This window comes from Callionymus lyra, chromosome 6, assembly GCF_982586985.1.
Source record: "Callionymus lyra chromosome 6, fCalLyr1.hap1.1, whole genome shotgun sequence".
Lineage (NCBI taxonomy): Eukaryota > Metazoa > Chordata > Actinopteri > Syngnathiformes > Callionymidae > Callionymus > Callionymus lyra.
In genome coordinates, this window is record NC_141823.1 from 24,093,694 (window position 1) to 24,203,958 (window position 110,265).

The following is a 110,265-nucleotide window of genomic DNA, read 5'->3' on the forward strand; positions in this document are numbered from 1 at the left end:
ACCACAAAGTGTAAAAGAAAATGTCTTAGCTGCAATGTCATTTTTAGCCACAAGATGGTGGCAAAGTCACACTGAGGAGATTTCTGCTTCAAGGCCTGAGGTTTATCAACAAAAATGTATAACATTGTAATAAGTGTCTCTCTCTGACTCCATACTAACTGAAGTGAAGAGGAGTGTTAACAAACCTTGTAATACGTCTACAACTGATAATTTGCTGGACCTGAATATTCATATTTCAATGATGCACAAAACAATAAATGCATACTAAACAATAACATGTCGTACCAGTGCTCTCACTCTGTCTGCATGTCTTGTCAACAAGGAAGTTTTCCAATTATTTAATAATGCAGACATCTGTGTTTCCATGTCATTCACTCAGGTTATTGTGTTTAATTGTTGTGCACACAGTCACTACATGTTTTCCTCCGGTGCTCAGGCTGAGGCTGTCTCACGGGCAGACAGGTTAATTGTACAGAAAATACTTTTTCTCTCAGGGAAACAATTCTCTTCGCTCACATGAAAGGACACGCTTCTAAATGTCAACACTCCAAACAGAGCGATAAGGATAATGATGTTTCCCTTTTATCAGCTATTGAGTCTGATAGACGGGTTTAAAAAAAGACGGCTTTATTATACACTCAGGTGCAAAGCTTGAATATAAATATTCTCATGAAATATTCATCACACTTTAAGATCCCACGTGCATCTCATACACAACTGTTGGATCTGTTCCAGAAATGTTTCATGTGACTCAATAAATTCAATCATTTTCAGTGTATAATATATACGATAATAATAGCAAGTAAGTATTATTTACATTTGTTTTATCAAGTTCAATACAGTTACTTGATTCACATGAGATATATTTAATCAGGTAACAGCTTGATTTATATTATTATTAATAACTTTATAATTTTCATTTTTATTCATCAAAATGCTGTTTATATCTGTCAATATATGTGATTTCAATCACGTGTAAAATGATGTTCTCGGCACAAACTCGGTTTATGCACAACATGCATAATATATTAATGGTGTCACATGAGATCCGACTGAAAAGGTATAATTTCCCCCTTTTTTATGGAGTTTGTTCACCTCTTCAGTCATATCTAGAACAGATTCATCACTAAAGCACCAGATCAGTGGTTATTCAAAAGTGTCCCTGAACGGAGATCAATGATGTTCAATACAGACATCCGTCCACAAGTGGTCACTTCCTGTGTCAACGATCAAATCCTCTGGAGAGGCTCAGCAAGGTAAGTATGAACCAGCCACAGATCATATCCCCCAACAACCATATAGAACAATTCTGAAAAGATGAAACAACTAATCCCTTCATAACCACTAACAAATACAACCATATTAATTTCCCAAATATACATATAAATATGTATCGTTTACTACAGGATCACTTGCTTTGAACATCAGGCCTTTTTGATTTGTACACCTCCACATTAAAAAGTATTTTTGCAACACCGAGATAAGGAATTTAAAACACATATTAAGAGTCAGTATACATCAAGTGATTTTTTTAAAATCATGAAGTTTGCTGCTATAACTACTAATAATAATGATAACTGTCATTATTATAATTATTATTATTACTACTACCATTATTGTGATAGCTGTTTTTGTTATTATTATAATACAAATGATCTATAATTATTATTGTTATTATTATTATTGTTATTATTTTTATTGTTATTATTTTTATTGTTATTATTATTATTAATGAATGAAGTTCAGAATCGCTGTTGAGTTGGGGCGGACACTTCTTTGCGTCATGACGTATGACGTTGCTGGCGGGAGTTGTGATGTACAGTTCCTTGTTTTCAACCCAGCGCGGGAGATTCAGGAGAAGAACGACAGCGGCGGTCTGAGCTGGAAAGTTGTGAGTCGAACACACGTTTAATATTCTACAAACAGCTCAAACAAACCCGTGTATAACACTGCACAGAAACAGAATGACGTGTTGTTATAACTTGTTCAGACTATTGCACGTGTTCTCTAGTCTGGTCTGTTGAGTTTCACACGAAGCTAACGTTGGAAGCTATATGATGCTAATATAGTTCTGACGAACTCTCGAATGTCTTCTTGTGACAGTGCTGTGACAGTGTTGTCAGGAATTCAACATGCCATGTGAGAGAAAGCCAATGCGTTATGGACACTCGGAGGGACACACTGAAGTCTGCTTCGATGACACCGGCAGGTTTGTGTCAAGTTTCATGAGATTTTTCGGTTGTGTTGTCACTCAATTGCAAGACATTATAAAGTTTTATCATCTATAATGCATTTAATGCAGTTTAGTGCAACACTATCAGTGTGTTATTAAACTTATGGTACAGTATATATTTGGATGTCTCTACAAAAAAATATGTCTTGGCATGTTAACCTTTATGTCAATTGTTGCACAGATTCATGGTCACCTCTGGAAATGATGGAGATGTTCGTATCTGGGAAAACCTGGATGATGACGATCCAAAATTCATCACGGTTGGCGAGAAGGTTTACTCCATGGCACTGAAGGCGAGTCATTTAACGACCCATCGTATCTCGTATTGAAGCCTAATTCTCGTAATTCCGTCTTATTTCGTGTCATTCTTCAGAATGGAAAACTTGTGACGGCGAGCTCCAACAACACGGTGCAGGTTCACACTTTCCCTGATGGTGACCCGGATGGTATTCTCACCCGATTTACCATGAATGCGACACATGTGACGTTCAACAGAAGTGGATCGAAGGTTGCTGCTGGTTCCAGGTAATTTAACATCCTCTTCACTGAAAGTGTCACATCTGTTTGACTTGTTTAAGAGCAACGACGAGTAGTTATTATTTTCACATGCTGGATTTTTACAAAGAAAGGCAAACACATTTTTTTTTACAATTTTCAAGATGGAGTTTATTCATGATTTATCTTAAATTATTTTAGCCTTCTATGAAAGTAGACCAGTGCCATCAGAATATTGAATGGCTGAATGTATTTTTTCAGATATTGAAAGGTTGAAATAATTTCAATTATTCAATATTTGTTGTATTTTAATTTCAACTACTCAATATTTGACATATTTTAATTACAATTATTCAATATTTTTTAATTTGTAGCCTTTTAAATTCCATATAAAAAATACGAAACCTTTTAAATTCAGTATAAAGAATTTGAAGCATTTTAAATTCAGTATTAAAAAATGCAGAGCCTTTTAAATTCAGTATAGAAAATACAAAGCCTTTTAAATTCAATATAAAAAAATCCGAAAATTTTTAAATTCATTATAAAAAAACTTAATCATACTTTCATGCATAAAAGATCAGGTGACGTCGTCTCTGCCGCATCAGTTTAGATATTTTCATGATAAAGTATTACCATTCAATATTCTGATGGCACTGATCTACTTCCATACCTGTCAGTACCATTATTTGTTGATGCGTTGAAGATTTTTCATGTGACTGAACTATATCATGTATCAACATTTTTGTGCAAGCCACATTCTTATTTTTAAATAAAGTATTATTTGACTTTTTAGAAAGCATCAGTAGTGTTGTTCAACACTTTAGCTCTAAAAGAGTTGGGTGTTCATGTTTTTTGGAAATTATCATGATATTATATTGTCTTTATTATTCAGCTTCTTGATAAACAATCCGTTAAATGTTAATATTAATTAGGACAACGATGTTTTTGTCCCACTATTAAATATAATACATGTTAATATTCAGACTGATTTTGATTAATTTATTTGAATCCTTTTCCTGCAGCAGCTGGTTAAGCCGGGGTGCGTGACATCCACCTTTTATTGTGTTTCATGTTTACCGTGTCCACACTACAATCTTGTCATGTTCGATATATTACATCTTGTCGGGAATGGGCTGTTGATATTTCCTCGTCATGGGCGACGGCGGCGGCTCTCTGGATTTCTGATCAGTTTAAATCAGAGATGGAAGCGGCGTCTGCAGCCAGGATTGATTTCTCCTAAACATGTTTATTACATCAATGATGTCTCTGAGCATGAAGCATCTGTTGTGTTATCGACCGAACAAATCTGACATCTGTGGTTGCTTCATCAAACGCTTCTCTGTGTCGTCTTTCTTTTACTTTGAAGGTTTGATTTCGGTACTTGATTTACATACTAGTTGGTTCAGTTTTGTCCCTCGTGTCAGTGTGTACTCGTGAACTAAACTACACTCCTTCTTTATCTTCAACTCTGCAGTGACTTCCTGGTGAAGGTGGTTGAAGTGTCCGACAGCAGCCAACAGAAGACACTTCGAGGGCACGAGGCTCCAGTTCTTAGTGTCACGTTTGATCCAGAAGATGAGTACCTGGTGGGTATTTGTGTTCTAGCTTCCCTGAATCTATTTCAATTTGAATTATAAACATCCTGAATGATATTTGCTCTTTTTGTCAGGCTTCTGCCAGCTGTGACGGCTCGGTCGTGGTTTGGAACATTGAGGAGCAGGTACTTTATTCCTACATATGTATTTATGTGTTTTACCCTAAAACTGTTGTGCTTTCTACTTCAGACTCAAGTCATCAGTCTTCCGTTGCTGCAAAAGACCAACGATGTGTGTAATGCAAAATCTCTATGTCGCCTGGCGTGGCAGCCCCGAGCCTCACGGGTAATATTTCCAACGGTGTTGGACAGAACTAGATTGTTTGTTTCTATCAATATTAAATAAACAAGCAACTTTGTTTTTAGCTCTTGGCTGTTCCTGTGGAGTCCAAGGTTCATCTGTATGCACCAGACACCTGGGAGAACGTTAGCACCCTGTCTGATGATCTGATAACAAACGTAAGTAACGCATTAAGAGATCTTCAGTAGATGAATCATAATGGCTGACATGTTTTGCCTTTTAACTAACCACATGCATATGAGTTCCTTATTTTCAGAGATCATTATGTGGAGCTGTTGGCTCAGAAATTAAGAGTGAATTTATAAAGAATAATTGCTTAAAGCCGAAGATTATACATCAAAAAGTTGCATCTAGTGGTCTCTAATAATGACCAAGCTTCATCAACACATCACTACTTTTAATAACTTTAGTAAATCAATTTTATTTAAAGCTACAATTTGACCAACTTTACCAAAAGATGTATACTAATTATGTATTATGCTACAGGTTTTATTGTATATCAGCCAATTATATAGTTTTTAAGAGTTTACAAATATGTCTTACGACAGTGTGTATATGCCGAGTTGGTATTATTAACAAAACCTTTTAAAGTTACCTTTTTATCTGATTAAGGCATGAGTTCTGACTTTAACCTACTCAGATTTTCATGCCGTCACATCCCACAATAATCCTGACGGAACATAGTCTGGAACAATTGTAAAATATTTAAAGTTACTCGCAAAGTGGATGTGTTTTCCGGGGTTTCAGTATGAAAAGTATTTGTTTGCGACCAGGGTTTGGCTAAATGTGAATGTTTAAAGTTTCATGTCTTTTTCAGAACATCAACGTTGTGTCCTGGTCACCCTGTGGACAGTTTTTAGCAGCAGCCAGTGTTGGCGGTGTGATGACTGTCTGGGATGTCGATAGTAAACTTTGTGTAGAAAGGTAAGTAACTAGTCTCCAAACTATATGGCTATTTAGTAAGAAACATTTTTTTATTTTTTATGAAAAGTAATATTTTTGTGATTTATATTGGCAAACTTCCTCTTCACAGGCAGAAGCATGAGAAGGGCTTCACGGTGTGCAGTTTAGCGTGGCATCCTTCAGGCCGTCAGATCGCCTACACGGACATAGAGGGTTGTCTTGGACTCCTGGACGGATTCAGCAGCTCATCATCCAAGACCTCTAAGGTACAGCTGGGATTTTGAGGAACCAAACTGAGTCACAAATGACTTTCTTGCCGTCAATCTCAACTCCCTTTTGACACTGTTGTTGCTTTCCAGGCCGCTTCCACGGATGCAGAGAAGAATTATGACGACCTGTTCGATGAGGACGACGACCGACTGATGGATGATGGACTCGGTGACACCAACTCTCCTGTGAAGAAGCCGGTTACTCAGGATGACGAGGAAGATGACGACGACTTCCAGGTGCCTGCGACCGGGCGAGTGAGGAACCGGGTGTCAGTCCTGGATGATGAGAACTCTCTTGGTCAGTGAAACTCATTTCACTACCAGATTTATACCGTTTTTCTTAACATAATCTGAAACGTCTTCTCAGACACCGGCTCTATTAAGCTCGGTCAGCAGAAATTTGGGGATGACGACGATGATGATGACGCAGGCAGTGCGATTGTGCCCACAACTTCTGTGTCGATGCCTATGCGTCCTGTGTATGACGGGCCGATGCCAACGGCTCCGCAGAAGGCGTTTCAGTCCGGCTCCACGCCGGCTCATCTCACTCACCGCTTCATGGTACGACACGAAATCTAAAGCATTCATAAATGGTGCAAAATTCTCCTAATATTCTTAAATGATCTCTCATCAGATGTGGAACTCTGTGGGAATCGTCCGAGGCTACAATGACGAGCAGGATAATGCGATCGACGTGGAATTCCACGACAGTGCCGTCCATCACGCCATGCACCTAACGAACTCTTTGGGTCACACCGTGGCTGATATTTCCCAGGAGGCTGTGCTGCTGGCCTGCCCCGGCACCGACGAGTTGGCCAGGTGACTTTTCACTTTACAGCATGAGCAACATGAGCAATAGACAGATTTTGTTAAATTAGACAGCCGGAAACATGGCGTTCTGGAATTCTGTTGCACAACCCAGTAGAAACTTAAAGATCTCTTCGGTGGATACACGTGTCACGGCAGTAAACAAGACTGAATCTTTCTCTACAGTAAAATCCAGTGTCTGCACTTCTCCTCCTGGGACACCAACAAAGAATGGATAGTGGACCTTCCCTCCGGTGAAGATGTCAGGGCGCTGTGTCTCGGTCAGGGATGGGCTGCAGTCGCCACCACTTCACTGATGCTTCGACTCTTCTCCATCGGAGGCGTCCAGAGAGAAGTCCTGTCTCTGCCCGGACCTGTGGTCTGCCTGGCAGCACACGGAGAGCAGCTTCTGGTCGTGTATCATCGAGGTAACAACTTCTGTGTAACCCACATGAAGAAGAAGATGTCAAATGGGATATAGAAAAGCTTCAGTATTTTAACAAAAATCTTGATATAACTTATTGAGACCAGATTTGTCCAAAGTCTGGCTGAGGGGCCATTTCTGACCCACACTTAATGTGAAATACTTATTTTACTTTAAATTATAAACTTCTGAATGAGATATCTCACTGTTAGGCGTGTGTATTGGCAAGAACCTGGAGATACGATATGTATGATGAAGCTGGCATCAAGATGATGTACTGCAAAATATTGTTTTACTGTAGCAACAAGCATATAGTTGTAGTATTGCTCCGAGTTCCTTACTCTGAATTTACAGACCACGTGACTCTTGAGAAATTCATAACCTCTTATTTGTTTTGAAACCAAAATATGTCCAAACATCTGCTTTAAAAGCTACTGCAGTCCACTGTATCCTCTCGTCCTCAGTTACTGCTGGGATCCTGCAAAATGTAATAGTTCCTTTAGATGCAACGAGGTAATGTCTGCTGCAATTTAAGGGCCAGAAGTTTAATTGCAACACAAAAATGGACAAACGTTAATTATTAAGGTTAATATTTGCATGTTTATTTTTAACATTATTTTATTTAACACACACTTTATCAAACTATTAACCATAAAATAACTAAATTACATATGATTCGAAGGACAAAAATAAATTAATTTAGAACATTGTGTAAAACAATAGTATACTCACGGTATTATGAAGGTTGTGATGAATTATACTTTGTAGTTTGACGCATATATTGACATGTTCATTTCCAGCGACTGGTTTCAATGGGGATCAGGCTCTGGCCGTGCAGCTGATGCAGTTCGGTCGAAAGAAGCGTCAGATCATCCACAGCGAACCGCTCCCCCTTTCTCCAAAGTCCTACTTGAGCTGGCTCGGGTTCACGGCAGAAGGTGCGGGGAAAACTTGAAACATCTGTTGAACACATCGGTTAGAAAAGTGGATTATTTTGCAGGAACGCCGTGCTACGTCGACTCGGAGGGAGTGGTGCGCATGTTGAACCGCTCGGTGGGCCACACCTGGACACCAGTGTGCAACACCAAAGAGGCCTGCAAAAGTAAATCGGACCATTACTGGGTCGTGGGAGTGCACGAGAACCCCCAGCAACTTCGGTAAACTTTGATTCTTGATGGTGTTTTTCATACATTCTCACAGTAGGATTGTAATTTATCTAAAATAGATCTCTGAGAGTTATATTTTCAAATGTAATTAAATTTAGTATTAAGTCTCTTGTTTATATAATATTGAGCACAATAGTTATGTTGTCGAGCATTAATAATTATTTATACGGCTGTTTTATTTTCAGGTGTATTCCGTGTAAAGGTGCCAGATACCCCCCCACCCTACCCAGACCTGCTGTGGCCATTCTGCCCTTTAAGCTGCCACTTTGTCAGACAAGCACCGAAAAAGGACAAATGGAGGTAAACGGCAGAAAGCATTGTGCAAAGACAATAATATGAAACACGATGGATAATGGGCAGGTGCCAGTATAACATCCCTGCTAAGTATAAGCCTTGAGCTCCAGTTGGAGTTGGTCAACCTCTGACCACTTAAGAGGGATGAGGACCAGAATTTGGAGATGTTGGTTCATAGTCTTTATGACTTCTGGAGCTAAAGACAAATATTATAGTTTAATACTTTTTCTCAACTACAAAATGTTTTCACTTAAGTGATTGTTCGTCAAACTGTCATCTTCTGCACCACAGTGAGAGACACATCTTCAAATAATTTGTGGATCCAGATGGTAATAAGAAAGACCACCAAGTGAATCCACTGTTCTTTTTCAGTTAACAACATATCCTTTATGTTTTCTGTTTTCAAGTTATTTTGATAACGGAAAAAAGCCTTTTTGTTAGAGGTGACAAGTGCATGAAGCAGACAGACATGTGTACGATAAGTCACTATTTTATTCTCTTTCTCAGGAGCAGTACTTGCGCTCCGTTCTTTTCCACAACCACTACGACTTCCTGTCGTCCGCCGGCTACGAGATCGACGAGGACGCACAGACTCGGTCGCAGAAGGAGCAGCAGGAGCTGCTGATGAAGATGTTCGCAGTGAGTCAAGAATCTTCTCCGATCTTCTTTCGCACTCTCCTGATCACCGTCTTCTGCTTCCAGCTGTCGTGTAAACTGGAGCGCGAGTTCCGCTGCGTGGAACTGGCCGAGCTGATGACGCAGAACGTCGTGACTCTGGCCATTCGGTACGCGTCCAGATCCAGGCGCATGGCTCTTGCCCAGAGGCTGAGCGAGATCGCCATGGAGAAGGCAAACCAGATCCGAGAGGAGGAGCTGGAAGAGGAGCCGCAGATCCCCCGCCAGACTCCGTCTGGGTAACGTCAAATTCAATCTGTTGTCTCATGGCCTGTCAATCTAGCTGCAATCTGTTGTTTAGAGATTTGTAGTCGACTAATGCTTTTTCTTCTGCTATCCATATTGCGGTTTATTTCAAGATGGACATTTCTTCTGAGCCGTAATGACACCAGTATCAACAGCAATGACTTTAAAGTCATAAAAAGCATTTTTAAATAGTTCTGTTGTGCTTTAAATGACTTATTTTGATTCATTTTTATCTGAAATCAAAGCAGGGTTTTCTTCATCTTGATGTTTTTAGAATTAATCAATTTAAATCTGCTATTCATTGTTAATCTTTAATAGATATGGTCATAGTGAAGTTACAAGAAGACATCCCAACAACAGACAGGAAGATGAAGAAGAGGAGGAGCAGCAGGAGGAGGAGCAGGCTGAAGAAGAGATGGAACAGCAGACGGAGGCTGAAGAAGAACCCCCGAAACGTAGGTTTAAGAACTTAAGTCCTATAAAAATAAAGGCCAAAACATTCTGTTGCCTTCACCTTTTTCTGTGCCTCGCTTTAGGTTCAAATGTTTTTGCTAAAGGAGCCGCTTCGCCCGTCATGCCAAGTTTGACACCAAGTGAGCTAATTTTTCCTTTTTAAGGGCCTTTGGAAGTCTTTTGAAAAGAAAGAGGGGGAGAGAAAAATAATAATACAGAAGATCACATCAACCTCAACATGATAGTATCGTAAATGTATAATAAACATAATGGACAAAATCAATCGTGACATAATCAACAATATAAACTGTTATGACGAAATAGAAAAAAAGAAAAGAAATTAATATCCTTGTTTGTTTTTCAGTTGCTAAAGGTGCAAGAGCCAATCCCTTCAAGGTGTGTTGTGCGTTTGTGACTTCTAACGTGTTTGTGGTTTAACGGTTTCTTCGCTCCTTCAGGTTTTCAGTGCAGGAAAAACAACTGGTCAACCACGAGTGACGAACATTTTGGACAACATGACAGCCAGTCGGAAGTCTTTTCCGCTCTCGGCATCATCGGGAAAACAAACCAAAACTTCTGTTCTCAAGCCTCTGGCCCCGAGAGCAAAAGCAAAGGTGACGTTGCATAAATGTTCCCTCAAACGATACACATTCTGGCCTCTTGAAACTGTCGTTAAAGCAAATGTATGTTAAATATAGTTCATCAATTCAAAATATGTTTCTTTATTTAGACCCAGTCCACGCTCCTGCAGATGTCCACGTCAAAATCAGGAACTCAGAAGAAGAAAGATAAGTCAGATTTGGCGTCAGAGTCGCCTAAACAAGTGGAAGACTCGCAGCCAGAACCCCCAGCAGAGAACACGGAGAACAAGAGGTGTTTTTCTTTCAACGTTTCTCCTCCAAGCTTGTTTTCGTCTTTTGTCTAATCACTCTCCACACCTTTGGTCTGTTTTTCTCATGATTGATTCAGGCCCAAAACTGGTTTTCAGCTGTGGTTTGTGGAGAACAGGAAAAACATCATAGCTGACAACCCTGACCTGGAGGAGACAGACGTCATCAAGGAGGCCATGGGTCGTTTCAGAACGCTGACGGCCGAGGACAGACTGGTGAGCCGTAATCGTCTTTCTGTTCAACCACATTTAGAGGGATAATAGTGGATCTTTTTTATTTATTTTCTAAGCTTAGTTCTTCTGATGCATCTTAGTAATTAGCTAGTTGTGTTAGGGACCGTCACTACTGACCAAATGCATAATAAGGTTGGAATGAAACTTTCTAGTTGCGTCATGAGGGAACGGGAAGAAGAATGGTTAGGTGCTCATGGAAACGCTCAGATTTAAACTCCAGCTACACGCTGACATAAATGCAATGATGTGACATGTTCCACAGGCTGAATATGTCCCGTCTGTGGCCTTCTAATACATCTTGTTTCTTAGCCATTTTGAAAATTAAGATTGACAATTAGATTAACACAGTCATTTTCACCCTTCATGACTCATTTATATCAACTAAAGCAGGGGTCGCCAACGTTTTTTGCACCCAGACTGGTTTTAATGTTGGCATTATGGTCATGGACGGACCTTCATATAGAAACATTTTCTGAGTAAACTTGACTTAACAAGTGTCTTGACGTGTCAAGAGTCACAGGCTAATGTAAATACCATATATATAATAAACAGAAATGCATTTAAGGCAATAATATTTTTTTTCTTTCTCTGCTGCCTGGTACGGAACTTTTTTGATTTTATTAAGACAAGTAAATTAAAAATGTTCACTCACAATAAACATATTTTTGTTGTGACTCATGTCTAGAAAAAATATGATGTAATAATGTTAAAGTGAATAAGAAATCTGCGTCTGCTTGAAACTACCTAAAATATTTTTGAATATGGATCATGGTTGGTCAAATAAAAGTCTACTTTAATAATGAAATGTATCTTTAGCTTCATATATGGTCCCGGTGTGGTCGTCATGGAGACTTAATTGTGTACATTTGGAATCTGAGACCATCAGTAATTATGTGTTAGTAACAGATTCTCTCCTTCTGTGAAGATTCTGACACTGTCTGGATCTAAAATTATTTAATCTATCTTTTAGTTTAAGATTCAAGAATGTATAAGATGTCATAAATATACATTCAATCAGTGATAATTATCACTCTTTTGTATTATTTGAAGTCGTATGAGTAACAACACTGATCTTAAATGTAATTACTTCACTGTTATATCGGTGGCTGTGAAGGCTTGAGCAACGTAGAATGAATCAACTTGGAGGTCTTCGGTTCAAGCCCCTCATCATGTGCTCGGTGTCTCTCCGTGGGTCTGAATGGTGATCCAGGGATGAGTGTGCATACATCAGTGCTGGCAGCAGACGACTGATGACACTGAGAGGAGGAGGGGGAGCAGCACTTGTTGCCTGGGAACCTCAGGGGCCCGTGGGTTTGTGGTAGAACACACTTTGATCTCATGATAAAGACATGCGAGAGGGTCTGATGAAGGTGATGAGTCACCTGGTATACAGGCTTGATGCTCTCCATTGACGGTGAATATTAAGAACCCACCAATAAATCAAATAAATCGAGTTTTAATCTCCCGTTTTTGTGGACATAATGTCTGGCCGGTTCTGATGTGGACTTGAATTTAATTGACCACATATATTGCTTTTATTCACTTTATGTTTATAAGTTTGGCTTTCAAATTATATTTTAAAAAGTTAAAAAAATAAAACGATTACATTTCAAAAATTTACAATTAACATGCAAATATTCACAGTGTTTGTTTGCATTTTTGTTTGTCTGCTGGATAGCAACAGTCATGTTACCTACTGGCGATGACTGAGGACGAGAGGATACAGTCGTCGTCATCATAGGCTTTTAAAGCTGACGAAGCATATTTTGCTTTCAAAACAAATGAAAGGGAGTTATGACTCCGTCAAGAATCATGTAGTCTGTACACCAGAGTCAAGTACTCGACAATACTACAGTATCATAATATATCATATTGTTGCCGCTGTCTCCTGATACGCATCTTCGACAGTTTCTTGACAATAAACGGCCCTCTTATGTATATATTTATAGATGGAAGTACACATGTCCAACAAGTGAGAGGAAGTGCGTCACTCTTGACTAAGGAGTCTTGATAGCAGTGTCTTGTGTGCTGGAGACTGTGTTTATTGTTGCGTGTGCGGCCTCCGTTGCTGTCAATCCAATCATCAGACCTGATGATTCATTCGAGCTCTATTACACACAGGATGGCACTTCCCTTTTGTCTCAGCTCCGAGGGAAAAAAGGGCTGGAAAAGGACTAAAAGCGGAGGGAGGAGAAGAGCCAGGAGGCTAAAAGCGAAGCCGCCTGTCAATAGTAATTAGAGACGACAGGATGCAATTTTCAACCGCATGTCTGAGTGTCGCTGCGCGTGTGTTTAGCTGCCGTTCTCCTAATGGAGGCTGTTTTAAAGTTCATCGTCCGATAATCAACATCTCACATTTCCCCCTCAGTCCTGGACCGAGAGAGCGAAGGGGAAACCTGGCGACGATCTCAAGAAGAGGAAACGAGCGGACGGAGATGTGGAAAAAGAAAAGGATGCAGTGGAAGCTGAAGAAAATAACGCCAGGAAAAAGAAACCTTTAGATCCTTCATCCAAGCTCTCGGCATTCGCATTTACCTCAGATTAGATTGTTGTTGTTGTTGCCTCAACTATATTTTAATGTTTTAATAAGTCTGTTATTGTCACCATTTGTATTTACCAGTTTGTATTTTATCTGGTGTCAACTGTTTCTGTTTTCAAATCTAATAAATATGTTTTGTTTTCAATCTTTTCTTTTTTTCTTAAGAAACGGTCTTGAATTAAGACCAACCCAAAAGTGTTTTAATGTGTATTTTATGAAGTGTTTGAAATAGCAATAATTATACAATTATTTTTATACATTATTTAAACAAAAGCTTAAGTCAAAACCATAGTTTGGTTATAAAATGGTGATCATAATTATCTTTTTCTTTCTTTTTTTAATTTTCAAGCAACAGTTAAAGATAAAAATTGAGCAGATTAACTTAACCTTAATATTTAGGATGAAAAACGTCATCAGATTTTTTTGGATGGTGTACAAAACTCCGGGTTCAAGAATGAGTTCGAGGCCACGCCCCCTGAGCCACACAGCCAATCAGATGTCTGCTGAGATTATCCGACCTTCTAAAAACCTGGACTTCAGAACCACTTGTTCTCCATCCGGACCAGAAACTCCCAACAGGTGTCCGACAGAAAGTGAGAGCAGTCATGGACGGCACCACACAGCAGGACGGCGGAGAGAGCGGCTCGGTGCTGAACGGACACTTCTCGGCGCTGGTGAAGCGGCCGGTGGTCGCTGCCGGACGGACCCCCGGGCAGCAGACCCCGGACCCGGAGCCCGCGTCCCACCGGTCCTCGTGGAAGGAGGACCGGACCAGGAGCGTGGAGGACAACGAGACGAGTCTCCCCTCGCTGGCCGCCGCGTACAGCACCATCCTGAGGGGACTCGGAGAAGACCCGCAGAGACAGGGGCTCCTCAAGACCCCCTGGAGGGCCGCCACGGCCATGCAGTTCTTCACCAAGGGGTACCAGGAGACGATCGTGGGTGAGTTTTTAAATCCAACAATTCTTCTGTGAGGATTCAACAGGTGGTCAAAGTCCCACAGAAGATGCTTCAATGTTTCCTCTGGATTGTTACACTTGTAGATTTATTTAATTCATTTATTTGTACACAAAATATCTGAAGATTAAATAGAAAACTAGACTTTACTTAAGTAGTTAAGTTAAGGAAAGCAGTTTAAAAATAAACTCGGACCGTAATTTGTTTGATAATTCTCTCTTCTGCTCATTTATTTAAATAAACAAGTCAAATAAATACTTTTTTTTTCGTTGTTACATGTTCAGATGTTTTCACAGATTATTCATAGGTCCGTGTCTTAAAAACTTACTGAGCAGGTCTGCCAACACACCCAAGCATTCAATCCCTGCCATACTATTAGACGATAACAATCACTTTATGACTGTAATTACTGAAGACGTTACATAATCATAAATCGAGTTATTAGTCACAGTTGTGACAGAAATATATAATTAATTTTACTTGCATCAGGTTGAAGTCAACAACCGGTTTTTAATTACATCCCAGCCCATGAAACAAATACAATATCTCACTAATGGTCATAGAAGTAGATTGAGGAGAAGAACTGGTATCAGCTGCAGAGCTGACAGACTCATCAGATACAGATATTTATTTTAGGTATTCAACAATATAGCCATCATTAATCCATCCATGCTTTATTTAAATAAACGGGTGTTTATCTTTGTATATAGTGAGGTTTTTCAAAGGTCCACGTGGACTAGTTTCTCCATGGTATGCTCGGTTGGGGGGATTTTTATTGGAGTCCGACCCCTCTTTCTTTTACGGCTCATCTGGAAGCTGTTTGTTTGTGGGCTTGTCTGATGTGCGCCGGCGCTCTGAGGTCAAGCCTGCAGTGGGAGAGAAGCTCTCCATCAAGACTCTGGACAGGAGAGTATGTCAGTGATCGTGGCCACGTGTGAAACTCAGCCGGCGGAGATTGAACCCTCGCCTCATTGGTCCGACTACAAAACCTCCCCTGAAACTTGTTGGAAAGCCGAGGACAAACACGTTTTTTTCCAGGATGTTTTCACTTAAGATGCTTGGAAAGAAAGCGCTTTAAAGTTGGATGAATGTGCATGAATGTTTGTGTACGGTCACGAGGTCAGCTTTCATCATAAGTTCAAAATCCACTCGTGGACGAGCACATGACCCACAGTGGAAACATGATGTGGAGATTAAACCGGACCTTCCGACTATAAGACCTACAAAACCGTTTGATTAGAATTATTTTCGTTTCCTTTTAAGCGTCAATACTTGTTTTGTTCAAACTGATTGGAACAACCTTGAGGATTCGGTTGATCATTTCACCAAATCGATTGATTTTCTTCTCTTTGTCTTCGTACTGATACATCTCAGTTCAGGTCCACATTCTACACATCCATTCAAGAACTTTTTTTTTTAATTACACAATAAGAAATAAATTCTAATCGTCTGTTTCAATATTTACATATTATATATTTTACGGTTTATATATTTCTTACAGTATATCTTCAAAGAATCCCAAATAAAAACTACTTTTACAACTGAAACTGTCAGAACAGAAGTTAATTGTACATTTGAGCTCAATTACTGGCCAAGTAGATATAATTAAAGGGCTGCATTTGGCCTTTGTTCACATCCAGTCGACCCCCTACTGAGTCGCCTCCCTGCCCTGAAACCACAAGTTTTTTTGACAAGGGATCCGAACCTTGATTTTATTGGATTTCTTCTACTAATTGAGAGACAATACAGTTCAATGCAACCAGATGAAGCAGCTCGGCGTCATAAAGCGTCATTCATCTGACCGGCAGCAGAGTGGAAATGACCCGCAGGAAGTGACTCACCGAGGCCGTGGACCTGCTTGTTCAGGCGGCCGTTTCGCTAAAAATGATGAACTGACGATGAATGAAAGTGTCAGTCTTTACCATCTGGCCTTTATGTACTTAAGGTTGACTTAACAGTATTTTTCCCTGGTGCGAGAGAGACATGCACGAGTGTAATTACCAGTTATAGACAGTGGGATTCTATGGAGATCAATTATCTTTATAAATATACATATATGTATGATTTTTAAAATATGTGATATTAATTTAACGGTCACATTCATCTTTGATTGCTCTACTGTGAAGGAAATATTCGGTCAATGTGTCATAATAACAAGTATGCTGTCGAGGATTTTGGACATATTTGCGATAATTCCTCGTCAGGGGAACAGCACGTGTTTATAAGATTAAAAAGTTAATACAGTTACTCTGGTTAAGAAGGAATATTTCTCTCTAATATGCTGCAGTAGAATTACTTGAGAGCAAATTTCCTCAGTCCTTCAGTGCTGTTCCTTTGTTAAACTTCCTTTTTTTTTATATTTAATTTATTCAAATTATTCTTAAATGGACTTATTGTTGGTTTGAATGCAACTGAACTGCAATATTGACACAGATGGATACAAACAAAAACATATTTTTTAATTCAAATTGACATTACCATTGAAAAGATTGCAATTTTAAAATCAATGGCTGCGATTATAAATAAAAATAAACACTTACGCTGACTCTACAGTAGGTGGCGGCAGAAACAAACGTGGACAGAGTCAACGCGCCTTTCACAGTGTTTTTTTGTTCGTATCAAATTGTACAAAAAATGTTTAACTAATTCGATTGGTCTAACCAGTTTAATTTTGACACGTTTTTGTATGATTTAAGAAAATATATTGTTTTTTTATATTGTCCACTCGAGAAATTCAAATCCCTAGTCTGTGAACCCTTCACAAAAAATGGCAAAAAAAGAATTCTGAAGTTTTTAATGGTCAACTAATATGTTAATTTAAGTGTGTCTTAAATAGATGTTGGACTCTATTGTACTCATCAGTATGTGTCTGTTTGCACAAAACTCTCTTTAAATAAAGATATTTACATTAGAAAATGTGCTTAAGCCCCGCCCACTGAAAACACTGCTAGTGTTGATTCAATCTTGTTAACCATAACCACGCCCACTCGGCTGTGACGTTTATCACCGCGCGTCATCAATCCTGGAAGTCCCCACCTCCAAGGGACTCGTTGTATAAACAAAGCGGGACGTGATTACAACTGGCTGAAGCCATAATTACGTCATGATGGACTCCTCTCTCGTAACCTCTCGTTCGCCGAGATTTCAGACGTGGGGGGAGAAATTTATAAAGTAATAAGTTCAAAACATCATCATGACGAGAGACTTCTTCGAGAGGAAGACTTCAACATTTAAAACACATTAGTTGACCTTTAAGCAATACAATAAAATATCTATATTCTACATATATTATTTTTCGTAAATTTAATTATGCTGAAATCAGGTTTGCACTGATACAGTTAATACTATTTAACCACATGAAAATGGATGAGTCCGACCCCCGTTGACACTTTAATCTCCTTCAACCAAATCTTGGATGTACTTCCTGAGCCGCCAGTCGTGTATAACAAGGTTCTAGTCCCTGTAACTCTTTCAGTGGCTCTGATCGCTCACTTGTTAATGACCAGTTGTTTCTTCAGGGGTTGGTTTCGTTGTCCAAGAGCTACATATGAGCAAGAATCCACCGCTACTGTGATCCTCTCTGGCCGGTTCAGTGGTGTCGAAAGTGTACAGAAGATCTATGACTTTTCACTGCCTTTTAAAATAGGAAACAATACGTTAAGATACATTTGGACGACACATCATTTGAGATTTAGTCAGTATTTTAAATACATTTATTTGGTCCAATATCAACTTAAAAGCCTAAAATCTGACCTTTCATTTAAACTTAGACCACATTTGCTGCTTCACTGTTTCCATACAGTGATCAACAGAAGCAACAGGTCCTCACCCACCACCAGCCTCCCTCGACTCCACCTCAGAGTCCCAACTGATAAGAACTCAGGAAATTAAAAAGTACGACGGCGACGGCATCGTCACAGGCAGATAAAGCAGTTTATTGCAAACCTGGCGGACATAAGAACGTAATAAAGGACAAACAGGAAGTGACGAAGGTAGACAGGCGTGTGATTAGATGGTGCAGAGAAGGACGATGCTTCTGTGGCGACAAGTTCACACAAACAAAAAAAACATTTTGAAAAGGAGCATCATTTATTCGTTTGTTTGTTTATCACTGTGTTAATGCATTCTGGGGTCACTCGAGGTGAAACCTATCTCAGCTAAAAGTGTTTTTTTTTTTAAAGAAATGAACAAATAATCGTAATTTGTGTTTCTGCTCAGACGTGCTGAATGATGCCATTTTCGACGAGGACCACGACGAGATGGTGATCGTCAAGGACATCGACATGTTCTCCATGTGTGAACATCATCTGGTTCCCATTTTCGGCCGGGTGAGATCTTTGACTCAGATGTGTGTCACCAATAAAAATGTGACGAATGGTGTTTTTATTTAGTTATTTCACTCACATAAAATGAATCCTCGTTGCTCAGGAAGGATCTTTAAGGTTCAAGAAGAGAATTAGATTAGACTGATTTGTCTTCCCTTCCTCCTGTATTCCCTCTGGAGGTTGGGCTGCATCCCACTTTACCCATTCTAAGTGGGCTATTTATCCCCCCCATCCTTGCCTGCAGGTGCACGTCGTTTTAGACAATGAACGTTGGCAGCTGATCTATTTTCCGACGGTCTAAATGGGCTCCGTTGACAACAGAATCACACTCTTAACACACGTCCTGTTTGTCTGTGAGTGTGTCGGGGGGAGGGCGGGGGGGATTGTCATCAGGTGGTTGGGAACAACACAACATGATTCCTCATCACTCATAAGGCGTCACTCTTCCGACACCTGATAAAATTGTTTATTCTCCAACCGCATGAGGTATGTTGTTCTGGTGTAGCGCTGGCTGTGGACGGCTTAAGGCTTTAATGATACACACTCATGCACACACACACACACACACACACACACACACAAACACTTAAATGTCAGAGTCAATTTGTTGACAAGACTTGAAAAAGGGCAGCAGCAACAAGCGTGCAGATCTCTTCCCTTTCTTTCTTCTCCTTCACTGCTGGATCCACCTGATATTTGATGGACTTTCACGGTATTTGGACATTAAACAGTGGCAGTTTTATACGCGGCGCCGGATGAAAAATGAAAGACATGTGTTTTTTCGCTGATTTAGAAGCACTATTTAAATATGTTTTCCCAGATTTAATCAATATTTCTCACGTTTATGAAATATAAAATATAAATGTCAAATCTAAATCTAAATGTTAAATACATATCTAAATGCTAAATAAACATCTAAATGTTAAATGTATATCTAAATGTTAAGTATATATCTAAATATTTCATTACAATCTAAACGTTAAATATATATCTAAATATTAAATGTATATCTAAATCTTTTATGACAATATAAACGTTAAATATACAGTATATGTAAATGTTAAATATATATCTTAATGTTAAATAAATACACGGATCTCAAGTGGCGCGGCATTTAAGGGACCGTCCTCCAATAGACGAACACCGAAAAAGGGTTGACTTCTTTTAATTCCTGTCTTTATAACTCCTTAATTTTAAGTCCTATGGTCACCATCTTCATGTGACTAAAGGGGCCTCCATATTATGTAACTACACTTCTTTTTTACATTTCTTTTTTAAATCTTTTAAATCACTATTTTCATGCAAAATATCACATACATTTTGTAATAACTTTGTAATTAATACTCTGATGGTCACCAAATTAATGTCACTTATGGAGCACCTTCATATGAAGTTACTACACTATTTACTTTTTCAAATTTCTATCGAAATTCTTAAAAATCAATATTTTCATAAACATTTTGTATTTACTTTGTAATTACAACTCTGATGGTCACCACATTTATGTCAGTTATGGAGTACCTTCCTATCATGTTACTACACTCATTAATTTTAAAGTTTTCCTCTAAATTCTTTTAAATCAATATTTTCATATCAGTTCTTAATAAAAACTCTGACGGGAAACCACATTTACGTCACTTATAAAGATCATTCATATCATGTTAATAATATTTTTTGGTCAAATTGTTCTCTGTATCATTTTAACCCTTTTGAAACTAAATATTGAACCCTGTACAATAAGTGTGAATAATGTCTTTATAATACCAGTTATTATTATCAACACGTTACTATATACAAAGAGTAATGATAACATGTCATCTGTCACTCATACAAAACATGCTAACACACAAAACAACTGTGTTAAAGGAGTTGTTGGACGCACCTACAAAAGTAACAGAGATATTATTTACACATCGTACAGCAGCTCTGGGACAAATATAAATGTATTTATTCAAGTTGAACATGAACTTGTAGTCAAAGGAAGAGAGAGCTTTATAGGTTTCTTAGTAATGTTTGTGGAAGAGCATGTTGTTTTTATTGGACTTTGTTTCCTATGTTATTGGCCATTGATGACAATTTCACACACTTGCAAAGACCCACAAAATGTTTACTGGTACAGTGATCTGACAAAAATAAAATTGATCAATAGATTAAGTTGGTTTTAGTTGGTTCAAATTACAAATATCATAACATGTTAGTATAAAGGTCTTTCAAATAAGTAGAGACTAAAAATAGCCTTCAGTGTTTTCATGTAACTAGTCATAAAATGTTGTTAACGCATTATTACTGAACATTAAAACCAACCTGTTAAAGACTAAAGTAGGTTTTTAAGCCAATAGCTGTTTAAACTGAACACTGTTTGTAATATTGAATATTGTTTTGATTGTTTAAGCGCTTTATGACCCTGGTCTGGAAAAGCGCTATACAAATAAAAATTACTTACTTACTTACTTACTTACTTACTTAATATAATAGATGTTGTTATTGAGCATATTGTTAGTATTATTTATGCTGTGTTGCATTAGAATTTTGATTGTTAATTTAAGGATGTGTTTCATGATACATTTTTTTCTCACTTTTCTAATTTAATTTTATTGATTGACAAATGGCATGTTATCCATTATTCTTTGTATATAGCAATGTGTTGTAAATAATAATTGGTATTATAAGGACATTATTTATATTTATTGACTGACAGATGATATCCATTACTCTTTGTGTGTGATGTAGGAACATGGTAACCTGCTAAAGTAGCAACCTATGTTATTGACCCTTTCAGTGAGTCCTGCCGTAGTCGAACAACCTCACAAAGAATAAATAAGTTGTTATAGTGAGTTCCAAGTGTGTGAACTCCATAACTGACATAAATGTGGAGACCATCAGATTTGTAATTACAAAGTTAATAAAAAATAACACAGACACAGTAAAGACAGCAGGAGTACAAACCAGGATTCACTAGAAGCTTAAGTTTAAGTGGTAGAAACAAATCAAAGGGTCCACAATTTTTAATAGAGAACATGACTTCTTAGTTAATTTTTAGTTAGTTAATATAACTTAATTTAGTTAATATAACCTTAATCTAGAGAGATACGAAGATAAGACAACAATAACTTTCTTATTCTTTGGCTAACAGACACAAGTCTTACTTTAAACCTTTGGAATTAAAGCTAGAATTTAGTGTTTTTAGTTTGTTGATTTGTGTCCAGAATTAGCATCTTAGCGTCCTTCTCCGCTAATATACAGAAATATTCTCAACACTGCTAATATTAGCATAATAAAGCAGAGATGCAAGATAAAACCGGCTCCCCCAGTGTCAGAACTATGTTACTGCAATGTGTTGGGTTGGTCGCCCAGATCAAGTTATTCAGTGAAGAACATTGTTAAAAGAATAGCTCGAGAGTTTTAATACATGATTCATGACTATTTAAGAGAAAAGAAAACATATCTAAATGTTACATATTACTGCTTTAAATGCATTGATGAACATCTCAAAGTAACGTGTAGACGTGTTATAATCACTACCATTCCTTCACTATATTGATTTTTAAAAAACATTACATGGGCAGAGACTTTGACCTTTGAACCGGTGAAAACAACGTTCCAATATCTCTCCCGGTTTTCCTAAAAAGAGACTTTGTTCAGGCTGCTTGCCCAACAGTGACAACAGTGTGTGTGCACGTGTGTCATCGGCACTACACTCAATTGTATGAGTCGTAAAATGTATTTAAAAAAATACCTAGAATCCATTTGGAGTCTAGGAAAAATAATCACATTTTTTGTTACTTGATTACTTGAATTATGTATGATAATGTTGATTCATTTTTAAAAAATTGTATTAGGCTATTTCTCCAGCATCTAAAGGTTTGTGTTGTTGTTGTGTTAATCTTGTTGTCTTCACGCTGCAGGTTCACATCGGATACCTCCCCAACAAGAGAGTCCTCGGCCTCAGCAAGCTGGCCCGGTGAGACGCGTGTGTGTGTGTGTGTGTGTGTTAATGTGATCAATGTGTGTGTTTCCTAAAGCTGATTATCAAAAGGTGTGTTTGAGTGTACTAGTGTAACATCTGAGCTTAGTGACCCCAATACCTTCAGGCTTATCACACTAACACCAGATACTATCTCGCCGACACACAAACAAAACCCCCCCCCCCCCCCCCCACACACACACACACACACACACACACACACACACACACACACACACACACACACACACACACACACACACGCTGCAATGATGTCGCTGTTAGTTTGATGAAGAAATAAATATACATTTTGCACATTATGTCTTGCAAATATATGCTAAACACATTAGGAGGTTGGTAGTTCAAATCCCAGAAGGGTTCAATTCAATTAAATTCAATACAATTTTATTTAAAGTGTCTTATCATAACAAAGTTATCTCAAGACACTTTACAGTTGAAATAAGACTATAGTTGATTAAGGAAAAATAGATCCCAGCAATTCAACAAAGAGCAAGAAGCGAAACACTGTGCAGTGAGCTATGGCGAAGAAAAACTTCCTTTTAGAAGGCAGAAACCTCGAGCAGAACCTGACTCATTGTTGACGGCCTCCTGCTATGACCGGCTGGGAGGAAGGATGGGTAAGGAAAAGAGTCAGGGAGGATATAGTGAGCAAAAAAAAAGAGGAGAGTGTAGGGTTGTTGAACTAAAAGGAAAAAAAGACATGTATAATTCACCACTTCTATTAATATATATTAAAAGACTATTTTACTTGTAATATAAATCGATAAAAATGAGGAATGATGACTAAACAAAATTAAAGCAAATGCTTAAACTTTTTTAAGAATTAAAAAAAAGGTAAGAAAAAAAGGGCTTTAAAGTGTGATATAGACTCGCAGTTATAGATATTAATATAAAATAGTAATATTTAAAAAAAAAGGATCTATTATTCAGTCATTACATTGTAGGTACATACGTCTTGTAGCCAGATTAAATGAATTCACTAAATAAATAAAGAAGCTCAGAGACATAACAAGATCTATAAAATAACCAGGTAAAGACTACGAGTGCGGGAATCAAACCAGCGTCTTCTAGATCCAGAGTGTGAGCTCTATAGGTTGAACCTCCAGGGCAGGTGATGAAATGTATTATATTAAAGAAGTGAAGGAATTTTGTGCCACGAACACGTTTGTATCATGTCATGTCTGCAGCACGTGTTCGCAGCAACATTGAAACCCTCGCGTGACTTTATCTAAAGAGCAGCAGGTGATGAGGTCGCGACCTCACCATGATGAAGAGTCTGGATTATAATCCAGGATGATGTGTTTTTCTTCCAGGATCGTGGAGATCTACAGCCGCAGACTTCAAGGTAGAGACGGACGTGGTGGGTGTTTGTGTAGTTGTTTGTGTGTACTCACCTCAGTGTTTGTGCGTCACAGTCCAGGAGAGGCTGACCAAACAGATCGCTGTGGCCATCACGGAGGCACTGAAGCCCACCGGGGTGGGAGTCGTCATCGAGGCGACGTACGTCAGATGAACTTTGACCTCTTTTCATCCTCCTTCAACGTCTTCTGTTCTTCTTCTTCTTTGTTTCTTCCTCCTTCCATTCACTCTTCTGTCCACTTATGTTAGAATAATACATGTCACTTCTTTAGTTCCTTCTTCACACCAGCCTTTTATCATCCATTCCTTTCTTCTCCACCTGTTTACATTCATCTGTTCCTTTTTCTCACATTCCTTTTTTCTATGTGATTTCTTTTTTTTTTCTGTCCTATTAAAACATGTGTGAAGGAATGAATTTGCACATGTGACAGCACTGTTTCCCTTTACATGTTTTTTCTTTAAATGTCTTGTTTTTTCTCTTTACATCTTTCTTTCTTTCCTTAATTTCATATCATTCTTTCATCATCTTTATATCTTTCTTAACATCACTTTTTTCTTCACATATATAATTTTCTTTACATGTGTTTTTTCTCACTTTACATGTGATTTTCTTTACATTTCTTTCCTTCTTCCTTCCGTTGTACATCTTTCTTTCTAAAACTATTTGTTCTCTTCATTCTGTTACATATTTTTTCTTAAATATTTCTTCCCTTCTTAATATTTCTTCCTTTCTTGATCCATCTTTCCTTTACATTTATTTTTTCTGTACACATCTTACTTCCTTGTATTCTAAATGTTTATCTTCTTTTTTCCTATACCTAACTTTTTTCTTTACACATTTTTTGTCCCTTACATTCTATTCTTTCCTTTCATTACATACCTTATCCATAAACATACCTCCTTCCTTCCTTTAAATATATCTTTTTTCTTAACATGCCTTTCTTTCTATCAGTCTGTTCCCTAGCATTTCTCTAATACCACTTACTTCCCTCTTATACTTTTCTTTGCCATAAACCACTTTCCATCTTCTTCCTCTTTCCCCATCTTATCCTTCAATTTTGAACCTCTCTTCCCATCCTTTCTTCCTTCTCTCCATTCACGGTTCAAGTGTAGTAAAGTAGATGTGTTTCTCCTGCAGCCACATGTGTATGGTGATGCGCGGCGTCCAGAAGATGAACAGTAAAACAGTCACCAGCACCATGTTGGGAGTCTTCAGAGAAGATCCCAAGACCAGGGACGAGTTCCTCACACTCATCAGGACTTGAAAGACACTTTTCTTCTGCTCCAACTTTACTCTCACGGAGCAGTGACGTCACCAGCCTCCTGGAGGCGGTGATTGACAGGTTGTTGACCTTCTGAGACTTCAAGCCTCATGTTGTTGTTGTTGTTTACTTGATATCACACTTTAAGTCAGGAATAGACAGTTCATCTCTAGACTGGTCAACTAGTAGCTTTTGCCATTTTAAACTACTTCATGTTTCCCACAAATATATTACAGAACATCTTCCCCTCAAACCTGGCAGCTCATTTATCAAATGACAGTAAATTATATTCTACACCAAATAAAAAAACAAATGTTCCCACATGAAAATTAAAGGTTTCACACTTTATTAAATATATATTCACCTTTTTTGTCTTTGTAATGCATCTGGAGAAGGATGTCAGAAAATCCCATGAATTTAAAGCTAGTTGCATATTAATAGTTCAAATATTAACGACTTATTTATTTTTTTAATCAAGCATAATAATTGTGTTCGTGATGACGTCATTGTGACACTTTGATCACATGGTTACGTGCCAACTCGCCCCGAGATTATGGGTTATTCAGTCTGTGTTGTTCATGTGACCCAGTGTGTTTGTGTGTTCAGAGGGATAGATGTGTGTGTGTGTGTGTGTGTGTGTCGTCACGTGGCCTTGTTGTGAGAGGAAGACATGTTGTTTACGCCTTTATCACGTCATGTTTTGTGTTCAATCAATCAATAAATGACATTAAAGATGGTTCGGTTTTTCTTACTACAAATACAGTATCATTGAATGTAACCATAATAATAATAATAATCTCTATTTATATAGCGCCTTGATTCATTCAGCACGATCCTCACGAGAAATACTACCCGTTTTGTATCCCTTTCAAAACATTGTTAGTCTTTTTCAAACGTCAATACTTTGAACCGAAAGAAGAGACGAAGAAACCAGTTGGAGTTACAACTCTTTATGATGAGAAGGGCATGCCAAGTCACAGCATTCTGGTAGGTTGGAACAAAATGACAGCAAAAACAATAGGAACCCTTAAATTCCATCATTCACTCTCTCTCGCTCACACACACACACACACACACACACACACACACACAGTCAGTCACGCACACTTTTATACAAAAACCATAATATTTCTTAACTTCATGTCAGCATAAGTACCTAGTACAAAACACCAGTGGCTGCCAGCAGAGGGCGCCAGTATTTTCCCCGCCGTTCACACTGCTCGTCTGTTGTCAAATTTCAACCGAAATATCCCAAATTAAAGTACTTATAAAAACAAATCTACAAACAATAACACTCCCCCGCCCACATTGTGTAACAATTACAAAAGTTTGTGACACGATCACACAAGGCTGTTTTAAACATGACGCACTTAAATCAGACCTTATTCATGCGCGGAGGAGATGCGCAGTGTGTACATCCGCCGACAATTCCCGTCTGTAACATTTCACTTTCCAAGTTCATATAAAACCATTTGGGGTAAATGTATCGAGTACAAAAGAAGGCACTGCCATTTGTTATTCTAAATACGACTGTCCCAGCCTTGTGCATGCAGTTTAAAAATATAAATTACTTTTTTTTTGTTTTTCCTTGTTTTTTTTCAATCTTTTTTTTTTTTATCATCTTTTAAAAGTTTTTTTTAATTATTAAAACATACAATATTCTGTTGCCAAATATATACGCAAGCCTGCAGTCAATACAGGACACCGGCTCTTTGATAAAATAAACAGGGCAAAAATAAAATAGAAAGCACAGTCAAACGGTAAATCTTTCAGAATGGATGTTGCTGCTTGTAAAACAAACAAAAAAGTCTCCAAAGTGAGCTAGACTACACTATGACAGAAAATAAAAACATGTCTTCAAACTATATAACATTTTTTTGGAATATAAAGGCGTCTGTTAATACTGCACTGTGACCATAGCGCCCCCTGTCACACACACATTTTGGTTTGAAGAGAGTTGCTGCTGCTCCGCCCCGTCACAGGTATGGTCACAGGTTCAATTCCAGGTTGAGCGGAGAGAACATGTGGATTCTATTGAAGCCGAGAAGCTCGTTTTAAAAGCGGTTCTTGGCTTTAAAAGTTAAATCAATCACGTGAAGTCTGGTGTACATTTGTTCAACAAATCCAACAACCAGTAGTAACTGGTCAAAGCTCAGACCATCACGGTGGGCGAGATGCTCAGAAGCCCATCACAAATATTTCACTTTCCATTCCATATATAAAAAATATAAGAGCCTTAAACTATTAGATTAAAAACTAGCAAAAAGGAGGATCAGATTTAGAAAATGAGTTTAGAGTGACGTGGAATCGAAGAGTTTTTAAAAGTGGGTTTTAAGTGTATTACCCATTTCTATCAATTAAAGTTAGAGATTTTTTTAAATGAAAATCTCCTTTTTAATCTTCTTTTCCTTTGATATTTACCATTTATTTGCAAGTTCTCTTTTAGTAAAAATTACTTGTTTTGGTCTTCGTGTAAGTAAGTAAGAAAGTAATGGTTATGTCTAGAGCGCCTTTCTAGTGCTCGATTTGTTTGGGTGAAAAGGACATAATACATTTTTAAAAAATGCAAAAAAAAAAGTCAAGAGCTTTTTGCAGCATTTATTTGGCGAGATTGAAAGAGATTAATTAGGTTAATAACAAACAATAATGAATCTCTCTAAATAATGAGATATTAAACCATCTGGTGGTTCTTGCTCTGAAGAGCTAGAGGACAGTCGTTGGCGTTTTGTTGAAATAAAACCAACATCCACCCTGACAAGACTTTTTTTTACATGGCTTCTGTTTACCTTATCAGAGAATGCTTTGGATTTGTCATGTGACATCTGTGACGGAGCAGTTCCTGCCCAGCAAGCGAAGCTTCACGAGAAAACCCAAAAAAATCAACCAAAAAAACAACAACAACATAATAAAGTAAAGCAAATACAATGATAAAGAGAAAGCAACAGTATCTATGTTAATATTTGAGATGTCTGTATGGTCACCAGCCATAACTTGTTAATACATACGGTACTTTAAATAAGAAAACACCTAGCTGAGTAAAAGCATCACCTGCGACGATGATCAAAACAAAAAGGAGAATAAATAACAGTTCCTACAGTAAGTACTGGTTCATATGGCAGTGAGTTTCTGACGCCCCCTCCTGGAGAGGAGGAGCAGCAGACGACAAAAAAAATCTGACCTTTTTCTTTTCTTTTTTTTTTAAGTTCACACTCGGGCTTTGGTGGGATTTGAAAAGCACGAAACATCTTTTCAAACAAGAATATGAAACCACCGAGACAAGCGTGAGTCCTTTAGTATGAGTTAAGTGCTGTCATACGAGTTAAACAGCTTCAGCAACACGCCAGTTACTCCTAGAACTACTTCTGCACTAACAGGTCATGGTTAACTCAGGATAAAATACAAATCTACTCGTCTAACCAAAAAATAAAAACCTGTAAGAATTAAAGAATAACACATGCAGAAATACTGTTTTGTCGTCGAAGAAGTCTGTCACTGGATGTATCGGTTCTGATGTAACAAGACCAGTGAATATTTCACAAACTCTGCTGCTGAGGTTTGAGCCATTTGGATCCGAGTCGATCACATTCTTACATCAAGTGCAGGATATAAAGATAAACACCAACAACAACAAAACTCAACATTGACCTGCTGACGTCGTGACAGGAGTCGCCGAACCAGCCTATTTCCTCCCAAAAGTCCAGACACTATAAAACTGAGGATAAATATTAAGACAGAAAACAGCCATGAATATAAAAAAAATAATATTTAAAAAGATCTGCCTCGGCCAGTGAAGACCGAAATGAACAAATTGACCCATTCCTGTCCTGACGGTGTTCGTCCAGCAGGTGGAGCCAAAAAAAGAAAGCGAACCAGACAATCTCTGGGTGTTCAGCCCTTCATTGATCGACTGTTCCAAGTCCCAACAGCTTGTACAAATCCTCTCTTCTTTGAACCGTCTCCCACCCTTTAACATCTCAACCATCACTCCTGCGTTTACTCCCCAAAAAACTTTTCTCTTCGTGACACGCAGATTCAAACTTTTCTTGACCGATGTGACATCATCATCCACCGACATCTTCAACCCGTCAGAGGTCCCGCCTCTTTCACTTCCACTTCCTTCAACCTTCCGCATCCCTCCATCCTCTTCTTCCACATCCATCTTTCCTTCTTCATCCCACTAATATTCCCCCCCCTCAAGGCCACATCGTTGGTGGCCGATAAAATAAATTGGCACGCTGGTGTAAACTCACCTGACAGCTGGTCAAAACTGCACGGTCAGCACTCATACCTAGAATTTGTGTCTGTACCCTTTTAAAGTAGCATCATGTAAACAATCTCGAAGAAATGAAAAATATTTTTTGCTTTCCAGTGCTACTGAACTCGTAGCTCTTTGTGTAGTGGGACTGAGGTACTTTAGAATGCAGATTTACCACTCCGGCACTACCTTCTGGCCACCTCAGCGGGGCGCTATACACACTCTGTCCACGCCCACCTCAACAGCTCTGGCACAGCAGGAAGTGTGGTTTTTCCACCTCGATAGACGATGCCCAGTGTTTCGGCGTGTGTTTCTTGGATGGCGCCCGGTTCCTGTGACGGCGCTGCAGGCGGAGGGGATAGGACGGCTGGTGACCTCGGCTTGACCTTTTTGTGAGAGCGCCATGTGAACCTGCGCTGCCCTGCTGCTCTCTCTCTCTCGTGTCCTCCATCATATAGTGGACGTGCGATCAGCGCCATCTAGGGACGAAGAGCATGTGTCAGGATGTTGTCAGGAAGTGTGTTGCCACCAACATGCATGCAGGAGGTCACTGGGTCACTGTCAGTCGTCAGTGTTGACACCAGTGGGATGAAAAAAGTCCTGACATTTAGTCCCTTTGTGAAAGTCCCTTCATGTCGCCACCGTTTACATTCTTCTGAAGATTTTTTTTCTTTACTGCTCAGGAAAATGGAGACTCAACAGTTTTTAAATTCAGACTCTCTCTTGGCTGCCAGCTCCCACAGACAGAACTATAAAGCAGCATTTGTCTTTGAGTTTTTTGTGGAGGACTGAGCTTGACTGTACTTTTTTGTTTGACCAATAGAGGACAGGTGCAAGAAAAACACTTGATGAAACCAGGCCCTGTAAACTAAATCTTTGAAGTAGTTCCAGTTTGGTAGTTTAGTTGTTTAAATGATCCAATCCCCATCAACAACCCTCTAACTAATGGTGACCTGAACAGCTCCTGTAATGCTTTGCCGCCCAGCTAACAAATCACAGATGTAAATCCCCTTTTGACATAGAAAGTAGACCTTATATTTAAATACAGTATTATACAACCAATCAGTTATCAGTTTGACATAACGGCATCATGGGAGTTGAGTGTTTTGTTAACACCATAAGTAAGTAATTTTTATTTATATAGCGCTTTTCCAGACCAGGGTCACAAAGCGCTTAAACAATCAAAAAAATATTCAATAAAGTATATACTTTAAAGGTCAAGATAAAACTGATAACACAACAGGAGTTCCAGAAAATCAAGGAAAAGCCTGAACAAATAAAAACGTCTTAAGATGTTTCTTGAAGGAGTCAGGATCAAGTGCAAAGAGAGAGGAAGATCGTTCCAAAGCTTAGGAGCAACAGTCTGGAAGGATTTCTTTCCTCTGGTCCTGAACCGTGTGCGTGGAACCATAAGTAGATTCTGATCCACAGACCTCAGAGCCCGAGCTGGGGTGTAAGGCTGGATCAGGTCAATGATGTAAGGAGGAGCCTGAGTGAGTAAAAGCAAGGTGGTTGTGGTGATTAGTACCTCCCACAACATTCTATGGTTGTGTTGATGGTCATTCGCTGTTCAAATAAATGTTGATGACAATGGCACAACTTTGTATCTAAATTTAAAAAATAAAAATCACAATCTGACAACTTTGTCAAAAGTCATGTAACCAGGGCCAAGTCAGTGAATGACTGGTCACTTTTGTGCATCACAGTTATCGCGGCACAAAGTTGTAAACTTTATATCAAAGATCTCCTCAGTGCTGTGGGAACAGTCATGTATCGTTCACCATGGAAATAAACTCACTCATCTTTACATTATGTGGAGACCCGGTTTCGTGGAACACTCTAAACAGACGAGGTCGGATCTTTGATCATTGTTTGAGGAACATCTACCCAATATTTAAGCGCGGCAAAAGGTTCAATACTTCATTATTCAATCGACAAAAAACACTTCCTAATTCCACAGTTTAAAGTCAACTAAGAACTACTGTAACATGACGTACTTTTTATAAATTATTTACAAGGATGCAACCTTAGAAGATTATAGATAAACTATTTACATTGTGTTTTTAAGGAAAGCAATATTTAGAACGTTAAGACCTTAATCCCACTGTAAGTTAGTATAAAAATCTTTTGTGGGCCACCTTTACTCAGTGAGCGGATTGGAGTTTGTGTTAAAAGGTTAGAAAGTTGGTACAAGTGTGTTACCTCCGAGGGCGTGTTCAGTCATACTCAAACACAACGATTCAAGACGGTTGTTGATGTCTGGCTCCGTCACTGGCAAGTGGAGATCTGACGATGACAAGGAGAAACATTTGAATCAAGATGAAGAGATTTTAAATCATATGAAAATATTAAGAAAATATTGATGCACTTTATCATTGCAATCCTTTTTTTTTTAACATAATAACATATCAGGGTTTTATTATTATTATTGTTTTGAAAGATTTTAGTCTTTAAATTAAATCAAATATTTTTTTAGTGCTTTTATGGTTTACATTTCAATGAGGTGAGTATAAAATAATTTACGTTTTCAAAATGTACAATCAAGATGCAAATATTAAATGAGTTTGTCCATTTTTGTGTTGCATTAAACTTCCTGCTGCTAGATAGCAGCAGTCATTAGACTCTACGCAGCTAAAGGAACAATAAAGTCCTGTCAGATCCTGTTGATGACTGAGGACGAGAGGATACAGTCGACTCCAGCCTTTAAAGCTGATGTGTAGATATTTAGGTTTCAAAACAAATGAAAGCACTAACAACTGATTCATGATTCATAACATACAGATTCTGTAACGCCGGAGTCAAGTACTCGACAATACTAAAAATACATGTTTCTTTGGCCCTGTACAGTGACCTTTATTGTATAACCAGATTGTTGCTAATACACACCCACAATATTCATACAAATAAACAAGTTTTCACAAACATACACAAGTGTCTGTAAATCTGTGAACCAAATTGACCTTTAAACTGATGGTATTTTGTGATGTAAGTCCACGTCTCAGGATCAAATCTCCTGCCCTGACCTGGCAGTCAAAGTCTAGCGGCCCGCAAGAGAAGCTGACTTGGACCTTTGAGTCCACAGGGAGCTATTTATAGTTTGCAGATCAACAGCAAACACCCGCGTCTGCCCCAGGCAAACACACAGACCAACAAAACATGACTTATACACTCTCGTAAATATATATACGCTCAGTTTGGACAGATGTGCGTGGCTCAGACGGACCAGGAAGGACAGAAAAACGGGGTCCTGGAGGAGAACCGGCAGCCTCGCCGTGAGGACGACCGCTTCGTGTGCATGACTGTGCAGATCTGTCAAGCGAGGGAGACGGGGAAACTGGAGTGTGAGAGTCAGAAAGTGTGAGGAGAGGAAGGGAGGAGAGCGAGCCGGGGAGCCCCGTCCTGACTGCACAAAGAGCTTCATTGTGAGACGCCTCAGACTGGTTCCCTCCCTTGCTCCATCTTTTCCTCCCTCAAATACGTTCTTCACTTTCCCACCCTCACGACTCTCCTCCTTCCTGCAGCTTGTTTTTAGACCGGAGGACAAACAGAGGAGATTTCTGTTTGAAAACCACCCTACGAATCCTTCATATTCTGTTTTTCTGCCGAGATGAGGTTGAAACGGGGGAGGTTACTAAAGGTCAAAACAGACTAGTGCCACCATGAGGTCTTAAAGACTGGGAAAATGCTGACACTGCAATGCTGCCAAATCACGTAGGGAGGAACATGTCCAAATGTTTAACACTTTAAGAAAAACAAACTTTGGTGTTAAAGTCCTAAAAAAAAAAAATCAATCTATCGTAAAATATATGCATTTTAATATCCCATAGTATTTATATATGATTACTAACATCCATCACACTTTAGATTTAAAACTACAAATGTGAACACAAGAAAATAAAGAGAGAACACCAACAAAAATACCATCATTTCTAATTCAAGAAACAAATCTTTAAACAAAAGTCATTTTATAAAGTTATTTTCAGTTGGACAGCAAGAGACAAAAGTGACTAAAAATGATTAGTCTTTATCCTCGATATATCATGGTTCTCGTTGTTTTGAGGATTTATTTTTCTTTGCACACTCTACTGCACATTTAAAAAATATTGTAGCACACTGTAATCCAGATTTGCAATGCGCCTTGTTATTGTTCACTCAGTTACAAACAGTTTATTTTTCCTAAGCAGAAGACAAGATCAGGGAAATGCCTTTCTACATACTGCTCTATTTAATGATGGCTGGGTGGCCGCTGCAATACTGAACTTATTATTATTACATTGTCATTACAATTCTATTCCTATGTTGCCATGTCAAAAGTGATTGGTTAGCTGGGCGGCAAAGTTATATGGTTGTTGGCTATTATGGCACCTTATATATAATGTTGCAAGATCAAATCAATTTTGTTACTTTAAAATTGAAAAATCTATGTTTTATTTAAGGTACTAAATAAACGGGGGACCACTGTACAGAAGTGTATCCTCATGTTTTAATGATAAACTTTTGAATATAAAAACTTCTTTATTAAAGAACCATTTAAAAAAAAAAACTTACCCAACGAGTCCACAAGTCAATTAATTGATTACAGTAAATCATTCAAATGAAGTTCATGCAATATTATAGGATGTAAAAAGTGCTGGACTCATTACCTGCCTGCTGGAACATGGCCATGGTTTGTGGCGTGGTGTGAACAGGAAGAGAGCGGGTCCGCTGCACAGAGCTGTGGGTCCGACTGGGCATGCTGTTGCTGCCTCCAGGGTTGGCGAACCACAAACCCTGAGAACAACAAGATTGAGAACGTGAGGCCTCTGACGGCTAATGGTCAAAACACAAGGGTAGATTTGAGAACCATGGCCCAGGAGTTAAGATCTACAACGAAGGACCACCCAAACCAGGAACCAGAACTACAGCCTTGACCAACAGAGCTGTACGACTCCGGACAGCAGGGAACCGTTTTGAAACTCAGACCCCACAAGCAGGAACTGTTCACATTTATAAGCAGATGAATCAGGGATTCTATTCTGACATTTAAAAATAGCTGTGTCAGCACATTCTTAAAACAAAAAAAACATGAGTGTTTCTGATCCTCGGCTGAACCGAGATACATGAAAGTTTTCGTCGACCTACATTCCGTCAGACACATTAGCCGTTTCAGGAAACACTTCTTTCTCATACTGTGAGAAAAAAAAAATGGGACCAAACAGACGGTCTCAGACGCTTACTACACAAATTCCTCTGTGGAACCTGCCCATTATACCTTCAACATCACCGCCATCACAGGCCCCGCCCCTCCTCACTCACCCCTTCCTCTTGCCTCCCAGCACTCAGCACTGGAAGGAAAAACAGGAAATGCCTGTGCACTGTTCTCACTGCCTCTCTCTCTCTTTCATACAGTCATATGAAAAACTCCCTCCGAGCCCCTCCCACCCGACACCACACCGACCTCTCCCAAACTGACTCACTCCCGCCTTCTCTCTCCGTCACTCTCTTTACGCTTCTACAATCCCACAGAAGGAGGTCCAGCCCGAGGAGGAACTGAGGTATTTCCTTCTATTGTCGCAGAAGGAAGCGAGAGGGAAAAAGTGAGACAAAGGTTTCCGATCAAGTGGGTCAAGCCCGGATCGGGAGCAGAACCTAAAACAGTGCAGAGCTCCTCCTGCTCCAGTGTTCACTGACGTAAGGCCTCTGGTATGCAGAGTGACTTCCCTACAAGTTCCATCCACCTCCTTTATTTGCGAAACTTCTTTTTTTTTGACCTGCATACTTTTGTCATGATATCAAAACTGTTTATTGAGAGTACGTGACGGGGAAGGAATTCTGCTTTGTGGGTTATTGCAAACATCCTGGGATTTCTTACGCATTTATAGCCATTACATGACTTTACAAACACCGTGCTGTAGAGTGATGTCCTTAACAAACACAGACAATTGTAAATTGATTTTCCATGTATTATTTTTTTAAATACACTAGTCAAGATGTAGAGACATTACTTTATAAAAAACAAATTAATATTTTTGACAATAGTTTTAGTTCTCAATGCGACTTGAAGATTTCAGAGAATAATATTTTCAATTAAAATGGATAAATGAAATAGAATGAAATTAAAATCATAAATTTTACCAGGAAAAAGCTTTTTGCGTTTTCCAAAGAGAACATACATCAAAACACATCAAATTGTGTTGGTAAATTCCAAATAAGCTACATTTTACGAGTTTCAAGAAATTCCAGGAGAGCACAAACAAGACACACAATTACATATTCTGACAGTTTTTGATAACTTAAAGGTTATATGCATTTCAAAACAGTATTTCATGTATTTTAGAATTATATTTGGAGTGTAAATGTGTGTATTACCTTCAGCAGCTGTTTGCAATGTTAGCCTAGCATAATGGCTAATTTTTACCACCTATAGTGATTCTCAAAAAAGAAAAAACCCACTAAAAATATTATTTTTACAGAACTGCAACACAGAGATTTATTCGGGCGAGGTAAAGGTGCTAACCATGGTAGCAATTCAGTTATCTTTAAGTAAAAAGAAACCAGGTGGATGTTTAGCTTAATTTATAAAATAAATAAAAACTAAAGCACACAAGTAACCATCATTTAAGATTAAACATACTTAATGGAAAATAGAACATGTTAATATTCATGCTAATGCTATAAAATAATATTTATTCTTTAAATAATTTTTTCCATTTCAGCATTAAGAGGACGCTATGCATTTATATGTCGCCGAGTTCTTCTCACCTGTCTCCCCTGCTTGGGTCCGGTCGGAGTGCTACTGGAGCTGCGGGGTGTCGCCCCGAGCAGGCCACTGCTGCCCAGCATACCCAGCCTGGCCACTGGCAGGCTCCTGGAGGGCATTTGATACTGACGAAGGCTTCTTCGGACCGACAAGCTTCCTCCCAGAGAGTTGGAAGTTGGCAGAGAGTTGGACTGACCGAACCCGCGGCTGCACCGGGAGAATCATGTTAGCAGGAGGATGATTGACAGCCAACAAGATTGAGTGACTAATATATGAAACCGATTAAATAATACTTTTGTTGCCATCGTTTAAAAGGTCATGTCCTCACCTTCTCTGCGTCCGGTAACCGGCAATGTCAAGTAGGGTTTTTCTTGGAATGGACCTAAACAGCCTCTGGACCTGCTGTTTCCATGACAACAGCCTCTTCTTCTGGGTCTCAGTGAAGGACTACCAGGGAAGAAGAGAGGACAGGTAAAAGGAAAAAGGTTCTGCAAGTGTGTTTGGACAGAAAAAGGAAGCAAACATTTGCTCCGAATCTAAATGAAGTAGTTGGCACACCGTGTCTTTGAAGGCGCTCTGAATGGAAAAGTACAACTTGAGCGGCAGTGGGCGAGTATTTTATTTCATAGTGCTATCAAGTGCTTTAAAGTTAAGTACCGGATTAATTAAACAGAAGTAAAAAAGTGTAATGATAATGGATAAATGTGACTTACAAATGTACTTATTATTAATAATTTAAATGTATATATTAATCCACTCCATGTATTGTTTGTTATATAACCCTCATTACATTACATAATTTTTTTTGTTAAAATAAAACAATTTGATGGCATTTAATCATGTCTGCATTAAAAATTATGAATGTATATCCAAATGATTTTCTTTTTAAAGTAATATGAAATTATTTACGTAATTTTTAGGCATAGAAAATTAATTTTGTCTGCCACGTAACTTTATAATAACAAGTTAAAACGGGAACTGTTGACGTTTTCTTTAAATTCATGGCAGTATGATAATGAGTTTTGAGGAGGCAAGAAAGTTTCTGCTGAATACCTCGTGGATAAGGCACTTGTCAATGAGTTGTAGGTAGGAGCTGATACAGTCCTCGTCTGATCTGGATACCAGAAGCTGAGTGCAAACTGACAAGAAAAAAGACGATACAAAATGTTGTTAAAAAAAACCTTTCTTATTATAGTTAATCAATGTGTGTCGTTCAAACCTTTGCCCATGACGCGTGTGAACTGGCTCGGTATGTCACCCTCCGCGATGACGCTGGAGCTGGACTCGGCCTCGTGGCCACCTCCGCCGGCCAGATGTGAGCCAGGAGCCGCACTTTTGCTCTCTGGGCTCAGGAGGGGGCGCTGCAGAGTCGCCTCGTTGCCACCCGTGAAAGTTTTAATGGGCGTAATGATAATCTGGTGAAGCTCTTGCAAGGGAAGCCGCAAGTTACTGCCCTCCAGTACGTCCTAGAAAAAAATATATAAAGGGAGTCATAATCCTTGAATTTAAAAGCAAGGCCCGTAGGCCATTTTTGTCCCATGATATGAAAATATGCGACACAAATTAACACAGTTTGTTAAGCACCAGCATCCAGGCCACTGTTCCCTTAATGAACTACAACAGTATTTGCAATAGAGGCCGAGTAGAACAGTTGCTGATTCCACATCGACAAAAAATTGGTAAATTGGAAATCAAAATGTCTGCTCATTAAGCTTGTCAATAATCAATGTTTATTTCTTTCTCCATGTTTTCCATCTTTTTCCCCGATTACTGCTAGGGCAAATTCTACAGGCAAAGTAAATCACATTTTATTTATTGTTAAAATATCAAATGTCACCATTTTTTAATGCATTGATGAATATAAATAAAAATATGTTCATTCAGTCAGGTCGCTAAGCCATAGCAAATTCATAAGGTTTTTTTTTTTTTTGGTTGATTATAATCATTTCTTTAACAGAAAACTTGACTTTATTTTAATTTAGATCAGCACAGTGTCAGTGTAAGTATTGCGTCAAGGCTGCAAGTACAACCTTCACCTCAAGATACGCTCACAAAACTCCAAAGTGACACCATTGGTAGGACAAGACAGTGAGATACACATGGAACTATATTTCACACTAAACAGAAGCAACATGTTCAAAAGCCAGAGCTGCACGTGCAACTAATAATAACTATAGTAGATTAAAGTGGTACAAACACATGCTCTTTATTTATAGTACTCAGCAGCCATATTTGTCCGCCTGCTCACTCTCATCTTTACACTTAACATTTTTAAAACAGAGTTGTGAGTTGTAAAATTGTATTATCCTAAACCTGGTCCTCAGTCTGACCGATGGTGCAAGATTAACAAGAGTATTCCGTAGACTGGTATATTTGTTGATCACACACATTTTTTTATTTATAAATAAAATCTGGGGACAAACTATAGGCTTAGAACAGTTTAAAATTGGCAGCCAAAAACATCATATCAATATATTTATTGAGCTTTCTCCTGGAAGTTACATCCAATATTATTTTCAAACAATACATTTTTTTTAATAAAATGTATTTATTCTAAGCCTTATTATTCTTCTATAAATTTACTGCACCTACTACAGAGGTTCAGGCAAAATCCATCCTTTGTAGATCCTTTTGAGTATTATTTAAGTGTTTTTAGTATAAATATTTTAAGTACATAACTATTCCTTTGCTCACAATGGCAAACATTGTTTAACTGCTTCTACTGAAAGTACTAAATAAATTGATGAACATGTGCTACTTTCATGAAAATGATTTGATAAAAAGAATAACCATGTTTTTTTATTTTGACACTTTTATTTGAAAAATAAAAAATGCCTTCAAATATTTTCATCAGCCAGTTTTCACAAAGTACAACATGACACTCATTTTTAATAACAAGGGAAACTAAAGACACTATGTTTGTTATAGTACAAAAATAAAGCTCTCAATCTCTGGACTACAACAAGGGGGAGGAAGAGTGGAAGTTGATGCAAAGAATAACTCCAGATTCACTCATTCCAACAAACTATTCCTCACGACCCATCTACTCGGCATATCATCCTTCATTCCTCATTACCTCAGAGCTGTGTGAAACCAAAATATCAACAAAGCAACAGGTGCCTTGTTTGGTCCCACAAAATCCCCGGTGGCACATTTAATAAATTAGGCGTTGGTAAAAGGTTAGACCTGAATTTAGCTGGCCCAACAAGGCCCTCCTGCGGTGTGCCCTTGAGCACAACTGTCCTACTGCGCTGGCCGTAGAGAATCTTCGTGTATCAGAGAAAGATGAAGAGGTTTGTATTATAACCTCAAATAATCCTCATGAATGTTTGAATTATGTCATAAAACAACCATCAACACACACTTCATTCAGAAACAAATGTGACAAAGAGCTAAAGAAACTCACCTTCTCCAGACTGCGCAAAAGCATCTGCCTCTCTTTCAATTTTTGAATGCTGATCACAATCTTATGCCGCGCTCCTTTGGTGACCTTCTGCAAAAGAGCCAGGTCAAACATCTTTGCACATAAACAAAGCATCTCCATTAGACCGACAGAGTCTAGAATCCAGATGGATTTGCTGACAGATGACTAAAGCTGTACATGTTACCAGCAGGGAAATAGACATTGAACATTTTAAAACAAGAATCAGCAGATTTAATCATGTATTAAAGCCCCTCTCTCTCGGTTCTACATGTCTACGTGAAGCTGTCAGTTCTATTTGTGGGAGACAGGAAAAGAGTGAGCAACACCTGGAGGAAGTCTATAACATCCCAACCAGCAGAGTTAATTATAGTTTCATCTTCCGTCTCTGAACGAACTCTTGAACTTGAGATTTCAAACCAACATATACTTTTAGTTTAACTAGATTTGTTAAACTTGCTTGAATCATGTCACTTCATGTTTCTCTCTCTCTTGCAGGTTTAGGACATCATATGATTTCATATGATGCAAACTAATCAGAAATAATAAAAAGTGGCGTCCTGAATATGACAATATATCAGCGTAACATAATGATGGATGACAGATGGTAACTTAGGTGTGTGTGTACCTGTGTCTCCAGCTGCTCCTCGGTCAGAGACATCATCTCGTTGTAGTTCAAGGTGGAGAACAGGGCTGCATACTTATGAAGACGGAGACTCTTCAGCCATGCTGGAACATCTGTTAATACAATACAAGTACGTGCTCAAGAAAGGTTTTTCCAAAACACTTTTATTGCTGTTATTTAAAAAAATCCAGAGAATCAAAATGTCACTCCAAGAGTGGCATTAGTTGTTGGTTGGTTCTTGTGGCGTTTATTATGATTACAGTAATTCCTCGTTTATTGCCGGGGTTACATTCTAAGAAACCCCCTTCGCAAAACTGAATCTGCAAACTTAACAACAACCCTCTCAGTAATGGTGACCTGAAGAGCTCCAATGATGCTTTGCCGCCCAGGCAACCAATCACAACTGGCGATCACTTTAAATCACCGGTTTGTAACAGTGTGGACAATGACAAAGAGCTTTGCAGCTCCCAACTCCAGATAGCCACAATATATATATAAATGTGGGACCACTGTACTACTAAAACGGGACATTTCTAGATTCTGAAGCAATGCCAAGCACCTCTATTTTTGTTTAGATCTCATTCACAAGTTCTCATCACATCAAACAGCCGTTCAAAAAAAGCGTTGACTTCTTTTCTCTTTGCATTATAGTTATACTTTTTTCTTCATCTTGGACTGTAATGGCAGGAAACGGACTTGAAAATCTCAGAGGAAAGCATCTTCTCACCTCTCATGCCGCTGCCTTCTTCATGAAAAGAACTACGATGCAAAATGGAGCCTCCTCCCAAACCAGCGTCTTCCAAGTGCTCGCTGCCACCGCTGCCCGAGGAGGCGATGCTGCTTTGGGGGGAGAGAGGAGCATGGTCGGGAGCCGGGGCTCGGCTGCTCCGCAGGTCTTCCTGGGACAACCAGACGTGGCCGAGAGGCTGGTTGTTTGGGCCGCTCATCGGGGGAGTGAGTGACACGGAGCGCTTCAGGGGACTGTGTTGCTGTCCTCCACCTCCACTGCTCAGAACTGCAGACGAACAGAAAATATTTTATACATAGTTTTTATATTCAAGTTAGTAAGAGGTTAATAAACAACAATTTAGTATTCATTTTAAATAGTTGTTATACTGACGAGGTATACATTTGAAGAAGATATGTGTAAGGTATCTAAGGTATGTATTTTAGTAAGAAAATAACAATTTTATTTATTCTCCCGTTTTCTCTGCATAAACCCATAGGCAGGTTTTCCACAAATATCATTTTATAACTAGTAAATAATTTAGATGTGTGGAGGACTGTACGTTTATTGTGCTATATTGTTCTGACCATACTTTAAAGCACATGAACATTTATTTGCTTAAATCAAATGAACAATTACACAGAAGCTTCAGATAACTTGTTGAAGGAAAGGCATTTAATAAGAGAACAAACAACTTTGATATAATAATGAATCTCTATATTAAGCCTTCTAGAATAACTCAATAAACCTCAAACTTAGAGTTAAGGACAAATTGGTAGGTACACATTTTGTTGAACCTCCGATGTAGACGGCTTGTTTGAAACCCCTGCTTCAGATATTGCCTTTTTCTTTCAAGAATAGCAATAAAGGTTACACCTCAGTCATGAAAAATGTCTATAAATGAAGACATACCCACAGAAAAGTTTTGGTTAAACATTCATTCTGACTAGTTAACTGAATGTTCACTTTTGTAGTGACAGATATCTAGTCCAAAATCAAAGAGTGAGCCAATACTAAAAGTTTCTGAACTCTAACATATTTTCATGCGAGTACAGGAGAAGGTAAACAGGATGGAAGTTTCAGAGCCAAAGAGCTTTTTGTGCCGCCGCTCAGCCGGGCCTGGCTGCCTCCAGACCTCCCTTCTCTCTCCTCCTCCTATATGCGGTCCTCTTACTGTTGGCGCTATGTATAGGTCTTCATGGGCCCTGTTTAAAATAGGTGCCCAGCTAACATTACAAGTGCCAGTCCCTAAATATTAGGCATTTTCCCTAAATACAGTCTACCACAAAGGCTGCCTTAGAAGGGAAAGGATAGATTGCATGATGGTCTCGGATTAGGAACTTAAGAGTGTGAAAATGAGGCAGATCGACGGTGTGAGGCGTCAATAGAACAAACCCAACAACATTTTAAAATAACCTGTCCAGGTGAACACCATTGACGTCTCCAGTATTAACGTTACTTGATAACCATATGAAAATGTTCCAGCTATTTATTCTCATTTAGCAGAAGGTGCATCTGTTGACAGCTCCCATTCCATCCCATGCTGTGGTTCAGAGGCAACTCCAGTTTATCAGTTGTGAAATCCTGAGGGCTGAATCTACTTGAGGTCAAAAATAAAGGAGGATATTTCTTGTGGCGGTGAGTCTGTATTTATAAACCTTCAGCTGTTTCTTTCATGTCTCAGGAAGAAAAAAAAAACATAGAGCTATTACATTCTTGTCTGGAAATATCCTGCTCTGACCAAAGTTATGTTAAATTTCGACATCCCAGCCCTGTACTCTGTGTGTTGCCTTCAAACTATCGTTGTGTGATTATCCAACGTTTGAAGACGGTTACATTTGAGAGTGTGTTAGTTACTCAGCTATAGATATCCTTGACTATTTTCAGATTCAGAATCAGAAACAGTTTTTGCCAGTACTGAAAACACAACATGGGATTTGTGGTTACAGTACAGAATAAGATAATATAGAAAAAAAAGGAAGTGTAAAAAGTTAAATTGGCCTCCTACATCTGCAGCTGTTCTTTTACAACCATGTATACATGATTAAAACTTTTTTTTTTAGAAAGGCACGATCAAAAGGAAACGCAGAACATGTGGTTCACGGAGAGAAAGAAAAGATAAAAGCAGAACAATGACATTTTAAAAAACATAACCACACCATGAGCAAGGTATGAGAAGGCACCAAACATTTAAATACAAAAAGCTGAATCCTAGATCAAAAAGCAGGACTCACCTGTGTTGCAAGTCCCAACAGTGTTGATGGTTGCTGGTACAGATGACGAAGGGTAAAGGAGAAGATGACCATTCTCACAGCTCTGCTGCTGCTGCTGATGGTGCCAGCTGCCCCCCACCCCAGAGTCCCTCGAGCTTTGCCAGCCGTTGAGACGGTCATCAGAGCCGTAACGCTGGTGGTGATGCAAAGAGTAGGAGCTGCCTAAGGAAGAGCTGTTGGTGGAGGAGGACGATCCTGAGGATGTCAGGGTGGATGAAGGCGTGGACTGGTGGTGGTGTCCGGGCCCTGCAGGAGGAGGCCTCTCCAGGGAGTCTGCTCTTGCTGCTGCCCGGTCCTCCAGGTGGTTGAGCCACAGTGCCAGGGCGGACCGGTCCTCCAGGGAGGTGGCCGGGTGGATGAGGGCGTAGGACAGGAGCTGGCGCGACTCTTCTAGAGCGTGGCCATGTTCGATGGTGTGGGCCAGGATGCGCGGTAGCAGTCGCATGTACTCCCCTTTGGCTTCCACATTGCCAGGTTTGAGCAAAGGCAGATGTGTGAGGACGAGCGAGATGACCCTCTCCTTTGGCTCGCTTTGCCATTGGCTGATGATTCCTGAGGGCGAGAAAAGATGAGAATTTTCTGTTATCAACTTTACACACTTTACAACTTGTCTTTTCTTTAGTAACCACTGTCTGAATTATATCAAAGAAAATACGATTATCATAAGATAGAACATATATTGGCATCGCACAAGGCAACATTTCATATTTTTTTCTTTAAATACTCAGCTCTATAGGCAACAGGTTAACACTGTGCAGCTCTATAGATAACCTGGAGGTCGTGGAGCTCTATAGTTGGATGAGTCAGTGGCTATGAGGAGACCATTCTTAACATCAGGGACCAGAGCTATAGATACCAACAGGTCAGGGCAACAGCTTTGACCAACTACACAAATGGAGACGGAACACAGGGGCCTTACTTCCTCCTTTGGACATGCGTGTATATATATATATACAATACTTGTATATAAACCAGTGACTCCAAAGACTTAAAAGGCTAAATCGAAAATGAGCCATAGCTTTGAATAGTTTTCTGAAATACTCTGTTTCCATATATCTTTGCTCATATCTGCTCATGTGTGTATTTTAAGCTAAGTTCTTACTCGCTAAAATAATGTCAACGTCCTGTATTTACTTTGTCACTAACCCTTCACCCTTATTTATAGTAACCAAATTCATACAACCATATTTATATTAACCGGCTATTGAGTTGTGTCTCAAATGTCAATATTGATTGAAACAAAATACATCATTCACATGGACTGTATTTCATGCTTTTCTTTGAATTAAACAGAAATAAGAAACAACACATGTGTTTTAGATTGACTAGAATAGTTATCTGAGGTCATTTGCTTGACTTTGTGTAGAATACCAACATGGAGACTTTTGGGTGTGTTTGCAATGCAACATACTCTCAAGCAATCTCAGCAGTAAAAAGCTTGCAAAAGAGGAGAATGGGTGAAAGAGCCAGAGGGCAGGATCAGAATGAACGAGGAAAAACATTCACGTAAGGAGTGGCGAGCACCAGGAGGAGAGCACAAAAAAGGAATGTAATCCTTCGTTCTCGGAAGAGCAAACTATAGGTTTCACCAAGTTCTGGGATTAAGAGTATTAAGTCTTTATAAATCAACTACAAAAGCGACATCAATATACTAAATTAAGAAGAAGGAAATCCACATTTAATCCAAAATTTTCTAAAGAATCCTTATAATAAGAAAATGGAGATAGCGTTTATTCAACAATATGTTAAAATGGTTTAATAATTAAATTATCGATATAAGATACACATTATGGCTATGATTTCAATCAAGCTGCTTATTTGCAAAGATCACTGTCAGCAAGTTTTCTCATCATCATTCAGTTTGAACCATTCACAGAAATTTCCATGTGTAATAAATGGAACACCTGAAATTCATCTTGCATTGATGGGAAGCAATAAAGGTATAAATAATAATACTACACCGAGTTTAGAATAAAGAGATCCAAAAAATGTTATCCAGTTAGGCTCAGCCTTCCCCAGAAGATCAGACATGGTATACAAATCCCTAGTCTTAAATTATAATAGCCTTTAATTTCACATACTTTACCACAAAGGAAATTAATGCCATCAAGTGAGGAAGTTATTCACATTTATAGAAGTACAACAAGCTGTAGTTAGTCACCACAGTAAGAATTGCTTATTACATTATAGCTACACTCATTGTACGCGTGAGGACAGGTAGTGTGTTGTTGGGACCTTATTCTCTTATGCTGACACATAGACGGGACGAGTGAATCACAAGAGCGTGATGGAGATTCTGACAAAGACATTCAGACAAAAACAAACCACAGACAGTCATTTTCAGGCCTGACACAGCAATTCTGTGTTGCACATTGTCTGTAGATGAACTCCGGGTGCCGTTCTACCCTGGCACTGCCCTCTGGTGCCCTTGATGGCGTCAAGTCCTGACTCATAGACGCAAAAAAAAAAAAAAATCGCTATTAAAACACAGAAGCCGACATGTCATTGTAAGTACAATACATGGAAGTGTATGTGTTTGTTGTATTTATTTTGTGATCATCTAAAACTGCTACATAAAACATGAAGAAAAAAAACAAATACATTCAGTTATCAAGCAATAGTTGACCCTGACCTGGATACATTGTGTTCTTTTCACAACTTGAATCACATGGTACCAGTGATGGTGGTGGAAACAATGTGATTATTTTAGCTTGTTTGTGGTACATTGGTTAGGTGCAAGCATAAACACAGCAAAACTGTTTTGAAGTCACATGCACACACAGGACACACAAACATGTTCAGATGATTCAATTTGGCCTAAATATAAGTCAACATCAACAGATTATGAAGCCACAACAAGTGAGGTTGCTGTGCCAAGTAAGATAAGACCACATTAGCCGTCAGGAAACATTTATAGATAAACAAAAACTTACATTAGCGTCAAGAGACCACTCAACATTTGACACCATTTCTAAAGAGCAGAACTGACCTCAAACTCGACAAAAAGCACCACATCCTCTGGTCAGAACAGACACCGCTGAAGTTGCTTGATTAACCCTTGCGTTATCTCAGGGTCAAGGTGACCCAAAGGCCCTAAAACAAATGCGTCTGTGGTATCCCTTGTGTCGTCTCTGGGTCAAGGTGAACAACCTCCACTACTTCATATGTATTTATGGAAGACAGGGAGGCCGTTCACCATGACCCAGAGACAACACAAGGGATACTAGGAACACTTAAATAGCTTTAACACTTCTAACAAATTTCAGCCCTGAGACCTGAATTTTTAATCTACATTTTGATCAGTCAATCATTATAACTTGCATATAACAGCAACACAGTTTATTGTTGGAATCTTCCTGTATTTAAAATGCAATTTCATAGTTTTAGACCAAACATCTATCTGGCACCTGGAATCATACAGGGCTGGGAAATGTTTAACAAGAAGAATTAAAACACGATTCATACTCTTAAATTCCCCAAGTGGTCACATGGATGATGCCACATCTGGCAGCTGAACATTTTTTGAACAGCAACTTGTATGCAAAGCAATCTCATGATTTTGCTCATCATAAAGACCAAGAGTAGAACTTTTTGAAGACGTACACAACATATTTTGTAAAACAAAAGTACCCAGGTCCTGTTATTTGATCCAATTCCTCAATTTTAACAACCGGATATGAACCAAATGCTTGTTTAACTTAATGCTGATAAAGAAGATTATGATTATTAAGCGTAGTTTATAGATACATCGACTAAAGTACACTCAAAGTATGTATTAGAATGAAAATGCGTCACTAAAGGAGAAGTTAGGGGAACTGTGAATGGTAAGGAGTAGGAGGGTGTAAAAGAAAAAGTTCCTGTCCTGCATTTCCAAGAAGACGACAGCTCAGCAAAAGGGAATGTGCTGGCATTCCACACAGGCTGCTGCTGAAGAATGAATTGATTCTTAATAGATCACACACACACACAAATAAATAAAGACACTGGAAAGTACAACCAAGTATGTAGAAATAACAAAAACCTTTTGATTTACTTTCATTTACACAACATTATAGAAAGCCAATAGTACACGATGCAGTTGTTTGGAGTAGAAAGATACATTTACCAAGACTCTTGTGCATTAGTTAATGGAAAATATTAGTCAAAACCTGGTTCTGAGGGGTTTTTTTTGTCGTTACAGATGAAAAAGACTTACAGGGCAACAAAAAAATAAGAGGTATTCTAAAGAAATGAAGGAACAAAACGAGAGAGACTGAACGGAAAAGCTGAGAGACCATGTCGGGACAAGGGTAAACAGGCTGACACAAGCATTGGATCTCAGGGGGCCAATAGACGCAGACATGCAGGAAGCAGAAGGTAAAATGCACAGAAGAAAAGCCTAAGGCATAATCTTAACAGCAGGTTTATTTGTTATAAAAATGGGAAAGTTGAGCCCACAAAACAAACTAAACAGGGACCAGCTCTGAACTTAACCTGACCTACTGACACATAATTCATCGGAGGGTCACTGCTGGTTACTGTCAGAGCGAGTAAGTCGGTACCAGGTACTTATTGTGTATCTTGGTAGAACCCTTATGCAGATGATGATTTATAAATAACTCGTCTTGGGTGATGCTAAACTACAACTTTGCCACTTCCCTTACATCATGTTGTGTGCAGACTAGTGCTAGGACGGTATTATCAATGGAGTAAAAAAAATATACAAATTCTTTGCCGGCTTGTTTTTCTTTGTTCATTCGCCAGCGTTAGTGTGTGTTTACATGACGTCCGAGTGGGAAGCACCTGCTGATGATGACGAACATACGTGTCGGCGTCTTTCCTACAGGAAAAGCTGATCACAGCTACCAAATACTTTTCCGGTTTTACTTTACTGTGGTAGTCGTCAAAGGATTAGAAGTCACCTGAGAAAACACTCCATAGCATCAACATTCACATAGGGTTCTGGCGCTTTCCCTCTATTATCTAGTGGAGATTTACTTTTAGAATGCGTGTGAAGCATGATGAGTAACAATTCATTGCCATTCCTAACCCCATCCTGCTCCACTTACCATTTCCTCTTTAGTCTTGCAACACACCTCCCGTCTGACACAGGACCACTGGGAAATGATGAGTGTATGGTTTGCAGTCTACCTGTGCTCCAGTGTTGGGGAGGATCAGAGAGTGTCAGTCGCTGCAATGCTGGGAATGTCAGCCTCGGCACTGCCAGGGCTAGACCGGAGAAGCCCACAACGCTATTTAAGGAAATGGCAGTCAGGGGCCCTTTGACTGTTCTCTCTCTCCCTCTACATTTCTCTGTCAGCTCAAAGCACCGCTTTACCGCCTCGCATAAGAATGATCATTATTTTCCTTTTGGGGAGAAAAGGTTCATTTCTGAAGCAGCTTGAAGTTCGTATGGATACTCGGATCGTTCCATTAATGATGCAGTAATAACGGTGAGGAAACTACAGATGAACCTTAACGGTACCAAAGATTACATTAGAAGTCTCCAATAAATTAAATAAATGTATCAAATCACAACAAAGACATGGCTGTCAGAAATATTATTGTAGTTTTTCCTTCACCTATTGAAGGACAACCCCCAGGTCACATTTTGCCCAATCTTTGGTCAAGTTATACAAATATTGGGGAAGAAGTGACCAAAATTGTCTGCCATGTTATTGGTATGTCATGTCAGTATCAACTTAAAGAAAAAGCATCACACACTAATAAACAACAAAACCAATGAGTGTGGTTTAAGTTTCCTTAAAAATGGAGCAAACACATTTTTGATAAAGTCTTATATTGAGATACAGATCAAATAAATAAGGTAATTCCCTCTAAATGTATTAAAAAGGTACGCTAATAAGAACCAAAGATCATCTGATAATAACCCTTTACAACTGTCATTTCTACATGTTTGATAACGATACACAAGCCTCCGAAAGAACCGGTTTGACCAAAACACAAACTTGTATTTTATAAAAGATGTGTGACAATGTATATTAGTGAACTGCTGAAGCCAGTAATTAATATCCGAGAATAGCTCAATACTTCCTTTAGACCTCTGTGTAGAAGGTTCAACAGAGACTGTTGGAGCAGCAAACTCAGCCGCCTCAGGGATGTGGCGCTCGGAGTCGACGCGACACATGCACTGACTCATTCACAGAATCATGACAGCACAGTAACCCGAGGCAACAAGAAACACAACGTGTAGTAACTGTAATCGAACACAGCAACAAAAAAAAGAAGCCGGCTGCTGAAAGGTTAGATAGAAACACCTGCTCAAAGTGACTTCTTGCAACATCATTTTGATGAACATTTTAATATTAGGATTGAGGATCACTTTTGATAGGAAACCTGTTGTATCTATAGTATAGCATATATGTACATGACTGCTCAAAGACTCTTGATATTTTACACAAATATACATGAAGCTGATGAGCATCATTAACAACAGCTTTACTGCATCATAAACAAGTGTTTAACAAAGGGTAGGAATCATCTTAAGACAGGTGTCTTGTTAAGATGTTTTATCACTTCCTCCCCAGAGCTTATGTAATCCTTATGTTCATCCCTTAACAAATAAAACAATGGATGAAAGGATTTCAAATAAATACAAAAACAAGAATAATAATAAAACCATGACTAAATGAAATGTATACCATGGGACAGATAACAGATTTCTAAATATGTTTTTTATTCTTTTTACTTAAAATCAGGAAAATTTCACATGATGAAAGTGACAAAAAGTGTTATCATAGTAGTCACGACTCACCACAGTGATCCTGATTCAGTTTCCAGCAAAGACAATCACTTCTTCCACTGATTTGATTGTATACTGTGTTTGTATAATGTCATAAATTAGCCCTTTGGCAGAGGTATGCCCTGTCATAGTACCTTCTTTTAGAAAGTCATGGGTTATATAAGAACCAAAAAAAGGCTAAATACTAATATACAGCAGTTCTAGTTTTTATTATAGACAAACATTTAGCTATAGGTATAAACAAAAGGCCTTCGTTAAAGAAAAAGAGAGGAAGCTTTATTTCAGTTTGGCAGGTTGTCTGTCCCCATTCCTGAGGTTCATTTTGAGTTCACAGAACACAGCGTCAACTTCCAGAAATAAACTCTTCGCTCATGTGTGGGTGCTATTAAATAGTTTGGCGGCCAAAACAGAGACAGGAGATTTCTCTCAGTCACTCCTTTTCTTACTTTGACCGATGATTCTTAAGAGGACGGAAATAGTTTGTCTGTGTGAGGAAAACAAATGTGATTCACCTGTGTCACAAGAACCATGATGTCATTATTTATTTCACCCCCACTTTCCATTTGTTTAACAAAGTCCAACATTTTTTGTGTGTGGATAATTTGACATTTGTCAACATTTTACATATTCAAGTTAGAGACAAGCTTGATTGGCTAAAAGTCCTTTCAACTTATTTACGTACGATAGTCTTGCTACATTTAACAAAAATGTACATTCAACCAAATTATAATTAACTTTTTATACAGAAATAAGAAATTAACCAAATTTTCATGAACTATTTAAAAGTATGGTCCAGGGTTATTTCAGATAAAAAAATGTATATCATAATAGAAGACCGAAAACAAAATAGGCCATAATGGTTAAAATCAACAAATACAATTTAGTGTAACACTAAACACTATTGTATGGCAATTTATCAGTCACACAGACGTTGTTACTACTTACTTACTTTTGTTAGTTGCATCAAGAAATGCATGGCATCAGTGCTACACCAGCAAAACTTCAAGAAACCCTTTATTATGCCGAATCAGCAGTTCTTTCTGCGTCTTCTGAACCATGACTAAAGACGGCGTTGACAACATTCCCTTCACATCGAATAGTGTACTTTTGCTTTACCGTGATCTGTAACCCAAAACACATGCATGTTGTCGCTGAGCGATCCTCTGCACTGACGTCACCGTCATATGAAATGAAAGCGAGTTCCCTCTAGATTGACCAACATTTGTTGACTTTGGAGACGGACCTCAGTGATGCAAGTTGGCCTCCTCTAGTTCTGTATTTTAACACCCACATTCTGTAAGAACACAGGCTTAATGTGAACAGCAGTGTGATCTTGGGTTGCAATCTAACCTCAGGGAGTGGGAGTGTTTGATTCAAAATGCAGCTTGCTCAACATTTTCCCCCTAAAGTCATGCTCCCTGCTTTCAAACCAGTAAGACTGAAGGTAGCTAGTATTGTTCACATTTCTTTTTCCCACATTTTCAAATCCAGTTTTCCACAAGGTATCCTATTCCGTTTGGATCCCTTGAATCACTTCTCCCAATCCACTTTGTTTTTCCTTCAGCATGGAAAAGTCATGTATATCAGCCACTCTCAACGCACCCACATTCCTAGACAGTATCCCCAACACGGGAACCGTTTACCCCGAAGCCAGGAATGTTGATTTTTAGTCCAGGATTTCATCCGACCTAGTTTATGCAGCAAGAGCACCAGGAATTCACAGCGCAATACATGCCATTATACAACGGACATTTTCCTTCCACAACAATACCACTATACCGTCTTTTGAAACATTTTCAGCATCAAACACGCATCAGTGTAAGAAACTGTTCTTATGTATGGTTCCACCTCAATTCTTAGACCTTTTAATATTAAGAATTTAAATTTAATGTACTCAAAATAAGTACATTCTTTTACACTATTTTGTATGAATCTTAAGTTTCCTTTTCTCCAGTGCAATGCCTAAAACACACATTATGTGCCATTCATTTTTTATTGTGATCACTCATACTTGGCGATTTGAAAGCAGCACTAAATCTGCGAAGACACCCAAGGATAGTGACCGTGTGTCACAAACACATCGCTCTGTTGTAAACTTAACTTGAATGACACAACTGTCCGTACATGTGTCAAATCACCGCTTTCTTACTCCCAGCTTCAACGTCCATACACGCCAGACCAGGTCCATATGAAAATGAAGTTAGTCATTCAGAACACCAGACCCACTGTCCTGTCCTGACCCCTCCCCTTATACTAACCCAACACCCTGTGTGTGTGTGTGTGTGTGTGTGTGTGTGTCTGGGCTTATGCATGTGCTGTCCCAGACAGCGTTCTGCTTGATATTCATGTCCTCCAAAGTTAATACGACATTGTCGCTTGTTGAAGAATTTTCTGAAAAGAGGTTTTGTTTCTCTCAAGTGGGGAGAGAAACCAGGAAGTGACAATTGTAAAGACTTCAGTTCAAATACAGCCGGATGAATTGTGGCCTAATAAAACATATCAATAACCTTTAGTACAACCCTTAAATAATGGAACGTTCGATGGTTTCTTTGGTCGATCACATTAATACTTCACAACTAGAACTTCTGTATTTTTTTTTTAAGATTTTGGTAAATGTTAATTTCTTGACAGAAGTCAAACCAAAACCGTGGGTCACAAAACAAGGCAGCCAGTGAGCTTTTCCGAGAAATAGGTCAGTGAGGATTCCATTCATTTGTACACTGCTTTCCAAATAGTTGCTCTTTTCCACTCAGGGACTTCCAGCTGCACATTAACCCTTTACCTGCCAAACACTTCCCCATTTAACAAGATAAAAATACTTGGAAATGTAATAAAAGTGTCTCGCCACTACATGAATATGTATATACTCAAACCATGGGGACCACCAGAGGACGGGAACATCACCTGAGCTTCTCGAATCGATCAACCGATTGGTCAGAAAAACTAACAAGGGTTTTTTCAAAATAGTTATGTCCAACGGTTTGCAGGTAAGAGCTGACAGGTTCATCAGTCAACTCTATTTTTAACAATTCAACATTTTAAACCAGCTTTAAACCAGAGTCAAACCAGCATCAAAATCATTTTGTGTACATGTCAAGCACATTTTAAAAGCAATATAAATTAAATACATCATGCATTAGTTACATACACTCTTTTTTAAAGAGCATCTCAGGCAACCTCGATGAATTATGAGCAGATATTTTCTAAACATTCCCATCATTGCGGTTTTATTAATTTAGGTGAGAACAATATAATAATTCACTGATTTAGCATAAGCATAAACTGTATTTCTATTGATTCGTTTGTCTATGACCGACAGCCAAATATCTGGACAACCATCATAATCATCTGGATTTGAACATCTTCTTCACAAGTTGAATTCAATCCTTTATGATCACTGGGCAGCTAGTGAGGACGAAGTAAATCAGATCTATGAACGAGCCTCGCTCAGCAAAAATAACACTCCGACAAGGTACCACAACATACCAGAGAGATCACGTAACCAGACAGTCCCTCTTATTCCGCTGTCTTCACCACAGAAGGTCTTCAGCGTTGAGAGAAGCCCCCTAATTTCACCTTAGCCGATTCAGCGGAAGTAAAGTGGCTACAAGTTCACACAAGTTATAGAAAACTGAGAGGTGTTGCCAAAAACTGCATTCAGAGGAGCTGCAGATAAGAGATCCTTCTTGTGTAAACTGTAGACAAATGAGATTTAAAAGGATATCGTGGTAGAAATAATTAATTGTTTATACTTACAATGGCATTATATTGTCCAAAAAGCAGCCAACTAGTCAACCACAATATGAATGTTAGCCATTCTCAAGACAATGAATCCAAATGGTCGTCACTATGACAGGTTGTGCAGGTGCATAGATGACCTCTGAGAGCAATGCTCCTCTTAAATGCTCCTCCCCATATGCAACACTAAAAGACTCAGGGACTCATTCGTTCCTCCTGCTATTAGATTGTATAATTCTGAGTTTAGGGGCAGGAGTGGAGTGAAAAGATTATTCTATTCTATGTTAATCTTTGTGTTATTTTAACCTGCAGACAGTGTCACAGTAGGGCAGGTGGAGGACAGCTGCTCCCATCTTCCATTTAAACATCTGTACTTATCATATTCAAGGTCATCTGATATCAGTTTGCTCTGAAAGAAAATAGTAAGGAAAGTGGCCCTTCTTTTTTTTTTTTCATTAGTTAATTGAAAATAATAATGATGTACTTAATTTTATATAAAATTAGGAGTTAATTAATAGGTTATTTTTTAAATGAATTAAGTTCATCATACATTTTGTAAACTTAACCGAATAAGTAGTTGAAATAACCAAAAAAGTGTTTTTAAAGTGAAACTAAATATAAACGGTATAAACAGTGAGAATAAACTCCTCCTTCTACACTTGCCGCACTAAAGATTGTGTACAAGACTATGGTTGTAAAGCTTATTCTAATCATGTGACTAAATTGCTTGTTGCAATCGGGTCAGCCACAGTACAGCCTCCCGACCTCTAGTAGAAGAGAAAGGTGGCGCAGTGACGACTGCCTGCATGCGTGTAGACGTCAGACCCGCACATACGAATACACACCGAGTCAATCGTCAACTACAAATCACAGCCGGCCCTGGAAACCTAGACGGAGAAACTTTACGTCGATTTTTTTTGTTTCTCCCACACAACCAAGCAGCGATGCATTGTTTGCATTACAAACTTTCCATACACCAAAAGCGGTTCAACCTGTAGTGCACAGGTCACATTCCATTAGTTATGTTTAACGAGACTACACACATATTGGGAAGGAGTCCGACTACACTGGGGCTACTGTTTCAGCATTAACCTCTTAACACACAACTTTGATTGAGCCTTTCCGTCAAATCTGGACGAGCGTGGCTGACGGATAAGATTTGTTGCTGCATGCAGATGTTGCCATAGGTAACGGGAGGCGTTCGCTCTCCAGCTCCCGGTTGCAGCAACACTTCATTCTATTTTTCATGAGCCCAGTGGGTTGCTAGGGTTTTTGTTTCCATGGCCACGCTGCAGTCTGATGCAACAAAACCCAGTCGGAGAGCCCTAAGGGGTGCTGTGGTGAGATACCACGCCAGTGGGTGTTGCAACAGTACGTACTGGCACGTCGCCCGACTGATGTCTCCGGATAAAACCAACAGAAACGTGCACACAAACACCCGCCACAATCGGATATTGAGTGGCTTTGTGGTTTCTTCCGATTGAAGGACTTTTAATAGTTCATCTGGACATTTGAACAGAGGCCGAGTTCAGACTGGGTTTGAAGCTTTAATTAATATCCTCAAATGGGTAACTCGATCACCTCACGGTACTTAAACAGGGAAACCTGGGTATTTTAATGATTCATATTCCGAGGCCTGTCAGAGCGAGTAAAATTGTACGAACTGGATGTAGTGCAAACACTTCTTGTCAAGTTGCTTTAGGTATTGTGTATATGCACTGGCTTCAAACAAGCGGATAAAGGCTTCAAGTAATCTCTAAGGTATATTTGATGTATCGCAGTTCACCTTCCCTGGCCTTCCAGTTTTAAAACATTTTTTACACAAGGTACTGCATGAATATATTGTAGCAAGCTGCAGTCAGGAACAGGTCATCTCCTACACATTGTTCACACACTATGGGAAATAATTTAAACTGCAGATAACCTTAAACACAACCATATAAATACTAATTAGTGCACACACCTAACTTATGGTACCAACAAAACTGTGGATTCCCATGATGCCTTTACCACAAAGTGACAGCAGATTGGTCTTTAAAATACTGTATTCAACTTGTATGTTTATGTTGCAACAAGAGCCGATATTGGTTGTCTGGGCGGCAAAGCATTACGGAAGCTACTTGGTTCATGGTTTCTGAGAGGCAGGCATGGCAACTAATAAGCAATTTGAAGTTTGCAAGTTCAAATAAATGAAGCGAAATGCAAAAAAATTAAATGAATGGATTTCGTATAAGGTGGGGGAAGGGGTTCAGGTCAACAAAATGAGGGACCACTATATTGAATTAAAATAATTCTCTTCGCCAAGTAATTATATGATCATCAGTGTTTTTCTCTTACAGATGAAAAAAAACCTCAAAAACAGATGTACAGCATTATCAAATGCTGCTAATGCAACAAGTGACATATATCGTTTTGTTACAGATTACCATCCAGAGCCACACATCTTATTTAAGCATCACTCTCTGTGGTGTTAAAAGTAAATAAAATAAACCAAATTAATGTTATTAGGGGTGAAACATAATATTGGTAGATACTAGTCCGTCCTATCTTAAGGGCTACTCTGGTTTATAACGTATCCGTGTGTAATGTATACATTTATTAACTGGCAAACGGGGCCTATAATGAACAACAAAGCGACAGAAAGCATTAAGGACACCAACATCAGCTCTTCATGGCCTTGCAGTAAATATTGAGTGATGGGGGATTAGTTGAAATACAGATCCAACTTGTTCAACAACCTTTACTTTAAGCGGATACAAAAGTACTCTACACATAGTTCAATAAAGACACCACTATATATATATTCCCCGTTAGTAATTCTCCTACACATTATGATGCAGTTATTTTGAAAAAAAGAAAGCTGGTGGCTATAGAGGAAAATAAACAAGATATATATATAGCTTTTAAAGAACAAGGCTGTTTACACCCTTTAGGATATTTGAAGAAAACATCCTATCAGGAGCCTCTGTTGATGCTAACATCTATACTTGATATCACAGAATTATTCAAGTTCTAGTCCATCTAACAAGTCTGGTTTTCTCAAGGTTTCTGCTCGTTATTAGCACCAAGATTGCATGTGAAACTCAGTTGTGTACACATGCAATTTCACAACTTGAAGCCAGATATATGCCCGTAAACTGTGCATGAAATTCATTGACAAGTGCGTTTGCGTTCTCTTACCTGGGTTGTTGGCCTCCGCCTCCAGAACCTGCAGCTCGGTACATTCAGCAAGCGAGTGCTCCAAGCACAGCTGCAGAAAACGGGCCTGGGTCCGGCTCACCCTCTTCAGCAGCGATAGCAGGGCCACGGTCTGCTCACACTCGTTCCACCCTTTGAACCAGCTGGAAAGCACGCCTACCTGGTCGCGAAACATCATGGTCTGCAGACGAGGGGGGCAAGACGGTGGTGGGGGTGGGTGGGCGAGACAGATAAGCCCACAAACTTTTCGTCTGATGTGGAAAAAAAGTGGGAAGCGATCCGCAGTTGCCGGACACGAGGGCGGACTGGGTCAGAAGACGATTCAGCCGGAGAGCTGGGACTCTATTCTTAGCTTGGGTGGCAGCAGCAGCACTCTCATTTCTTCTGGTGCCAAATTGTTTTACTCCTTTATTTTTTGCCTGTGGCCCTTTTCGATTTCTGCGGGTGTGATCGAGGGGATCTTCAACGCCTGCATTAGATGGTACTTGGAAGCTCCTTGTGTGTGGGGTGGGGTGTTGGGGGGGTAATATCTGATGAGTCAGCTTTCTTCGGGGCCACAAACACAGTTGTCACATCAGTTTCTCTGGCATTTTTTTTTTTTTTCCTTTCCTTTTTTCTTCAGACAACCCCGCCAAGACCTAGGAGAGAAGCATGAAAACAAACGTAAACGTCTCAACCCTCCACGGGCGTTTTTTTTCCTTCTCCCCCCCCTTTGGCTGTCACATCGACACAGAAGCAGAGCTGTTGCTCTGCAGACTAGAGAAGCCTCACAATCATTTATAGGTCGCCTGTGCACAGAGGCTTGTGGCATTCACCGCCGAGACAAAAATAAATAATTTTCGTTTTTGGTATCCACCCATTCCTAAAAATACAGCTGTCTTTTCTGGCGGCGCTGCATCCCGGAATTTTCCAGAGGACGGACGCCGGGTGAGGTGGACCGTGAGCGGTCAGAGGAGCTTAGAAAATCCACAAGTAAAAGCAGAATTACAGACGAATTTAGCCTCGAGTGTCGGACACCGAAGCCCCGGGGGGTTGCTTTCTAAAACGGACACATTGCTTTATCAGCAGTTACGAATATATATATAAATATATATATATATGAAGACTTGAAGAGGGTGAAAGAGAAGTTTAGCATGACTCTGATAAAAGTGAATCGACTTTATGTCTAAGATAACGCGACTCACACGGTTGACTATTACGACATATTTGTTGTTTCAAATTCAAGTTTATGAATATTGTTTATTTTGTGCAGTCGAGACCTTCCCCCGGCAGGAATGGTAGCAGCGCTACATTTGAACTCTTGAAGGAGAAAGTAGGAGGCGAAGAGTTAGGAAAAAAAGATAAAAGTTTGAAGGTTTCTACCTCTCGGTGTCGTTTGCATCGCTGGGTGAGTCTCCCGGAAAAAAGGCGACAGGCTGAGTTTTTGGGGGAGCGTTGCCCCTTCACTCTGAGTCTGTGGGATTTGCCATCTTGACTAACTTTTCCTCAGCCTGACCCCCCCTCCCCTCACCACTGCAGCTCCGCTGGTGCAGGGAGTTCCACTTCCGGCCGGAGGAGTTCAAAATAAGTCGAGGAGCTTTACTATTAAATATCAGACATCCACTTCTTACCTTTATTAATAGTCTATACAGTTTGTTAAGAGCCAAGGGAAACTTTTAAAGTTATTTTTCGTAACATTCGAACCGCTAACTTCTTCAAATTATATATATATAATATATATATTATATTCAAATTGCTACATCTAATCCATTATTAGTTGATTATGGTTCTTCTTTAATAATTCGCATTATTTAAAATAAACACATCGTCTTCGTGAAATAAATAAATATGGTAAGAATAAATAAACATATTGTTAAGAACACTTTTAACTTGAAGAAATCCTTAACAGAAAACTATGGTTGCCAAGCTACCTTACAAGAAGGTATGTGATGATATAGACGATTAAAAAAAAAAGATAGTAGAACAATTTTGAAATATAAATAATTATTAACACAGACATGCGTTGGAAGTGGGTTCATTATTTTGAAAGTGCCTCTATAGTTTCCGGTCCACCCCTAGTTAACTTGACAGGGGTGGACCAGCGCTGCTGGTTTCCACATGCTAATCATTAACAGCGGAGCATGACGTCATGGACTTGGCAGAGTAAGGAAGCCCCAAAATAGCGCGCGAGAGAGAGAGGCCGCCATGACGTCAGAACCCGAACGGCTACGACTCACGTCCCACCAAATCAGAAAGAGCGTCCGAATGATCCGTCACCTGACAGAAGAAGTACCGCGCGGGACTGATTTAGTTCACGACGAAACGCTTTTGTCGAACCCACGTGAGAGGAGCAGCCATTACCGCGCGTGGATGAACCGTCTTTTGTTTTCCTCTTTTAGACACTTTTTTTTCTTTCGAAAGAACTTGTTCACTTTTGTTTACTTTTATATGAAAAGTTTTCAATTTTTATTTACAATAATAATATAACTTTTGGGTTCATAAATATGTCAAATAAATGTTTGAATGCAGTTAGAATATCGTGACATCATGACATTTTAATCGGAAAAGCAGGAGAACGTGACGGAAGCTCGTTGTTTTTGGAAATTTAGTGCCATCGTGTGGCCGGTTGCTGCTATTACACTAGTATGTCAGTTCAGTGTAAATCACGTATTCAGAATTAAGGCACTGGTTGTTTACCTCAAGAGACACCCGAAGATAAATATGGAGTCAAAATTCTAGATGGGCTGATAATATGGTTTTATATTTTTCTTATTCACATATTTCAGATGACACTCACTGGAGGCTTACAGCCAAGTTGACCTTTTTTGTTTACCTTTATCTTTTCATGTTGGCAGTCAAACACTATGCTGTCCTTATTTCCGGTTTTCCTCAGATTTAGATTCCAGGATTAGGAGCAGATCTGTTTTTTTTTCCAGAGCTGCAGATAAGCTTAACCAGCGTCCGCGACCCACTTTTGAGCCTGGGCTGGAAGATTGTTCGATTGTGTTTTTAATTATGTGTACACACACTTTCATTTAGAAATCTCCTGTAATATTTTCAAACAAGGGATTTTTATTAGATTTTCAGGTTTAAGTTGTAGAAAAAACGTCTAAATTATTTTCCTTGATTTTCTGGAACTCCTGTTGTGTTATCAGTTGTATCTTGACCTTTAAAGTATATACTTTATTGAATATTGTTTTGATTGTTTAAGCGCTTTGTGACCCTGGTCTGGAAAAGCGGTATTCAAATAAAAATTACTTACGTACTGTATAAATTAATATTTAGTATCTGGAACTGTTTGAAATGTGGCCCGTGAGGAAATCGCTGCTCTAGATAATCCATAAATTAAGTTTATGATTAGCAACAAAACCAATATCTAATAGGTAGGTAGGTAGGTAGGTAGGTAGGTAGGTAATTGTTTTTTTTTCTCGAAATTATCCACAATAAATACAGCAATTCTTCATAAAAAATAATCAAAATAAAATGAGAACAAGAACAAAGAGAAATAAAGAGAAAGAACAAGATGATACAATCTAAGTCTAAAGATAAAGCACATAGATCAAAGAAAAATAACAAAGACAAAGGATAATAAGTTTGTTCTTTATCCACATTTTATGAATATTACATTACACATTGTTAATCCTCCTTTAATTGTTTTAAAGGTAGACACAGCATTATTTCCTCACTGACGGAAGTGATGAACTTTTTTCCTGTAGTCTTTAAAACTCACAGTATACGCGCATAAGAATAATGTATAATTAAAATTAAAAAAACAAAAAAAAGAAAAGTTTTAAATGCTATATAATAAATGATTTACCACCCACACAAATTTAATTACTTTAATAAACAATCCATTTACCGGTCCTTGTGCAGTGAAGCTCTACTTCCCGACGGTCCGTGAAGGCACCATGAAGCAGTGGACAGTGAAGGGTTAAACAGTAATAGGATGAATGGAGATTGAGGCGAACAGCGTCTGATCACAGACTCCAGCAGCAGCAGCAACAGTTTCTCTCTCGTCCTGCTCCTCAAAACTACACTTTAAACTGTGTTTTTAATCGAAGGAATATTTATCCAGAGGTTTTTTTTAAACTGAGGGGGAACTCCTGGGGTCTCTCCAGACTGGATACACATCTCATGGGGGAAGCGAAGTTAACTCGCTGAATGTCGCAGTTCGGGACACCGTGAAGATACATCGCGTTTTCTTAGCTTTTTATTTATTTTTTACGGTTCCGAATGTAAATTTGTGAACTTGATCGTGTACATTTTGGGCGGAACCTTCCCTCGAGTTTGACTCCAGCGGCCCCGGCTGCGTCTCAGGTAAGCGCGTCACCTGTTGACACACACATGGAGGTCTCTGCGGTTTGTCTGGGGTTCTTGCTCAAAGTACCGAGTGGAAAACATGTCATTTCTTTTATAAATGTTTTAAAATGGCTGCTTTAGTCTTGAATGTGCTTAAAGATTTGATCAGGAATGGACGTGAAGGAGGCGCAGGTGTCACTGTGATTAGCATGAGCGCTCAGCTGTTGCTGCTAGCTTAGCTTCTTTTAACGACAGGAAATAACTTGAAAACATCATTTATTTTACCTATTTAATGCTGTTTGAAAGAGTATATCTTCGGTTTTCTACTCATGTATTTTCATTAATTGGAGCTTGTATAGCTACAGCTTTAATATTATTAAAAAACTATTAAATTAACAATAACAATTAAAAACTATTATGTGATTGGAATGTGCATTGTTTGTCAAATAATTGCATCACTATTGCTTCTGAATGATGACACGAAACTGATTAGATTAACCTTTGAAGTCCAAAAAGAAGATAACAGAAGATAATCTTAAGCAATCTTTTGTATCACTTGGAAAAACACTTCAAAACATTGAGATTAGTATTTTAACGCACACTTGTCTACAGCTTTTGTCTAGTTTATTGTAAATAGCGACACTGGGTCTTGCATAACAGTACAAATGTTACATGATGAGGTTGGACCTAAAGTTAAATTTGCTTTAGTGCCATTTTGTATATCAACCCCTACCTTTTTTGTGCTATTTGTCTAGATACTTATCAAAATAAGTTGGAGTACTTTAATTTTCTTTTTTGTTGCAAAACCATGAAAATACATGGTTTTGTTAAAAATGATCTTCTATACATCAACTGACCTTGTTATCTGCCACCTCGGTCAACACATCCTTCTTCTGTTTCCATGACGAGATCACAGTTTGATGAAATGGTTCTTCAAGGTTCTTGTTGAAAAGCCATATATTTGGATCTGTCAAATTTGGTCTCCAAAAGTTTAAAACTACTGATAATCATCATGTAAGATAATGTATAATCTCCTGCTAACTTCATATGGGTAAAGTGGATCTCTGTTGTATTCAGCTATAGTTTGGATTGGAAGAATATAAGATGGTTTGGGTAAAAATTGACCATTTGGCAGATACAATATTGCTTAGTAAATACACATGTAGTGGCTTTGCTCTTAAGAGAAAGTGGTTAAATGTATCCTTATCATGTCTCATTTTCTTGCACCGGACTCGGTTTCAACACTAGCTGTGTGGGGTCTAATCTTAGGTAGGAGTGGGAGTGGTACCGACCCACAGTACCGCAGTACTCTCAGAACAGCTGTGTGTTGAATGCGAGGCTGAGTCAACCTTTTCTTTAACTGTACAGTGCTGTGTCTTCCTGTGTTTTATTCATTTCTGGAGTTGTTGACTTGAATGGAAGAATCATCTTTAGGCCTGAGTTTAGACAATGTTGTAGCCTTGACTGGAACTAAGAGTAATATCAGTGTTGCTATCATTAATCATTCTTAATGGAAGTTTGGTTTAATTTAGTCTGCATTGAATGCACAAATTAAAATGGCTTTAAAAAGGACTAGATATATAATAAGCTTGTTGGATTGGATTTTTGTAAAAGATTTGCTTTAGAAACCCAATTTCTATTTTTGGCACCATGTTTAAATTTGATCATTATTGAAATTTTTTTTTTCAATAAGCAGTGGATGCTCTTCATTTTTAATATTGTGACTTATTTTAATTGCAATTTTTCCTGGTTCATTTGTAGTTAAGCTAATTTGACCTAATCTTCAATATTTTAATAACGAAAACTGCAATTTTTGCATGCTTGCTTTTCATTTTTAAGGTGCAAAGTAAGTTCATTGACCTTTCGCTTTAAGGCTGTGGGTTTGGCTCTTTCATTAAGTGCTCACGTCAGACTCCATGTGTTGCATTTCACTGCTGCTCCTTGAATGTGCCACCTTCACTTTCTAACCATTACTAGCTCCTATAACTGCTCTGATGGAGCGTGCTGGGATTCTCACTGGCTGCTGCTTCTCCTGGTATTTTAACAAACTACTCTCTGTTTTCCTGTTTGCATCCGTGTCTGCTGCTACTTCAAGCTGCAACTGTGACTCGCATCAGTGTGGTGGAAGGCTGTTCTTTTGGACCTCTGTCCATCTCTGATTTTTGTCTTTGATAAGGTGAGTTTTTTTCTTTGCTTACTTACTGAGCCTGTCTGGTTTGTTTCAAGCTGTCTTATGGGGAAAACGTTTGAAATATTTCTTATGTTGAACAAAGTGAATGTCTGTTTCCATCACTGTACTTTCAAATCAGAATCATGTTGACAATAACAAATAATATCACAAAAAAAACTTTTTTTTCATTTTTGAACCAGGAAATCTTTAGTTTTTTAAAGCTAAAACCGTTTATTGGGGATCTCAGTTACCCACAACAATTGCCCTTTTGATGCAGAATTATCTTATCAGCACTCAACCAAAGAATGTGATCAATCATTCATGACGATGTCATCAATATGGACTTGATTAAGAAAAAAACAAACAAGTGAGAGTTCAGAGGATGTGAGCCAAAACCTCCTGAAAAAGGCACTCTATAGTGGAGTTTAAAAAAACTGTAAAAAAACAAACAAATACACCTGAATAACTAGAACTTTGAAAGTTGGTATCTGATTCAAATATTCTGGTTCAGGGTCTTTTCAGTATAAAATACTCCAGGGTGACCTGTTGAATGAGGTAAACCCTATAAAAACAACTATAAAAAAAACAACCTTTTTTCATTTTCTCTTACCCCAAACTAAGGTAAGAATTAGAGTTTACTGGTACATTATTACATTGTCAACACAGTATTTAGAAGTGAATAACCATTACGGTACAAACAAATCCGCTTCCAGGGACCTTTTCTTTCCAATTGGAGAAAGAACAAAAATAAAATTCATTTCTTCACTTCCAGTAAATGTCTCCAGGCTTGCTGTGAGTACTCTATAGTTCAGAGAAGTACAAAAAATAGCCATTGGCTTTAAAAGATTTATTTGGCAGGCAGGAACGATGAGATTCTGTTCTCTGTGGTCGTCACTTCACATCTCCATGTTGCTCCACTGGGATGTTTTGGTCAGTTCTGCTGCCATGTAACTTTCCATTTGCTACTAAGTGAGTTCTGTGAGTGCAGAGTGAGTCATTTATTCAGTAAAGTACTATTTAAAATGCATGTAACTTTTGTCAATGTCTCTTTGAAACAAAGCTATTTTTTTTTAAATACAATTGCACTTTGAAAGTGACTTTTCTGCTCTTGCCTGCATTTAGTAAAGGAAATCCTGACAGTGGCTTGTAAACTAAATTATATATTATTTTATATTGTTTTTCTGCTACATTTTTCCCTGTCGTTATCCGACCTTTGAACTTATGATAGGCTTTCATTTCAGAAAGAGATAAACCCACATTTGGTTCCACAGCTGCACAATATATGCTCCAAACTGGACTTCGCCAGCTGTTGAAAAAAAAAAACAATCCCTGTCAGCTGACCTTTTTCTTCACTCGCCTCATCATCGCCTCCAACTTTGCTGGAATGCAGAACTTACATGCTAATGCTACAGTGCCTGTGCCATGTTCTTATGCATGGTACGAGACTGCAGGGGAACTGTTGGCATTAATCAGATTAATGGCTGTGAGGTTTCCAGCCTCTCAATCCGTCGCTCCCTCCTCCTCCTCTTCATCCCTCTCTCAGCTGGTCCTTCCCCTCCTCCTCTTTTAGCTTGACCCACTTCAGTATAAACAACCAGAATATCTCTCTGGGTACTGGCCCTGTCTATTCTGCTGCTGCAAACCTCTTACTTTACTGTTTGGTGACTCTGCTGAATGGGTCTCCAGGTCGTGAGAGAAACTATCAGCATTTTTTTCTGGAACTCCTGTTGTGTTATCAGTTTTATCTTGCCCTTTAAAGTATATATTTTATTGATTGTTTAAGCGCTTTGTGACCCTGGTCTGGAAAAGCGCTATATGAATAAAAATTACTTACTTACATTATATTCCTATTGATAATTAAATAGAAATATACTTTAACATGTTTGCAACTAGATGGATGCACCGGCTTTGAGAGTTCACTCGGAAAACTGAAGTCATAATCAGTAGTCATGGAAGATTCAATATTGAGAGAGAGAATACACACCCATGTCATGAATGCATTCAAGTACAACGACACTAATCATTAACAATATTGTGTCCAATGCTATTTTACAAGTCGTAGAACCTTTTCCTTAAGGACGATCTGCACCAGCAAGTTTAGGCAAACATCTTATTTACCTTCTCTAACATTGAACTGGTGCAAGCTAAAGTAAACGGAGAAGCTGTGTGAATTCCACACCCAGAAACTCACACACAAAAGAATGTTTGTCATTGTTTTATCCGGAAGTCTGATACCTTCTTCATGTCGATGATTTTAAATAAAGATGGATTCAAGGAAAATAAAACCAAAACGTGTTCAAATAACCATTTAATATTGACAACATAAGAAATATGATCAAGATTGGCATATTTAACTTCCACTTCCAATGGCTCTTAAAGCTAAGTTTTGACTGCTGCTGTTATCTCGGTGTGTTAAAGACTCACTCTTGGGAAAAATGTTCATGTAGTTTTTGTTGAACTGACATTGACTTGTTATCCTGCCCACTCTGAATCAAGGTCAGGTAAACACCATGATGTTCCAACTACACTAGTTCATGGTTCCTTACAGAACTTTTTATGCATCTATTCAGTGAACCCTACTATATGTATACATACTTGTATGGATTTGTATTCAAATTTCCCTTTTATAAGTTCGTATGAACTACACGAGTCACCCATGAGGTTCGTATTGGTAAAAATAATTTGAAACTATTTTCCATTTCACTCCACTGTCCCCACACGCTGCTTTTATTCTGGTCTGAACTTTTCCAATTTAGTCTCATTCCGATCTAGTTAGTGTTGTAGGTCACAAATAAAGGAAGCCAACTCAAGGCGAATGTTGCAGATGCAAACTGTGTCACCCACCCGGTAATCCTGCTGTTTTTTTTATACACGTAGGTATTATTGGTTCCACCAATTTGAAAGAATGCCAGGTGTTCCTCCTCATCTGGGAGAATTCCAGTGTTGGAGCTCAAAGGTGACCCTGAGCCAAAACCATCGAGTGGATGGAAAGATAATATTTCCACTTCTACCTGATTTGGATGTAGCCTGGAAAAATGTTGAATCTTGAATCATTTACCAAGCTATCATTCATGAACTCTGGATAAAATTACTTTGACTTTTGTTTTCGAATGCAGCTCAAAACATTTGAAGAATGAGTCTAAACTTTGTTACTTTATTCGTTCAGTTATGAACTGTAACCTTGAGACGGACGGCACTGTTTGCTGTGTTTTAATTCGGATTTAATCCATGTTTGAATGCACAACAGTAGATTAGAAGAGTGGTTCTGTCACTTTGGATTTAGGAGTGTAATTAGCTGCAAACAGTCAAGTCAGTTTCTCATACTTGTTCTTGAGCTGGCAGGCGAGCAGCACATTCCTTTTACACTCACATCCCAACGTCTTCGTCTCTGCCCACGGTCTCTGCACTGCTGTGACACACTCGTATTTATCTTCTACTATTATAGAGCAGAGCGGGAACACATGTTGGCACTTGTCTTTGCTGTGGGCAGGTCTGACATTCAGTTTTGTTTCGACTCACTCCCACCGGTTGCTTGAAGACTCCAGCGAGAATTAAGAGTAGAAAAGATCACACCCAGTTTAAATTAAATAATGAATGGTTTGTTGACGTGTTTACAAGATGCCACTATTGCTTTTAACTAGTTTTGCAAGCATTTATCATGTAGACTGTGAAGTCTACCCTCAAACTCCTGTAGACGTTCTTGTTTCTTTTAGGGGAAGTTGCACGGCCTTGAACCAGTATTCTAAGCATTAGCAGGAAGTTGAAGTAGATCAGTTTTAGGGCTCTTCACTCCTAAATACACAATCACTGTTGACTGATCATCTCATAACCAAAACAAATAAAAATTTAAAAAAGAACACATTCTTCTCTGCTCATGGTCATGCTTGAACATTTAACTAATGAAGATTCAATTTTAGGATTGTACTTGTTGTGTACTTGTTTATATCCATCACAGTACATATTGGAATCAGTAGGATTCCAGATCCTACTGTTGTATTGGGATATGAATTTTGGAATTCTAATCTGTCCTAGTAGGATTACAGATTCTACTAGTGGATTCCAATCTCTACTAGTAGAAATTGGAATCCTACTACTGTATTGGGATCTGAATATTGGGATTCCAATCCTAGGTAAAATGGGATTTCTACAAGGACAGTCTACAATTCTATTAGGAGAAATTCGGATCAAAATGTTTTGGATAATAGACTAAATAATTTCACACCTAAAATTTCAGCATAGGTAAACCTACATTCACCATTACTATTCTAGGTGAATTACTTCATATTTAAGATATCTGATAACCCTTCTGTCAATACACATTGTAACCATGGGGGACACCCGTCTGGTCCAGGTTATAGACCCTATTCATTCGGACCATTGCGGATTTTCCAACGATAGATTGGAATCCAAATTTGTCATAGGACAATTCGCAATTAAAATACCGTCAATCCGTTCTGTCCTAGGATAGACTCAAATCTATTTCCATGGTGTGGTGTTAATGTAAAGGAAACAACAATATTCTTACAAACCATGATTTTATTCAGAATCTATACATAAAGACTTGGAATCTGAAATTCTATAGCTAAGCTTCAAAATCTCTAACAATACAATTAAGAATTATAATTTTAATATAACTTTTCTTGCTGTGTCCATATTAAACGTCGAATGCAAATGAATAAATGTGTCAATTAAGTGTTCTTATTGTATCATTTTTATCTTCCCAGTTACTTGTCCAGCCGCCATCATTCTGTGCTGCAAAGGTGACCACAGAATGTCCAACGGAGACGTCGCTGATCTAGGGAGCTCTGGCAGCTTCTGGGAGGTACATTCTAGTGAACCTGTCAAGATGTATCATCAGAGTGGACAGTCCTACTGTTAACACAGAACGGCAGCACGTCTAGACATTGCATTATTGGACTTGTTGCCACGTAATTGTCTCTTGTTGACTGACACGTCCGTCCACCACATCTAGTTTCACCTGCTTGCATCTCATTCAAGGCTGTAGTTTTACCTCTTTACCTCTTTTTTTAATAAATCTCTTGGTTTTCTTTTTTAGTGTTTTAAATTATAGTTGAGTTGGTATTGTTTATAGTGCCATGTAGCACCTGTCATTTCTGTACCTTTTAAGATTGTTATTCTTGTTCCAAAGATATTTATTCAGGGGAAAAACATGCCCTACTACTCGGACTGTAATGTTTACTAGTACAACTAATAAACTTCCAGCTTCAACTTACAGTATCCATAAGCTCTCTGGTGCTTTTATCTATTTGTAGCTGAATGTTTATTATTTTATTTTGTAAATATTAACAGTTCAACCTGATGTTGTTTCATTGTAAAAAAAACAAACAAACTGAAACAATATAACGAAAGCACTTGTTTGAGAATGTATCGTCTGAAAGAGGATCCAAGGGCTGGAAGAATAAACATCTTGGAGAATTAACTAGATCAGGAGAATGAACTGTTGGTATTTGGAGCAAATGTTACATTACAAATAAATTAATTGGGGAAAAAAAAGAAAAGAAAAAGTTTAATCTTATCTAAATGTTAAACAGAAATTGTCTACGACATGGTGATATGGTTCTTGACCTTTACGTTATTCTATTTAAATGTTTAAATATCCATCAATCCCTTCATATTTGGACATTTTACGTTTAAATGATGCCTTTGTGAGTGACTCCTGTGCTTTCTTATCTAAAGCTCCGTCCAAATGTTGAATACAATGTTCTCACTCTAGTATGTAACTCTGCCCAAAGAGGATAAATCAAAAAAGTTTTAGTTTTGAACAGCTTTGGAGAGCTTTATCCTTAAGCTACTGTGTCATTCAGTTGTCTTTGTGTCTAGATTGTGCATTTTCTCTTATCACAATTGACACTTTTAACAATTCCCAAACATATCTGCAACTATTAATGAAATGAAGGCACAGTTTGTAAACGTTTTTGGTGGTTTTAATTGGGATGCAAATGTATATTGTCTCTTCTGTAGGCTTTGACTTTTAGGGTAATTTCATGCACAATCGTGTACAAAACGGGACTAAATGTTTTTTCTACATTCATGAAAGTCTTTCTTAAATAAATAAGACGTCATTTTATAATTTACATAAAAAGTCTAGTTTATAATGATACTATTTTTAAGCTAGTTGAACAAATACATTTAGTTAATTTTATTATATTTATTGTTTAACTAAAGCAACAAGTGACAACTGACGGTTTCAAAAGTTCCCACACAAATCTTTCGTCATTATTCATCACTTTTCACATCTTTTTTTAAAATAAATTAAATTAATGTGTCTAATTGTGTTCCTCTAGAGTTAGTACAAAGTGTTTGGTTAACAAGAGAAACTGCTCTTGGCTGATTCTAATATAATCTTTTTGTACCTAATAGTTGTTTGGTTAACTAAAAATATACTATTATTTCAGATTGAAGATACTTCTATGAATCTGTTGTTGTTCAAATTCATAGTCATGCGTGTCTTACTTTCTCTCTATGTTGTGCTTTGCATCAGCCGGGTAACTACAAAAGGACGGTGAAGCGTGTGGACGATGGCCACCGGCTCTGTAACGACCTGCTCAGCTGCTTCCAAGAGAGGGCAAGAATCGAGAAGAGCTACGCTCTGCAGCTCAGTGACTGGGCCAAAAGATGGAGAGGGGTCGTTGAGAAAGGTGAAAAAAAGTGTCTTTAATGTCCAGGGAATTATTTCCTTGTGTAATTTTGTCATTATGCTGATGTTGTCTGGTGTTTCTTTAGACTTTTGAGTTAAAATGTAACAGTATTTCCGCCTCAAAATACTTCATATTCACAGAGGGAAATGTTTTTAACTCCCTTCTTCTCCAGGACCTCAGTACGGGACCCTGGAGAAGGCCTGGCACGCCTTCATGCAGGCGGCCGACAGGCTGAGCGAGCTGCACCAGGAGCTGCGCGACCGACTGGCCGGCGAGGACAGCGAGAAGATGAAGAACTGGCAGAAGGAATCCTACCACAAGCAGATTATCGGCGGCTTCAGGGAGACGAGGGACATCGACGATGGCTTCAGGAAAGCGCAGAAACCTTGGGTCCGAAACTTAAAGGAGGTCGGTGAAGAAGTGTTTCAACATGAGAATGAATTATCTTAGTCCTTTGAATATTTTGTTCGAAATGAACCTTCTGGTCAAGATGATTTACTTTTATTGAAGTTCTTTCAACTGTTTAATCAGTTTGATTTCAACATTTTGTGGTTCAAATATCAACTTTAAAATGATCTTGGATGGTTCAGATATTATGATATTTGCAACATAAGACGCATGACTAAAATACAATAAGAAATTCAGTCAGTTTTACACTTTAGTTAATAAAATTCTTCAAGCAAAACTACTAACTTCAAGTTTTTATTCTACTCACACTTCATTTATCTTCTGTGTGTGTGTGGAGGTTGTACACTTGGTCACTTTTGATTCATAAAAATGTGATAATTTTGTATCTACAAAAGAACATACAGTATGAAGCACTGAATTTTCACTCTCAAATGAAATGTGTGCGTTTCTCTGCCTGATTCCCACGTCCTGTGTTCATTCAATTCTTAATGTAGCAAGAAATGTCGTGTAATGTGGGATGATTTCTGGTAAAAGCAACAACTCTTCTGTGTGTGTGCAGCTGGAAGCGTGCAAGAAGTCCTACTATCAGACCAGGAAGGAGGAGTGGACGGCCATTACCAGGGAAACGCACGCAAAAGCAGACCCATCCAAGTCTCAGGAGGATGTCCGCAAGCACAGCGCCCGGGCGGAGCGCTGCAGCCAAGAGGCCGAAAAAGTACAAAGCCCTCACAAAAGACGCGTCGAGACACTTTAATTAACTTCCTGCAGAGCCGTCCTAACCTAAACTTAACCCCAGATGGTGTTTTGAAAACGTGACGCTTCACATAAACACATCTGCAGGACAGTGGCGTGTGTGGCAGGAGATGGTTTGAATCTAAAATAAAACTGAGATCCTCCGTACAAAATACAGATCACATAGTTATGAACGCTTCAAACTTTGAGGTGTGTTCAAAATGGTATTTTTTCGGGGGCTTGACTAGACTTGTTGCAACTATTTTTCTGCTCTTAAAGCTGTTGGTCCTGGAGAGGGAAATGAAGAACCAAACAAACCAAAGGAAATCCTGACAGGGATTCAGAGTTTGTCAGCACCGAGTTTGAACCTCAGCAAATGTTCTAAATACAGACACATGAGTGGCATCAGTGGGATTCATTTTCCCATTTAGTTTTATTCTCTTAACACTTATTTAAAACTTGTTTAAGTGATGAAAAACTCATAGTCAAAAAGCTCGGCAAGAGAAGTCATTGACAAGATCCACAACGGTGACAGTTGAATGCCGAGTGATTAGTTTTGTCATTCTAGAAGTGTTTGTGTTGCAGGGAAAAGAACGATATGAAAAGGCCCTGGAGGAGCTGAACCGCTGTAACCCCCGGTACATGGAGGACATGGAGCAAGTGTTCGACCTCAGCCAGGAAGCAGAAAGACGACGCCTTCGCTTCTTTAAAGAGGTTTTAACGGACATTCACATGCACCTCGACCTGTCGAGCAGAGACGAGTAAGTCACGTCCGCCATGCTTTTTCTTTTTGCTGCCCGTGGTTCTGAATTCATTTTGTGTTTACTCGCTTGTTTTTTTGTGCTTTTCAAGTGTTTTTATATTTAAAAAACTTTTAATTACATTTTAGAATATATATTACAGATGATTACGCTTAATTCGTGGCTTTGGTTCATTACATTTGGTGATCAACTGTCGCTCAAAATGTTTTTTTAGCTGAAGGAATTTCTACAGGTTCATAAGACATAGACTAGAGACCTCCTGTTGATGAACAGTCTCTGTAAGAATAAGTTCAAGATAAGAAAAAGTACGCACCAGTGTAATTGTGCACTAGTGTTTGTGCAAGATAACTATAATAATAAATAATAGCCGAGTTAAAGTGTGTTACAGAAGATAAAAGATTTGTGTTGTTCTATGAGCCCTTTGTACACCTGACACATCTGACCTGAATACTAGACCACCTTTTGAGGTATCAAACATAATGCCTCTACACGCATCTTTTTATGTAATTTACTGATACCAGATTTTTTTAAAAAAAGGCCTTTTTCCTCACTTAAGGGCAAAGTTCATTGCAAAAGAGGCGACATACCAGACGGACGGACCATGAACCTTCATGTCTGCTGATGTTTGTTTTATACACTTGACCATCCAACACTCTTCACTCCTCGCTCTCACACACTTCCTCATATTTTTACTTTTGGAAGTTGATCGATCAGGTATTGATCTCTGAAGATCTTGTCATTGATTCAACACTTCCTGTCACGTCCCACGGTTGTTAAAATCCAGTTAAAAAACCCGTCAATATGAGACGTGGTTCGGTCCTAAAACAAACTCAAGAGTTAACGATTAACCGTCAAGTTTGTCCACCAGGTTCAAAAACGTGTATCTGGATCTGGGTCAGACCATCCGAGCAGCCAATGATGCTGAAGATCTGCGCTGGTGGAGGAACACCCACGGCCCCGGCATGAGCATGAACTGGCCACACTACGAGGTCAGGAAACACACCAGCCAACACATAACCATGAGGGAGAATAAGAAGAGTTTTGATGACTGAGAACACAAATGTACAACTTTTAAAAAAGAGAGAATCACCATTGAGGAGAAACAGAAGCTGTGTTAGACAAAGTAAATTTCCAACATGCTGCTGGTCAAAGACTGCTTTGTGCTGCGGAGCGACTTGTGTGGGGGGTCTGGAATGTTGGAAGTTGAAATTACAATATTTATGAAACTGTGCACATGTGACTCACAGGGATTCTAGTGAGAGTCAAAAGGGGCTGATTCATCGTAAATGTTTGTGCTTCAACTTGAATGAAGGTAAATCCGTGATGATTAAGGCTTTAATCTGTGGATTTACAAACTGTAGCTTCACATGTTGAAGCAGAAGGTTCTTCAGGAAAACCTCTCAGATATAAGGATTGTATTGTCATCACACCAGTGTGTGTGTGTGTGTGTGTGCAGGAATGGTCACCAGAGGCGAGTCGATCCATCAGCAGAAAAGATCGAGGAAGCAGCTCTGAAGAGAACGTGGTCACTCTCACCAACATCGTGTCTTCAGGAGAAGTCGAAGCCCCTCGCAGTCCTGTCGCCCTGGACAACAGCCGGTAAACTCACTTCCTGTTTGACTCTGAGGCGTCCAATCATCGTCTGATTTTGTGCTCCGAGACGAACCACTGCTTTAAACTATCTTCTTCCAACGTCAGGATAAAGGACGAGTCCTCCGACTGGATGGACGACGAGAGTCCAAAGAAGCCGGTGGTGAACGGCGGGTGGGAGGCGGAGGACGAGGAGCCGCAGGTAGTTGGGTTGCGAGTCCGAGCGCTGTATGATTACGTGGGCCAGGAGTCCGACGAGCTCAGCTTTAAAGCAGGTATTAACACAAACTAACAGTCGTGGACGTCAACGAGAGATTCACGCATGTGTTCTCCTGTGACGCCTCCATGATGCACACACACACATGCGCACACACACACACACTCATGAGCTCTGTTGATGAACTGTGTGTCAATCAAATGTTTGTTGTTGGTTCTATCAGAAGAGCGTCTCAGTAACTGCTTGATTTTTGTTTAAAATCCTTGATGTTCGTCATCACGCTTTTCTTTAACTAACTATGTTTAACATTTAAAATCTAATTTCAAGTCAAAAGTCCACTTGCTGACCTTTGACCTCGTTATTGGCGCTACAATTCCATCTGTCCCTGCAGTGAGAGATCCACAATGAATGACTAACAACTTCTAAACTGATTTAAATAGTTACTTCTTGAGCTTAGATTCTACACGTGGGTTTTTCCAAATCCTCCGTGTTCAGCTACTTTCTGAAGCTGGTTGACAAACTGTCCCGGGCCGACGCCCAAGTCTCTTACACAGGTGTAAACCTGCAGTGACCCCCATCATCCAATTTTGAAGGACTGGACCTGTTTAAAGTGTACCTTTGCTCTCGGAGACATTATGTCGCAGGCAGAGATTACACTTCAGACGGATACTGATAGAGAACTGTTGTGAGCTGCTCAGGACAGATGGTGTTTTCATGGGTTTTTCCTACTGCAGCTTAAATCCCTATTATTGTTATGATCATTTTTATTATTGTGATCAGCTTTATTGTCTTATTATTATAGTGATATGTATTATGATTTTAATGATCTTTTCTATCATAATAATTGTCATCTTTGTAGTATTTATTATTGCTGTGACATATATTATTATTACCATCATCAGTATTATAAGTGTGATCGTTATTATTACTGTGTTAGTATAATGGCAATCTTTATTATTATATTTATTGATATACTGTACATGTATGCTAACTTTAAATTAAACTTTAACTTTAACTCTGGGACTTTTATAAGATAGAGTTGACCATTATCTTTTTATTGATTCTTTTAAATGAACAATTGTCCCAGAATAACTCATTTTTTCCACACCTGATGGTTCATTGTTGGGTCAATAAAGTAGAGAAAGTGTTGTTCACTCCTGCGGCGGGGGAGGGGTGAGCAGAGGTAACAGTGGTGATATTTAATCTGCTCTGATCCTCAACTATGCGGCGATATCGACTTCTGACCGGGGCGTAGATCTCCATGGCAACGCCTCTGACTGTGTGTCGTCCCTGCAGGAGAGGAGCTGCTGAAGCTGAGCGAGGAGGACGAGCAGGGCTGGTGCAAAGGTCAGCTGGACGGAGGTCAGATCGGCCTCTTCCCGGCCAACTACGTCCAGGTCCCCTGAAGCCCCGCCCCCCCCTTTCGGCCCCTCCCTCCCGCCCTCACTCAGCCAACGGTACCGCCACAGTCACGATGCCACGATCTGAGCTGCCGGTGCCGACAAACTTTTTTTATTTCTACAATTTTTGATTTTCTCACAACTTGGAGTGAAATCTCAAGACTTTTAGTGACTTTCCTTCAACTCACACTCGTTCTTTTTTTTAAATCCCTTTTTCATTTTTGGAGAAAAATGAATTTGAGGAACTACTATTGAATAATCGTCTTCCATTCAGCCTTTTTAGAGACGGGGGGTGATTTTAGGACATGAGTAGCTCCACATACGTGTGCTCACTTTATTAGGTCATCAGGGCGACTCCACTGAACATGTCTCTGCCATCGCGTGTAAACATTTGTTTGTTTATTCTGACTTAAATATCGTAATAATCAAAGCTTTCAAATGATTTAATATTTATATCAAACATGGAGGATCAGCTCCTCCGTTATGTTATTTTCTTTTTTCTTTGCATTAACGTCCTAATCTGAGAAGAAACTATTAATTATTTCAGTTACGTTTTACTCATTTAAATCGATTTACTTTTTAGAGTTATTAGGGAAGTCCGAGGGTTGTCGTCGCTCCTCGCTGTACAAATGCTGGATGTTTAATTTTTCTCTGAAGGTTCTTCTGGTGCACGTTTATGAAGCGAACTTGTTTTATTTTGTTTCCAAGAAATGCATCGTGTACAGTGCTGGCAGGTGATGGCAATAAACGACTCTATCGTATGACGCTCTACTCCGAGTCTCTTCAGTTTGACTTTTTTATTAAACTGACAAATTTAATCTGTACAGCAAAATGAAAATACAATGATAAATTCTGTTACTCGTGTATATCACCACAGTCTGTAAATGACAACTGCACACGTCCAGACGGCTCAACCAAAAATGTGTTTTTTTTCTGAATTAGACTTCCTGCACTGATGCTGAAAAGGGTGATATATTCCTGAATGAAGCTTGTAAGAGATGAAACATAAACAGCTCTGCGTGTCCAAGTGTACGAGTCGCAGCCACAACTCAAGATTGTGCCGAAAAACGATTTCCAAAATGAACTGAAACTGTGCTCATCTCCTCAGTTGTCCACTTGTGCGTCAATAACCGTTTGAAACTCAGTAACGTCACACATTAAAGCAGCCCTGGAACAACAGACTGATTCAAATAAAATAAAATAAAACAAGTTGAACACAGAACAGCAGAGTTGGTCATTTGATCTGAGATCTTACATTTTTAAAAGTGTAGACGACAGAAACATCATTTTAGTTGTAAAAGGTTCACTCGTACAGTAGTGTTACTAGATGTTAGCGGCCTCCAGATGTCACCTGGTCTTTGAAGATCCCAGTGAGGAAAACATTTCATTTGCCTGTTAATGCTGTTGTTTATTTATTTATTTTACCATTAAAACTAAACTGCAATTTCACGTTTCAGCCATGATAGTAAAACTTTATTATAAATATAAGAGAAAGATAAAATGAGAAAATATATTCATGAAAAAAAAAAAAGTAAGAAAAGAATTTGGGGAGAGAGAACAATTAAAGTAGAAAAAAAGTTTTAAAAAAATGAATCTTTAAAAAAAAAAAAAGAAATTATAAAATATTTTGTGTGGAAACATCTAAAAATAAAAAATAAATCCTAAATTGCTCTTATTTTCTTGAAATACAGAATATCAATTCAAAGTAATAAGAAAATAGTGCAATCATAGCAATTTTTTAACAATGTGCTTAAAAAAATGTAGCGAACAAATGTCTTGAAAACTCAAAGACTAGGCCGAGATCAAGAGATGGTCTTATTTTGGGGGGTCTTGGATGAAAACGGGATTCTGCTAGAATTCCCTAATCGCCACTAGTGTTGTGTTACTTCAGTCGGTGAGGCCTGAAAACAAACATGCACGAAAGAACAAACGAGAATAATCAATAAATAAGGCTTGAAATAAAAGTCGATCAGACCTTCAATTAAAAGGTAAACATGAATTGTAAAAAAAAGAAAAAGTGCAGTTCGATCTCAGATGAAATTCAGGTTTCATTTTCACGTGTTCAGCTTTGAAAAGCGGCAGGTTCGACGTCCTCGCCGTCCAGAATATTGAAAGAAAAGAGGAAAGTCTCCTCGCTCAGGAGTCTCGGGAGCCTTTAAGTCCAACCTTCTGTGGAATCTCAGCTCACGGGTGGAGCTGCTCCGCTGGAGGTCAAAGGTTTTTTGGTGATGCAAACGGTCCGCAGCGGCCCAACAGATGGTCCAGATGTTGGACCTGGCATTGGCACTGCAGGTCAGCTGGTTCGAGACTAGGCAGGGGGGGCGGGGGGGGGTCATGGGGGAGGGGGTCGCTGACTTTGTCCTTCTTTACCGATCCTTCAGTTCTCTGGTCACGCGCTTGGTGATGCGTCCGCACAGCAGCCCGACCAGGAAGAGCACGCACACGCTCAGCGCCATCATGAGGATGATGTAGTTCTTGGAGGGTGACGTCATCACCTGCACGGCCAGGTCGGAGAAACCTTCCGCTGGCGCCACCTGCAGGACAAAAGAGGCGTTTTTTTTATACTCTTGGGAGGAAACCAGGAGAAACCGATTTAATGCTCACCTTGGCGGCGTAGCTCCACATGTCGATGCGGTCCTGGAGCCTCTTCTTGCACTCGGGCTGCAGCCGGACTCTCTTGTCCTGCAGCGCCTCCATCAGACACGCCATCTCTGCAGCGACACACACAACGTCAGCAACAAAGTGAGAGCCAGATGAACTTGTGTGTGTGTGTGTGTGTTTGTGTGTCACGTACGTCGCCCTCTGCCGGGAGGGATGGCGGCACAGTGGTGTTTGAGGTCCAGAGCGCAGGCCGTGTGCAGAACCGGGTCCACGAAAATGTCTGCTTTACTCTCCTTCAGCATGTTCAGGACTTCCTGGAGAACAGAAGTAAAGACAAACAGATTTTTTTTTCAGACTTTTATTTGATTTAATCATAACCTGTTCTCATGTATTTAAAAAAAAAAAGGTTTGGGATAAGAATTAGGTATAATTATTACTCTGTAAATAATACATAATATTAATTATGCATCATAAATAATGTTTATATTTTACAAAAAACACAAAATGATTTATAAAACCGTCATAGGTGACTTTAAATGAACAATAAATAATAAGTTAAAAGTTTAAAAAACATAAAGAGTATCTTTTTTTCCATTCATTTATTTTTGCGTACACAGCATTTTTTAACAAAACCCGACTTTCTTTCTGTCCGTCACGATGACTGGTTGTGATTGTGGGCGGGGCTAAAAGGGTCAACAGTCATTGGACAAGAACCGTCTCAGTTTAAATTGTTTGATTGGTTAGAACTTTGCAAACTATCGCTGTAAAGTTGAAGCGAATGATTCACAAGAAATATGTATCTTCTGAAAGACACTGATGGGAAGTATAAGTGGTGAAAAAAAGAACAATATCCTGGACTATTTTAATATTCCCCTGAGACATTTGTCATTAGTAAAAAATGTCATGTCGCTGTAAGAATGTCTGGAATCCATTCACTTGAGTTTGTGCGATTTATGTTCACCAGAGAGATTTTTTTTTCTTGTGTAAAATTGCAGTAGTTAATTGTCTTTTAACTTGTGGTAGCTGCTGTAGAAGTCTTTTGCTGACATTCCTGCCATCTTGTTTCTCCTGCAACGCTACAAAATGGTGGAGGAAGTTTTCCTAAAACTAAAAATCTGTTTTGGTTCTGAAAGGCAAAACTCTAATGTGCTCGTGTGAGGAGCAGGTTCAGATAAAGTCAGTCCAACAAACGAGGCTTTGACACATTAAAAAAACACAACATCTGTACAAACGTACTCTTTTACACGGATCCTGCTTGATCTTCAGCAGGTTGAACTTCAGACACTCCTCCACCTGACCCGTCTGCTCCTGGGCAGCAGCTTCCTCCGCACACAGCTTGGAAATCTGCAGCAGAGGTGAGTCGCGGATGAGCGACGGAGGTCGACGGTGGTTGTGTTTGTGTTTGTGTTTGTGTTTGTGTGTACCTCGTCTGAGCAGTGCATCTGCAGCTGCGGGTCCAGCCTGTAGTCCAGCGCCGACTCCTGCAGGATCACCGTGATCTGATCTTCACAGTCTGGAGATAATTTCTGTGACCACAACAAGACATACGAGGTCATGAAGATAATGCAGCGGTCGGAAGGGGGCGGAGCTTGATGCTGCGTCTACCTGGTCGGCGTATTTGAGTTTGAGGCAGGCGATCACCTGACCCTCCAGCTCGGTCGCCTCGTTGGCCTTGTTCAGCACCAACTGACAGAACTTGGGGATGTCGGCTCGACACGCTTTTCTTAAAACGGGGTTCAGCCTGTAGTCTGGTGGAGAAGCATGAGTGAGAGCTGAAGTGGTGTGTGTGTGTGTGTGTGTGTGTGTACATACCTGTGTTCTGTGTGATCTGTCTCTTCGTGATCATCTGTTTGCATTTGGGATCCATCAGCTCACTGTTCTTGTTCTGCTTCAGACAGTGAAGGACACTCTTGGCGTCCGCTTCAGTGCAGAACCTCTGTGGAAGACGACGAGTCAGCGTTTTTTGTTTTTTTACAAACTCCGCCTCCCTTTTCTCCTCACTTTAATCATCTGCTTGCAGACTCTCATCAGCTGATAGTCCAGCTCGGGGTCGGTCATCTCCACCTCCTGCAGCCGGAAGATGCGCTGATGACATCGTGGACTAAGCTGCTTCTTCTGCTCCTTCAGACACTCGATCATCTGCAGGAGACACAGGTTCAAACCCTGAAGACTCACACCTGCTCCAGCTTCTCACCTGAGCATTGCCGAAGGCCACATTCGGACACAAGCGGCTGATGTCTGACTTGCAGGGATCATAAATTTCCGGCTCCAACCGAATATCCTCAGACTGGAGACAACAGAAGAGAGTCGTTAAAGACGTGTGTGTGTGTGACGGTTGATGACATCGTTAAAGTGTGTGTGTGTAGTACCATCTCCAGCTCCTCCACTCGGAGCTGCTTGCGACATTTCATAGAAACTCTCTGTTCCTTTGCTTCCTGCAGCGTGTCGTTCCTCACCGTCGTGCTGAGACAGATGACCACGTCCACCCTGTAGAACCACAAAATATGAATTATTTGATCCCTGCTGAAGCAAGTAGAGCACAGACCACCTGTAGAGTTAGTCTTTTAGTTAATGATGACTAAAACTTGTGCCACTGGTGCGTTCAGGTACCTCAGAAATCTCTGGTGTTGCTGAAAGTCTCTGAATCTTGGTGGCAACTTATTGAAAATGAAAAGTCATCAGGATATTTAAGGAAACTGTCGACCAGAGAAAATGGTAATAAAGTTTTATCTTCTCTCCTTACACTTTAATCTTATTCTATTTTTATTACGTCTCTGTACAATTGAACATTAAACTAAACTTTAATGATGATTTATTTTATTTAATCCAGTTTCCCTGTGATTCATCTGATTAAAAATGACATGTAATATACATAGACTATGGCTAAATTATTCTAGGGGGAAAAAAATAAATTAATTGCAATTTATTATTTTCTGAACCAATATTCGTTTTGTTAGACTATACTATAGTATTATACAAGTTATTGTATACTTTTATCAACACAAGGTTTGTGGACCAGAACTGTCTTTACGATGAAATGAAAGATGAATTCATTGCTACATACGTTGAATGAATAACATATCTTTGTATAACTTTTGAACTGTAAAAATTAAAAACCTTAAATAACAATCTTCTGCACAAAAACACCTGGGACAATATAACAAATAATCATAAATATCAAGAAACTATATAAAACTGGCTACATCAGTTTGATCGATAAACATATATTTTGCATTTAATACAAGCAAAAAATGAAAGAAAAAAAGATGCATAGACTCTGTCCACCTTTGTTTCTACAGCCACCTACTGTAGATACAGTGCAAGCGTTTCTTTCTTTTTTTTGATCGCAGCCTATTTGAAAATCGTATTCTATTAAACCTTGTTGATAGAAAAAAAAGTGTAGTCATTTAATTTGTGTGAACTCACTTCTTCTTTATGTTGGGACACAAGCGCAACACGTCCTCCTTGCAGGCCATCTTGAATTTATAGGAAAACCTAAAGTCTTTCATCTGAATCTGCAGAGAGAGAAGCTCATGTGTTATAGATTGATCGAGTTGATTCAACGACACTTGATAAAAACCTACCAACTGGAAGTGTGTGACGCCAACAGCGCACTTCTCATTCATCTCCTTCTGCTGCTTGTTCTGAACCAAACACTCCATCAGATCTCCTGTATCGACCTGGTTATCAGCTACATCCTGCAAGATAAACGACTATTATTCATAGTTTAAAAAACCGTGAGAAAATCTAATGTTGAAAAAAAATGATCTGGAAACTATTCTTTTAAATAACTTCTGGGCAAAGTCCTTCAGCTTGTTTGAACTCTGATTTAGATGGATTTGCTTCAGACTCGAGCGCCAAAATGCATAAAAAACCAACTTGTGGCATCACATCAAGATCCCCAAACTGCTGCTTCGCCACTTAAGTCTATTCTGAGATGCACTCGCTCAACTCCAGCCTCGACACACGACTGAACCCTTGACCCGCTCTGTAACCCCATGACAGCTCATCAACAGTGAACCTCGACAGAGTCTCTTCTTATCATAACGACAGGTCACTTGTTTGTGCAGTCAGAGAGTTGACTCGTGTTAATATTTGTACGTCCATGAAGGTCACAGTGCTGGTTGAACTTACGTGGCAGTGGACCTGGATGACGGGGTCACAGGCTCTGATGAGCAGGGCGTCGATCTGGATGTCCTGCACAGACGGATCAAGGGTTGCAACACTTGTGGACATCGTAGGTTTGAATCTGACCTCTGACCTCTGACTCCAGCTCCGTCAGGTTTCCAACAACGTCCCTGCAAGCAGAGACCAGATCCTCCAGATGTTCCTGCAGACACTCCAGCTCCTGGACACACACAGGATGAAGCAGAGACACACTTCCATGTCAATATTGAGTCTCTGTCATCAGTCGGCCATGACCAAGAACTAGGTCAGACCATAGAAATGAAACACTAACTGAAGAAATACGTTCACATAAAAAGTAAAATCCTCTATATGTTTGATGGACATATCTGACCTGCCCGGTGTCTGTCTTTTCACTGCACCACTTGCCGAGGTCAGTCATGCAGCGCTTCTGCAGCTCCGGGTCCAGCTTGACGTCCAGCGCCCTCTGGTGGAGAATCCTCTGAACTTCCATCTTGCAGTCGCGTGATAACTGACAACACAAGATACTTTTATCAAACAACTGAGAGGAAATATGACTTCAGATAATGACTGTTAGAATCAAATCCATTTGGATTTTTCAAACGTTCTAATAGCTACTGACCACAGACATCAAATACCGAGCAGAGACTACGTTTTTCAACTCATCTCGACATCATCCTCCCTAGCAACTCTTCAGGTCCTCGTCGTTTTGTGTTGTCATCTCTTTTATCTTACGTTCTCCATCTCCAACACTAGCCTGTCTGTACTCTCCCAAGTTTCCAAACCACCTTTGTCCTTCCTACTCCTGACGCAAACCTCACTATCTTCTAATTATTTCTCGTTCACACATTTTGACAAAGAAAACCCCCAGAAAATAATTATTTAAATTAAAGTTTTAAATCACAGATTTAAATTTTTTGTATATGACTTGTTTTTTTTAATTATCATTGAATTTTGTTGCAGTAAATCTCACATTCATTAAGCACATGCGATTAAGAAGATAGACCCACATTGATCAAAATGATTGTCAAATGTTCACCATCATTTAAAGCCTCCACCAATCTGGGTTATGGACTCAAAACCCTCTTACCTGCAGCTCATGATCTACCTGTGGTTTAAACACACGACATAACTGAGTGACGTGATGACGATGAATTGCATTAGACTCCTGGCGAGGACGATCATTACCCTGCGTCCCTGCTCCTCCGTGCGGTAGGCGTGGCGGTAAAGGCACGAGAAGACAGCGCCGGGTGGCATCAGCTCGCTGGTCTCGTTCCAGCCGTGTGTGTGGCAGAGTCGGGCGGCGTCTCCCTGACACTTTTTGAACAGGATCGGATCCAGTCTGAGGAACGAAAGAGAAGAGCTGATGTGTCAAAGCTGTGGACTTCAACTGTCATCGGATCACAACATTAGTTTGAAAAGTACGGAAAAAATAAGATTTTTTATCATAAATAGGTTATTCAATTCAAATATGATAGTAAAAACATGACTCAATTAAAAGGGTTGCCATAAATGTTTACGACAACAAAAATGTTTTATTATTTTCTTTTTTATAAACATTCTAAATATGAATTATACAATAACTATTGACAAAACAGGTTGAAGTGAAATTAATCATTTTCTTTCAATTTATTTGGAGAAATAAGATTAAAGATAAAATCCTAAATTAAATGCATGAATAATGTTTAATGTTTATTTAATTATTTTTATGATAATGTTGTCAACAAAAAAAAACTGATTAAAATTAAAAAAAGAGTTGAGTTGTGAAATATGTTATCTCTCTTTTCTTTTCAGAAATATGTAACCATTTATACACAACTATGAATGGGATATTATTTTGGAATTCTATAGTAAGAAAAGCATGAAATTCAGTAAAAATGTAATCGTCTGATTAATAATGCTCTATTATCATTCTTAATGAGTGCATTATAATTCTTCTGGCTGACTACTTCTGTTGCATCGTTTTTTAAAAATGTAGTCAGACAGGAAGAAAATCGAGGCCATGCTTGGAACACTGACTCACTTCCAGTCTCGAGAAATGAAGTACTGCAGCTCCAACAGTCGATGTTCACAATCCTCCACCATCTTCTCAGTGTACAGATGCTCCATCAGGCACGACAGGATCCTGAAAAACAACCCAAATGTTGCTTTAAAGCTTATTGGAATCCTTTATTTTGAATCCAGGAGAGGGAAATCCTTACATCGGGTCTCCGTTTCGAATATGTTTGCAGGCCGTCTGGATGACGGACTCGCAGGCCTCGTTGAGCGCCCGGTCGATCCTGTAGTCCGCACCGGGGTCGGCTGATTGGATGAGAGTCTGGAGCTGCGTCAGAAAAATGTGTTACAAGAAGACACTTCTCTTCTCACTTGCAGAAGTCTTCCGGTTCATCATGACTCACTGCATTCTGGCATGAGTTGTCCACACTGGCGCCCCCTCGGCCCACTCTCATCAGGCAGTGCAGGGTTCTGCCCTTGCGGTGCAGGCCGGAGCAGTGCGTCTCTATCTCCGACCGGCAGTGCAGCACGATCTCCGGACTCAGCGAGAAATCCTCCATCAGCATCCGCCGGTAGTCCAGCATCTCGCCCTGACACTCTCCACCGACCGGACGACCTGCACGGTACAGAATTACTAACTACAAGCAACCCTTGCTGACACAAGGGGTGAGACACCGACAGTCAGTGACGGAATGAAGAGTTAGATAACATATAATACAACATCTAACACAGCACTTGTCTGGATTTAAAATAAGATGTTAAACAGAGAGCAGCTACAAGATTAGTGGTAGAAGCTGGTATAACACTAGTTTTTTGACATAAATAGTTATGGGGTTATATAGTTACAAAGACCCTTAGTTAACTCTGCCAAGGAGGTAATTTATTTCCAAAAATTAGATTGTTTGTTTGTAAACAACATCCTTAAAAAATGTTCTGATTTCAATAAAGGGTCAGACAGGCTTGTTAGACCTATTATTTTGTCTGGATAAATGATGGTTTATGTGTATTTCTCATTGTGCATAGATTTGTGATTTTCCAAATTAATGTTTTTTGATAAAGCTATGCTAGTGAAAACCTTCCCTTAAATAAGGGATCTCATGACTACAGATTTTATATGATAAGTAATAAAACTATAAATGTGTAAAAATCACATGAGCACACATTGAGGGCCTTAAGGTGATCATTTCCATCACCATGACAAGAAAAATGTTGAAAAATTCAAGTTAAAACAAAGTACTTAATATATCTATCTTCATATTGGACAACACTATAATTCCAAAGAAAAATTAGTTAACTACTTATCATACAAACATACAAATGAAATGAAAAATGTTTTGCCAAAATTGTATTGTATAATTGTATAATACAAGTAAAATTTGATTATTATTATTAATAATAATACATTTTCTTTTAGTATATATTCTAGTTTACTTGAAAATTAAAGTAATATTTTTTTACTGTGTGTGGTAATTCACAATTAATTGGAAATGATGCCGTAAAATATTTTTTTACTTCAGCATATTTCGTTAACTTCGCTAAAAATAGAAAGTGTTTCAATAATGTATTTCCTTATTTCTGCATTTTCTGTGGCACATTTTACATGCTGTCAACTCATCGTTTGGTAGCCAAAATTTTCCAACATGTTCCTCTGACATGCTTGTTTTTTGGGGAAAATGCTCCTATTTGAGCTCCCATCTGAAAATATGATGATCAATTAACTGAGTTGCTATACTACTACAAGTCCCACACTGCACTGCAACAGCGCTCAAAGGCTTGAATACTGTGTACTGTTGTAAACGGAAGGCTGAGCAACGGCATGGAATCCTCACCGCGGTGCACGGCAGCCTCCAGACACAGCAGCAGGTACGACAGGCGAGCCTCTCTGGCTCGGGGCAGGTTGGAGTCCAGGGTGCAGCGCTGCTTCCTCAGGTCCGCTTTGCAGGCTTTTGCCAGCGAGTAACTGACCTTGTAGTCCTGGGAGATGAGTTTCTGACGCGTGGTCAGAGCGTCTCTGCACTGTACCAAGAGACAAATAGAACACAGTCAGAGATGTTTAGTCCGAGATGATGAAAGAAAAGTGAAGATCATTTACCTTCTCAGACATGCCGTCTTCCAGCTTGTGGTTGAACAAGCACTTGTAGACTTTCCCTTCTCCTGCCTGGACCTAAAGAGAAACAAAAGACCTGATATGTATAGCTGATCGTGGAACTTGTTGGAGGAGAAGAAACCCTTGACTGACTCACCGTCTGGCAGAATCTCTCCCGGTCGTCGCGACAAGCGAAGTAGAGATGTCGGTCCAGGTGGAAGTCGTCCGACGACAGCTCGGCCACCCGCAGGATCGCTCGCTGACACTCCTCCTTGATGAGTCGAGCCTGGTCCGGCTGCTCCGCTTGTCTCACCAACGCCTTCTCCAGACAGGCGATGACTTCCCCCTGAGAGTGGATGTCCTGAGGTGGCACAGGTGATGAAATGAAGCCTCTGTACTTCATTTGAAGAATATACATTACATTTTTCTTCCAACCAGAAAGGAAAATGTGTTTTTTTTAAAGTCAAAATATGTCTTTAGATTGTAATTATGAATTAATTGTACATTTCTTTCTGCCAGACTTTATCTTTGTACCGAATATATGCTTATTTAATTTTGATTTTTTAAATTAGTATTATATTTGTCTCGCAATATTTTTTACATTTTACTATAATTAACATTTATTTTTTTGCTCTTTTAATCTATTAATTTTCTCTTTCTCTAATGTTTTTGCTGTTGCATTAATTCAACAGTTTACATGTATTTGACTAGATTGGTTACTTAAATAAGTATTTACAAAAACTTCAAGAATATAAAGCATATTTAGTAAGTAAGACTTAAATTCTACTGTTTATTAGATTAAGATTATATAGAGATTCCGTTCAGTCATAATAGAGACAGAACAACACAATTAAACATTTCTACAGATCCATGTCCTCTTTTTCTTCCCTTCATGTCTCACTTCCTGGTTTTATTGTGAAGTCCCTGTGAGTTTATGTCTTTACTTCCTCTTGTGCTCTTGACCTAACGGCCCTGATTTGTGTCACCTGTGTCTTTGTCTCACCTTTGATGTGCTGTGCTTAACCCTTGTGTTATCTCTGGGTCAAGGTGACCCGGTGGCCTGAAAACAAATGTGTTTGAGGTATCCCTTCTTTGTCTGTCGTGACATCATAGAATCTCTGGTATGTCTATTGATCTGTTGTAGTTTTTTTTTAAAGTGTACAGTTAGTGAAGTTTCATTTTGTTTTTGCTAAATTAATCAGTTCATTCTGCATTTTGGTGACTTGAGTCCTGACAGTCTTTTTAGGGCTTTACATTTTTTGTGTTTTCTTTGATCAGTGAAATCCAAACCATGTTCTTCTCACTCCTTTATTTATTATAGTTATAATATATATATTATATGTAAGACTTTTTAAATAATTTAGGTTCGGAAGAGTGATCAGAAGTGCGATTGTTACTGTTATTTTTTAGATTCTTACTGTCTTATCAGCCAGTCAAGCTTACTGAAGGCTGTTCTTCATTGTGAGAAAGCTGCATTATTGTCATTTAAAAGACTGACCTTGTCACATCTGTTCAGAAAGTTCCAAAAAAACATGTATAAAAAGGTACACAGGTTTGTTCTCACAGCGTACAGAGAGTGGAGGTGGAAATAGTAGTTTACATTTAAACATCTAATCATTTTAAATTGGCCACGTAAAGTGAATATAATGCTGTTTTGCATTAGTGTAGGATCCACAGGAGACTACATTGTTAAATCTTTGTGTGAAAAACATTATATTGCGTTAAAAGACCTGCTATTCCTTTGAGCTCAATCCATCACGGATAGAATCTGACCTTGTGTCCGGTGTTGATGCTGCCACAGTGCAGGCTGTTGATGTCTTCCTTGCATTTGTCCATGAAGCCACAGATGAGCCGGTAGTCACTGAAGACGATGCTGGTCATCTTGGTGATGTACTGGTTGCACTGGTACTCGCTGATGTTGGCCCGGTGGTCCACCAGGCAGGACACCAGGTAGCCCCTCCCCCTCTCCTCCTCATTGCACTCCTTTATCTACAAGTAAGCATGTAGAAGTTAAATAAATCTGCATTTCACACACAAGTCTTACTCCCTACAATACTTTTTTATACAAGACATGATGTTTTTGTCTAATTTCCTTTCTTTCTTAAAAAATTCTAAAAGTTTTTAAGACAAGGGACGTTACTGCCGCCTGCTGTCAGATTTAGTGTATTGCAACCAGACGTTTTTCAATTTTATTACATGTAAAATGTTTCAAATGCTATAGATAAAGTAAATCTAATGCAATAACATTGGGCATATAAAAAAAGGAAAGTGTTGGTTTTGATTGTCAGAGGCCTGCACTCTCAGTGCTTTTCTATTTTAATATAAATCCAAAACAACATGGCTGACGATGATGGAACACTGACCTCAGTGATGGTGCCTTTGCAGACCTCGGTAGCCACTGACTCAAACTTGGGGTCAGTGGTGAGGTTGAGCTTGTAGTTCCAGAGAAGCTGAAGATGAAAGAGAGATTCAAAGATTCAAGAACTGTCAGACCATAGTAATACAACTAAAACACACAGAACATATGCTGTTCTTTCCATCCATTAATTATTAATGAAACAGAAATAAAAGTGATCTGCAAATAAGGTTTGTAACAAGCATGAAATCTTCCATAAAAAAATATTTCCGTGGTAATAAACTCATCCGTATTAACTTCTTAGGAGAGATCCTGGCTAATGGTGTAACATTGATAAATTCATGCTAAAACTGCCGACCTCAGCATTAATTCAATTGAAAGCAGACGAGCACCTCAGCAGGCCTGAGTGCAGCCGTGATCCTGTTTGTTTGTGAGACATGAACAGATGGTGTTGCTGACGGTGCAACCTCACACCAGGTTATTCCCTCTAAGGCCTCTACACTTTCATCTACAATCATTTACAAGTTTACAAGTTTGTTTTACTAATGTTTGTCTTTATTCTCACACGATTTCATACCTTACATATAAGTCAAGATGCTGAACTTTTTTAATTGTTATGAAGTTAAGATTACACTTCAAGGTGCCCAGAGAAAAACATGGCATATCTTATTATATCGATAATTATTTATATTATTATCGTTATAATGTTACTAATATTACTCTTCATTACTAACTCCTTTTTGTTTTTTAAGTTATACAAATTCTGGTGTATATTTTATATATGTGAACATGAATTGTATAGTATTTTGGAATTCATTGTATACTTTATGTGTTAAAAGTATTGAAACCCACACGTATGGAAGGCATCTATTTTTTTATACAATTTAAATAACCATTTGATTTAATTTTGAGTCGTCTATTTAAAGTTCCTGCGGTCCAGGTAAAAAAAACGTGGCCGGCTGCATTTTGCCCATATGCCATGTGTTGGATACGTGTGCTGTAGTTGACCATGAATAAAACATGTTAGTGCTTATGCATAAAGAGCCAATCTATTAGTTTGTCACATAACTATTTATATAAATAGGGGTGTTTAAAGCAGCAATATGTAAGATTGCACGTTACTTCAGCTCCCCCCAGTGTTAAATCAGTACAATTGCAATTTTGTGGAACTAATGATGTTACACACCTCAAGTGAATTTGTTAAAAAAAAAAGTCAGTTTTTGTTTTACCTTCTTGTATGGTTTTATCTCAGAACAATGAAAACAATGTCTCTGACCCACTGTTTAGTAGTCACATGACACTGGCTGTACGAGCATCGTTAAAAATAAATACATAAAATCATTAAACCAAACCATTGCAGACAGTGTTAAAACAATCACCGATAATGCCAAAATATTACTCTTTTAATAATCAGAATCAACAAACGACTCACTTAAATATTCTTTTATGACCCACAACAGTGGTAGAAATACTTTTTTCAGTGTTCTGCAATATAGCAGAATGTCAAAAAAAAAGTATTTCTGCAAATACAAAAACCTCTATTTTTTAACCCATAACATTACTGTAACTCTTTATTCTCTCTCTCTACTTTTAATTTCAGTGTTCACAGATCCTCCTCTGCAGCAAAGTTATCATTCCATGAAACCTCCACTGGTCTTTCATCGGCCTCTCACACTAGAAGTATATCAACCAATTTATGAATGTACTCGTCATCACAAACATCCTTTCAAAAAAAATACTATTAAAGGTATCACCGCAATAAAAAAAAGAAGAACCAGAAATTGAATTTTCTTGCTAAAACTTGAACAAAAATGAAAACAATGTATACAATCATACATATACAATTAAATAACTAGAAGTAGTACTAGGGCTGAACAATTATTAAAAATAATCTAATTGTGATGATTTTCCTCAATATTGCAATAAAATATGCAAGTATTTTTTTAAGTCCTTTTTCATACATTTTTCTGTAATACAATAAATAATTCACTTTACAGTAAAATGTATTTCTTCGTGATTGTTAGGATAAAGTTATTCAGCCATTTTTAAGATAAAGGCAAATTAAGCATTAAATACATTGAGTTGTTTTTAGTTACTTATTTAGTTGTAACCAAATCATAATATATTCACTGCTAAAAAGAAGTTCTAAAAGAAGAAAGAAAAGTGCAGACACTGGTCAGTCATTCTGCCTTTTTCTTACTGCACATTTTCTCTTATACAGTTACTCTGTCATCTTTAAGTGCATCTCCAGTCAAACACATTCTTATATTGTAATTTACTCAATTGTGTGATTATACAAGGTAATAAACTTTGGATTCGCACACACACGTCTCGCCAGCAGCAAGTCTCAATTCAAACTTAAGAACCGATGTCAGAATGTAAACATGTTGAAAAGTCTAGTTCATTCATTTGCTGAGCTGCCATCATCATTAGATGAGTTGTTTGTGTGATATCAACTCCTTGTGTCGTTTGAAGTCGCTGTTTGACGAGGACGGAGGTTTGAAGAGATTATGACGTTGATACTAATTGTTGTTCCGTGTCGTTGAGACACTGAAAGCATTTTATCCACACATGTCATAAACTGCTGCTCTTCAGCTTCTGTGGACATAATTGATTTACTAGTTAAAGCGGATTTTCTCGCCACTTGTTCTGTTCGGCTGTGCTCGGTGTGACTACATGACGGTCGAAAATCTAATAAACATAAAATTAAATTAAATCGCAACCTTGGCGATATAATAATCACATTTTTTTTTCTAACGTGATGATATCGCAAATGCACGTAATCGTCAGTCTGCAAAATTGCAGGTGTGCAAATTGCAGACTGCAGGCGGGTATTACGAACACTGCGAAAACAAGTCCTCCTCGTGCCAGATGCTGAAATTAGTCCTAACACCTCCAGTCTTGGATCATGCTAGGAAACAGAGACATGAGACTCAACAACAGTGTCTGAGAACAACATGTCATCACTGTCACATCACTTTGAACGTCTCGCTAGCGCTGGAGCGTCGGCCTCCCCCACCGAGGCTGCAGATAACAGCTCCTGACAACTACAACGCCCAGAATCTGGCACAACAATAAAACAGATGGAGCGCTTTTGTCCTCGCTGTCGTTCTCGCGACTACACGTGTTATACTAACAGCCACAGCTTTACGCTGTAACGACACCAGCAGAGCAGAAAGTCTGCTGCTGTGATGTGTAGGCATGAATACTGTTCTTTTATTGGAAGATGTCCAAACTTTTCTCGCTGTGAAGGAAAGATAAGATGATGGGCAAATAGAAGGAGGGCAAATATTTTACTTGACGTTGTTTTTTAACATATAAAATGAAGAGTTTAACGCATGAAAGGAACATTAAAGCAAGGTGTGGAACAAGAATGGATTTATACCTTGAAAGGTTATAAAATATTATTGTAATTCTGTCTTTAGTAATCAACAATGAAATGTTTCCTTCTTCACAACATCAATACTCAATGCTTTAAGTTACTGATTTACAGTTTTATTCTTTTAAGATTTTTTTAAGATGTTTCAAATAAACCCCTGATCGTCTCTTTAAATAAAGTATTCGCCTTAATAATGCTGAATGTAAAATATAAATATTTACACCGGAGCTCGTTTGCACTAATTTCAATTTAAGTATGTGATCCATGCTAGAAATGTTTAAATAAACAAATATAAACTGTAAGTTTAAATTATGTTTTCATTTGTTTTTTCTGTTCGCAGAGAGAAAAAACACAGACTCTGATTCATTTAAATATAATTGAAATATGTAAATATTGGAAAGGGACGAACAAGGCTGCGATTCATTCTGTGTTGATTGGGATGAACAAAGGACAAGAGTTTTATTTGTGTGTACGTGCAGATTCATACATTTGAATATTCCTGTACGTGCCCGAATTCCTAGATTTGAGTGTCAGACGAACTTCTTTGTACATGAGGCCACTGATTATTAAATGTTTCTTTCGCTGCAGCGTCACCAACATTTTCTATTCAAGAGGTTCAAATCAAATCATACAGGGTACATCACAAACCTTTTTTTGATGCTGTAAATCGAGGAAGGTCTGACTGTTTATCGTCAGTCACTAGCACTTGTGTTATCTCAGGGTCACGGTGAACCTCGACCTCCCTGGCTTCCATACATACATATGCAGTGGTGGAGGTCGTTCACCTTGACCCAGAGACAACAAAAGGGGAAAAAACTATTTGATTTGTTTTGGGGCCTTCGGGTCACCTTGACCCTGAGATAACACAATTGCTAGAAGATGGGCTTGAGAAATCTGTTGTTGTGGCCTAAAGACGGCTATAAACAACATTTAAAAACCCAAGAAATAATAATAATATCAATAAAGACACAATATGTATTGACCCTCTTGAAGGACGCAACTATAAACTAAATAAAAATGAACAATTTGACTACAGACTATCAGAAGTATTCCACTAGTATCAGTACTAAAAATATAGACTTAATGGAATTTAATTGATTGAAAAAGTGTTGTCTGTAGAGCTATGGTGGTTTTCAACCAAAGCCACAAAGAAACATTTGATTCCAGAGACAAGTGAAGAGTGTTTTAGTGTAGATTCTTCTTAAATTCCTATTCCTAGTATCATCAAGTTTTGCTAATATTAGAATATCCCGACACACATGCTCAGACTCGTCCTCTAATAGATTAACAAATAATATTAATACCCTCTGTGCTTGTGTGAGTTTCCTGGAGATAATTTACTCCCACAGTCCAAAAGTGCACGGATGTGAAGTTTATGAGCCATGAGATGAACTCTAGTTAGGGATGTTTGCAACTCCTGCACCATCAGAGAAATATGAAAATGAATCAATGATCTTCATGTAATCCTGGAGCCGGTCCCAGCTACATAGGGTGAAGGGGGGATGGATACCAAAGAGAAGATGCCAGTCTCTTCTACAGAAGGAGCAGCAGGCAAACATAATCATACCTCAGGTCAATTTTCGACTCATCCTTCAGCTCACTGACACCGATTGAATGCTTTAGGATTGTGGGAGTAAATCAAGGCGCCCCAGAGGAAACTCACACTTGCATGGAAAGAACAAGCAGACAGAAAAGACCCCATCTCGCTCCACACCCACGGTCGCCTAAAGCTGGATCTGTACCGTGGACACCGAGGCTGACGCTTCTGTCCAAAAGCTTTAGCTCGTGAAAACACATCACATATGTCGGGGTTCCGAGCTGAAACGAGTCCAAACCAGAGCGAAGCCGCTCCAACTGGCGAGATGGACGAATTAAAAATGCTTTCATGCAGAACTCCAACTCCCTCGATTCTAATTAGGAGACTTTCTTTTGTGTCCATGTGAAGAAGGGAGTACTTACATGACTGCAGTCGGCAGCGATTTCATTGTCCTGCAGGTAGACAGAAAGAAAAAAGGGGGTAAGAGATTCGCCGGCGTCAGCAGAAAACCGGAAGACAATTTGATCCATGAAACACACAGACATGAACATGAGTTTAAAAGAAAAGGATTATAGTATATCTGGTCTGTTAGTCAAAGCTTCAGAATCCATCAAAAAAATATAAAACATCACAAGCTGTGATGCCCTGTTATACTGGAAAAAGGGTTTTAAATATTCCATAAAAATATATATGAACACCAAGGTCTTAAAATACATTAAGGGAGAAAGAAGTTCATCCTAAATTCAACCCTCATTTGAATGTTTCCCAGAGAGAAGACTGCTGAGGATGAAGACTCCCAGCAGCTCTCCAGATAAAAATGACCAATTAAGCGAGACAATGATTTATTAATTAAAGCAGGGCTGTGGGCTCCACTTCAAAGCCCTGCGATTAGAGATGTCTGCGCCCCAACCCCATTTATGAAGTCAACGAAAGTGATCACAACATCAGCAGGATAACGGAGGATAATCGTGACGGGGTGAGGGGGAGGCGGGGGGCTAATAATGGGACGTGTGCAGATACACCCCAGAAACACTAAAGCAGCCTCATTAGATATCAACCAATGAGACGTGGAGATGTTAATTACTTCTAAATGCATTTAACTAAAACTCACTAACGTTTTGGTCCGAATTTCCTTCTAGATTTAAGAAGGTTTTGAAGGATTTTTATTCAATTGTTTAGGTAGGTAGAACTTTATTGATTGAAATTGTTTTTTTTTTCCAATTATCCACAGCAAATACAGCAATTTTTCATAAAAAATAAATAAAAATAAAATAAGAACAAAGAGAAATAAAGAGAAATAACAAGATGACACAATCTAAGTCTAAAGATAAAGATAAAGAACATAGATCAAAGAAAAATAACTAAGACAAAGGATACAAAGACTAACATAGAAAAGATTGTAGAAAACAAAGACTAACATAGAACAGAACATCATGATACTTTTACTCCACTCCTGTCCCCGAACTCAGAATTGTACCAATTGAAATGTAGCTTCTACAGTTAGGAAAATGAACTAAACTACACACTACAAAACACTGTTTACATATTGTTTTAGGGTTGATAGACCCTAACACTTGTGGTCAGGTGGCCATAATACTTTCCCCTTTTTTCATTTTAATATAGAACCTTTTTTAAAGTTTATAAAGAAACATAAACATACAAGGACGAAGACAGTCTGTTTGTTTAGAAGCAATATTGCAAGCAGGAGTCATCGTTGAGTCGAGGCGGCGTCTCCGCTCCAACATGCTGACTCATGACGTGACAACAGACACAAATGAAGGCTGTTGTTGCACATTTGTGACGGACGATCTTGAGCTGGAGATATTGGAGTGAGTTATGTGTGGGGCTTGTGTTGAGTGTCAATGATTAACGTCGGTTAAAGGCTTTCAAACGACTTCACTGTCAAGTGAGGGTCACGTTCTCAGATAAGAGAAAACTGCCAGTAAAGTAGGTCATTTTACATTGCGTCATGGAAACTATCATATTAGCACTGGATTCTTCAAAGATCAGAAATGTTAATAAATCTGCGATGTCTTAAAGTAAATTAACAGAATTAGGGCCAAACAAATTGAATTATCACAGTTACTTGACTAATGTGTTGATTTAAGTGTATCTTAAATTGATCTGGGACTTCTATTGTATCATCAGTATGTGTCTGTTTGTACAAAACTCTCTTTTCATTGAAATATTTACATTAGAAAATGTTGTTAAGCTCCGCCCACTAAAACACTTCTTTTTTCTGGAGATGAAATCTCGTTTACCATAACCACACCCACTCTGCTGTGATTGGTCAAGCATCACAGTTTGTCACTTCGACTCATCAATCCTGGAAGTCTCCGCCTCTAAGGGACTCGTTGTATAAACAAAGCGGGCGTGATTACAACTGACTGGAGGAGGAGTGAAGATCATTATTATATCATAATGGACTCAGCTCTTGTAACTTCTCATTCGCCGAGATTTCCGACGGGGAAGAACTTTATAAGGTAATAAGTTTAAAACATCATCATGTTTGCATCTTGTAGAGGAAGACTTCAACATTTGAAACATGTGAGTAAGGAGAGTTAGATTTTCACATTAGATACTCTTTACAGACACTAAACCAAATCTCTGACAGATGCTACTCCTGTCTCTCTGTAATTAAAACTCATTTCTAATGTAACCCATGAAAGTTGTCATTATAAGTAAGTAAGTAAGTAAGTAATTTTTATTTGTATAGTGCTTTTCCAGACCAGGGTCACAAAGCGCTTAAACAATCAAAACAATATTCAATAAAGTATATACTTTAAAGATCAAGATAAAATTAATAATACAACAGGAGTTCCAGAAAATCAAGGAAAAGCCTGAACAAATAAAAACGTCTTAAGATGTTTCTTAAAGGAGTCAGTAGACTCCATTATACAAATAATGGTTAGAAAAAAGATGGAATAAATTTGAGTTCAGTTTATTTAGGTCACTACGAGGTATTCTTAAGAAACTTTTACAGTTATATCCGGGAAACCAATGCAATTGAAATGAAACTACTTTACTTTAAGAAACTTCTTCTTTCCACTCTGTCTTGCCGTTATTTATTTACCTGTCAAAACCTTCAGTGTCGTGGTTGTCTTCCACTTTATCGACAAATGAGATCCACATGAAAACAAGCGCCTTGTGGATGAGTCACCCCAGGATGTTTGGGGGACACCTGGCTCACCCTGTCACCCTCTCACACATCTGTGACGCTCACCTCTTTGCGGTCCTGAAGACACTCCAGCACGGCCAGGTTGTTGGACCAGGTGTGTTTGGGACAGAGCCGGGTCAGGTCCTCCCTGCAGGCCTCCTCCTCAGACAGCTTCCACCCGGGCGTCCTTCGAGCCTGTGAGGCCCCAGCGGCGGCGGCGGCGGCGGCGGGCGGAGCGGCAGGTGCATCCTTGGCAGCGGCCTCTGCGGTTTTCAACAGGACCGGGTTCGGCGGTTCGGCCGGAGCGCTCGCCGGCTTCAAGCCGAAAACGTCACCGTAACCCCAGGAGTACAAGAATAACAACAGCATCCACAGCGGAGAGGGACTGTGCGCCGCCATCTTCACACTGGTGATGCTTCTAGTAGTGGATAGACGCTGCGCTTCCGGTCGCACTTTTCAAAATAAGTGTGTTTGTTAGATCGCAAGGACGTATTTCCGGTCCATTTTGGTTCGTGAAAAAAAGATTATATTGACCTATGCTACAACGTTAATAACATAAAAAACATTGTTCCTTTAATTTTTATCTGAAGACATTTAAGAACAATTTAAGTTCCTCTGCGTGTGTCGAGCATTTATTCAATTTAAATTTGTCGCAAAACAATAATCATCAAACAAAGTAAAACCTTGTTTTGGATTCAATAATAAACAAAATGCCTATTACATAATAAGCAGAACTATTGTCATCCTAGTATTCCAGGTTAGTACTGGGTAATAAATCTGGAAGAAACATTTTTACAAAAACTGTTGTTTGCTGGTTTGTATTGACATCAATGCTATTGATTTTCTGGAACTCCTGTTGTGTTATCAGTTTTATCTTGCCCTTTAAAGTATATACTTTATTGAATATTGTTTTGATTGTTTAAGTGCTTTGTGACCCTGGTCTGGAAAAGAGCTATACAAATAAAAATTACTTACTTACTTACATACATTATTTTAACAAGCAACATTCTGACAGATTTCCTTTGTTGTGTTTACAACATTCTGATTCCGACCAATATATTTAATATAATATTCAGTATTATGAAGAATATTTATGTCACTTTTTTGCACCTCAGTTGCTTACTAAAAGTCTAATGGCTAGGGTAATACCACATCTTAAAACACAACTGTTGTGGTAACTGCTGACACATATCTGAAGACAAAGAGCAAGAACACCAGAGATGAAAGATACGTACATGTACTGTTAAAAATGTACATCAAAGTATCCCCTCCCAGTTCATATAAGCAGCTGACTTTAAAAGGAATCAGTAAGAGCAATAAATCCTCCCAATTTAGCTCTGACAGCTGCTCTGGGGCTTTTTCTGGATCGCTCATCAGAAGCTCATAGTCATCTCTGGCTGACTTCATTCAGGGTTTTGTTTACGGTTGTCTGTTTCTTTCTCTTTAATCTTTCCAACTGACAAACAATGAATAAACACAATCAATACAAATAATAATATGGTTTTCATGTTTGTCCTTCAATAATAGACTATGATTTTATATGTTCAGTATTAAATGTTTGTAACAATTCAAGGCAAAGTACATTCATCCGTCGTCATCTAGAATCTGAATACGGTCATTTGTTTAATAAATGTCAATGTTTTAAATATGATGAATGCTGGCTTCTGTCTGTGGACTCTTCCTCAACAGAGCTGTTGTTCATGCTGAGATCATGCTGACGCTGACTCTGAGGAACAATTCTCTTACGTCTCAATAGACTATTACAACAACAACAACAATGATAAATGTGACATGAGATAAAGGATCATTTACAAATAACGTATTAGTAAGATTGATGTTGAAAATTGAAAATTAGATGTAGAATCACTTAAAGACTTGTTTGTTTATTTTTTTTCAAGTTTTATCTATGTGGCAAATTCACAAAAAAGGAATTTGACACTAAAAATCTGAGGTAAGCTAAGTAGTTTGTAAATGAATACATACATAATCATAAACAATTACAATCTACATTATATGTATACATTTTGTATGATATCAATATGCATTTAGGTAATAAATAATGGAATATTTTACAAATTAAAAGTGTTGTTCAAAATGTGGTCAACCTTAATGGCTCTTAGGTAACACATGATTCACACATAAAGTCAAATAGTGGTTTCTCATAATACACCTTGGGAAATATTTATTTGTTTAAATCTTGTCCTATCCTTTTACATGAACTTATTATCGTTTTACACCTAGATTGATTTTAGAGTGATAACATTTTATGTTTTGTATACATCATTCTTGTACAATTGCATACTTTAAAACTACAATCAAATATTTTCAACATTAGTCAACCAAATGATGTGCAATCAAATAATTCTGCAATCCAACTTTTGTCAGGTGTAATCCATCAACTTTCAACTGTAACCTAACAATTAATAACTATTCCATTGAAACTGTTATCAATTCAACTGTAATCAAACAATAATCAACTATAATTAAATTAAACTGTAATTCAAAGTATTTCGAACTGTACTCAAACAATTTTCAACCGTAATCAAACAATTGAAGACAATTTTCAACTGTAATCCAACTATTTTCAACTGTAATCAAACAATTAAAGGTAATTGTCAGACAACAAGTACTAAACAATTTTCAACTGTTATCAAACAATTAAGACAATTGTCAGACAACAAGTACTAAACAATTTCCAACTGTAGTCAAACAATTTTCAACTATAATTAAACTATTTTCAACCGTAATCAAACTTTTTTCAACTGTAATCAAACTTCTTTCAACTGTAATCACACAATTAAAGACAATTTTCAACTGTAATCAAACTATTTTTTAACTGTAATTAAACAATTAAAGACAATTGTTAGACAACAAGTATTCAAACAATTTTCAACTGTAATACAACTATTTTTTAACTGTAATCAAACAATTAAAGACAATTTTCAGACAACAAGAATTCAAACAATTTTCAACAGTAATCAAACAATTTCCAACTGCAGTCAAACAATTTTCAACTGTAATCTAACGATTTTCAACTGTAATCGATCAATTAAAGACTAATCCAACAATTCTAATTTTAATCAATCCAACTGTAATCCTACAATTAAAGACTAATCCAACAATTTTAACTGTAAGCAATTGAACATTTATCAAGCAATTTTCAACTATAATAAAATTATACTGTAATTCAACAATTTTCAACCGTAATTAAGCAATTTTCAAATGTGATTAAACAATTTTCAACTGTAATCAAAATATTTTCAACTTTAATCAAACATTTTTGTAATTGTTAAATGAATGTAGTAGTTAAATGAAACTGTAATCCAACTATTTTTTTTACAACTGTAGTCAAACAATTAGAGACCATTTTTCAACTGTAATCAAACAATTTTCAATTAATATCAAGCAATTTTAACTGTAATTAAACAATTAAAGAAGATGTTCAACTGTAACCAAACTATTTTCAACTGTAATCCTACAATTTTCAGCTATAATCAAACTGTTTTTAACTTTTTTTTTTGTTTATTAAAAAGACAATTGATTTTAAATGTGAAAACTTCACATAATTGAAGTGTTAAAGCTCAGAAAGGACATTTTGTTCTATAGTTGAGTTTCATAACTAGTGTAAAACAGCTAATAAGCAGCCAGTGAGGTGATACCCAGCAGTCACATCACGTCTAATAGTAGAAACAACTAGAAAAACAGTGCCATGGGTTCTCGTTGTGTGCAAAACACTTCCATAAGAAAATTCCTGAAGCATTTGTTTCAGGCTCAGCTGCTGCCTTCGACCGAGCGGTATATGGCAACGTCGCAGGACAACTGCTCTCACACACACTCACACATCTATAAAGAGTTTGGTCTGCCAAGCATTTGTAGTCTGTCATCTGGGAGACAGACAGGAATCAGCTCAGGATGGCGGAGTAAGTCCACTTTTAAAAACTCTTTCAACAAAATAGAAAATTATTCAAGTATTTATCATCATCATCATCATCCTTCTTTCGTTTCTCTCTCTCAAGGAAAAAGATGACACTGAGCCGGAAGAACAATCTTAAGGTAAAAATATTGACCTATTGTTTCAATGTTATTGTGGATAAATCGGATGATTGAAACAATAATATACATTCAGCTTCAATCCAGGTGCTACTTTTAATTCATATTGATATTACTTGGTTTATGATAAATGTGTTCTTGTATAAAATAATAAAATATGGATAAATAATATTGGACTCCTAGATAAGAACCATTGATTTGTGATTTATGAGTTCATCATTCTGATGCTATTTAAATAAAATAGATCCAGAAAATGAAGTTTTTAATTTTAATACTTGTCTACTGTTTTTCTTCTCCTCAGAGTTTGCTGCTGCAGATCGGTGAGAAGCTCTTGGAGGAAGAGAGAGAGGAGAATGAGCAGGAAAAGATGAGGTATATGGAAGAGAACTGCCCATATCTCTCCCTCCCAGGCTCAATGCAAGAGTTGCAGGTAAACCATTAGCACACCGATAGATTCTCTATCAAAGAATACGAGCGAAGCTCTCACTGGGCTCAAGAGCTTGTTATGTCAGCTGGTGTCTGCAGCCAACACCAGCGACGGAAGAACCCACCTGTTCTCTCGGACCAACTGTGCCTCATTTGTTAAAAACATCAGACGCTCTTTGTGGTTTCCATAATGATTTAATAGATCATCTTTCTCTGCCAGGATCTGTGTCGGAAACTCCACAAGCAGATTGATCTGGTGGATGAAGAGAGATACGACATGGAGCTCAAGAGTAACAAGTCTGACAAAGAGGTAAATCCCCAAAACATCTCGTAAAATGTGTCTCTACGAGTTAAGAGTGATAGCGTTTTGATTGGTCAACGCCAAAAGAAGAATAACACCGATTTATTACAGATCGATGACCTGAAGTCGAAGGTACAAGATCTGAATGGGAAGTTTAAGAAGCCATCTCTGAAGAAGGTTCGGATGTCTGCTGAAGCCATGCTGGCTGCTCTTCTGGGCTCCAAACACAAAGTGTCCATGGACCTCAGAGCCAACTTGAAGCAGGTCAAGAAGGAAAACAAAGAAGAGGTACTTTTTTGCATGCTGGAATATAAATTCTTTCTGATCATGTTTGGTTCTTTTGAAGTCAGTCAGTACTGCGCTCCGTCTTTAAAAACCACATCAGACCGTTTCATTGCTTCTGTTTGCTCTTAGGAAAAGCCCGTGGGCGACTGGAGGAAGAATATTGAAGACAAATCTGGGATGGAAGGCAGAAAGAAGATGTTTGAAACAGATGCCTGAATCAAAGTACATGATTTGTTGTGGACCAGAGAAACTGTATTGTGTTATTTATGACGAGTCCAAGTTGTTGACGATGTTTTGCTAGAATTAAAAGAGTAAAAAAGGCTGTTCGTGTTTGTCTTTTTTGTAATTACATGTCATTCATATCTCAAACAAGAATCTACTATTTTTTTTTAATCATTTATCATCATTAAAACATGTCTAAATTTACATTAACAATTTTGGTGATTCATAAACACCCATATGCAAGGGTATATTTTTATACATTTGAATAATAAGTACAAATAGATCAATTAGTTTGTATTTTTGTATTTAACTTTTTTTTTTTATTGTTGTTTGTATATTGTTTTTGTTTTGTTTTTATCCCTCAGCGCTATACCCTTAAAGTATTATACGCGTTGAAGTGTCCTATGTCTTTTTAAATCTTTACAAAGATTTAATGTATTATTTTCATTATTATGATTGTAGGATAAACACATTTACAAACTGTAAAACTAAATTACAATTTCATGAAACAAATGTTCAACCTCTTGAAACAAATCACCAACTTGTGAAACAAATACAAAATACCAGACAACATAAGGTAAATAAACACTTTTTTTTCCAGACCTTCGGGTCACCTTGACCCTGCAAGGGTTAAGGAAATTTGTTTTACAAAATTGTACATTCGTTTTAGGGAACTTTAAATTTGTTTCAGGAAATTGCAATTTTTTTTTATTATTTGTTCAGCCACTGGCTGTATAATTAAAATACAAACTCTCAGGGGAGGTTTTTTTTGTTGATAATACTCAATTTTTTTAATTCAATAGAAAGACAACAACAAATAAAATTATACATAAGAAAACAACTAAAATTAACCCTGCAAAACACACGTGATTGAATAATAATATTCAATACTAACAAAAGCTAAATTTCAATATAAATAATAGAATTCAAGTATTCAATATAAACGAGTTCAACCTTTCAAAATAGAAGTTAATGAATACAATTCACAATCCTTAAAATATACAACCTTTCAATAAAAAAAAAAAAAAAAAATTACAGCTTTTATTTTATTTTATTGAACCATTCGATATTCTGGTGGCACGTATCCTCTTTAATACATACTTTTGATTAACTAAACTGTTCATTTTATTCAACAAACAAAAGTTAAGTAGAAATTCGGCATTTCCAACGACTGTAGCGACTTTCTGCCTGTAGATGGCAGCAAAACTTTAAATAGTTCCTTAAATGAGAGAAGAAAAACACTCGGTCATGTGACTTCATGAGACTTCCGCGTGAGCTGCTTCTGTTGTAGGCGTTCGAACAACAATCATCACCAGCAACAGAAGGCCAAAGAAGAAAAAAAACACTTATAAAACCAGCCTATATTTTGCTGAGATCGAAACTAGGACGCGGTTCGTCTCTTTCCCCCTCGAACATTCACCAAAATGACGGCCGCGGTATTTTTCGGCTGTACATTCATCGCTTTTGGGCCGGCGATCTCCCTGTTCCTGTTTACCATCGCCCGGGAGCCACTGAGAGTCATTTTCCTCATAGCTGGGTAAGATTTGTAAACACTCTTAAAATAGGTTTATTTATTGGTTACATTTGTTCTTATGATCAAATAATACATATGACTACCTTTGTGTGCGAGTAATCACAGCGTTTGATTTAGCTTAGCACGAGGCTAACTATTCATTGACTATTAATAGGTTCAGGATTTGATAAATATATAACAGTCCCTTTTCATTTAAATAACAAATATAACCCCTTTGTATGTGTACTGTAAATGTTTACAAAGTGAGCAATGTTTGCTTTATTTAAATTTAAATACATATGTTGTCTTTTTCCTTCCAGGGCTTTTTTCTGGCTTGTATCACTTCTGCTGTCATCACTGGTTTGGTTCATATCAGTGCAGATCAGTAATAAAGAAAGTGCAGCTCAGCAGAAAGGACTTCTCGTCTTTGGGGTGGTGCTGTCCGTCCTGCTGCAGGAAACCTTCCGCTTCGGCTACTACAAGTTGCTGAAGTAAGCCTGCAATGTATTTCAACTGCTGCAATGTGTCTTGCAGCTTTCTTCGAGAAGAAAAAAAAATGTTCTTGACTACAAGCTTGTTGATGTAATAGGACCCCGGTATAAAAACTAAAACAACCTTTCAATTGATTGATTGAGTAGAGAACTAAAATAACAAATTGAGTTAAGGTGTGATGGTTTACAAATAAACAATCAACCAACTTTATTTGAAAGAATGAGCATATTGAATTCCCAGTGAGTGCTCGTGCTCTCGTGTTTCATTTTGTTCATGTTGCTTCTCGGGGGTTATTGTCACAGGACGTATCGTCTTCCTTGTGTACGAAATATGTTTAGTTTTAACTGTGTCTTGACTCATGGAATCTTGTTAGATAATACATTTTCTTTTTATCCTTTTAACAGAAAGGCCAATGAAGGGCTCCTCACTCTCAGTCAGGAGGAGACCATGCCGATCTCCATACGACAACTGGCCTACGGTACATCTTCATTGTATTTTGAGATGTGTTGCTTGATTTGTTTTCTGTGATCAAAAATACATCTGCATAAGCTTGTTAGTTCTAACAAGTTATCATATGATTGACTGATCAGCTGTCCTTAACACATATTTTCTACATATTCTATTTTTCACTGAACTGTCTTTCAAGTAACCTAATGTTATTGTCGACTCAGTTTCGGGCCTTGGCTTCGGCTTCATGAGCGGAGCCTTCTCCGTGGTCAACATTTTGGCTGACTCTGTGGGACCTGGAACTGTTGGCATCCATGGAGACTCGCAGCACTACTTCCTGTCGTCAGGTAAAAGCCAGAGCAAAACTAAGTTTACTTTATATATAAACTTTCTCCTGTACGGGTATTACAATAGTGTAAACTTAAATATAACTTAAAGCAGCCAAGTAAGTTTGAAAATATGTTTTTTTGCTCCCTCAATGTCATTACAGTTTAGCTGTGATGTTGTTACAAGTAACTTAAGTAAGTCTCTCGACACAAAGAAGTGAAGAACGTTAAAATGATGACCAGAGGGTTCTACCTTACGAGGCATCATTGTTCAAAATCCATACAATGAATAGGAAATACATACAAATGGTAATTGCAATGCCTAAATGTGGCATCTAGTGCTGCTTTAGAAAAAAAATGTAAATATAAACTTATATTTAACTAACCATTATTTTAATGGTGTATCTTGACATGGCATTTTCACTGTAATTACAATGATGTTTTTATTTCAGCCTTCATGACCATGGCTATAATCCTCCTTCACATGTTCTGGGGTGTGGTCTTTTTCGATGCCTGTGAGAAGAAGCGTTGGTGGGCAGTTGGAGCTGTAGTTGCCAGCCATCTCCTCGTCTCCTGCCTGGTAAGTGATTTCACGAATACCGATAGAGATGGTCATTATAAACTTTAATTTCTAAATAAATGACCGTTTACATGTTGGCTTGAAACCCTCAATGTTGATTGTTTACGCAGATAAAAGTGCTGTGATGTTAAAATGTTCTTGATCGTCTTAAAATAAAATTATACTGTATGTACTCAATACTTTGGTGAGATGTGTATGTTGGAAATAATCATTAGAAATGGAATGTTTTCACTGAAACCATATCTTGCTTTTAATAACCAATATTTTGGGTTTGGCTCAAACCACTTAAAGATGCACACAATGCCTTGGTATTATGTTCCAGTTTAAATTTTTGCACTTGATATCATGCCATGTTAAAACCAATTTTACCTTTAAGCTATATGACCTTCAGTATTATGTTTTATGAAATGGTTAACATTTTTTCTTATTTATAATTCAAGGATTACCAAATGTACAGTTTAAACTAACACATTTTATCCTATCAGGTTTACCCTCCCCCAAAACATCCCGAACACAAGACATTCATAATAGCTGTAGTCATGTCATTGGGGGTACAACATGCAGGATAATATCTCAGTTTAAGATGAATTACTGATGAATACTAGGGGTGTAGGAAAACATCGATACAACTATGTATCGCAATATTTGTATTCCCGATACTGTATCCTGTTTCTTGCCAGGATTTTTTCACAGCGTAGGGGATCCTGTGCATGGCGCGACGAGCGCGCGCCTACAGCCCAATTCTGTAGGCAGAGTCCAGGGGTTTAGATAAGGAAAACTATGCAATATTTCCATTTTGTTTATTTCTGCGCTTCGATGCCCACACAGAGAAAAATATCACCACTAACGCTCAGTTTCGCGGGACTTGAGTTTCTCTCAAATGAGCTACATCAGTGAGAAGATTTTACATTCCTTTCCATAGATATGTAGGAATCTCGTGAACTACAGTACAATATACACCAAATCAATAATAAATCCCATCTCCTTGTACACGCACACAAAACGGTTAACAAATTACGCTCATTAGCATATGGCAAAGACAGACTGGTTCACAGACGCGATCTTATAAAAAACACTGATATGAGATGAAAAGTACTAACAATATGTTGCTTTAGCAAAGGGGATAGAAAGAGATGAGCAGCTGCTGAATGGATCACTAGTGTTTGAGTAGCGCTCATAAGTAAATCTTACTTCTGTGTATGTACTGAGCCGGGCAGACTCGTGGCCATAGCAACTGAGCCTAGCAAGCAGAGACGTAAACGACAATGAGACACAGAAGTACAAATTGACAACTTTATAGATCTTGTTTATCACAGATCAAATGATAATTTTTTAAATATAAAATAACTTTGAAAGTTAAGTAAAATGTTATTTCAAAGGTTAAATATATATTTAACATCAGCTTTTAAAGATGATGTTTGGATTTATTTTGGCTTTAAAACAGAGTTTAAAGTTAAACACTGACAGATACTTAATATTGCATGTTGCTCCAGGTTGTTAAAGACTGTTAATGCACTTCATTGTTTATTGTTAGTGTAAGTTTACATTGTTGTTAATATTTTAAGAAGCACTTTCCTACAAACACTTTCACATTTGATTAGAGAAAGTATTTGCTCAATTGTTTGTTGTAAAAGCCAGAAGAAGTGTTTTATCTTTAATGGAAACAATATAATGTTGTTACTATAGTATCGCAATATATCGTATCATCACACATCTATACGTATCGTATCGCATCGCCAGACTCTTGCTAATACACAGCCCTAATGAATACATGGACCCGCTGCTATCTACAAAAATCAATGCAACTATGGCTCAGAATTAAAAAAAAAAAAACGTTTTAAACATTTATTTTTGATCTACACAATAGATAAGTGTTTTCTGATTTTAATCTATCTGGTTGTTTTTTTTTCCTAATGAAAGTTGAACTGCTTTGTTCTAATCTTAATTTTGACTTATTTCTTTCTCCCTCTTCTTCAGACCTTCCAGAACCCACAGTACGTCTCCAGTCTTGTCCCCACTTACGTTATTTTGTTCCTGATGGGCGTCTGGGCTTTCTACTGTGCTGGCGGATCTCTCCGGAACCTCAAACTCTGTCTCACCTGCAAAGACAAAGACTTCCTTCTGGCCAATCACCGGCCCAGATAACGCAGCATGCTGACCCAGCATGGAGGACTTGATACCCAAAGATCACTTAACTCAGAGTGGACTCACACTAGCACGATGACATGAGTTTGTCTGCTCTCATCTTCTTTTTAGGGTCCAGACTTGGTGCATCGCTGATGTTACTTTTCTATCAACTTTCTTAAAATGCTCCTCAATTGAAGTCCTAACCTATCCTGTCCTCTTAGCAGCTTGTCTTTGACACTGTAGTTTTATACACATTCCCAGATGTCCACATCAAGCGACTCTGTCAAATTCATCAAAATAGAAAAGATCAACATTTTCTGTAAATATTTGCCAACATTCTTTAATGTGACTTTAACAATCTCATTCACGTAGTCTGACGCCGTTTTTGGTCCGACCTTCAACGTCATCAAGTGATCACAGATATTTCCAGCGTCTGTGATCCTGTTTTTTTAATTTATATTTCTAGATGGGACTCAACCATTTAAAATGTAAGTCATTCAACTGTAACATCTGGTGTCTCATTTTATCAATAAACCTTGTGCAGTCATGGTTGTGCCCAGCAGGAATATAGTGATGTGTTATTGCTTAAATAAACAATGATTTTACTTTTAAAGTTTTTATTAAATGGTGAAGTTGCTCAGTAGATCAAACTGTCTATCAAATTTTACACGCTGATAAATGGATGTGGGGTGACGAAGATTGCAGTTACATTTAGATTACTTACAGTCTTCAAGTTATATTAACTTCTTAACTATTAATGACAAAAGGTGAAATCATTTTTATCTGTTAAGTGCCTTATGCAGACCAGGGTTTACAAAGTGCTTAAACAGCAAAACAATACACTGTTAGAATACATACAAGCTTAAGAACTCTAAAAGGCCAAAACAACATAAGACAAACATAATAGCCCTAAGATAATTAAGAAAACACCTGCAAAAATAAACTGTTACATGAAGGAGTCAGTAGATCCATCAAACACAGAGGGAGAGGGAGAATGTTCCAAAGCTTGGGAGCAACAGCCTGGAAGGATTTCTCTCCTCTGGTCCTGAACCGTGTGCGTGGAACCATCAGTAGATTCTAATCCACAGACCTAAGAGCCAGAGTAAGGCCGGATAGATCTGAAAGTGCGAAGCACAATTTTGAAATGTATCCTGAAGGAAACGGGCATTCAGTGAAGAGTTTTAGGGATCAGGGAAATGTGAGTTCTTCTACTAGAGCAGTTCAGAATTCTCGCTGCGTCAACTGTGTTAACTTTCAGAAATATTTGTAGATCTGGTTCATAGTTTAACTCTGACCTCATGATGACTGCAAAAATACAGCACAAGGCCATGATATGGTCAAAAAACATTCTAGCTGAGAAGTAGACGATATTGTACAATGGATGCACATCCTCTGATCAGAAACAGACTCTTGCATGCTGGTATAAAGCTGAACGTTACCTCTGTTAGTCAAAGAACACAACATTTGAAAAGGTAAATCATCCACTTCTGCTTGGTGCCCAGGAGGACCAACATGTTTTGTTGGCTACAATCACAGTCACCACCTTTCTTTTTCTGATCCTATTTCTTTACTGTGTAATCCCAAACTATTTTCGTCATTTAATATATAGTCATATCTATATATTCTTGCGTATATCCTTTCACATTTTTAGTTATTGTATATAACAGAATCCAATGACAATAAACCTATCGAATTCGGTTCTATGTCCTTCTTCATGCTTCACCCTCAGTTACAAACATGTGGAGTTACTGCTGAATGGTTCAGAGATTACTGGACCAATCATCAGGGAACACTTTTCCCAACTACGGAACAAAAAAGTTTAAACTTCATAGAGTATGCATATGCACGCAACAAAAATAGAACCCTTTTATATAGCTATAGCAATGCCGGATGTCTTGAACGCTAAAACTGTCCAAATTCAAATTAAACTTGAAGAATTGACAGCAGAAGAGCAAGAAAATGTTTGTTGCAACACTCACGGCAATATATAGCATTACTGACATCACAGTAAATGGAAACAAACATTCACTGCCCATTTATTTACAAAAAAACCCCATATAAATACATAGGAAAATATAGGAAACCTGAAACAGCCTTTACCAATATTGTTTTTTTTCCAATAGCCAGCAATTTTTCATAAATTGTAAGTCTTATAGCAAGATGTCAAAGCTGACCAGTTAAATACATACTGATTTGTTTTTGTGTTACTTTAAGTTTTATTTAAAAACAAATTTGTTTGTTTTCACCCAAGTGTGGTCAACCCTGTTCATGAAGGACCAACTAATTTTATTTTGGAAAAGAAAAACCCTTCTACTCATGTTATTTATGTCTTTATTTCATTTAAAATTATTCTTTGGGGTTTCAGTAGATGAACATGTATTGGATTTACCAAAAATCTCATTATGATGAACAAGTATGTTACTACCTGCGACTTTCCCCCTGATAACCCCGCCCACCTCTGCATATATTATGCTAATGAGCAGGCGCGACAGCTCTTGAGGCGGCGGTTTTGCACCCGCAACCTGAAGCTGATGGAGCATCGCGGAGAGCAGCGGGAGTCAAGCCGGAGGGTTTTCACCAGGTGATGCTGTCGAAACCTGACTGACTGCGGATCCGCGAAACACGAATGGATCCTAATTTAGGAGGAAAGTGGACAAGGCTGCTGACGACCCTGTATCTGACCCTCATTTATCAAGGTCAGTCTTTTTAATTGATTTTTTTTTAATTCATAAGAAGTAGAAAAAGGTGTTCTCATTCCTATTAAATACATGAACCTGTACTTTTATTTTTAGATGTTACTATTATTAAAAAAATCTTTTTCCATTTTAAGCACATCTTTCCTGGTGCACGGAGGCAGGAAATCAGTCATCATCAGATATTCTTAATAGGTAAGTTT

At 38.4% G+C, this 110,265-nt stretch overlaps 7 protein-coding genes across 9 annotated transcripts; 5 read left to right on the forward strand and 2 right to left on the reverse strand.

Annotated features, from left to right (window-relative positions):
* The first annotated feature begins 1,853 nt into the window (after window positions 1-1,853).
* wdhd1 (WD repeat and HMG-box DNA binding protein 1) lies at window positions 1,854-13,667 on the forward strand. Its single transcript, XM_087793352.1, has 26 exons — window positions 1,854-1,891; window positions 2,104-2,209; window positions 2,415-2,526; window positions 2,607-2,758; window positions 4,203-4,314; window positions 4,398-4,448; window positions 4,513-4,608; window positions 4,689-4,781; window positions 5,441-5,547; window positions 5,657-5,792; window positions 5,886-6,093; window positions 6,163-6,356; window positions 6,430-6,614; window positions 6,789-7,030; window positions 7,827-7,964; window positions 8,027-8,183; window positions 8,378-8,492; window positions 8,994-9,125; window positions 9,189-9,400; window positions 9,726-9,862; window positions 9,944-10,000; window positions 10,225-10,256; window positions 10,319-10,474; window positions 10,591-10,733; window positions 10,830-10,965; window positions 13,352-13,667. The coding sequence occupies exons 2-26, from the start codon at window positions 2,133-2,135 to the stop codon at window positions 13,526-13,528; spliced, it is 3,357 nt and encodes a 1,118-aa protein (XP_087649478.1). The 5' UTR covers window positions 1,854-1,891; window positions 2,104-2,132; the 3' UTR covers window positions 13,529-13,667.
* A 426-nt stretch (window positions 13,668-14,093) lies between these two features.
* Window positions 14,094-26,144, forward strand: gch1 (GTP cyclohydrolase 1). The gene is made up of 6 exons (XM_087793353.1): window positions 14,094-14,464; window positions 18,698-18,807; window positions 22,710-22,765; window positions 24,103-24,134; window positions 24,205-24,289; window positions 25,287-26,144. Exons 1-6 carry the CDS (start codon window positions 14,128-14,130, stop codon window positions 25,411-25,413), a joined length of 747 nt encoding a protein of 248 aa, XP_087649479.1. The 5' UTR covers window positions 14,094-14,127; the 3' UTR covers window positions 25,414-26,144.
* Window positions 26,145-26,344: 200 nt separating this feature from the next.
* Window positions 26,345-58,607, reverse strand: samd4a (sterile alpha motif domain containing 4A). Of its 2 annotated transcripts, none has more exons than XM_087794340.1 (13): window positions 58,491-58,607; window positions 57,111-57,766; window positions 43,412-44,002; window positions 41,178-41,465; window positions 40,454-40,563; window positions 39,811-39,894; window positions 37,624-37,870; window positions 37,458-37,543; window positions 36,733-36,851; window positions 36,407-36,611; window positions 34,309-34,435; window positions 31,868-31,951; window positions 26,345-30,144 (listed from the first exon to the last, which is right to left on the reverse strand). In XM_087794340.1, the coding sequence occupies exons 2-13, from the start codon at window positions 57,304-57,306 to the stop codon at window positions 30,116-30,118; spliced, it is 2,166 nt and encodes a 721-aa protein (XP_087650466.1). In that variant the 5' UTR covers window positions 57,307-57,766; window positions 58,491-58,607; the 3' UTR covers window positions 26,345-30,115. The 2 variants fall into 2 exon arrangements, with proteins under 2 accessions (XP_087650466.1, XP_087650465.1); XM_087794339.1 differs by having other exon boundaries at window positions 39,811-39,897.
* Window positions 58,608-60,977: 2,370 nt separating this feature from the next.
* pacsin3 (protein kinase C and casein kinase substrate in neurons 3) lies at window positions 60,978-76,104 on the forward strand. Of its 2 annotated transcripts, none has more exons than XM_087794344.1 (10): window positions 60,978-61,424; window positions 68,301-68,398; window positions 70,079-70,235; window positions 70,408-70,643; window positions 71,203-71,358; window positions 71,961-72,136; window positions 73,005-73,125; window positions 73,593-73,735; window positions 73,835-74,001; window positions 75,240-76,104. In XM_087794344.1, exons 2-10 carry the CDS (start codon window positions 68,348-68,350, stop codon window positions 75,347-75,349), a joined length of 1,317 nt encoding a protein of 438 aa, XP_087650470.1. In that variant the 5' UTR covers window positions 60,978-61,424; window positions 68,301-68,347; the 3' UTR covers window positions 75,350-76,104. The 2 variants fall into 2 exon arrangements, with proteins under 2 accessions (XP_087650470.1, XP_087650468.1); XM_087794342.1 differs by lacking the exon at window positions 60,978-61,424 and adding an exon at window positions 63,430-63,582.
* Window positions 76,105-76,125: 21 nt separating this feature from the next.
* Window positions 76,126-97,006, reverse strand: LOC148077656 (Golgi apparatus protein 1-like). Its single transcript, XM_087794341.1, has 26 exons — window positions 96,667-97,006; window positions 93,866-93,895; window positions 88,535-88,621; window positions 87,945-88,160; window positions 86,329-86,532; window positions 86,178-86,249; window positions 85,915-86,101; window positions 84,490-84,701; window positions 84,292-84,413; window positions 84,114-84,215; window positions 83,279-83,432; window positions 82,464-82,601; window positions 82,206-82,292; window positions 82,079-82,141; window positions 81,529-81,642; window positions 81,371-81,459; window positions 80,314-80,431; window positions 80,139-80,231; window positions 79,946-80,083; window positions 79,757-79,880; window positions 79,550-79,692; window positions 79,369-79,470; window positions 79,181-79,288; window positions 78,138-78,258; window positions 77,948-78,054; window positions 76,126-77,877 (listed from the first exon to the last, which is right to left on the reverse strand). Exons 1-26 carry the CDS (start codon window positions 96,997-96,999, stop codon window positions 77,710-77,712), a joined length of 3,432 nt encoding a protein of 1,143 aa, XP_087650467.1. The 5' UTR covers window positions 97,000-97,006; the 3' UTR covers window positions 76,126-77,709.
* Window positions 97,007-100,622: 3,616 nt separating this feature from the next.
* Window positions 100,623-102,092, forward strand: LOC148077657 (troponin I, fast skeletal muscle-like). The gene is made up of 5 exons (XM_087794345.1): window positions 100,623-100,653; window positions 100,952-101,080; window positions 101,297-101,386; window positions 101,489-101,665; window positions 101,792-102,092. Exons 1-5 carry the CDS (start codon window positions 100,624-100,626, stop codon window positions 101,876-101,878), a joined length of 513 nt encoding a protein of 170 aa, XP_087650471.1. The 5' UTR covers window position 100,623; the 3' UTR covers window positions 101,879-102,092.
* Window positions 102,093-103,163: 1,071 nt separating this feature from the next.
* aph1b (aph-1B gamma-secretase subunit) lies at window positions 103,164-107,982 on the forward strand. Its single transcript, XM_087794346.1, has 6 exons — window positions 103,164-103,421; window positions 103,718-103,888; window positions 104,294-104,367; window positions 104,561-104,683; window positions 105,115-105,242; window positions 107,220-107,982. Exons 1-6 carry the CDS (start codon window positions 103,309-103,311, stop codon window positions 107,385-107,387), a joined length of 777 nt encoding a protein of 258 aa, XP_087650472.1. The 5' UTR covers window positions 103,164-103,308; the 3' UTR covers window positions 107,388-107,982.
* The last annotated feature ends 2,283 nt before the right edge of the window (window positions 107,983-110,265 follow it).

Coding starts and splice junctions, on each gene's coding strand:
- aph1b (XM_087794346.1), top strand. CDS start 103,309: ATGACGGCCGCGGTATTTTTCGGCTGTACATTCATCGCTTTTGGGCCG. Junction 103,889..104,293: donor GGCTACTACAAGTTGCTGAA/GTAAGCCTGCAA, acceptor TCCTTTTAACAG/AAAGGCCAATGAAGGGCTCC. Junction 104,684..105,114: donor GCACTACTTCCTGTCGTCAG/GTAAAAGCCAGA, acceptor TTTTTATTTCAG/CCTTCATGACCATGGCTATA.
- LOC148077657 (XM_087794345.1), top strand. CDS start 100,624: ATGACACTGAGCCGGAAGAACAATCTTAAG. Junction 100,654..100,951: donor GCCGGAAGAACAATCTTAAG/GTAAAAATATTG, acceptor TCTTCTCCTCAG/AGTTTGCTGCTGCAGATCGG. Junction 101,666..101,791: donor AGAAGGAAAACAAAGAAGAG/GTACTTTTTTGC, acceptor GTTTGCTCTTAG/GAAAAGCCCGTGGGCGACTG.
- gch1 (XM_087793353.1), top strand. CDS start 14,128: ATGGACGGCACCACACAGCAGGACGGCGGAGAGAGCGGCTCGGTGCTG. Junction 18,808..22,709: donor TGGTTCCCATTTTCGGCCGG/GTGAGATCTTTG, acceptor TTCACGCTGCAG/GTTCACATCGGATACCTCCC. Junction 22,766..24,102: donor GGCCTCAGCAAGCTGGCCCG/GTGAGACGCGTG, acceptor TTTTTCTTCCAG/GATCGTGGAGATCTACAGCC.
- pacsin3 (XM_087794344.1), top strand. CDS start 68,348: ATGTCCAACGGAGACGTCGCTGATCTAGGGAGCTCTGGCAGCTTCTGG. Junction 70,236..70,407: donor GAGAGGGGTCGTTGAGAAAG/GTGAAAAAAAGT, acceptor CTTCTTCTCCAG/GACCTCAGTACGGGACCCTG. Junction 73,736..73,834: donor GTCGCCCTGGACAACAGCCG/GTAAACTCACTT, acceptor TTCCAACGTCAG/GATAAAGGACGAGTCCTCCG.
- samd4a (XM_087794339.1), bottom strand. CDS start 57,306: ATGATGTTTCGCGACCAGGTAGGCGTGCTTTCCAGCTGGTTCAAAGGG. Junction 36,852..37,457: donor ACAAGTGCCTTATCCACGAG/GTATTCAGCAGA, acceptor CTTCCCTGGTAG/TCCTTCACTGAGACCCAGAA. Junction 30,145..31,867: donor GACTGAACACGCCCTCGGAG/GTAACACACTTG, acceptor CTTCGTCCCTAG/ATGGCGCTGATCGCACGTCC.
- wdhd1 (XM_087793352.1), top strand. CDS start 2,133: ATGCCATGTGAGAGAAAGCCAATGCGTTATGGACACTCGGAGGGACAC. Junction 2,210..2,414: donor TGCTTCGATGACACCGGCAG/GTTTGTGTCAAG, acceptor ATTGTTGCACAG/ATTCATGGTCACCTCTGGAA. Junction 6,357..6,429: donor ATCTCACTCACCGCTTCATG/GTACGACACGAA, acceptor ATCTCTCATCAG/ATGTGGAACTCTGTGGGAAT.
- LOC148077656 (XM_087794341.1), bottom strand. CDS start 96,999: ATGGCGGCGCACAGTCCCTCTCCGCTGTGGATGCTGTTGTTATTCTTG. Junction 82,293..82,463: donor AAAAGACAGACACCGGGCAG/GTCAGATATGTC, acceptor GTGTGTGTCCAG/GAGCTGGAGTGTCTGCAGGA. Junction 79,881..79,945: donor TCTGCAAGCAGATGATTAAA/GTGAGGAGAAAA, acceptor CGTCTTCCACAG/AGGTTCTGCACTGAAGCGGA.